The 144,179-nt window shown below is 38.5% G+C and overlaps 6 protein-coding genes across 12 annotated transcripts; 3 read left to right on the top strand and 3 right to left on the bottom strand.

The window, feature by feature from the left end:
- The first annotated feature begins 25,377 nt into the window (after positions 1–25,377).
- On the top strand, positions 25,378–30,539 carry pdzd11 (PDZ domain containing 11). Of its 2 annotated transcripts, none has more exons than XM_021315988.2 (6): positions 25,378–25,483; positions 25,844–25,951; positions 28,301–28,441; positions 28,548–28,646; positions 29,613–29,673; positions 30,148–30,539. In XM_021315988.2, the coding sequence occupies exons 2-6, from the start codon at positions 25,859–25,861 to the stop codon at positions 30,180–30,182; spliced, it is 429 nt and encodes a 142-aa protein (XP_021171663.1). In that variant the 5' UTR covers positions 25,378–25,483; positions 25,844–25,858; the 3' UTR covers positions 30,183–30,539. The 2 variants fall into 2 exon arrangements, with proteins under 2 accessions (XP_021171663.1, XP_012717182.1); XM_012861728.3 differs by having other exon boundaries at positions 25,384–25,487; positions 30,148–30,538.
- A 3,203-nt stretch (positions 30,540–33,742) lies between these two features.
- stard14 (START domain containing 14) lies at positions 33,743–39,259 on the bottom strand. The gene is made up of 7 exons (XM_021316065.2): positions 39,115–39,259; positions 38,875–39,038; positions 37,203–37,350; positions 36,815–36,918; positions 36,559–36,676; positions 36,416–36,468; positions 33,743–34,864 (listed from the first exon to the last, which is right to left on the bottom strand). Exons 1-7 carry the CDS (start codon positions 39,161–39,163, stop codon positions 34,658–34,660), a joined length of 843 nt encoding a protein of 280 aa, XP_021171740.2. The 5' UTR covers positions 39,164–39,259; the 3' UTR covers positions 33,743–34,657.
- Positions 39,260–42,462: 3,203 nt separating this feature from the next.
- Positions 42,463–57,286, bottom strand: rab41 (RAB41, member RAS oncogene family). Of its 5 annotated transcripts, none has more exons than XM_012861724.3 (8): positions 57,089–57,286; positions 55,982–56,040; positions 53,851–53,904; positions 53,428–53,533; positions 51,129–51,240; positions 48,881–48,974; positions 46,221–46,287; positions 42,463–44,398 (listed from the first exon to the last, which is right to left on the bottom strand). In XM_012861724.3, exons 1-8 carry the CDS (start codon positions 57,165–57,167, stop codon positions 44,334–44,336), a joined length of 636 nt encoding a protein of 211 aa, XP_012717178.1. In that variant the 5' UTR covers positions 57,168–57,286; the 3' UTR covers positions 42,463–44,333. The 5 variants fall into 5 exon arrangements, 4 of the variants coding, with proteins under 4 accessions (XP_012717178.1, XP_012717180.1, XP_012717177.1 ...); XM_012861726.3 differs by lacking the exon at positions 48,881–48,974 and adding an exon at positions 48,420–48,513; XM_012861723.3 differs by lacking the exon at positions 53,428–53,533 and adding an exon at positions 52,824–52,929 and having other exon boundaries at positions 57,089–57,284.
- A 901-nt stretch (positions 57,287–58,187) lies between these two features.
- Positions 58,188–64,202, bottom strand: arr3b (arrestin 3b, retinal (X-arrestin)). The gene is made up of 17 exons (XM_012861861.3): positions 64,112–64,202; positions 63,722–63,749; positions 62,642–62,672; positions 62,423–62,483; positions 61,770–61,814; positions 61,429–61,622; positions 61,280–61,339; positions 61,108–61,184; positions 60,874–61,006; positions 60,696–60,780; positions 60,512–60,584; positions 59,789–59,926; positions 59,548–59,625; positions 59,407–59,430; positions 59,273–59,322; positions 59,157–59,160; positions 58,188–58,626 (listed from the first exon to the last, which is right to left on the bottom strand). Exons 2-17 carry the CDS (start codon positions 63,727–63,729, stop codon positions 58,593–58,595), a joined length of 1,095 nt encoding a protein of 364 aa, XP_012717315.3. The 5' UTR covers positions 63,730–63,749; positions 64,112–64,202; the 3' UTR covers positions 58,188–58,592.
- A 10,994-nt stretch (positions 64,203–75,196) lies between these two features.
- Positions 75,197–112,005, top strand: inppl1b (inositol polyphosphate phosphatase-like 1b). 2 transcript variants are annotated; one of them, XM_036127297.1, is made up of 27 exons: positions 75,197–76,405; positions 79,982–80,045; positions 81,707–81,845; positions 82,825–82,945; positions 86,451–86,591; positions 88,370–88,457; positions 88,587–88,664; positions 88,853–88,990; positions 89,422–89,536; positions 90,157–90,257; positions 90,335–90,437; positions 90,511–90,707; positions 92,398–92,515; positions 92,621–92,717; positions 92,812–92,950; positions 94,335–94,434; positions 94,597–94,685; positions 95,604–95,685; positions 97,195–97,284; positions 97,389–97,502; positions 97,581–97,669; positions 97,778–97,865; positions 98,824–98,976; positions 99,397–99,478; positions 105,253–106,036; positions 106,123–106,238; positions 111,494–112,005. In XM_036127297.1, the coding sequence occupies exons 1-27, from the start codon at positions 76,392–76,394 to the stop codon at positions 111,585–111,587; spliced, it is 3,534 nt and encodes a 1,177-aa protein (XP_035983190.1). In that variant the 5' UTR covers positions 75,197–76,391; the 3' UTR covers positions 111,588–112,005. The 2 variants fall into 2 exon arrangements, with proteins under 2 accessions (XP_035983190.1, XP_035983189.1); XM_036127296.1 differs by having other exon boundaries at positions 75,197–76,452.
- A 10,589-nt stretch (positions 112,006–122,594) lies between these two features.
- p2ry4 (pyrimidinergic receptor P2Y4) lies at positions 122,595–138,253 on the top strand. Its single transcript, XM_036127457.1, has 2 exons — positions 122,595–123,019; positions 135,073–138,253. The coding sequence occupies exon 2, from the start codon at positions 135,096–135,098 to the stop codon at positions 136,170–136,172; it is 1,077 nt and encodes a 358-aa protein (XP_035983350.1). The 5' UTR covers positions 122,595–123,019; positions 135,073–135,095; the 3' UTR covers positions 136,173–138,253.
- The last annotated feature ends 5,926 nt before the right edge of the window (positions 138,254–144,179 follow it).

Here is a 144,179-nt window from a genome sequence, read left to right as displayed (position 1 = left end):
TCCTTGTCGCTGCTCTTCACTGATAAGTGATTGATGTAATCGGAGCAGTTTTAAATCCATGCAGATGTAAATTATTTGTTTAGGTTCAAACATGCTGACTGATGTTACACTTTCAAACTTTCCCTTCAGCAACACTTCCTTCTTTCATTTCATAAATGCGCTTACAGGAAAACCTAGAAGGAAATCCTTCTCACCTTTGACACTGAGTTCAATTCTCATTCTGAAATTATTAACCATATAAATTGTTATCTAGGGCTGCGCAATATTTTAGGATTTTAAAAATAAGATTTTTTTTTTTAAATGAAAGAGCTATAAGATGATGTTGCGTTGTAATTATACTTTTATATATTCTAGTGGGCTATTTTTTATCTGTTTCTCACATTTCTCTACAGCTATTTGTTTAAAAATGTGTCTGCATGACATTTGGGATAAAGCTGTATGACATTTGGATAAAGCTTTGATTCAGAGATACCTTTTAATATTTAATTCATGAAAATAAAAACATATTGAGGTAAATATGGTATATAGGCATTCAGCCTAAAAATATTGAGATATTTTTGGTCCAGACCGCCCCTGTTTTATGTTCACCCATAAAAATGTTCGCCTAAAAGCCACCCTAAATACCGATAAATGTAAAATTATGCAGGTGAGAGTTATTAGTGCCTGAACATACATTTTATGTAGATTTGAGAAGTATTCCAAGAGAAAACTTCTATAGTAGTTTCTCCCCCTTACATTAAATAGATTTTTTTATACACTTATTCTTTATTACTCGGTGTTGACAAAGGGTGTTGTGTTTACATATTTACAAAACCCACCTTGTAAAAGCAAAAAAGTAGCTTTTTTTATTTTTTTTAAAGCAAATGTTTGGCTTCAACTTCAAAGCGTAAAGCACAAAATTAGATGCGCGCACACCTGATTAAAGGTTCAATCCACTGCAGTGCAGAGCCAAAACTCTCTCATGCAGCCGCTTAATCGGTGTTTTTAGGATTAAATGCACGGCCAGTATTGTACCATATGCATTTATTTTCCAAAACGAAACCACGAGCGGCGATCTTACCGTAGATGCAGCTCACAAAGACGCGCACACAAAGATCTCTTTCGGATCCCGTCTCCGTTTGGCTCCTCTGCGGCTCTCCTTCGCTCCTCGCATCTTTTTGTATCCACTCTGACTCCGTGAACTGAATGGGGATTTGTCCTCATGAATGGGGGGCGTCCGTGTGTGTGAGAGAGAGACACAGAGTGTGAAGCGGAGGTGGCGGAGAGGGGCGGTATCAAATGCTCATGCGCTGAGCTGCGCCACGCAGGTAGCTACTGGCACTCAGGTGCACCGTGCACCGAAACTCCAAAGGGTTATAATTAACGACTTCAGTACAAGATTGAACAGAATATGATCCAATAAACTCGACACATTAATATCTTAATAAAAAAACAGGCAATTATGTAATTGTCTTGCAACACCATACACGTTCAACTTCAAACAATTTACTTAAGTTGATATTTTTAGTTTAAATAAAAATGCTATGACATGACGTCAAACTTATTCTCATTGAACAAAACTGATTTTTTTTTTAAAGAATTAAGATGCCAACTTTGTGTTAATCAGGTTAAGTTGCTTTATACAAGAAGGAATTTGACTTTGGTTGGATTGGTCTGATAACATGATCTGGGTAGTGTTCATCTGAGTTAAAGTCTGTGGCGATGGCCTGTTTGTGTGTGGGATCTGTAACTAAATGTATTTTTCCTACAATTCTACTCAGAAACATTCATGCAAATTCAACTTTTTACTACCTCCTGACTACCAGGGGAAAAAAAATATTGTCAATTCACCATTTTTTTTAAAAAAAATCCACAATCTTTGTAAGGTAATTAGAATACTGAAAAAAAAATTTTTTTGAAAAAAAGTTTTTATTTTTGAAATATCATGTCTCCACCAGAGTGGACATCGGAACGCCATACATTTGAAATTGAACCTTGATGGAAACCAGTTTGTCCCAAAGAAAATATCCAAACATTAACATAAGAATGAATTTCACATTGACAAAACCGTCCATCATCACAGTTGTTTTGCTTTCCTGTGCTTAATTGCTATGCTACTTTAAAAAGCAATTCCCCTTTTTGCTTGTGCAGCCAGATCTGCGACATCTTGACGTATGTTTTTTGTCCACCATCTCTGGAAGATGGATGACACCGTAATGTCTCAGAGCTGCATTTAGCTGTGGTTTCCACTTTTGACATGGAGGAGTGTAGTCATCTTCACTATCACTTTAGATTCCTGCTTGGATCTGAGTAATCAACTCCTCACCAAGGAGCAGTTTGAAGTTAAGCAACTTCAGTGGTTTCTTCCCCAGAAACTGGTAGTCACTCTTATACTAAAGCCATGAGTTGGTGATTGCTAGGTCAAAAAAGTGGAAAACTGCACGCACTTTCCATTTCCGAGTGCGAGAAGCCATCCTCATGAGTGTTCCAGTTCCTGTTAACCCTTTTGTCATCAGAGTATCAGGGAGGTTGATTGTTGTAAAGAACCTGTCAAAGAACAGGTGGGTTCCTTGAGGAAGAGACTCTGCCAAATGAAGAACAGCTTGTTCACCAATGCCATTTCCTCCTGTAACTTGGAAGGTAGTCATACCTTGGTAGACTACAAAGTCCAAGACCAGACCAGTTGGTGCAGCCAAAGACAAACACCTTCAATCCAGTTGGATGTGGTTTGCCTGGTATATACTGCCGCACTGGGCATCGACCAGTAAATGGAACCATTTGTTCAACAATGCACAATTTCCCTGTTCTAGGCAGACTCAAACATCCTTGCCTTACTTTGGTCAAGAGGGGCCTGATTCTCCACAAGAGATCATTTCTTTTTTCATCATCTGAATCATCAAGGTCATTGACGATCTTGATGGAGTTTCTAAGCTTATAAAACTGATTTCTGGTCATGGATTCTGCCATACTTTGAACTCTGGTATTTGAGGCCCATTACATTTGAATGTTTGGGTATCCTAGACAGCCCATGTAAATAGAATTCCCAAAGAATGTCTTCAGTTCTTCAGGAGTGGTATTTAATGTTGCTCCAGACACAAGGACTTCACGCTGACTTGCACACAGTGCCATCACTTCAAACACTGAGTCATCAATGTATTGCTTAAAATAATCCATTGGGGTCCAGTTTTGGCGTGTCATGGCATCATTGCTCTGAATGATGCCATGACTGTGTTGGAATTGGAATCTTAAAAAAAAAAACAATAAAGGAAAAATAAATAAATTAAAATGTGTCTCAATTTTTAGAGGAAAAATATTTTTTAGAATACAAACTCAAGGTGTATTCTGATTCCACAGAGTACGCCTACTGGACTGAGATGTGGACTGTCTTGCTTCATCTGACTCTGCATCTGGTTGCCCTGCCTGAATTTCATCCTCAGAGCTCTCTAAATCAACTTCCTCTGCTTCTGCCTGAAACATTGCATCTTCATCTTCTTCATCAGACAACTCAATATCTGAGTCTCCATCAATAATCTGCAGTAAAATTCTCTCTGCATCTGAGAACGACTCCCTTTCTTATCATTTAAATAATATCAACGGAAAAAAACTGAACAAAACAGAGGAAAATGTCCTCTACGGAGGACAATTTTTCAATTTTTAAATACTATGATAAAATACAGTCAAAATCCTTCATAGAATGTTTTAATATGCTGCTAAGAGATTATTTAGAATATGCCAACAAAACTTTAAACCAAATTTTGCACAATAAAAAGTATTATCCACTTAATTTTTCTCTTCCCATAAAATGTGCCTGTACTGATGGCCGGCATTTTTCTGAATGAGGAAATGGAAGGTTCAAATGCCCCACACCTTCACATTTGGTATCACTGAAAAGCTCTAATGTCCTCTGTAGATACCAAAAAGAATTAATTCAGTAGTATGCAGTGAGTGGGAGAGATTCAAGTTTACAAATGTCCTCTACAGAGGACAAATTTGAACTACTGGTAGTCTAGCCAGAGGCGGAACTAGACTTTTATACAGGGGGGCTGCCACAGAGTTTCCACGCTTGTTTTTTGTTGCATATTCTAATGTAGGAAAACATCAATTTTCTACTATGGTACCTATAAAACACACCTTCTTGGCAACTCTCTCGCTCAACTTGGCATTGCCATGCTGGTGTCTGGGGTGGGTGCTTGAGCAGGCACCAGCTCGCTCCTGGCAGCTGCTTCGCTGGGCCTGGGTACCCGTGGCTTTGTCGGGTCTCTGGGCTTATCGCTGGATCCGCTCTGGCGGAGCCCACAGGCTCGTCCCAGCGTGTCTTTGACTCCTCACAACCACTATTTAGCATTTTTCTTATGGATAAACCTTACATACACAAGCACACTCTCACAAACACCTACAGGTGCTTGGATTCAGGTACTTACAGACTCACTTCTATACAGAAAACCCATATTATTATCTTTAGCTGTCACTTTATAGATTTCATATTAAATAATACTGTTTATTCTTCAATGATGTATCAAGGTGTTGGTTGTTTGTACCTGTATTACTTTATTGTTTGGTTTAGCTGTTCTTTTCATTTCTCTCTTTCCAGGTGTAGAAGCAAACTCAGAGGATGTTATATTGCTCTCTCCCTTTCCTCTTTCTCTTTCACATTTTCTCCCTTTTAGCATTTTGTCTCATCTGTTTCCTCTACCTTCCCGTTTATGTGTCCGTTGAACGTGAAATAGCCCCAACATAAAATCTAATAAAGCTTCTTGCACATACAAATCAAGCGGAGCACTATGGCGAAAGCAGTAAGGCTCCACATGTGAAAGTAAAATGTGTTGGGCTCTTACTGGCATTAAGAAAACAATTGTTAATGCTACATTGCCAGACGGGGCACAAAAAATACTTGCCTTCGCCATGTTGGTTTGATAAAGAATGTCTTAAGAGGCTTTTTAAAAGCATCGACAGTTTCCAGGTAATCAGGTTGTTCTAGATTAGTCTTGGTCCAACAACTTGGAGGGATCATCCAAGTAGTTGGACCAGTTGTCAGCCAAAGCAGAAGTCCGTCAGCAGTCGCCATGCTAAGTGCTGTCCAAATAGTGGAGTCAGTAAAAAGGGAGGTAGCAAAAGAGTCTGTATGCTTCCTCTCATAGTTCATTTAGCATAGGAACCTGGCAAGGACCTTTACAGGCTCTAAGTAGCTACAAGGAATCCCACATCCTTTGCATGATATGACATATATAAGCAAAGCCCACCTCATGGAAATTACCAAAAATATCTGGAGACAAGAGACCGTGCACTTGTAAGTAACACCATTTACCCTTTCCCATAAAATGACTTGTTGGTCATCCATATTGATCATCTCCACTCCATTTTATGCTTTATTCAGCATAAATATCCAATAGCGTAACAGTGTAACGGCAAAAGTTTTTAAATCAAACCATGAAATTAAATCACAAGCTCTGATGTGATGAAATTTGATGAATCTATGCATTTGTTAACCTGAAAATTAAACCTCTGATTATTTGTTTTTGTACACATCGTTTATTTTGCATGTGCGTAGACACAGTTTTCTGTTAAAAGCAAAATCCATTCATAAAATTAAAACAGTTAAAAAAAATGTAACCAAATCATCGCCGGTATGTCAACTCTGTTTAAGAAGACAATAACAAACAATTGGACCAGTTACTGTTAGAAAGTCTGTAGAAGTTTACACGCCCTCATGTGTTTTGGTTTGCGTAAAGGAGAGCTTCAGCCATTTGCTTAGTTTTTCTAACTTGTATTTTTTGTATTTTCGGAAGGCTGAAGGCTTGGATTTGACTAGAATTGTCCATGTGCATTTCCGCCGCATTAATACATATATGAGTTAAAGGTTGTCCGAAATTGGCACAGCAGTCCGAAGCTGCTTTCCTCCCAACGATAGTGTTCTTACTGTTGACCCCATGAAAGGTGAAGGAGCTAGGAGATATAATTAGGCGTTTTTCGGATAGAGCCTACCTGCATTGGGATGCCCTGGCACATGTGTATTAAGACTGCATTCAGTAAAAAACTTAGCAGGAGGTTGTTAATTTTCACAGAACATATTGCCTACTAGTGCCGTGTTAGGGAAATTAAATAGTTTTTAAAGTTTCTTCCACTAGATACGTTTACATGGACAAAAGTAATCGGAATAAAAATGCATCATGTAAAGCAATCGGAATATTACGATCGGATTAAGCTGAATTGAAATGAAATTGTAATCTGAATGAGAGGGGTGGTTTATACCGATGTATAATCCGATCAACGTGCATAAAAACGCTTGTCAGGCTCAAGTTATTCAGAATGTGGCAAACTGACCCATGTGCGCCCGAGTAAAACTGTCGGGGCTCCCGATACAACTTTTCTGTTTGAAAAATAAAAGAGCTCAAAATTGTTGTTTACTCAGTAATGTTTCAACCTTAATTAGATTGTGCAAGTCCAGCCTGGACGCTCGGAAGACAAACAAACTCGTACAATACTGCTTTGTTTACTATTTTTGTAGTTTAGCAAAGACGGAAGTACTTCTTCTGTTTTTTAAGGGGAATTTGACAGCCACACATGTCAGAGTGGTTCTATTCTAAATTAACCCAGGTGTATATACGCACACATTATGATTGGATTTATTGATTGTGTGCCTATATAAACAGTAGAATCCGATTATTTAATCTGAATCCATTTTAATCCGATCGTGAAATTTTGTGCATGTAAACATAGCTAGTTTGTATGCAGAGCTTGCAATTAAAATGTTCTCATATAGATGTATTAACAGAAAAAACAATCCAGTTTTAACGAATCATTGTTGTGTAGTTGAACTACAGTTTTCATTTTAAACGGGGATTGTGTAGCACTGCAGAGGAAACCTTCCATTATTCAATAGTGATGGGAAATTCGACTATGGTAACAGGATCCAGTTGCTGTGAGTCATTCAGGTTTCTGAGTCACTGAGCTAGTGTCTCACCAGTTCCACCCAATACCTGTCCCCACTGATTCAACCAGATAAACCCATTGATTTAAAACTGGAAAATTGCATGTTTGTGCGTGAAGGAAGTGACTGACCATTAACTCCTAAAGGAAAACCCTTTAATTATTTGTTTTTCAGAATGCAAAAAAAAAATAAAGAAATTTTGTGTATGTCTCTAGTGATAATGTTTTGATACATCTGGCAAAAAAATAGATGAAACAGTCAATTATTCCTAGTATCATTAAAAAAAGCCACAAAAGGGAAAAAAACAAAAAACAAATGCAGTTAGTGAGGACACCACAGCTGCAGGTATTAATCACTGCTGTTTTTTTTTTTTTTTTTTACCCTGGAATTGACAGTGAATCTGGCTAAACACTTTTTTATTCAGTCTACTTTGGGATACAGACGTCACATGACGTCACAGCAGCCATTAGGTAGTGGAAGAGTGAGTGAGTGGGTGCACTGGAAATTAGTTATGGATTTGTTGTGCTGGACTCAATCTGTGGTTCTTCCTTTTCTGCGAATGACGCTGGACTACTTAGCGGTCAATCTATTCAGCACACACTGAAGGGAGGGAAACAGTGAGTTGTGTTTCTTTTCCAACAGGACTAATACAGTGGTTGAAACATCAATATAAATACAGTTACAATGGAATTTACATACGGTGTGAGTTTTCCTCTTTGTAGTAGGCTAGCTAGCAATGGTAGGGTAAAGTTAGGAAATTAGTTAATAGCACGGGGACCAGATGTCCCTGATTTACAGGGACAGTCCCCATTTTGGACAACCTGTCCCATGTAAAAAGCTGTCCCTGAATATGTTTCTGATTTCAGCATTTTATAAATGAGAGAAAAAAAGTTGTCACCACTCTCTCCACTCTCTAATGTTCCACAGTCATCTCTCCTTTCTCCTGGGAAGAAAAACATGAATCATTTATTAAACCTGACGTGCCAACCTCAGCTTCTGTGGGTATCCTCACCTTCGCCCTGCAAACTTCTCATCTGTCACAACAACAAAACTTCCACTGTCAAATCTTCAGATCGGTGTGTGCATGGTTTTTTTTTTTTGCGATCTGTATTTTTTCCCTGCTTTTATTTTAATTAATCAATTAATTAATTTCTCTTAGCTGATGTTCATGATTATCTTTCTCCAGTTTTGCTATGGTTGTCAGGGTTTGCTATTCTTTTCTATATATTTTCTTTGTGTCTCTCCTTGTTGTTACTCTTTTTCTCTTACTGTGTCCTCTCCCCTTTTAATGTTTGTAATCATTTTGTATATAATACCTTAAGAGCAACAGAATAACTGAAGGGTTGGGCATCAATGGAGGATTTACAGGTATAAAGCCTCCCTTGCTAAAGCAAATATGTGTCACGACTACAGCTGCTAGACAATGAAGCTGGACATGACATGGTGAACAAAAAAGGTGAGCCTCGTAAGTACATTTTATGTGCTTTTTAAAAGTATTTTAAACATTCAGCAATAATGATTTTCTCTGTGTTTTTATGTTTACATCCATATGCTGGTAAAAGTGGACGAGATTTCAGATACAGCGAATGCAACTCGCAGTTTTTTTTTTAACAAAACTGGGGATTTGCGCAATCAGCGAACCCTCGCAAGACGCACGGCTGGGCATATGTCTGCCTTCGTCTTTTTCTCTAATTGCATACCTTTAAATGCTTTAAATCAGTGGTCTCAAACTCAAATCATCGAGGGCCAGTGTCCTGCAACTTATAAACGTGTCCCTTGTCCTACACACCTGAATCAAATGGCTAAACTTCCTAGCGTGCAATCAAGCTCTGCAGAGCTCTGCTAATGAGGAGTCAAGTGTGTTGAAGCAGAGCACATCTAAAAGTTGCAGGACACTGGCCCTTGAGGATTTGAGTTTGAGACCACATATTTAAATGGTGTAGTGACCCATCAATCCCCTTGGTTGGCACCTGGAGTGTCCAATCAGGTTTCAGGTGGCCAATGCTAACCTGGGAACGCTTCTCCACCCTAGCTGTAGCAAATTATTTCAGGAGGCAACAAGTACAAAAGGACGAGAAAACCATCCATCCCGAGCTTATGTAAAAAAATGTAACCACTGACCTAATGGCTAGCTGCACTGCCCTGAGTGGCAACTGTTGGCAAGCATTTGTGGCAAAACTGGCAATGAATATCTTGATCACATCTTGATCATTGCCCTGTTGCATAACCAAAGTGATCCTGAGCCTAGTGTCAGGACAGCTGGACATTCATCTTCTGTCAAAGAGCAGAATTCATGGTTCCATCAGATATAGCTGGCTGGTTGATCAGATCCTTTGTATTATTTTTAAAAACCAAAGCTCATCTTTGACCTCTCCTATGACAGTAATTTTTGCCCAGTCTGTTTCTTGATGAATCTTGAACACTAACCTTAAGTTAGTGTTGTTCTTCTCTTACCTCCTGGGTGAGCTGCCACTGCCATCAGGAAATATTTATCTTGCTTGGTCACTCCTGGGAACGTTAAAGCTGCAGTAGGGAGTTCTGAGAAAACCGTGGACTCCATGCAATTTGTGATAATTGCGGAGATTGTCTGTGTTATTAATCCCATGTGAATCAGCCATGTCAGTAATTTGTAAAGTAAAAATTCCCCCGCAAATTACCTCCAGTGTTTTGCTAAACTCCTAGGTCCTGTGATAACACTTATCCAATACAAATAGGCATCTCTGGGATTTGGAGAGAAATAGGCAGATGCCACCGGAGAAATTGACAGTTTTCCAAAGCAAGTCAAGTTTATTTATAAAGCAATTTTTAGTAACCAGACGATTCAAAGTGCTTTTTCAGTAACGTTGTTTTTTTCCGCCATCTCTCGGCATCTTGAGCTTGAACGACTGTACGCACTGTACGTGGGAGTGGCGTGTGCAATGCATACACAAGCATGATTGACACTGCTAAGTCCCTCCTCCTAGCTCTGATTGGTTGTTTCTGACCGGGAGCGGTGTATTTCTGCAGATGGCAGTGAGACCACTGGGAGGAGCCAGAGGAGCCTGATTTATTTTTAAACAGATTATTTGACTCATATTTTACTGTCAGGACATAGTGACAGTTTTAACAAATATGTAAAAAAATAAATTTTTACTAACGTTAGCTACTGCTGCTTTAATAAGTGTCCTATGTTACAATGACTCTCACTGTGGTTTGCTGGAGTTCCAACATCTTAAAAACTGCTCTCTAACCCTCTCCAAATAGACAGATGATTATGTTTCTTTTGTGTTTTTAATTTTCTTTAAATCAGGGCAAGGTGGTTTGATTTTTGTCTGCTTCAGGTTGTCAGAGGGTTTCCATTTTACGCATATTTTTCAAAAAGTTTCTGAGCAACAAAAAAGAAGAAAATGGTAAAAAAAAAAAAAAAAAAAAATCATTAACCATGCTGGACATAAGGTGAAAGCCAGAATAAAGCAGAGTATGTTGAGTTCTTGCATAGAAAGACGAGCTGTTCCACAGAACAGGAGCAGCAGCGGCAAATCTGGGATCACCTCTATGCTCATCTTCACCTGCTGCTGTGTTGCATTAAGGTGTTAGTAGGCCAATAAATCAAAATCAATTTTTTTAAGGTTTACCGCCACCTCCCTCTGTCTTTATCTGAAGGGTGATTGACATTATTAGTGTTTTTACTGAAGGAACGATTAACCAAAGCAAACAGTTCCATAATTCTTGTGATCATCAGCATGACTTAGTCCTTGTTTTTAACGCAGTCAGACAACCACAGCGACTAAAAGGAAAAGTAATAAATCTGCAGGCAAGACTTTGAAGTCCAAGAACAAAGCGAAAAGATAGCAAGAAATACATAAAATGACTGATAACATCGTACTTCTGCCAACTTGTTCATCTTGCAACTTTCAACATGCCTTTTAATTTCCCCTTCATTGGCTTCTGCTGAAAGATTTAGATCAGAGGTATTTCCCAGTAATGTTATTTTTAAAAAACCCTTTTAAACTGCAGTTTATTTCCTGGAGAAGAACCAGAAATACTGAAAGGGCTAGAAACCTGGTGCCGAGCCAACAAGCTGATGCTCAGCATAGACAAAAGAAGAAGGGTCTTTGACATCCTGACCAATGCACACGCCTCTTTTTATCCGTAGCTGTGCGGTGGCAACCGGCTGGGATCGCACCCACAACCTAACCCCAGCAGAGACGGGAAATTCGCTTCCTATCAGCATCCCCACAGAGCCCTTTCAGAGTTGCTGCAAGTACAGGGCTCTAAACATTTTCCGAGGCTCTTCACACCCTCTCCATTAGCTTTTTTTAACTTCTGCCACCATAAAAATGCTGCAGCAAAACTCATAACCTGAACCATCCGACTGCTACACAGCTCAATTTCCTTCAAGCTGTTAAAAAAAAGAAGATGCACTTGATATTGTTGCACCAAATTTGAAAAGTTTTATACATTTAGTAATTTCTACATTAAACTGAGTGATCCAAGTGAATCTCATTTTGTTGTAAACGATGTGCTTTCAATGAAACAATGAAGCAGTTTTTAAAAATGCAGCGCACAGAGATAAAATGAAGAAACCCTCCAAAGAGCCGTTGAAATGAAAATAACCCTCAAGGTCTGGGAAATAAATTAAAACAAACAAACCACATTTCATCCCAGCTCGACCAGCTGCAACATGTAGAAGTGAGGTGTAGATGCACAACCGTGCATGTTTAAACCATTTGTTTCGCATCAGCGCTTGGAAGAGACAGTGAAGCCAAATATTTTTTTGTACCCTACCCATATTTAGATTTTAAGCTATTTTTCTTCAACCAAGATGTTTTTTTTTCTCACAGAAAAAGACACCGGCATCTCCCAACAAGATAAGGCATTTCAATTAAAAAACAAACATACTATTATTTAAATTTCCATTAGAAATTAAAATTATCTATGCGCTTTTGAACTATCATTTGAGAAGCTTTTTTTCTAGCATCACAGCAATCAATCCTCTTTATTTAAATGCTGACCAGCTTTTTTGGCATATTTTCACTGATAGTAGTCAATTGTGATCTTTCAAAGATACACAGGTAGAGCTATATTAATCAGGATTTATGTAAATACATTTTATTTATGAGCCCTAGGAAATCAGGACACAAACCATCAATTCTAATTATTTTCAAGTCTAACCACAGATTTTCAATTGGATTCAGGTCTGGACATTGACTAGGCCATTCCAACCTGTCTAAATGTTTCCCCATAATCCACCATTTTTTTGCTTTAGCAGTATGATGTGGGTCATTCTGTAGTGAGCAGGGGTGTCATTTATAAAACTTTGTGTAGAATCCACTAAAAGTGTACGTACGGCAAGAGAAAGAAAATGCCCATGTGCATGCACACAGCATGCAATTACCCTTTATAGATCACAGCTGTATATGGACGTTTGTATACCTGGTGCCTCCTCAGGTTCTGCTCTCTTCACACCCAGATTCAACCGTAAATGGTCAAAGCAGCTCCTGAATGTTAATGTGGGTAAAAATGGGTCAGATGATCTTTTTTTTTTTTAAAAGATGAAATAACGATCACGGAGAAAAACCCAAAAAACTGAAAAGAAATCACAGAAAGGAGGTTATTAAATGTGAAAATCAGAGGTAAAAGCACATATGTTGAACACATTAAAAGAACTTGTAAAAAAGTTAATTGCAGTTTTAAAAGGATGACCAACATACTCTGTGCTGAAATTCCTCTGAAGCTGTGTGTTTAGATCGACATTCAGAGGAGGGAGGGAGACTAGGAGGAATGAGAAGTTTCTTCCTGGATGATATAGAGCCTCCCCCCTCCAAAAAAACTATAAATACATAAATAAAATTGCTAAAAGCAGTTTAGGAAGCTGACGGGATGTTCGGCTGAGGTGGTTAGCATGCATTTTCTCTGCCCTCTGGGGGTTTGGACCCAGAAGCTGGGGGGGGGTTTTAGCCACTGATTGTCCCCTGTGTGCTGTAGCAGAATGCAATGCTTGGAGTCTAAAGCGGCATAGTGGTCAGTCATCATCATTGACCAGAAAATCTTTGATCGCTGAGACAGCTTTCCCTCCTAGTTCTCCCATTTACAAGGTGTCCAGTAGTGCCAATGCATCCACTGTGCAGCATTACGCACACATGTATTTGACTGTTTACAGCAGGGGTGTCAAACATACGGTGGCTAAACGCATTATCATTTGAAAAAAAATTTGTTTTTTTTTTTTGTTTTTTCCCCAGTGTCCTGTTTGGCAATGTGGCAATACGAATTGTTGTCTTAATGCCAAAATGAGCTCATCAGATTTGACTTTCACAAGTGGAGCAGTACTGCTTTTGCCATAGTGCTCTGCTTGATTTATGAATGTGAATAGTTTTATTATGATTCATGCGGGGAATATCTCAAATGATATGGATACTACAATGGGAAAGTAGGAGAGGAAAGGAAGAACATGAAGAAAAAAAGAAAAGGTGAAAGAAAGAGGAGATACAAGGAAGAGAATGATAAAACAATTATTGAAAAAAACATGTACCTCGTTTAATTGAAAACCTGCAGTTCCTATATTGTCCACGAGGGGAGCTGTGTTTTAATCAGCAGATGGTAGCACTGAGCTTCAGATGTGGAAAATTGATTTTAAATCATTTTTTTTTACATTTTTATCTGTTTGATGTATTTTGTCATGCAGGACAGTGTTTTTAAGTTCCAAAAAATGTGAAAAAAAATTGTCAACATTGTACAATCGCTGTGATCAGTTCTTATGCATAATGCACAAGTAAATAACTGAGTAAAAGTATTGTTGAAATTGCACATACTTTTCCTAAAAACGCTGAGGTTATTCATAATATATTGTGTAAAAGGGAAATTAATTTAATATAAAAATCAACAACAAGTCCACTTTTATTAGTTCTATTTAATCTTGCAACGAGTTTACTCGTGTGACCCTCTTGAGATCAGATTAAACTGTATGCGGCCCCTAAACCAAAATGAGTTTGACACCCCTGGTTTACAGCAATTAAAGTAATTGCCATCCACCTTGTCAAAATACTCTGTTAATCTGTGGTACTTGCCACCCTGGTGATCATTGGGGAATGAAATGTGATGGTAGAAAACCCAGATGAAATCTTGTGCAGACTTTTATTTCAGATTTCAGACGGCTTAGGCATTCTTCTATTAGTTTTTTTGGAAGGGTGATTTTGTGAAGTTATGTATTATCAGCACAAGCATGAATAATACTGCAGTTTTGAAAGCTTATAACAAAGTCCATCTATGATAAAAGTCTAATATTAAGGAGTGAAATTGAACGTCTGAGAGAAATCATCATGCAGTTTTGCTACAATTTATTACTTTACCATCCGCATCGGCAATTTCCCCCATTTTCAAAATGAGCGTACGACTGGGTCAGAGTTGCTGTGAGGACCACACATTTTCCCATCAGGTTTTTTTTTTAATAGATCCCAACCTTTGTATCGAAAGTGACCTACAGAAGTTTCAGGCCCCATTTTGTGCGTACACAAGCTTTATAAATGAGACCCTTTGTCTTTTTTAAATCTATGAATCTATTCTTGGTTAATGGCTTCTGAATTTGTCTTCTTACAAGTCACCTCACACATCATTTACAGTCTATATGATTCCTGGACATCATCGCCCTGTGTTCCTCAGTCCATACAGAGTTAGGAAAACCAGTCTTTTCTGACTCTGCCCCGTCAACCTGGACTCATCTTCAACAGAGACTGAAAATTTCAGAGCAAATTTCTCTGGGTGATTTTATTACTCGTTTACAACTTCTTGCAAGAATACCAGTAAGTTCTTGCTGCTGTTCTTCAACTTTTTTGTTAATTACTTTGTATTTTTTAACATTGTGATACTATTAGCATACTTTCAGTAAGTCTTGTATTGTGTTTCCGTATGAGTTTTTAAATGTGTCCTAACAGGTCTCTCTTGTTATAACCACTGAGCTATATAATACACTGGAGTGCTAATCGCCGTCTGTTTGAACGAGTCGCTTTGAAGCCACCAGCCGCCATATTGGTACTCCCTATTTCCGCCCAGTAACTAAGGAATATGTGCGCTACAGCATCGAATAACGAGGATTTTCTCATGTTCAGGGGGGGCTTAAGACTTTTAAAATGTCAAATGCCATATACTTTTATGTTATGTTCTAAAAATATCAAGTACTGAGAAAGTCATGTGCTGAAATATTTTGCATTTTATTCATTTAAATATATGTATATAACATTTATAAATATATAAATAACAGTATACACAAACATATATTTACATATGTGTATACATATAAATATATATATATATATATACATATATACATATATACATACTTATATATACATATATATTTAATATGAATAACATGTAAAATATTTCAGCACCTCATTTCCTAGTAGTTGATGGTGTTAGTACATCCACTGACTGTAGAATTACCTATGAAACGTTTTCACTCAGCCAAAAAACTGCTTGTTGCTGCAACCAAATCCTATGGGATTCTGTGAGAGTAGGGAGTAGCAAGATGGCGGCCAGTGACTTCAGTTTTTCGGCAAAATCAGCACTCCAGTGTATTATATAGCTCAGTGGTTATAACCCAGTGTCTCAATGAGCCTGTATAAATAAAGGTTTAACGATGTAAAAAATTGTCCTGCTGGAAGCTGAACCTCCTTCCAAATCTCAAATCACAGGCAGACTGACCATCCATCTTTCCCTCAACTTGGACCAGTTTGCCAGTCCCAGCTGCTGGAATACATGTCCACAGTATGATGCTACTACCACTGTGTTTTACTGTGGGGCTGGTGTTCTGGGGGTGATGAGATGGGTTGGGTTTGCACCAGAAATAACGTTTTCCTTGTGGGAATTTTCCTTGACAGTCTTATAGTGTCTATCTTGAGGAAAAATGTCCAGACTCCAAATGTCAGCCGTAGTTTACTGTCAAAGATAAAGTCACCTACAAGCCGAACCAGCAAGCAGTAGTGCTAACTAAAGAGTTTAAAATTAAAGATTGAAGAAAAACACAAAGTGCCAGTTGGAGCAGTCAGGTGAAAATTATGAACAGCTGAGCCAGGAAGGATGTAGCGGAGCTGAGGGAGGGAGACTAATCAACACAGAGGAGCAGAATCAGTGAAAAAACCTGAGAAAGATCCAGTAGTGGCCACAGCTAACCAAAAAAGGTCATTTTGTAAACTCATATTTACTCATCGCTACCATTAAGCTGATGAAGAAGATAATGCTAGCTGCTATCCATTAACCACCGCCTCTCACTCAGTCTGTATCACATGTCTTCAGACAAAAGGTGCCACACCTGCAGGGCAGTTGAAGCATGAGAAGAATATTCTATCCTTTGTGCCCAGGTAGCAGTTTAAAAAGAAAAAGTGTGTGAGCTGGGACCAGTGTTGCCAGTTGTTGCTAGAGAAACAAGCAACCAGCTCTATTACCTCTACCTTGTAAACAGTAACAAACAAGCCCAAAATCACTGATAGCAAGCGGACGTAGCAACACTGTTGGAAGCCTGGAACACAGTGTTGATCATTTCTGGAGGTCAGTTTTCTCCTCTCTCATCAGTCTTCAACAAATGTGCAATAAATCGTGACTTTTTGGGCAACTTATTGTTGTAACATCAATATTGTTTAACATCAATATTTAATGTGCACTATTTTTTTAATTGAAAAGCATAAATAAAAATTGGTTTCATCATTTCTTAGTAGAAACCTGTTTTCCTATCCTGGTTAAATGTCCCTTGAGGATTGCCTTAGGTTTGGCAGTAAGTGCTAGTCGGCCGGTGTTTTGTTTGGACGTGTTGGACAAATAAGAGTCCTGCTGAGTCCAGCGACCCAAAAGCCCAGCTCCGAGTCCACTATCTTTCCATCTCATGAGGTGTTGGTAACAAACCCAGAAAGCTCAGTTACACTACTATTTAAATGAGCTCACTGTTTGCAGAAAAAAACCCAACTCAGACAAGAAGAAGAAAGATGAGAAGAAAACAGCACAGCTATTAACAATGTTTTTCTGCAGAGCAAAATTGTGGAGAACTTTGCGTGGATATTTATAGTGTAGTAAGAGCAAGGACAGTGACATAAACGGCAGATGAATATAGTGAACATTGTTATCGCACTTAAAGGTATAGAAACAAAATAAAATGGACAGTAACCGGTCTGCAAATAGTTTCTAAGCATGAATGATATTGTGATGAATGAAAAGTTAGCTCTGCAATTATTTGTTTGCGGTTTAGCGCCTCTGTGTCCTCTACTGGAAAAATCCAATGCGACAATAATACGCAAATAAGCTAATATACTAGGAATGAACTAAAATGTCAACAACTAGAAAACAGGGAAATGATGGAAACAGGAACATACATTCAACCTAAAAAATCAAACACCTAAGTATCTTAACACCTAGAAAATCATGTTCACATGACTGTCACGTTATAAGAAAGAATGTGACTACTTGGCTAGATTACTGTAATGCACTTTATAAGGGAGCTAGAGATTTGTGAATTTCCCGGCTTCTGAGGGTACAATATGCTGCTGCACGTCTTTTAACAGGTACAAGAAAATTTTAGCATATTTCCCCTGTTTTAGCCTCGCTACATTGGCTGCCAGTACATTTTAGGATACATTTATAAATCCTTTTATTTTCTTTTAAAGCTCCTAATGGCCTTGCCCCACCTTACCTGTCTAAGCTGCTACATCCTTACACACCCTACCATTCCCTTAGATCAGCTGACCAGTTGTTAGTCAGGGTGTCGAAGACAAAGCGTAAGCTCCGAGGGGACCGTGATTTTTCTGTAGCAGCTCCCAAGCCGTGGAATGACGTTCCCTTGGGTGTTAGACAGGCCTCTTCCATTTCTGATTTTAAATCCCTTCTTAAGACCCATCCATTTTCCTTGTTTTTTAACACAATCTGAGATGTTGACTTTGTTTTATTGCGTTTTACTTTCCTTTTATTAGTAATTGCATATACCATTTTGCTTATTGTTTTATGAGTGATCATTTGTATTTTATGATTGTGTACAGCACTTGTTCCTACTGGTGTTTAAAGTGCTTTATAAATAAAATTGGTGTGGTATGGTAAATCTGTGGGATAACAAACTAGGGTCTGTTTAATTTTTCATTAATTACCTTGACTAACTTTGTCATGTCCAGCAAGTTTGGAGCGAATGATTGTAACAGCAAACAGCTGTGTATCCTAAGCCTGTGTCTGCCTCAAAGGTAATTTCACCATGGTAAAAGTTGATGACAATAAAGGATTCTTGATTCTTGCATATACTGTTTTAGGAACATCATGTGTCAGATGTCTGAGTCATTGTCTTCTAATTAAAACCACCAATGCATGCCAAGAATAATAGAAACTCCTGCAAACAGCAATTTAAATTTTAAAACATTTGCTGGCCAACCCAACAGATTTTTTCTATCTTCCTGGTTTTGAAAGAATTAATCTAAAATGCAAACCCTAAATACTTTTAGTGTTAACAATGTATACTCATAGTCAATGAATTAAAAATATTATTGAAAAGTTAATTTCCTTCAAAAACTCAATCACCAAATGAAATTCATTAGTTAGATTAATTGCACACAGCCTGAGGTTTTCAAGCCTTTTTTTTACAGTTAATTATTATTGGTTTTTGCTCTCACAGCTAATAAAAACATAACATCTAAGTTTGGAATATTAAATCAGACGTAAACATTAATACAAAAATGGGGTCTTTATAAAAAGTGTGTTTCACATCTGCTTAACGGTTGTTATTATCAAAAGGTAAAGCATATTTTATTTGTTGAATAAGATTATATATTGCTGACAAGTTGGCTAAATGGTTAAGAAGCATTTAGATCCTGACAAGAATTTAAGAGTCTTCCTTTTGATTGAGAAGATGATGGTCTGCAGCTCTTTCTCTGACCTTCAAGAGATACAAACTTTTGGTATTCCAGTGTTTTCTGACCACATTTAGTTAAATACATACTTTAAACATATACTGATGCATCTCAATAATCCATGTGTAAAAATCCCAAAAAAGTTAAGTTGGTCCTCCAGAAGGGTTCTTCTTCATTGAAACCATTTGGCTCTTCTCCAACAGACTTCTTGAATCTGAAGAGTTTTAGGTAAACTCAGTCTTACATGCAGTACCTTCGCATAGTGGATTAACAAGTTTAATGGTGACAATCAAAACTAGTTGCTCACATGCAAAAGAGGATCATCAGCCTAACAGCCTTTTCTTTAATTTGAACATATTTTTACCACACAAAAAATATGTTTTTTTTTTAACTCAAACTACACCTAGTTTATTGTAACAGTTATTATCAGTTGTTTCATGAATATCAATTAACACCAAGTTTTTAACTTGTAGGTGAGTGATCGTTCCATGTTAAGATATAAAATGTGGCAGAAACCAGAGTGTAAATACTTTATAGTTCCTTCTGTTGTTCTGTGAGATTAATGTTGATCAAATATCACTCAGAACCAGTGGGTGAAGAATCTCTCCAACAGAACAAATCACCTCCACTCAATCAGCCATAAGGAATAACAACATGGCAGCGGCAGAAGTCATACTGTCTAGTGCTAAAATGGCCCCCGAGAAATCAGAAATACTTTAATAATCCCGAAGACCGACAGACAGACAGACAGACAGACAGACAGACAGACATAAAAAAAAAAGACTCAGCAAAGACTATAACATCACAACTGTGCCAGCAGACAAAGGCAACTGCACAGTGGTACTTAACACAACTGAGTCACATACAACATTGCAAAACCTCTTGCAGCTATTTTGGCTCTGCTGGTTGGAAACACTCCTCACCACATACAAAACTCCACAGACATCGTTTCCAAAGTCCAACACCTGAGAATGGCACCAGGAGAAACAATTGTTTCCTTTGATGCCACCTCTCTTTTCACTTGCTTTCCCACATCAGAGGCAATGGACATTGTCAGGACTCAGCTGGAACATGCTGATGCATGACTAAAAGACAGAACCGATTTAACACCAAACCAGACTTGTTGGACCTCTGTCTCTCAACCGCATATTAAAAGTACAGAGACAACTTTTACAGACAGAAACATGGGTACGCCATGGGCTCCACAGTGTCACCCATTGCAGCTAATTTGTACATGGAGAGCAGGACACTCAGTGCTGACAAGGGAAGACGTGGATGACACTTGGGTCAAAATCCAAACCAAAGAAGAACTCTTGAGGTATCGGCTGACAACATTCTCTCTGCCACAGAGGAGAAACAAAAAGAACACAAGCACATCAAAATATGGTTACCCAAAATGGGTCTTTGTCAAATCAACCAACAAAGCTGGTAGAAAAACAGCACAGCATCAAACACAGAGGAGAAAACAGAGAGACACAAAAACATTGTCATTCCAGATGTGTCAGGAGTTTCTGTTTCTCCAAACACCACATGCCAGTAAAGTTCAAACCTAATAACACTCTCAGACAAAAACTGATTCATCCTAATGACAGAACACCCAAACCACAACTGGTTTGAACTTTGTGTCTACAGTCCAATGCAGAGAGGACTGCTAAGACTCCTACATTAGAGAAACTAAACAGCTACAGAAACACATGGAGCAGCACAGTAGGGCCAGCAGCTCACGGCAAGATTTAGCAGTCCACTTGCAGCTCAAGAACAAAGGGTAATTTTTTGAAGACATTGATGTCCAGATTTTGAACTGGGAGAACAGATGGTTTGAAAGACGGGTGAAAGAAGTCATCTTGATCAAAAGGGAAAAGCCATCACTAAACGGAGGGGGCGGGGGGTGATTGAGCTTCCGGTGTTTACAGCTCGGTCCTCCAACAAAGAGATTACATCAGCATCTCATCATGATTCAGGTGACCAAGTACTCCACTCGCACCAAGCAACAGCTTCTAACAACCTAGGATAACAATCAATGATCCAACCTGGAGTGTGGATCATTGATTTGCAGCTGAACGCACCAAGGAGGATGGGCCTCCATGTACTGTAAAAACAGCAGCGCTCCAACTGAATGTGTTGAAAATGTTTCAGTAAGAACTGAGCGAACGTCCGGTTGCCTCCAATTTAAGCCTATTTGCTGCTTAGGCCAGTTGTTAGACTCTTTACTCGTGCAGTGAGTCCTGGGTGGCCTTGCCTGCAAGATGAATTCTCGCAGTATTTGTGCGTTCACAAACATGTGACAATCCGTTTCGTACCGCTCCGGCTTCAACCGTTTGTGTCTGAACCAAAAACAGTCCGGGCCAATCCCGTTGCAGTATTATAGTTTAAGGCGGGACATGCCAGTGCGACGAAAGCAAGAGCTGCCGAGTTCACGGCTGGACCAACACAAACATGGTGGCGTAGGAGGACGCATGCATAGCTGCTGCTATCACATCTGAATCCACAATGTCTTCTTTGATAGAACAGCAAGAAGTGCCTTGACTAGCTTACCTTCTTGTGGTTTCTCATAATGTCTTCTGTTTACGTTTTAATTTGATACCGTGATTGGCTAAAACCAACCTTTGATAGGCGGGCAGGTGAAAACAGGAGTTTTATGTACACGTATTTATTCACTCAGTCAGCAGGATAGCCTACGAGTAGGACGAGTAGGATAATTCCAAAAAAAGTAAAAAAAATAAAACAACTGGACTAGTTTTCTGTAGTTGAAGAAGTTTCGCTTCCTCTCCAGGAAGCTTTCTCAATTCAAAAGGTCTAGAGTAATGATGAGTACCAAGCTTATCATTACTCTACACCTTTTGAATTGAGAAAGCTTCCTGGAGAGGAAGCGAAACTTCTTCAACTACAGAAAACAAGTCCAGTTGCTTTATTTTTTTTACTTTTTTTGGAATGACCATGACCTGGATGACTGAGAATCTTCACCAGCATACGACGAGTAGGATCAACAGCTAATATAGCATCCCTTTAGCAGGAGGAGGGGGGGATGTAGGCTCTGACCAGTATAAACGAGAAGAATGCCCTTGGTGCTGCTTTCCAACTTAGTTCTTTCTGCTGACCCAATGGAAGGTTACTGAATAACAGCTATAATTAGACTTATTTGGATGGAGCCAAAGAAAATAAGGAGATTAAGGTGTGGGGAAAACAGACAGGTGTGTGCCGTGACAAATAACGAGCCGACGGGTGAGATTAAATTATAGAGGAGCAGTGGAGCAGATCACAGGTGTCATGAGAAATGTGGGTGTCATGAGAAATGTGGGTGATTTCTTTGGAGTTGGTAGAGACAGCAGAAAGTGGGAGGCAGAGGGAGAGAGAATAATAAACATGAATGAATTTGAACAAGACCCAAAGAAAATATCTAACAGAGAATACAACAGAAAAAAAACCCTAAACAAACACTGGAATACACTGGAAAACTAAAGAATAACAGAAAAAGGAAAACGCAAAACCAATATAATGTGTACTGAATATTTAAATAAAGAAGGCAAAATCACAATAAATGGCAAAAAAAAAGTCCAAACATGAAAACAAGAAATCAAAAAAATTAAAGCTCTCAAAATCATAAACAATATAAAAGCCTCTCAACTTTGTTGCTCTCCAGAGTTATGTTTTCTTGCTTTTGGTCCATCACATCAAATTCCATTAAAGAAGTTTATGGTTGTTATTTAGCAATATGCCTCAGTTTGAGGCATTGCTGGAAAGGGATCGTACTCATTCAATCTGAGCCCCCCCCCCCCCCCCACCCACCCACACACACACACACACACACACACACACACACACCCACACCCGGATGTTGTCACAGCTAACAGAACGCAAGACCAAGTGTGCCTACTATGGAGAGTGAAAAGACAGAGAACAAAAAGTTAAAAAAAGAGAAACAAAAAATTAAAAGTTGAAATAACAACTATTAACTTGTTACATGGCTTGCTTCCACGTAGCTTACAGTTATCTTATCTTTGACATTAACTACGATGTAATTATCCTCATTTTTACATTGCCTTAGATAGAAGCGACTGCCAAATACAGAAACATAAACATTGTTAAAAGATCTGTGAGACAACTTGCTTGTCTTTCAGCCTGAATTGATTGACCAGATTTCTCACCCCCAGAACTTGTACTTGGCATTTTTTTTTCTTTTAGATTGGGAGCAAAGTTTCAGAGAAATGTGAGCATAAATCCTTTGTAACAGGCTCTTAGCTGCATAGGGAAATCACCAGAATATAATTTAAAGCCCGAAAGCATAGGATTCGAATCCATCTAGTGGTGCGCTAAATGAAATATAAACAACCTCGCTGTTAAACGCATAATAACTACTACAGAAGCCGCGGAGTGTCATAAATGTAACAATGTCAACAAGTATGTCCTTCATGTATCTGGTACCAGGTTAATGCTAATATAGTTAAAGTCATCGTGTGAAATGCTTTTTGGTGACCTGCAGACTCAGTGATCATCTGATGTAGTGAGAGGGAGACGACTGCCCTGTTTAGAAAAATTCACTGTTATACTGAATTAACGTACCTTCCCAGCAGAAATTCTGCAGCCTCCACAGCATCCCTTTTGAAGCTCCACTCCCTCATAAATTGTCTCCACCCGGTAAAAGCTACTCCGATATATAGGCTCTAGTTTCCTCTCGGATATTACTTTTTCTTTACTTTTCTTGGTTACTTTCTCTTCCCTCTCGCTGGGCAAAGAGTATGGATGGTCATCCATTTCAACAGCAAGATCTACGGTCGTCTTTGCTTATTTTAGACTCCTCCTCCACCGACGACAGGTCTTCCCGTACAAGTAAAATGCATAAGGCTAACAAGTTTGTCCTCTTTCAGCTGCTGTAATCAAAAATGGCGACGCAACATGGTGTCTTTCACTGGGTTCATCCACTGAGCTATATAATACACTGGAGTGCTGATTTTGCCAAAAAACTGAAGTCACTGGCCGCCATCTTGCTACTCCCTACTCTCACAGAATCCCATAGGATTTGGTTGCAACAACAAGCAGTTTTCTGGATGTGTGAAAACGTTTCACAGGTAATTCTACAGTCGGTGGATGTACTAACACTATCAACTACTAGGAAATTAGGTGCTGAAATATTTTACATGTTATTCATATTGAATATACATATATATGTATATATAAGTATGTGTATATGTATATATGTATACATATGTAAATATATGTTTTTGTATATTGTTATTTATATATTTGTAAACGTTTTATATATATATATATATATATATATATATATATATATATATATATATATATATATATATATATATATATATTTAAATACATAAAATGCAAAATATTTCAGCACGTGACTTTCTCAGAACTTGATAGTTTTAGAGCATAACATAAATGTATATGGCATTTGACATCTTAAAAGTTTTAAGCCCCCCCGAACAGGAGAAAATCCTCGTTATTCGATGCTGTAGCGCACATATTCTCTAGTTACTGGAGGAAAATAGGGAGTACCAATATGGCGCCTGGTAGCTTCCAAGCGACTCGTTCTAACAGCGGGCGATTAGCACACCAGTGTATTATATAGCTCAGTGGGTACATCGCCACTTATTTATTTATAAACTACTCATTCTAAGCTATGAGAATGCTTTAATTTTTGATGCAATTGTCATTAGACTTTATCAGAATATGTATTTATGTAAACAAGTCTAGGTCTTTGCTACAAAAAAGCCAAATTAGTTACACATTGCTCCTTTAAATAAATCGGAGACTAAACATTAGATGCACAGTTGCGAGCATGGTTACTCTGCAGCAAGAAGGTCAGTAGTTCAAATCCCAGTCAAGGTTTTTTTCTGCATGGAGTTTGTGTGTTCTCCCTTTGCATGTATGGGCTCTCTCCGGTTACTCTGGCTTCCTCTCATGGTCCAAAAACATGACTATATTTCTCTTAATTACCCTTAGGTATGTATGTGAGCGCACATGTCTGTTTGTTCTGTGATGGACCGGTGACCTGTACAAGGTGTACCCTGTTTTTCGCCCATGGGCACCAGACCCCACCCACCCTCCCACACACACACATACACAAAACCCTGCATGGATAAACAATGGGTGGATTCAAAAATGCTACCCTGTCTAACACCAACTGGGGCAGAAATGATGCTGCCCCATTTTACCTCCGTCTTCTGGTGAGTTCACCGGGAAGTGTTTGTGCTTTATTTGCTGGACGTTGGTAGATAGGATTTCATGAAATGGAAAGTGAGAGAGAGAGAGAGAGACTGTGGCACTTTCTGATCTGGAGCAACGGCAAGGTGTGGCACGAAATTATGACAGAGATACACTGAAAAAAGTAAATGAGATGTTTTAGATTTCAGTTAACGTCACAGTCCTCTCCTCACATATTTGCTCATTTCCCGAGAAGCTGGAACTGAACAATACAGTTGTCACTTTGAGGAAACGGTGACTTTGCTTTGGAATGCAGGTTGTGAAATGACCTGTTGAAACAGGATAATCTAAACGACGGTGTTGAAAGAGCAAAGCCAGAATTGTGTTTGTCAAAAACCGGTCTGATAAGTGGACAAGTTTTGAAAAGAAAGCTATTATACACCCTCCCGGTTGCAGGTGGCGGTAAAGAGTTGGATTGTAGTCGGGACACACAGGCGAAGAAGAAGAAGAAGAAGAAGAAGAAGAAGAAGAAGAAGAAGAAGTTCGAACTGTTAGCTTTTAGGCAGGTAAGATAATCTTTGTTGTTTTGTTCATGTTGTGTTTATGCTATCTGAATGTTTTTTATAATTTGTGTAACAATAATAAGATGCAGAATAGCCTTTCATGCCATGGTTAAAACGAACGTTTGTTGGGAAGTCGGTTTAGCGATCCGAAGTTGCGTGAATTAGCATCTAGTTTGTAGCACCTGCTAGCTCATATACGTTTGTGGTTGTTGTTGTTGTTTTAAGTAACTTATAAAAAATGTCTGTACTCTGCTTTATGAAAGCTTAACATAAGTGTTACTTATGGAACGCTGCTGTGTGTTCCGGAATGAAAGGGACGGTAAACGTGAAATGGTGACGACGAACTTGTGTTTCGACAGGCGTTTAAATGAACGATGGATCAGAAGATTCCTTATGATGACTACCAGCTCCCAGTGGTTTTCCTGCCTTCCTACGAGAACCCACCGGCATGGATTCCTCCTCAGGAGGTGAGCCCAAACATAAACAGCCCCGGTGGACCTTTCTGCTGGAGAAGGAGAAGGAAGAGCTGCGCTACAATCTTTTGTAGTGTTTTTGTTTTGCTAAATCCACTGCTATCTACGAATACAGCTCAACACATTTGAATAGTATTAAAAAGCTAATTTATTTCAACAATTGTGTTAAAAGTGAGCAATTTAAGAGTTTTATTTCAACAAAACAAAACCAAGAAGTAAAAAAAACTGCTAAAAAAAATAGAGCGTGGGGACAAAAAGAGATGCAGCTGTAATGACCATTACAGAAGAAGGTTAAAAGGGACTGTAAATAATGTATTGATGTCAGGTAAGAACTGATTATGTTAAGATCTAAAGTTAACCTCACAAGTAGCTGAATGGATACTTTTTGATGCTGTGCATTGATTGGAGTGAGAAGAAGAAGAATCCCCCCTACTTTAAAAAGTGAATTTCAGGCTCTGCGCTTGAAATTTTCCATCCTGACATATTTCCTTTCTGTCTGAAAGAGCCTTCTTTCAGCCAGCTGACCAGTAGTGTGCAGCAGAAAGCAGAGAAGCTGCAGTGCTGTGTTCCTGTATGCTCCAGTCTTCCCCTGGCGTCATTGAAAGGACTTTAAAGCAGCGGGAACTGAAAATGTTAGCAGTTTTGACATGACTTCTTAAATTTTTGGTATACCTTAATACCTGTTTTCACCTCCTGCCATAGGGTAATGTGGTCAAGGTGTGACCAATCTGTATAAATATTCTGCTTTTTGGCAACAGTACAGGTTCCAAATAATCGGCCTTTTCCCAGCTGCTGAATTGGAATAAAATAACTGGATCCAGAGTTCAGTGTTGTAGGAAAACAGCATCCTACCACAGCACTGGGCAGCTACAATTACAGCCCCCGGGCGAGAAATTAGACATCTGGTTCCTTGATCTTGGATACAACAGCCACGGTAGATTGGAGTAGGGGGCATTATTTACTGTCCACAGCAAAATCTTTTTCTTAGGGGAGCATCTGTGACATGAACCAGCAGCAGAAACACTATCATTCCAATTTATATGCCATGCTGCCCTTGTAGTCATAAGGATTTAATTAAAGAAGAACCCTTACAATAAATTGTATTCATTTATAAACCTGTCAGAAAAACTTCATCAGTGTTTTTTTTTATGATTTATATCAAATAGGTTACTATAAAATTTCAATAAATTGTTGTACTGTAACATAAAGAATATCCCTTTATGATTAAAACAATTTAAGTGGGGAAAATTAAGTCTTATAGTTGGTCACATAAAAACACTGAATTTAACTGAAATGAATTGAGTTGCATGGAAGCTGTTCTAAGTTTCTGAAAATCAGCCATAACACCACTGTGTTAAACACATATTTCACATTTTAAATTGCTGACAGACGACTTCCACCAGGGAAGTAAAAGTCACAGACTCAAAATCATCGAAACAGGCGGGTCAAAGGCAGGAGGGATGATGTGTGACCAGATGCTCCCAATCATGACAACAAAAAAGTTTTTACGTATTTTCTGAGACGTATTAGAAACAATAACAGAAAATGATCTTTGTTTTGCTGCTTTGACAGCCGTTAGATAACCAAATCACTTTCATTGATGGGATGTCCTTTTACGGTCAGCGTTTAGATGTCAGCTCCCTTGAATCTTTCGCTAAAAATGCTGAAGATGCTTTCTGCTATCATCACATCTAACAGTTGTTAAATTCATTAGTATGGGTGTACAGACAGGTCTAACAACCTTTTCTGCTTGTTGACTAACCTTTGGGCAAAGAGGGTAAATCAGATAACAGTGCTGATGGTTATTGTCCTGCTTAGACTTGTTTAGATTATGCAGTTATAGGAGAAAGAACAGTGTTAGAGATGACTTAACAAGATTAGTCTGGATTTACTGTAGCATTTTAGAGAGAGTGCTTTTTTAAAAGCGATAAGTGCTGCAGACTGGCTCACGCTAGAAGCATTTTGATACAAGCCAGGGATTACTGCTTTCTCACTTTCTGTGTCATTGCATATCTGCCCCTATCAAATAGACAATAAAATGAAAATTAGTCTTGTAATACTACTTGTTTAAACAAGGTCTGTTTTATTGGAAATATATTTTTTTATTAAACTTACATCAGTCAGTTTGTGCTGATTTAAAAACAATTGTGTGAATCAGAATCAGACTAAACTTTTCCTGTATTAAGTCAGATGGGAACCAAAAATATTTCTAGATATGAAGGGAAGATCTTCTTGTTTGGTTGAAAAGTTCACATATATTTCCTTAAAATTTGGTTGAATTGCATTTTTATGCCAGCTGACTGTATGTGAATATCTGGTTTTCACTGCATATTTCTTTATTAGAGGGTCCATCACCCAGACTACAACAATGAGCTCACCCAGTTCCTGCCCCGCACCATTGTGTTGAAGAAACCTCCAGGAGCCCAGCTGGGTTTTAACATCCGTGGGGGCAAGGCATCACAGTTGGGAATCTTTATATCCAAGGTGTGTGCAGGTGTATTTATTGTGCCCCCTAACCCACTCCCCCCTCAAAAATACCCATATATTGTGTTAATAATTAACATTCTGTGTCTCTTTTATGTGCCGTGAGGTGGTCCCAGATTCAGACGCCCACAGAGCAGGACTGCAGGAAGGAGATCAGGTTCTCTCTGTAAATGATGTGGATTTCCAAGACATAGAGCACTCGAGAGTAAGTCACAGCAGAACGTGTGAGGTTTAAAACTAACCACAGCGTTTAGTCAGTTTGGCTGTACAGAGAAGGTTCAGTCTGAATCTTTGTCTGAAGCTGCTTAGGACCTGTTTTTATTATCCTAATATAAAAGACAACATTTACATATTTAGTCTTCAATGTAAAACCTGACATGTTTTTAATAGTTTCGTTTTCAGACTGAAAATAACCAAAGACGTTCTTTTCACCTGTAAAAAGAGCTATTATTATTATTATTATTATTATTATTATTATTATTATTATTATTATTATTATTATTATTATTATTATGCAAATGATTTCTATCTTGATAAATCAACAAATGGGTAAAGGAAAATCCTGATCTTGCCAATTTCCAAAGCCATAGCTATGGGGGGTGGTGGCCTTGTGGTTGGAGTAGGCAAGTTCACCGGTTGGAATCCCAAACACCACCACTCTGTCCCTGAGCAAGACCTTTGGCCCCAGAGTGGTCCCCTGGGACCACACAATGGCAGCCCTCTGCTCCCTGTGGGGTGGGACAAATTGTGTTAGAATCCATGTTGCAATGACGAATAAAGACAATTATTATTATTATTATTATTATTATTATTATTGTTTGGTATGATTTAAAAATAAATAAATGATTAAACTGCAACTTTGACTAAGAAAACTGTTTAAAGACCAATGTTTACCTTGACTGCACACCCAGTGAGAAGGATGGTAATGCAGGTAAAAGTCCAAAAGTCACTCCTAGGACCAGCAGTGAATTACTTTTGTGAGGTCTGAGGATGTATCATCAGTATTTGTAGATGTTAGTGGAAAATGGGCTACAACAAAGCTCAGTTTAACCTTTTGCTCTGTTAAATAATGTACAGTAGCTTTGGTCATACTTTGAAAGTGTAACACACATGCAGTGAAATACGTCTCCGTCAGCAGAGGCGGATAGATAACACTTGTCACCCTCTTCAGGCTGTAGAGATTCTGAAGACGGCTCGGGAAATCGTGATGAAGGTTCGCTTCTTTCCCTACAGTAAGTGTTTGTTTTCTTACAGATGTCTTTGTTTGGTTTAATTTAGTGAATGTTTGTTTTTGAAGAGCAGGAGAAGAATAAAAAAATTGGATTATTAGGTAAAATGTGTTGAAAATCTTGCTGCAAGACTGATCTACAATATGATAGCAAGATACGTTTTTTTTTTAACTCTATTCAATTAATGTTGTACCTTGTTTTTATAAGAATAAACTATCCATCTCTTTATTTACCTCTGTACACTTTATCCATGCTTTATATATATATATATATATATGCACATTGAATAGAAAAGCAGATCTGTTAAGAGTCGGAAGATTATCAGCAGATACCAGCCTGTTGCAACCCCAACATGCTAAGCTGTAAATCTAAGGGAAAAAACTGTTCTGCATTTCCCTGCTTTATCTCATACTGGTAAAAGTTTATATAATAAGATTGCTTCCAGTTTAATAATTATGTCCTTTGTTCCTCCAACAGACTACCAAAGACAGAAGGAGAGAACTGTCCACTAGATGGCAGTGGTGTACCTCAGCTCTTACAGACTGTTTTGTACTCTGTTGCATCTTCAAGATGACTGATTGCGGGTCTCATTCAAACTCCTCCATGTTAGGGAGATTTGTCCTCGGTGTTGTGCTTAAAAATTATCAAAATATTCTCTGATGTACTGCGATATTTGATGGTTTGTGCTGCGCCAGGGTTCAATCCCATGCAGTTTTTTAGTTTGCATTTGGAAATGTATAATTTTGACCTAAATTATTGTTTTATATAACTTAATACTGAAAACATTTCTCATCCATGTATAGTATTTTAAGTTTATACATATTTAAAAGCCCCCCCCCCACCCTCCTCCTCTTTTTTTTTTTTTTTAAGTCCTAAATGGTATGTATAAGTAGGGCTGGACGATATAGGAAAAAAGCATATCAATAAAATAGAAATCATATTGATCGATATCGATAATTGTTAACAAATTGAAAACATATATTTTAAGTGCAGCCCTGGCCATTTTATGCTGTTGTTCATCAACCTATTTTAGATACAGAACACACAAACACTGAATTCAAATTCAACTCTTTATTCTACCAACTTAATACCAAAACCGCAAGTTTTTAAAGAAGAAAAAAGAACACCTTAACTCTTTAAATGGGTCTGGGCTTGGTTCCTGGGTCTGCATTGTGATTGGTTGGGAGGATGTAATGAGTGTAATATTAACCTACATGATAGGCTAGAATGCAAAAGGAAGGAGAACTGTTATTCAATTGAACTTTCGATAGACGTCCGTCGTTCGATATATATTGTTATTGAATTATCGTCCAGCCCTACGTATAAGCACACCTATGAACTGTTGAATTTAGAGGTTAAAACACTGGGAACAAAAATTATTTATGGGAACATAAACTATAAGCAGTGGTGGGCACAGTTGTGATAATACGAAAATACGCAATTGCAGATCTAACTTTTTGTTCAGCGTATTATCGATCACGCTTAGTTTAGAAGTTGTTAGCGGATCGGTTAGTATCCACTTTTATTGGGTTTCGATAAGTGTTTAGTATGATAATGTTCACAAGATATTCGTCCGCCATTTACGTCACTGTAGTGGCTATCAATACACATCCACACAAATTTCTTTAAGCAGTAGCAGCCACGGTTCCACAAAAATATTAATGGCTGTGTTCTTACCTTTCTTCTTGTTATGATGCGGCCGGCTCCCATTACTCGAAAACAGAAGCCGGTGTCTAGATTGTTTTCTATAAATGATGCTCTGCTGTGTAACCGAGCTTTGATGAAAACACAATGATGAAGCCACTTTTAATTTATGCTTTTTGATTCAAAAATGGTGCACATTATATGATATTATTGATGTTAAAACAATAACCCTAAAAGATTTATTCCAGGTTTGTTAAAAAGTGGTAACAGAGGGGAAAAGTGGCCTCCAGAAACCTTCAGCACTGTGTTCTGGGCTTCCAGCAGTGTTGCCACATCTGCTTATTGTTTGCGATTTTGGGCTTGTTTATCTATACTGGTTACAAGATAGAGTTAATAGAGCTGGTTGATTGTTTCTTTCGCAATACCTGGCAACACTGGAGTGGGTTTCCGACATGCTTGCAACGATTTTTTTCTAAATGCAGCTATATGGGCACTGAGGGATAGGATATTCTTCTCATAAGCTTCCACCGGCGTTTAAAAGTAATTTATCCTGAACTAAAACAACTATCCCCTCAAACATGAAGCGCTGCTAACATCATGTGCCTTGTGTGCATGCAACACCTTTTGTTTGAAAACGTGACACAGACTGACAGCCGTTTGTTAGCGGTTAGCATTAGCTTCTTCAAATTTCCTTATTTAGCTTTGATTCAAGGATTGCAAAGGTAATATTTTTGTTTTAGCGGAATATGTGCTTGCGAAGGTAAACTTTTGGTTAGCTGTAAGAGCAAATAGTCCAAGACTTCTGATCAACTTTATCTCTGGTCTACTAAGTATTTATTGAACAATGTAATTATACCTTTTGTGTAAAGTTTTTCATCCTTGACTTGTTAACAATTTTAAAACTGTATATGTCAGGGGCCAAAAAGTTAACATGGCTTCATATGTTTTTTTTTTTTTTTTTTTTTTTACCATAATAAAAAAAATACTGAATGCCAATTAGTTGGTCAATGCTGTGTATTGAGAGGCAATTTACAGAGTGGGAGATAAGTGTTTTAAGATGTCGACATTTGTTAAATGTGTTTCTAGAGAGGATGTTGGCAGGAATTTTACACTAGAGGTCACTGATGATACAGGTACTCACAGAGAAAGAATTCATAAAGTAATCCATACATAAATTGTGTGAAAGAAGAGGAGAAGTAGCATGTGGGTCAAATCTTGAAACTTGATCAGTACTTAGAAAGCCTGTTTTGGTAAATGACGGCTTCAGAGTGTCTTCTCGAGTAACTAGTTTCAGGCATGGCTCATGTTATTTTGGACAGTTCTTCCACACAAGCTATCTTCCAATCTCTCAGGCTCTGGGGTACTGTGCTGTTAAATATATTCAAGTCAGGTGATTCTTTTCTTTCTCTGAAACCAATTCAGTTTACTTTGCTATGTGTTTTAGATCATTAAGCTGAAAAGTCCCCCAATGTTTTATGTTCAGCTCATTATGCAAAGTGTCCTGATTGGTTTATTCCTGATTTCATCATTAGTCTTCTGACAGTCAGTACATTACACTGAAAAACGACCCACACAAATTTCAGTTTCATTGTGTTTTTAGGATTATATGGCGTGCAATTTCCCCTCCAAACACGTGGTGTGAAATAACTTGCAAAGAGCTAAATTATGGTCTCTCTTTACTCTCCCAGTATTTTATTAGCTTGTCTAAATATTGAGCAGTAAGCTTTATACATACTTCAACATGCTTTTTCCTCAGCAGTGGAGTCCTGGGCTGTGGCCATAGAAGTTTAGTGAAACTTTGAACATGCTTAATGTGTTTCCCTGTCATGAGAAACTTTTTCATAGGCCATCAGTCAGGACCAAACCATGTGATTAATTTGCATTGACGAGGTTCAGGATCGCTTTAAAAACTAAAGCTTTGGAGCTTTCCCCAATACATAATCCCAGTGCCATGCAACATTACTCAATTTATGTATTCATTTATATTTCTTTGTGGGTAATTTGGGTTTTTACCATAATTTTGTTGTGAATTTCATAGCATAATTAATATGAATATATTTGTAGAAAAAAACTGAAGCTTTTTTGCCACACTACATTCAGAAAAAAAACTCATCTATGCAATGCAGAAGTTTGCCAAACATTTGTGAAAACTTCCCTCCCTGCACTTGCACAAACTGTCATCAAAAGATTGCATAATTTTAGGTTGGTTTGCAGTTGATTCATGATGACTTGACGTCTTTCATATGCACAATGTGGCTCAGAAAAGATGAATAGCCGCGGCTCAAACTCTTGTGACCTATTTCTGTATACCTGAAGTTCCTGCATCAGAGCTGAGAACTGGTTTGTTCTTGATCGAGTGGCAAAACCCGTTCCACTTAAGTCTCTGGAGAAACCGACCTTATGAGAAGAATGCAGTCAACGGCACCGATTACTGTGGTATGTCAACCCTTGTTAGGTTTATTTTTTACAAGGTCACACTGGAATATTCTCAGAACATCAAAAAGGGAAGAGGTCCAACTTCAGCCAAGAAGGGTGGTCACTACAATCATGGCTTCATTAGTTCAGTGTAATAAATACATTAAAAACAAATCGTGGTTCTAACCACACCCAGATGGTGAACCGACATTGCTATTTACATTAAATGTTTCTTTCTCTTTGAGCCAAAGAGAGTTCAGCTTCTGTAACTCCATTGCACTCCTTTTGATTGCACAATTTCGTCATTACACATTGAAGGCACAAATCAAACGGTCAAAAAAAATGTACTTCTGGTTAAAGAAAAAGAAATGTTAAAATGCATTCTACTCAAAACTGTCGGCATACTAACCTGAAATCTTTTAACTGGCCCTACTTAGGAGTTTACGAATAAAGGGGCTACGATACCTGTCCGTCTGAGGTTTTAACCAAAAGTTGTGTTTTAGGAATTAGGACTAAGCATGCACTTATTTTTAGCTTACAGACGGCAAAAAATAAGTCAATATTTAATAGCTCTGCTCCCTTTCCTTTCAAATGTGCGTGTTTTACATAGGTAGGAAATATATACCCTGGAAGATGACCTGTTGTCCTGCCTTTAAGTATCCACCACCTCTGTTCCTGTACACAAGCTTAGATTGAATGGAGGTGAATGGCACCTTGATCTGTGCTCTTTTCTGCATTAAGACATTTGTAAACACTAGATGCTCTTCGTACTCGCCTAAGGCACACCGATACGACAAGCAGAAGGATTTAGGTGATTTCACAGAGAGCTGGGAGTCTGGAAGTCTTTCTTTAAAAAAAAAAAAAAAAAAAATATATACAGTCTATTCCTCTCTGGCCACCATTCCTCCTTTTTCCTTCCGTGTGATTTCTAGCTGCTGTCCTCGGACTCCTGGGCGTCACATTTGGAGGTTTCGTCCACATTTTCAAGCGAGTCCGCTCTCTGCAGGGACAGCTCGGTGGGATCCATCATGGGCAGGGTGCTCTGCTTTGGGTTGAGCCAGGGCTTCATGTCAGGGGAGTTCTTCTCTTTCCACGCTGGGTAGTCCTTTCCCGCCCTGTGCACACTCTTCATCACCTGGGGAGATCAGAGATGATGGACGATCAGAGAGCTTGCACCATGACGGCGAACATTTGTACCACTCCTCCACTTTGAGCTCACAACGCTCAAGGTAAAAGGGTGGCCACAGATCACTGACAATTATATTAGAATGTAGATTGTGAGAAACTCATCAAATGAAAATGAAAGGGTAAAAAAAAAAAAACATTTTGTCCAACTGGTTTAAAAATGCATTCATTTACCTGCTTTATTACATTGTCTCTTTTTGACTGGATTACATAAATTGAAAAAAAGGCAGCTTTTATGAAAATTGGTGGTTATTGTGACCAAAGAAAACTCCCATCAAAACATCTGGAGTTAGAGGCTGTGGCAAAGTTTGTTCCTCTATTTTACACACGAGAGCAAAGCATTTACTCATTCTAGTTATGAGAGACAAATTATCCTAAAAACTCTAAAATATTGCATATAATGTATGTTAACTGTACATATTGTATATCAGTTTATTTTGGAACCTATATCCATTGCTTGTGGCTCTGGTCTCCATTTGTTTATGAAATATACCAGATTATGACCCCTGATCTAACCAAAATACCTGAGAAACCTTTTGTCAGTATGAGAAATTAGATACCTTTAACAAAATATCCTTCTCGTATAATAACCTAAGCTATGATTGAATTATAGAAGCTTACTTTGTGGATGTTCCATTATAAAACTAATTCAATGTAGGTATGCACTGATGCGATGTCATTTTGTTTTTATATCCAGCTTTTTTTTGGTTAACCAAAAGTTTAAAAGTAAAAAAATAAATAATGAAGAGGTAAAGTGACCAGCAACAAGATGTGGAGGTTTTTCAGAACCATGGTACCAACATTTATTAATGATCCAAACTGTTAGAAGAACAGAATTGTTACGGGACAATTTGTTTGTACAAAAGATTGTGATTTCCTACCCAACGTTTTGGTAAACTAAGAAAGAAATGATGAAGGGACATAATGACCAGACCCTGGCTTTAGAAAATATATATCTTTATACACAAAAAGTCAAAAGGATTAAATATCAAAAGGGCCGGTACATCTACGTGGGTTAAGCAAAATATTTGTTTGGTTATTTTATGCTTTAATCAAGCCAAAACAGCCCAGAAGTTGTAATAACTCCCATTCAAAGCTTATGGTCTACATTCCTCCTAAGGGCAGCGTGGATAGTTTGCCATTTGTTTCCAAGCTCCGCATTTCTCTTTCAATACAAGGAGCTGCAAAAACCTGTACCCAATGCTCTAGTTTCAACTGACACAAGATCTGAAACCCGGGGGAACGGGTTCTGCTGGGCGACCCGGCAACACCTAGAGCTGAGATTTTCCTTTGTCAGCAGCCAGTTTTACCTGGACAAGGCCCTCCAGTTGTGCTTCTATGGTTACCATTGTCATGAAACACACACGTGCACGTTTTATGTTCTCCCCACGGACACGAGCCCTCATCGGCAGAAATGCTGACACGCACTTGCCGTGCGGACAGAAAACTCGTCAACTCTGACTCCACTGTCTAAGGTGTTTGAGTTTGTGGCTTAACGTACCCGAGGAGCGAGGACTTCGGACGCTTTGTTCACCACCCACTTTGGGAGAGAACCTAATAAAAAGAGAAACATGCATGGGTTACAAATATCTCAAGGAAATAAAAATGTTAGTGGAGTTTTTTTTTCAGGATCTATTTTCTCACCTTTTGGGTCAGCTTGAGAAAGATAAATGAAAGTGCAGCTCTCTGGTCCTGTGGCTTTGATGAAATAACCGGTCAGGACGGACACTGCTCTCACAAGATTGCTGCGAGGAGGGATTTTCTGTAAGCGAGCCACAAAAAAAAAAAAATATTAAAAAGAGCTAGCTAGTTTAAGCAATTAACAGACATGTGATTATTAGTGCAACAAAAATATTCAAAAAGGTTGCCATGTTATTCTCTGGAGGAGGAGGAGGCTTACTGGGTATTTGACGGAGAAATTAATGATGATGTACTCATCGTTCGTCACCCGCCATGAACGCAGAGTCACCACATCTCTGTTCTTTATGGGTTTTGGACAAAGCCCTGCAGATGGACGAGAAAAAGTAAAAAAACAAAAACACGTTTCCATTAATGTATCACTGCTAACAGCTCCAGATCCACGTGTTGTGACAATAAATACGGCAGGTTCGAGAAGAAGCCGCTCAGCCTTCATGGGAAAGTGAAAACAGGATCAACAGGTTTGTTGAAGGATTAATGTTGAAGGATTGATGAAGATGTTCCACAGAGGAGGTTAGAGCTAGAGATTATAAATAAGGAGATACAGAAACAGGGATAGAACTGGAAAGTAAGCAGACGGGAGTACTTACAGGAGTAGTAGCCCACATCGGCATTGTCGGCAAGCCGGGCAACGTCGTAACTCTCCAGCATGTTGGGATCCCAGAGCTTACGGTACTGACCGTCGTGAATGACGTCGTACATGGTGGCGGCCGACACATCATTGATGGCCATTTTACACTGAAACAGGAACAAAAGGTTATTAAACTTAGAACGCTGGTTTCCAAACCTTTGACTCACAAAGCAGCAATGGAACAGAGCAGTGCATGAGTGTACAAACATTACTAAGACGTCAATATAATTAAGTACTGTTGCAGGTACTTGATCACTCTGAATAGTTGCGCAATAAATGCCATGTTAATATCCCCCCCCCCCCAAAGATCTACACATCACCGCCTGTACTTTTCTGGAACGTTAAAGAATAGGCAAATTCCAGAAGGTAATCTCTTATTATATCTATTGCGTTACTTACCTGTACCTTTCAGAAAAACAACCTGCGACTTTCATGGAACTTACCAGGTACTAAAAACGTAGACACAAAAGTGGCCTACTACATGCCTTTAATTTAATTTTTAGTAGAACAGTCATTTGAACATATGATACCCTTTTATGTAAACTACCTGTAACCATTATTGGACTTACATGTAACTTGGGATGCTAAAAAAAACAACAAGCAAGTACCGTAGAAATCCAAGGCAGGTTCTATGACAGTTAAATGTAATATCAGATATGTTTTATTAAAGTTACGTGAAATGTACATGAACATTTATGGAAATAGCAGCTAAGTTTAGTGACAGGTCCTGGTAAGCTCTATAAACGTTAAGCGAAAATTCTGTTAAAGTTTGGGTTCTATCAAAGTTCCATGAAAGCTACAGGTAGATTCTTTGAAAGTTCTTGATAAGTTCCAAGAAAGTTCCAAGAAAGTACAGGTAAAGGTTCTGTGAAAGTTCTTTGAAAGTTCCATGATGGGTACAGGTAAATGTTTTGTGAAAGTTCTTGATACGTTCTTTGAAAGTACCAAGAAAGTTCAGGTAAAAGTTCTGTGGAAGGTCCATGATGGGTACATGGAGACGTTCTGTAAAAGTTTTTGATAAGTTCTTTGAAAGTTCCAACAAAGTACAGGTAATCGTTCTGTGAAAGTTCCTGATAAGTTATATGAAAGCTATGTGAAAGGAACAGGTAGGTTCTGTTAAAGATCTTGATAAGTTATTTGAAAGTTCCAAGAAAGTTCTTGATAAGTTCCAAGAAAGTTCTAATAAGTTCTTTGAAAGTTCCAAAAAAGTTGAGGTAAAGGTTCTGTGAAAGTTCTTGATAAGTTCTTTGAAAGTTCCATGATGGATACAGGGAAACGTTCTGTGAAAGTTTTTGATAAGTTCTTTGAAAGTTCCAACAAAGTACAGGTAAAGGTTCTGTGAAAGTTCCTGATAAGTTATATGAAAGCTATGTGAAAGGAACAGGTTGGTTCTGTGACAGTTCTTGATAAGTTCTATTAAAATTCTCTGAAAGTTACGTTTATGTTCTATGTAAGTTCTAAATAAGTTCCTGGTATGTTTCAGATAATGACCTCCAAGCTCCTAATATAGTAGAATAAGTCTGGCATCATCAGTCTGCAGTAGAACTAAGCAACATCTTCAGCCAACAGAGTTCACGCTTAACGCAGGTGGCACCGAACATCCTGCCATATCAACCATTTAACCGACTCACCTTGATTTTGTGCACTTTGGGCGCGTTGTTCGTCTTATTCGCAGGCAGCTCGACCCACACTTGCATCCCATTTTTGTCATATTTTTTGTGCCAGTCCTCGCCGGTCAAACATTGCTTCTTGAAGTCCTCGAAGGCCTCCTCACTGGGCAAAATACTCGAGTTTCCTGACATGGTCGTCAAGTTGTAAACAGTGTAATAAAAAGAATAAATAAATCTCAGTTGTGTTTAAGTGATCCTTACGCAAGAGGTGAAGGCTTTCAACTGTGGCCGCCCGTCTGCTGAGACGCATTTATAGACATGCGGAGATCACCGATCAAGTCGGGCAGGATTCCTGAGCCATTCCTCCGAACAATACCAGCCTCTCCTACTGACGTGCGAGCGCTTCCGGAATCCAGGTGTGCGTAAAGACGGGAAAAAATGACAGGCCCCGCCCAGACAGGACCAGAAAGGTCTAAACAAAGTGCTGAAATCCACCTTAATTCAAGCAATAAAACACCTTTCTCCAGGTCGAAACTGATACCAGCAGACATCAAGACAGCCAGAGTATTTTCAGTCTTAGGGTGTGTGAGGATTACACAGGGTAGATCCAGTCAGAGTACTTTTAAAACAAACTGTTTGCATACTAAATGTATTTATTTTTTATTTTGCTTTATTTGGATGGATTTCAGTTGATAGTTTGAAGTAGAAATGTATTAAGACCCAGTCTGTTTTAATACTTACTAGACATATTTTCAATTTAAACAATTTTTTAAGTTAGTTGAAAGGGTATTTATTGATTTAATCACGGATATGTTTTTCTGTCAAACTTTTAAATTTTTGTTAATCAAATAGAACTGTGAAATTTCTGCTGAATCAGTGGTTGATAAACGTGGATTAATAGCAGGAGTCTGCAACCTTTACCATAAAAAAATTATTTTTTCCCTCCACTTTAGTCCAGCTGAATAAAACTTGTTCAGAGCAATGAAAAATGACAACTTATAATTTGATAAATAGATACCATAGGGAATTTTTAATTTCTAAAGAACCAACATTTTTCTTCCTATTTTAAGGTGTTAAAAAAAAGAAAAACAGAAAGCTTTGGTAAATGATGTAAAGAAAACAAAAAGCACTCAGTTTCCAACCAAATGACAAGAAAATAAAATCTAAAAAGGATATTACTGGTAGTTTTAGTGCCATTCTGCTGAGGAAATTTGATCCAAGCATTAAATGAAAAACAAACTGATATGATTAAATATTTTGTTGACTTACATTTAATATCTCCAGAAAGTCCCTTTCTGTAGTATAAAATGAGCTGGAATTGTAAATCAAGCAATTCCTTTCATTGTTGTACAGTAATATAAGTTATTAATTTAGCTACTAATGTAAACCACTTCTGTTCTGGCTCCTTAGGAGTTGTTCTCCTTTTAGATGGTGGCGTGAACCATCGCTCCAGGAGGTTTCAGCCATTAGACTCCAGACTCTGGGCTCAAACTCCACTCCTCAAGGCCTGGTGTCCTGCAACTTTTCCATGTCTCTCTGCTTCAGAACACCTGAATAAAACATTCAGGTCATTAGAGGGACTCTGTAGAACCTGGCTGTATGATGAGGAGACAGTTTACCCATTTGTTTTGGACACAGGCACGTCGCCAGAATCAGACACCCCGTGCTTTCATGGGCTTTCTTCCAGGATTACCCAGTATTTACCTTGATCACCTTTCCTTTCCCAAAAGAAAAAGGCAAAAAGTAAAATTTCTCATATTCAGAGCATTTTTATGTTGTTTATGTTTGCTTCGTCTCTCACATGGCTTGTGGCAAATATAACTTTTTATGGCTTCCATCTTGCTTCTCCCTTATAAAGCCCAGATTCGTGGCATTCATGGCTAACGCAGACAGATTTGTTGTGCAAATGACATCCTGTCACAGACCCACGCTTGAATTCACAAAGCTCCTTGGAGCGACCAATCCTTTCACAAATGTTTGTAGAAGCAGCTCGCATGCCTGGATTTCAGACACACGCAGTCATGGAAACTAAGTTATCACTAAGTTATCTGGGATGGTGTTTCAGTAGTTTTAATATCACACATAAGAGTCCTTGATTTTTTCCAATCATTTGAAAACAAACAGTTTTTATTACAGACTGTTGCCTGATATCAGTGCTGTGAGTTTTACACGAACTAGCACATTCTGTAACTCACGAGTGACGGTTCTTGCTGAAGAGGAACTCTGCAGATAATCAATGACTCTTTAGAGCAAAGAGCACAAGTCCATATTTCCTAAAGGCAAATCAGGAAAGCCAAATAAGTCTGCAGCCCAGGGTGGCCTGATCCCAGAGAAAAAGGATCCTAGAGAAAAAAACCTTAGACATAGAAACACTTGTTTTTATCCCTAATAGACCGCTGGGCAGTTCTTATTTAAATAAAGAACAGAGTGTTGTAATTTAGTGTTTTATTAGCTTGTGAAACAAAGCCTTCTAAATACTTACTGATAACGGTTATCATGTACTACGTTTACTTATAAGGTCACTTACCCAGTGTCAAGTCTTAGTTTCTCTAAAGAGGCAGTTGTTTGATCTCGGTGATAGAAATTTACACTTTTTTTTTTTTACAAGCGAGTTGGCAATGACTTGCATTGAAATGGGTTATTTTTGCACGGCTTTCCCTGATTAACGACCATTAATCTTTCACTTGATCACAGGTAAATTGGTCACTTCGGCTGTTTCTGGGTTGAATAGACACACTTAAAACTCGAGGACAGCACTGCTAATTGCTCATAAGGAAGGGCTCAACATGGTCAGCCTGATTTTATAACACAGAAAAGAACTGATCTCTGCAACATCATGAGCCAAGGATGCACGAGCACATCGTAGTTCTGCTTATCCACAGGCAGTACTGGCATCATGTTGCCTTTTTTAATACCGTGCTATCAATTTCACTTTTTGCAGAACATGCAAGAACAAATTTCTTTTTTTCCCTTTTTTTTTTTTACTGATCGGTTTACAGCATTTTAAGTACGTCAGCCGATAACACGTCGGTCTGTCTCGGCCAGATGTTGATCTGATACAATCAGATAAGATCTGAGCCACTTTTTAAGTCTAGAGGATGAAACGAAGCACATACGATTAGTAGCAGAAAAAAAAGCTCAGCCAATAGCCATCTAGCAGAGACCGGGTTAAACACTGAAGGACAGGGCCACATTCACCATCTATAGGAGAACATGAGGTTGTCAGCAGCAGTAGCTCCGGGGCTGACACCCTCGTCTTTAAACGGCAGCCATTTTCCTTAAATGACTCTAAAAAAAGGTGCGCCGACACTGGGAAAAAGAATGTAAAAACATTGGTATGCACAAACACACAGTTCAAATTAATAGAGAAGCTTTGAAGGAAGCTGGCGTTAATATTTAGCTACACCTCTCAAGTTGTAAAACCGCTGACGCAACGAGTAGTTTCACTCGGTGCGTCACACGCCCTCACGGGACGGGTTTTTCACATTCAATTCAGGTGCCACGATCTGTTCTCCAGACCAGAGATCTGAAAATTAAGAATGTGTCACCGTTTATCAGTTACGAAAGCATTTCTTTTTTTTTTTTAAATCAAGAAGGACATCACAAATGTTCCATTTTGGTGAAATATCTTAATTTTATTCCATGTGATAAGCCTACACTTGTGTTTCATTAACTCTCCTTTTTATACATAAGATAAGTAATAGTACATTATTCACACAACCGTTGCTAAACCACGAGTAGACATCATATTTCAAATAGACAGACACAATTCAGAATAGCACGAAGCTGAGTATTGAAGTCAGTGACAAGTAATAGAAGAGCTGGTCAGGATAAACATTTGTTTTTTTTTTGTTGTTTTTTTTCTGTGAAGTAAAATAAATACTCAAACCTTCGAGTCCGTCTCAAAACGCCCACATCCCCAAACAGGCAACATCGAACGACCAGTGTCTGTTGCTGTGCTCTGGCTAGCTAATTATATTGTGTTAAGACTACGTGTGTGTGTGTGTGTGTGTTTGTAGAAGCGCTGCCGACTTTACCTGTGACTGTAAACTAAAAAGCTAGAGGGCACAGGCGGAAAGCATTGCCATGTTAAAAAAAAAAGTCTCCATCTTTAGGCGGACACGCACACAATAAATAAACTCCCAACATGCGTGGCAGCGGCTGCACTTTTGGTCAAGAAGGTCATCTGTAAGTCCCAAGTTAAAAAAATAAATAAAAGCATAAAAACAAACAAAAAAAAAAAAAAGGTCTTACGCGGACACAATAGCAACACAATAAAAAGGATGCCGCTAAACCAACTTCTCTGCACATTTTTTTTCTTTTTTTTTTTACAGTGAGCGTGTTAGTAAGCTTTAGCCGTTAGCCGAGGACGTCTACCTAACCGACAGCTCTACAAAGACGACTAGTGAAGCCATGAACCAGTCAACAGGCTCCTCTGATAATTTACAATATCGTGGCTTGATTCAGTGCACGGCATGGTGAACAAACAAGCAAGGCATCTGTGTTCTTATCCATAGAAATCCTGCATGGTGAGCATGCTGCATGTTCTCACTATAAGGGGGGGAGGGGGAGGGGGGGGTGATCAGCACAACACAAGCTACCGATGGCATGGAGGCCGCCTCGCCTCGCCCTGCGACCAGTCCCGTCCTCGCACGCGTGTTAGTATGCGGGCAGCGGAGTTAGCGACATTAAAAGCACTAATGCAGAGTTTAGGGTTAGAATTCCCTTTTTGATGAAACCCCCTTGTTACTTTTTACTCATCCTTTTTTGCAGCGCTGCTTTTTAAATGTGCACAAACATTTTGACTGATTTGGTCACAACCGAAGAATTTTTGGCAGCTTTAACTCTGAGGATGTGTGGCAAAGAGAGAACCGATCCAACTCTTCGATGTAAAAAGCCCAAAACGTAGTCGAATGAATGTGTCATCGCGGCTCCGGGTTGATGCACGATTATGTTTCTACTTCCATAAAACGTGAGGAATGAGCCGTCCAAGAGATAAAAACGCTTTCTTTTTTTAAATAAAATAAAAATAAAATGGGCTGAGAATTAGACCTCGCAGTCATTTACATATTCTAAAGCAAGTCAACTTTACAACAACAAGAGAGACAGCACTAAGACCCTGGACTGTGCATAAACCTAAGAGCGCTTAGCTATGTCAGTCTGCAGTCCTATATAATGCCATGCAACTTGGATGAAAATCTGAACAGGTTTAACTTATTTGTTGTTTTTATTTGTGTGTTTCTGAACTATTTTCCCCAAGATAATCAGATTCAATACAATAATGCACATCCACACGGTTACTTTGAAAAGTCACTGAGTTGAGAAGGGGAAGGAAAACAAAACAAAACCCAAAAAAAGGAGGTGGGGTGGGGGTGGGGGTAGGGGCTCCATCCCAGTGGCAGGGTGCCGTGGGTGGAGCGTGGCCACTGAGAGACAAGCTGTTGCTGGGGAGGAAACAGGCTGGGTGGGGCTGAGCTGTACTAGCATGAACAGCTGCTCTCGGTCACAGTCATCTCTGGCTGCTTCTCCAATTTGATGTCGATCACTGAGAGAAGTTGAGTTAAGCAATCATGACTTTCAGATTCTCAAGAGTATCACACAAAATAGCTTTTTTTTTGTGCCTGAGTGGAAACTGGTGAGCTTATCTGATCCCAGCTGCTTTTTTTTTTTTTTAACACCACCTACTGGTCTGGAACTGTTCATATTGTTTTATTATGCTTTTGTCCTGGGACGCTGCGGTAAGTGTACCCCTGACATGAGAAGCACTTTCAGAGTGAAGCCCGCTGATACTGTATTTTTCAGACTATAAAGCACACTTAAAAAAACTTTAAATCTTCTCAGAAATTGATGGTGTGCCTTGATGGTGCGCCTTATATAAGGTTCTGCAAAAGCTTTTTCCCTGTTGCCGTCAGACTGTTGAACTGTTGAAGCTATAACTGGACTCTGTACCACATTTGTCCTGCATTGTTTACATTTCAATTGTTGTACTGTGAAATCACTGTTGCACTATATCCTGTAATTTTATCCTGTAATTTACTTTATTCTGAAATCTACTGCAATTCACTAAAATTTTCAAGCTGTATGCAAACGAAATTTCGTTCTGTACGCACTCTGTGCATACAGAATGACAAATAAAGTTGTCTAAGTCTATAGGATTATCGTTGTGCTTACTGACTGGTTTTATGTGGTGCAATGCACTCAAAACTCTGTTAAAATGTGTAAGTACAAGTTTGGTTAGGAACGAAGCCGCTCCTCTCAATGGATATTCAGAGCATTACGGTACTCTGTGTCCCTACCTGATAAGACCCCTGAGCTGTCTACAAGACTGCCTGACAAGAAGTCTTCACATCGAACTGTTTTATATGTGACGCTGAGTTTGATACACTGAGCTGCTCCAAGCAGGCGTTCTCCAGGACGCAGCATCATAGTCCCTCTCTGTTCTCACTGACAGGTGGGAGCCTGATGGAAAAGAAACATCTCTAGGTGCTCAGCTAGCTAATCACACATTTTACCATCCTTTCCATTGCTTCGTCCCTCTGGCAGAAAGTCTGGGAATTGTAGGAATTCTTCTAAAGTTCTAATTGGTTTCAATTGAAGATTTTTCAAAGGATTTCAAAATAAAGCTGACAAAATAAGCTTTAACAATATAAAGATAGTAGATCAGGTAGCAAACATCTAACGGGCTTGAACCAACTAGATTAATTTGGACTTTTAAAATCAAGCTCCCAAATAGTCTTTATAACAAAAAACCTCATTGTTTTGCAAAAGTTGTTTCAACATCACCTCTTAAACTAAACCAGTGGTGATAAATGTAGTTGGCCCTTCAAAATAAAGCTCACAGAAACTAAAACACTCTTTCATGGTTTCTTTCTTACTAATGTTTCAGATTCCAAATAGGTTTTAAAAGCCCTACAATGATGCATTTTGGGTCTAGCTCGGCATCAAAAATCTTAATTATATGATTATAGACTAGAAGATACTGTATTAAAAATAAAACAATAACAGTAAATATCAGTGATCGAAGCGAAAGCTATTAAGAGCAGCATAACACTGCAACATTGCATTGATTTCTTTTGTATTTTTTATATTCTTATTTTTTCTCATTTTCTTTTTGATCCACTGTATATAATTGATGCACCCTTTCCTACTCCTGACTATTGACCGACTATTGAGCCGATGCGACAAGTGAATTTCTCCAATGTAAGATCAATAAAGACTATCTTATCTTATCTTAATCCTGGATAAGTTTAGGGTCTTTGGCATAAAATCTGAGAAAATACAGTTTTACAAGTACGATGCTCCCCAGTTTCTGTAAAACACGCACCGCATCTTAAGACAAGATTTTCTGTGGAACATAAAAAGGATACTGTCCTCTTTGCTTTTCTCTGGTGTGCTGTCCATCCCAGGCAAGGCCGCAGCAACGCGTCGGAACAGCTGCGAAACAAAGTTAAACAGTTAACCAATCACAGCTTTAAACAACTCCTACTGCATTCATGTCTAAAACAAGATACTTCCAAAAAGTTTATAACGACTGAAACATCTTATTCACTATTTCTAATAATTATTTTGATTAAGGATTAAAAATTATAAAAGCCGATTCTCAATTACTTAAGTTGCTCATTGAGTTTTCACAGGTAGATTGACACTTTTCCCCTGAACAACAGCTCTAACGTTATTTTATACAAAACATTACATTTGGGCGGTTTTTACAACATTCCTCTGTATTTTTTCAGTGAGTCTGCTACTAAATTAAAATAAAAAAAGGCTTGTTTTCTTAAATAACAAACCTTAGCCGGCAGGTTAAAATTACCCCGGAGACTGAACTAAAAGGCAGAAAGCCGTAAACACTAGAAGATAGTTTTGCATGAGAAAAAGATAACAATCCACACAACTTTCTAATGTCAGTTTCTTATTGAATAGGAAAAAAAGTGTTATCAAGACACATTAAGGTCTGTTCTTTAGCGCTGTTGTGCCCACGATAATTTTCTACCCACTGTGAAGATGTGCAAACCTGTTATTTTTTCCAGGAGTTTGAGCTTTATGGTACAAATCAGTACAAAGAAATAGAATCAAATTTAGCCTCATACATTAACACAACACCTCGAAATGATAGAAACAACCTCAATAAGATGTAAAATGTGACTACTCCACTGTTTAGTTTCTAATGTGTATTGGTGAAACGTATTTGAATCATCTAATGAGCTTTTTTTTTTTTTCCAATTCTAATTGAAAAATAAAAAAAGGGGTCGGATCAGCAGATTGATTCCTAACAAGTCAGGCATGATGATTCCTAAGATGCAGATAATCACAGGTCCGTAACTAGCTGCTTAAAAGTTGATGTCAGTCAAGAAGCTGCTGGTTTTGCAGTCATTCACTACAAATATCCCTCCAGGTGTTTCCATCACTCATCGCTGCTGCCGTGGTTATTTAGACACGTGGAGCCGGACTTTCAGGTATTTTTACTGATTTGAATATGGAATTGGGGACGAGGAGAGGGCGTCCAAGTTCCCGCAAATTGGGATTTATCAAGACGACACATGCAGTGACCTGTCTACGCACGGTTTTATACATCTAGAATTTTTTGATGAAACTAAAATCAAGTGTTTGGCCATAATGACCATTTTTACATTTGAAAGAAAAAGGCTGAAAACCACACCCCAACTATAAAGGTATAGGGGGTGGCAGCGTTATGTCCTCGGGCGTTATGTCCTTGCTGCAGGAGGGACTGGTGCACTTTACAAAATACAAGAGAACACGAGTAAAGAACACCATGTGGACTTCCTGGAGCGACGTTTCAAAGCATCAGCCAGGTTAAAGTTACGGCACAAAAATAACCTCTGATATGGACAACGGCACTAAGCTTAAAATCAAATTAGTTGCAAAAACCTGAACAAAGTCAAAGTTTTGCAGAGGTCATCACATAGCCCTGATGTCAGTCCATTAATAAATCGGTGGGTAGAGGTGGAAAGGTGTGAGAGCGAGGTGTCCTAGAAACCTGACCCAGTTACACCAAATCTGTCAGGAGCTAAGGGCCAAAGCTCCAGCAAACTATTGAGAGAATTTAAGTTTAATATACAATCTATGGGCAACTGTATATTAAATAATAAAGCAACACATGTAAGCTTCTGAATTTGAAGAAAATTAAAGTGTCATTTGTTCATTTAGTAAAAATAAGTCATCTTTGTAATCCTTTGTGGCCTAAAATAGAATAAGCTTAATCTGATTTAATATCTGACTGTCAGGGGAAATGGTTTGGTTCCGTTTTTACTGAAAACTGGTCTTAGAAAGGTGCAAGTCAAACAAACAAACAAACAAAAACACCAGAGTGTCAGTGGAGTCGGGTGGAACAAAGAAAATGATAGTACAACCTATAATTTTGCTTCTACTATTTAAATGATAGTAAAAGCAAAAAAGGTGTTGATGTGAAAAGACAACAGACGCACACAAAGCCACGGGTTTTGCACGACAGGACGAGCCAAGACGTGGCAGAAGAGGGGAAACGGTGAGGGGAGGAGTTAAATGCGGATTGTGAAAGCAGAACAGGTCTGAAGAAACAGACATGCTACCTGTTTGACATTGTAGCCAGTCTTTGCGCTGGTTTCAATGAACATGACATTCAGTTCCTTAGCTCTCTGCTCGCCCTCCTCTGTGGTGATCTGTCTGCTCCGGCAGAAGCAGAGGTTGGGAGATGGACGAAGAGAAAGGTAGGGGACGGAGACATTGCAAAAGAGGAAGGACCAAAAGGAGAAGAAAAGAAGAAACGAGAAGAGCTCAACATAAGGGGTTAGTTTACATCTGGGACGGAAACAGACAAAAAGAAGTGAAGCTGCTGTGTTAGGTAACGACCAAAGAGCAGAAAATCGACTCTGGGATTAAAATAAATCAGACAATTTAAGAATTCAAAAGGAAAACATGGAGGGCTTCACATCCTGGATAATCAAAGGCAGGTCTCCCTGGCCGATATTGGATTATGACCCGTGCTGTAAATATATTTTCAGGGTTAGACCTGCAGCTGCTGAACACCAACCTGCTTGACGTTATAACCCGCCTTGGCACTGGTCTCTATGTACATCACATTGAGCTCACGAGCTTTCCTCTCTGCCGCCTCAACAGAAACTTGCCTGCCGTGGTCCCAGAGAGAAAAGGGGAAGCAGAAACACGGTGGAGGGGCGTGTTGAGGGATAAACATGCACAAAAACAAAAAAAAAGGAAACTCAAAATGACAAGAAACACAAAAAAAAAAAAAAAAATATACCAGACATGGAAATCAAAAGTATGACAATGAAAAAAAAAAAAAAAACAAACAGGGAAGAACAGAAATATGTTCAAAATATACAAAAGTTCCTGAACAAGTGATAAAAAAAAGGCAACGCAACAATGAAGCCAAAACTGGGTGAGGATGCACTGAAGGGAAGAACACCAGGGATCCCAGGCGAAGTTCAGAACCTGCAGTATTCACCTGCAATTTTCTTATTTACCATACAGGGGGGTTCTAAAAATGTTGGAATCTAACAGAAAATATCCAGTAATTAAGTGATACTTATACGTTATACACATACATCACACACAGAGTGATTTAATTCAAACATTTGCTTCAGTTAATTTTGTTGAGTTTGGTGTTCGGCTCATAAAAATGTTTTTTTTGTTTGTTTTTTAGCAAATTATACATAATGGCAAAACTGTAAACATACCAAGACAAGCCTGTCCACTTAAACCTACAGACCGAACAAGGAGAGCCCTGATCAGATGGCCCATGGTGACTCTGGAGGAACTGCAGAGATCCACAGCTCAGGTGGGGGAATCTGTCCACAACTATCAGTCGTGCACACAAGTGGTCTTTATGGAAGAGTGGCAAGAAGAAAGCCATTGTTTAAGAAGTCCCATTTGCCAGAAGCCATATTGAGGACACAGGCAGAAGAAGGTGCTTTGGTCAGACAAGACCAAAATTAAACTTTTTGGCCAAAATGCAAAACAAAATGTGCAGTGAACGCTTCATTCTGAACACCATCCCCACTGTCAGATATGGTGGTGGCAGCATCATGATCTGGGGTGTTCCTCTTCAGCAGGGACAGAGAAGATGGTCAGAGTCGATGGGAAGATGGATGGAGCCAAACACAGGGCAATCCTACAAGAAAACCTTTTGGAGTGTATAAAGACCTGAGACTAGGGCAGAGGTTCACCTTCACCCTAAACATCAAGCCTGGGCTACAATGAAAAGGTTTAAAACAAAGCATATTCATGTTAGAATGGCCTAGTCAAAGTCCAGACCTAAACCCAAATGAGAATCTCTGACAAGATCTGAAAACTGCTGTTCATAAAGGCTCTCCGTCTAATCTGACTGAGCTTGAGCTGTTTTGCCAACAAGAATCGCCAAAAATCTAATTCACTAAATGTGCAAAGCTGGTAGAGACATGCCCTAAAAGGTTTGCAGCTGTAATTGCAGCAAAAAGTGGTTCTTCACAGTATCAACTCAGGGGGGCTGAATACTTTAGCAAAATGCCCCTTTCAGTTTAATTGTAAGAAAAGAAAAAAAAAACATGTATAGTTTTCCTACTACTTCACAATTATATCCCACTTTGTGTTGGTCTTTCACATAAAATTCCAATAACATATATTTATGTTTGTGGTTATAATTTGACAAAATGTGGAAAGTTTCAAAGGGTATGAATAGTTTGGCAAGCCAATATAAATCCTATTGAGCATCAGTGATCCTTTAAAGGTAGTGCTAGAAAGTAATGGTGGGCACACAAGATATTGCCACTATGGGCAAAATTCGGACATTTTCACTTAAAAGGTGTTTTTACATTTGTAGCCAGCAGTTTAGACATTTAACTGTGGTGTTGAATTTTTTTTAAAGGGACAGCAAATTTACATTTATACGAGCTGTTCACTAACTACTTTACATATTAAAGTGTCAGAGCTTAAACTTTGAAAAGATGAAACTATTAACACAAATGTGAAGAGTTTACTCACTTTGTGAGGCAGAGTATGCCATATTCTAGTTTTAAAGTTTTTTAGAAACTAAATTTGAGGGTTTCTTTTAACTCTAAGCCTTAATCATCTAAATCAACAAATAAATGCTTGAAATAAATCACTCTGTGTCTAATGGATCTAAAAGCTGCAAATGTTTCACTTTTTAATATTTCATTAAACCTTGACGACATTCTGGTTGCACCTGTAGGATCGTAAAATAAACTGAATGCTTTTTAGTTAATGGAGAAAACAAATGCTCATCATAACAATAAAAAAAAAAAAATTCCCTCGCGACCGCGTACCTTTTATCCGCCAAGTCTGTTTTGTTTCCAACAAGCATAATAATTACATCACTTCCCCTCTCTGTCCTCACATCATCAATCCATTTCGAGGTTTGTTGGAAAGAATTAAGATCTGCAAATAAAAACAAAAAAACAAAAACAAAGTCACTGTTCACATTTGCTCCTGCAGCCCCTTAAAGCTGTAAAGCATGTTATAATAAATCTATTTAAATAAAAAGTAAACATCGGCTGCTGTTTCACTTCACGACAGAGACCGTTTGGAGCAAGCTGGAAGTCGTGTTAATAAGCAGAAATATTCTAGAGACGCTTAAAGAGGGAAAATAATCATACAGAAGGTTCTGAAAATACTGCAGAATTCAGGGCAGATAAAAAAAATAAACAAATGGCAAAAACAGTTTCCTTCCACATGGGGCCCGTTCTTCATACGTCGCTAACAATCAGTTGGATTTGATTGTTGACGATTTGGCATGATCTTGGATCGTTTGGTTCTTCGAAACTCATCTTGGACTTGTTGTCATAGCAACATGTGCGCCAGCAACCTGTTGTGGAAGGTGCAAGAATAAGTTGCAAAGTTTTTCGAATTAATCGCGTATTGCGCAATAGACGGGATCCTTTAGCGCAGCACGATGGTGTAATTGTACAAAGATTTTTCTTGGTGGCTGTTATAAACAGACAAACATTATTTAACAGTGGCTTTTAAAGAGGAAACAGTGGTGTTAGAGTCATAAATAGAAAATATTTAAGTTATTTGTATGATGGTTTGATTTTTATCATATTCAGTAAGAAGATTTGTTCGGGCCATTTTATTGTGAAGTTTAGTTTTACTTTGAAAGGCTTGCTTCCTGTCGAGCCGTATATTGTATTAGAAAAAACTAGGGATGGATTATCTAGACACGGAGCAATACAGTTTTACCGTGTAAACTGTGTATGACTTGGAAAAGGAAGAACTTCATTTTTCCTAGATAAATAATTTTTTTTGTTAAAATTCCCAGTTTGCACGTGTCCTTTACTTCCCGTGTCTAAGGAATGACACTGAAATTTGGATCTCTTGACATAACAAGTGGCTTTTTAAAATAAAGTATAATAATTAAAGGCTACCATTTTGTAGAATATTCTTGTATTTCACTTTCACTTGTCCCCATGTTCTAGTGGGTCCCGTGGAGACTCTGATATATAAGAACAAAGTAAATATGAAATTATTAAAATGCAAACATTCATACTGTAGAAAGTGATAGAAACATCTACCATGGACAGTATTTACGCATTAATTTGTCTGCTACTTTTTGCCAGCCCTCTCTCCTGGCTTTAACAGATTTTGAGGTGTTTTAATTAATGACTCAAATTCGGCATAACCTTCCATTAAAAGCTCGTTTTCTGCTTGGGAGAAAAACTGTGAGCGTTCTTTGGCCATGCTGAACAGCCAATAGCAGTGCTGCTGATCATTGTTTCTACTATCGATACATTTCCCCTTTTAAACAAACGCATGAACGCGCAGTTGTCTCAGATAACTCAATCCAGCCATACTAATCGTAAACAACAGGTGTGTTCGAAGAACCCAATTAGCCGGATCATGATTAGCCGGATGAAATCATCTTGGATGTCTCATTTGATCTCGGATGTTTTAAGCAACGTACGAAGAACGGGCCCCTGCTCTCAGGCCCCAACAGGTAGGTTACAAGCACAGCCCTGACTCACTGGTGATGTCATAAACAACCACAGCAATGGTAGAGTCACGGATGTAGCTGGGAATTAGGCTACGAAAGCGCTCCTGTCCAGCAGTGTCCCAGAGCTGGAGCCGGACCTGAGGATAGGAACGTCGGGAGAAGAGGTCAGTGAGAGCAAAAGGAGGGCAAGGGGAGAAAAAGAAAGTGGAGAACAGGACAGATATCAAAGACTTGCAAGCAAAGCAGCAGAGATGTAAAAAAAAGACAAAAACAAAAAAGGCGTTTTATGGAGCGACGGTGGGGAAATCGTTTAGGTGCAGGAAGCTCTGAGATGATGACTGTTATGCATACAAGACGTGTGAAAGAAGACCCTGCTGGATTACTGTTTTTGGCAGTTTCAGGAAGTCTCAGCCAATGAAGCGATGCCGATGGACACTCAGTCTATCAGCCTGGTTTAAGGCAGCTCAGGTGCTCCCGAACACCGTCAAGAAAAAAAAAAAAATCACCACAGCTGATGCAAACAGTCTTTATCATGCAGCGTGAAAACGGTTTGTTACTCTGCCAAACGCTGGGATCTTTGCCCCTTTGGTGTCACAGGCGGAGGACAATGAGAGAGGCAAGGCCGTGATACCTACTGGCTATGTCATAAACCACCACGGCGGCAGCTGAGTCGCGGATGTAACTGGGGATGAGGCTGCGGAAACGTTCCTGTCCGGCTGTGTCCCAGAGCTGCAGCCGAATCTGTGGCCAGCCGTGACAGAAATGTGGGGACGCGTGTGTGGATGGGTGGGGTGGGGGGGGGGGGGCATGTCATGACCGAGCCAGGGGATGGAAAGGAAAACAAAATTCTTTTTAAAGTAGTGATGGGAACTAAAAAAAATTTGATCACAATTAGCAAAAAAAAGACAAACATCTATGACAGTGCGACACTAAAAAAAATGTGAAATGATGAGATGGAAATAAATGGTGGCTACTAAAACAGAAAGCAGGTGCATGCTTGTCTAGGAGTTTAATTATTTTACCAGTGGGAACGATAATTGCAACAGAACATGGCTTACCGTGCGATCTTCTAGGTACATGGTTTTTGACAAAAAGTCGATACCAATTGTCGCCTGTGAGACAAGCATTGTGTAAATTAGACAACAGTTTCAACTTCCTACATACCGATCTATTGTACGTTTATGTAATTAACATTTTTCACCCGACGTAGTAAGCAAGCCTCAGTATCTTTTTTAAAATCTACTAGCGTGAGTGCTGGTTTTCTAGCTTCACAGATCTGAAACACCGTCACGTTTCATAAAACTAGAAGTCATACATTCGTAAATTATTGATAAAGTATACTTTAAAGGTTTTTTTCCCTTATATTTGATGTTATCATCATACTGTCACTATGATTTTAGTGTGGAACCTGAAAGTCATCGTCTAGGGTATTGATAAAGGCTTAAACACTGAAAGAAGAAATTTGGTGGCACTTTTAACTGTTTACAGACAGATTATGACAGAAGATGTGCAGTCATGGGACAAAGTATGTCCACCATCCCTCACTCCTTCGGTTTTCCATATTAGCAGATGAAAACAAAAAAAAGAGCCATTAACGAGTCTTTAAATTAGGGATGCACAGATTTGAAAACTTGGATCAATATTAACAACTGATGCTATATACAGTAACCAATATTTTATTTACCATGTATATTTCCCCACCCCGTCTACATAGTAAAAAACCCCCCAAAAAAAACATGACATCCGAACTGCTGACGTTGCTTCTCTCGCTTAAACACTCTCTACAAAAAATCTCTACAGTCCTTTGTCCAGTTGTTCTTAAATAATAAGTTATAGACTAGGGTTGGGCCAGTGAATAAACATGTTTCTTGTGAAGCAAGCTGCCTGTAGCAGCAAACCAAACCCATACATGCCATTAAAACTCCTCCTCCAGGCCAGCCAGCTGGCATGAGGCCTTGGGATGATTTGCTTTTTTTTGGCCACATGTGATACGTGGAATATGGTCAAGCATCTTTATTTTGTTTAAAGGATGTTCTTTCCCCGGTAAGTTGTGTAGATATAACTTTGCAAACCCTGGTTATACTGCCATGTCCTTTTTACTGACACATACCTTTCTACTGGTAGGCAAGAAATACTTGAACTATCAAAACTTCACTTTAACCATCTGAACCTCATAAAAGTCAAAGATTTAGCTCTTGGGTTCTCTAGTTTCTCTGAGCATTAAATGATCTGACCTAAGGTTGAAGTTGCTGGGGGTTCTTCAGTTATTTTTTAGAAATATCTTTACAACTTTACATCTTTCTTGTATGAGCCGATGTGACGAGTGAATTTCTCCATTGTGAGATCAATAAAGACTATCTTATCTTATCTTAACTCCTCAGGTGTTAAGGTAAAGTGCTAACATTTCCATCTTAAAGTCAATATCCCCCGTATTTGTTCTATGCCACTCTTTTACAACACCTAAATGGTTCACCCTGCCTTTCACAGTCATTTATTTGTACCCGCATTGCCTTGTTCTGGGTAAAATGATCACGCTGGATAGAGACAGTTAACTCAGGTGGAGTGGAAGCTACTATTAACCCTGCTAAATAAGTGTAAAATGTCAGGTATAGCTGCTACCTAGTGAAGAAAAGTTTCTTAATTTAAGACCCAGTATCGGCAAGACAAAATAAGCTAAGATAAGATAAGCCTATCTTATCTTAAATGCATTTTTCATTCATCCTCAAAACAATGGATTCATAGTTTTTTTTATTAAATCAATACTCAGGCATATAGCTTTGGACATTTAATTGTATCCTTGATAACTGCTGCAGGCAGATTTGATGCATTACAGTTTCCAAATATGACTGTCACTTAAATTTCAGATCCAAATTATCTGTTGGAATCTGACAGAACTCAAGCATGAGAATGTTTGCATTTAAAAAAAAAAAGATGGTGTTTGTTTTGAGGGTACACACCTTTAAAACTCTGAATAAATTGTTGGATACGAGCAGATTTTATGCGAAACACACAAGTCTGGAAGACTCAATTGTGCAAGCTAATGATTTATACTTAACACAACCAAACAGCTCCAATCTATTAATGCCACCTGTGACACTAACCTCAAATGCCTGACTTAAGATTGCAATTGTTGTCAGGGTACAGATCATCATTGAAATAGTCAAATCATGCATGGTTTTTAGTTTTTACCTGATAAGTGTTGTCGAAACTGTCATACATAAACCTGGTGATGAGCGAGGTCTTCCCAACTGTACAGATAAACACAGCATTTCGTATTGAATTCAGTAACAGCCGGAAGATGCAGACAAAGACAAAACCATGCTGTTAAATCAGCGAACAGATTTTCTGACGTTTCAGCGACATCGTTTGGTGAGTAAATTCAGCAGCGATGGGGACTGAACTGCTGAACCCACATGCTGAGCTGGCAATAAGGGTGGAGCCACAACATTTAGGAACATTTAAATGGCTAAACTTGGGATAAACGGCCTGCAGTACATCACTCTAAAGTTAAAACACAACATTGATTTCTAATATAAAAGTCACGCTTGACAGCATCTACCCCAAAAGATCAAGGCTAGCCGGCGAGGAAAAGGCCGACTTATACAGCACACACTGTGGCCGACGTGGCTCTGTCAAGATGATGCTAGCTAGCTAGCTATTAGCTACATGCTAACGTGACAAGTAAATGCAACAAACCGTTCTCATACTGACTTATACAGAGACAATTATTCCTCAAACAACCAGTAAAGCTCCCAAAAGTCTTATAAAGATAGTAAACGACATTATTAAACAACATGTCTTGCACATTTAGCTTACAAACTGCTAAGAGTAACGTGCTAGCTCCCATTAAAATAGTGGGACAGTGCAGAAAGCATCAGCACCACAAGTCAATACGCGGTTATTTCAATTAGACAACAAACCCGTCATTAATTATCTTAAATTTAACCAACACAACACGTCTGTTTTCGTCATTTATTTTATTGTTACTTAGACGAGCTGTAAGATGTTTTGCTAGCTTAGCGGGCGACGGTAGCTAGTCAATGACATCATCGCCAGTGTCGTGGGGGGAAAAAACAGATAAAGTTTATCATCTTTTTCGCCATTTGTTCTCTTGGACATTTTTTGAAACTCATTTAGCCGTTTACTTATAATCAAATATCCCTGCTGGTTATCGATGCTAACCGATAGCTGTACCCTGGGAACGAGAGACGAGCTAACGCGACGCTAGCTAGTAAGCTAATCTTGACACCTCTTTTCCTTAAATCTGACATTAACAGACATTTAAGCGCTGCTCACCACTCTGTTCACCCAGAAAGACCAGCTTAAATTTCCGCAGAGGGTTGCCAAACTCTCCGCCCCCGGTCGTGGTTGACATTTTGTTAAAAAATGGTCCAGCTAAGGTAGCAGATTTAGCTAGTGATGTGATGTCTAGACTGGGGAGGACCAAACCGAGGAGCCTTATCCTGCACTGGCCAGCGCTTTTGTTTTCTTGAACGCAGTCTAGGCAAATACCGCCACCAAGAGGCAGAGACGCAAAAAAAATGGGACATTTAGAATATAAATATATATATATTTTAACATCTTTTAAAAAAGATCGTATGAGTTGAAAAATGTAGCTGTTTTAAAATAATAAAATTGTTGCTATCAAATAATAATATAAAATCATGTGGGTAATGTAATAGTAATACTACTACTACTACTACTACTACTACTACTACTAATACTACTACTAATAATAATATGATTGAAACTAGACATTTACACATACTGTATAAGAAGAGACTGGAGAGCATACAGCCTTATGGGATATACAGGGTTTTTCTTCAAATTTAACCACATGCAGTCAAATTGGCAAAACCAGATATCTACATAAACTGCATTTTTTTCCTTACTTTTCTGACATTGTGTTAGACAAAGCTTTTGTTTCCTGTTTCAGGTCAGATAAGGTTAAATGGTAAAGTTGGTAAATGGGTTGTGCTTGTATAGCGCTTTATCAAATCCAATGACCCCAAAGCGCTTTATACTACAGTCAGTCATTGAACATTTGCTCAGAATTATCACCAGGATAATTTCAATTTGCGTAATACCGGAATAATGAGAGAGGAATATGTTTAGAGAATTTAGTTTTTTCCAAATTTGTAGCCAGAGCTGATCAGGGGTGTGAGCAAGGCGCTCCACAGAGACCATTCAGTTGTTCCAGTTCTCTCAGGAGGAATGGGCCAAACTTTCATGATAGTCTTTCAGATTAAAAGCATATTCTACTAAATACTCAGGAAATGTATGCAGTTGGGGATTTGAACAAAGCAATACAAACTTAAAAAAAATCAACTTCTTTTTGTATTAGACAATTAGAGCAGTTTCAAATGACAGAATATCATAAGAATAAAGGAATGACTTTTCGGAGGGTGACTGTATTTATTTATTTGTCTTTAGAGAGTATTAAGTATTGCGAAAACATTCATCCCACACAGGCAAGTTTATTAATTTCTCTAATGACACAAAATCCACATTAATAACAAATTAAGCTCTGCATTTTCAGTTTATAGAATTTGCTGAAAGGCCTCCTCTAAACTAAGGGACGTTTGACAATTGCCTGGTACATTGTAGATATAATGACTTTCAGAAAAAAAAAAGTTACACATAGTTGTTCCATAACTGAGCCTTGACTGTAATTTACAGTAAAAAATAATATATGTACATGGAAAATAGGAACGTTGTTGCGCTTCCATGAAACTGTGCTGTGTGCGTGTTCTTCATTGGTGATGAGTTCCTTGGTTTTCCCTGTTGATTTTCCTTCTTTTTATGCCTCCACAGCATCAACTGAGACATCCGTTCTGTGAATAAAGTGGATACCAACATCATACTGAGGACAAGTACACTAAAAAAGTCTGACTTTGAACAGAAAATTTACATTTTCTGCATTTTTATAACAAGATGCATGCTGTTTATTTTTGCGTACACATATTATTTAAGTACTTATTTAATGCTTATACTGGCAGCAGGTCTAAAGCATGTACATTTTGTGTATTTTCTGGTATGAGGGCATCTTTCAAACAATCATCTTTGAGAAGAGGAAATATCACATTAGAAATACTTTTTCTTATAGCATACAAATTTGTTTTTAAGCAAATAGAAGCTTGTTTTCCCCATATTTTGGTGTTGAAATGATCATGACATTTGAATGGGAAACACCTGAAAACAGACTGAACCCAAAGTAACCTCACTTGAACTAAATGGGCTTTTAAATCCAATTGGCTCTGGTTCATAAAACACCCAGTTACAAATGAGAAAAGAAAGCAGGGACATGCCCCTTGTTTTATTTTTAAACAAGAACTGTGTCGTAAAAGAGAGTTTCTGTACTTACACTTCTGCTCAACGCACCACAAAAAACGACATGCAGTAAGTGGGACAGAGAATGATCACATCAGTCATCACTGTGAATATTTGATTGACTATTCGATTGTAAAATACTTCGCTAACCTGCAGGCTTTGGGGACATCAGAGTTAAAGGAAGCTCCACGACAACATCACTGAAATTGAAACATTTTATTGTTAAAAAAAAAAATACCGAAATGTGAAATATTAGAAGACGACAAGTGAGGGAAACCCTTTACCTTCCTGTCAGGCCGCCCAGCAGGCTTTGGTAAGAGAGAAACAATGGAGCGTGACCAGCCAGGAAAGGGTTATGATTTAACAATCTGTGTCAAAGTATTAAAGCATATTGAGTTCCTATTCAGTGTTGAGCGAAGCCTTACCCGCCCCCAGATGCCGTTACAGTAACTTTGACTTTGTAGTGGATGATGATTCCCTGCATCTCCTTATCTGCTTGACTCCTGTCGGGAGACAGGAATAGTTTACCTTTTTAGAGCTTGAAGGTTTATGATAAGTGGATGAGACAGTGTATAGCTGCGTCGGTGCCACTTATTAAGAGGATGAAAACCCGTCCTGGACACACTCTAAGCTCTTTGGTTCAGCGAGAAAGTAGATTTGTCTTACAGCGTCGTGGATGCCAAGTTGGTGTCCTCGTCTTTCAGCTTCCCATCTACGGCAAGCCCTCGCTTCTCCTTGTTGTTGGACAGCAAGGGGGTAATTTGAAAGGACTTCTCAAATGTAGAGTTTGCAGTTATATTTTCTCTGTGTGTTGGAGATGAAATAAATTAATAGCAATGCATTTTTTTCTGTTTTTATGAAGTTAAAATCCAAGGCTGTTTAGTCTGCCGTAGTAATAATCACTGTAATACATGGGTTTTTATAAGTGAAGATCTATGCAATTTGACTAGTTGCCTTGGATAGATATTTTTTTTCCAATTCACAACATAATTTGAGATAAAATATATATATATATATATATATATATATATATATATATATATATATATATATATATATAATATAATGTATATATATATATATATAATAATCTATAATATATAATATATCTATATATATATCTATATATATATATATATATATCTACTATATATATATATATATATATATATATATATATATAATTACCAGAATTTAATTATGTCTATATCATGGGATTATGTGGGATTGATTTTGATACATTTTGGAGAATAAAACAGATCTGAATGTACCTTCAGATAACAATTGTTAATTAGCTAGAAACTGAATAATGGAATTTAATTATGTTTTTATACGTTTAATATGTTCGTCTAGTCATTAAATCTGATTGAAAAATGGGTGAAATCTTACGCAAACTCCTCGGCGCAGACCTCCTTGGTGTAGGTGTCCGACGAGTAGAGGACAACACTTGCTATCTGATCCACTAAGAACAAAAAAACACATTTTTTAAATGGTCATTTATGTGCTTCAGTTTTTAATGTCCTTATTCTCCACAAGTGAAAATCAACCGGATGAGCTTCGCAATGTTTCTTACCAGACAATTTGACTTTCTTTATAGTCTTAGAGGTCTCATTGTTGATTTTCACAAGCACAGTGATCGGGTCTCCATGGTAGTAAATCTTAAACACAACAACGGTGCATTTCGGTGTTATTTATTTGAGCCGTACAATGTTCTGATCGCTAAACATTTTATTGTGAGAATTTTAGACTACCTCTTTTTCCAGAGAGGCCTCCAAGTGAATCGGTTTGTCGCTCATCATAAACTGTTTGGAGATCTCGGCCTTTGGTCCGGCTTTGTTGGTCGGTGCGAACTGTATTTTACGAATCATCAAGCGGCAAGTATCCCTGAAGCAAGAACAAGCGAATAAACGGGCAAGCATGGGGAACTGCATCAATTTTGCTACACTTTTAAGTTGAAATATATGATCACGAGTGGGCAGACATACTTTTTTTCAATGACTTCATCCGGATTGCTAGCTTCCTTGGCAATGTATGCTTTGACCTCAAAATCCACTCCGCAGGCCTAAAACAGTATATGCATTTTAAATCATGGCATCCCATGTCTAAATAGGAGTGTGTAAATAATTATATATATCTAAAAAAGGCCAATAATGGTACCTTGCCGCTATCACTCGGCCCTGGGTGTAAAGACACGGAGCATGGGAGATTTGTGGGCATCTGAAATAAGAGGAGAAGGATACGGATCAGATTATGAAATGGTGAAAATAAATACAAGTTATTAGGTCCTGTGAATTAATCTTTGCTACCTGGAAAGAAAAGGGACACCCCTGCTCGCCAACTTTTCTCAGCAGGGACTCCTGCATTGGCGTCTTGGTCGAGGTTCCATTTGTTGGTGGGTAGACCTGAACCTTCTTCATCCAGATGTCTCTCCTGAAGGACAGTCCGATAACGTCCAGATCTTCACTTCCATAGCGGAAAGCACAGGCGAGGTAGACAAATACTGAAAATGTGAAAATATAGGATACAATTAAAGATTTATTACAGAACTGTTTATATACTTATGTAAATGTTCAATTGTTTTATTTAGTGCTTGGCTTTGCAAATTATTAACTATTCTATTCTATAATTGTAAACAAAACAATAGTACCTTTTCTGCCATCAAGACCAGAGGGGTCCACCTTAACTATCCCATCTGCAAAAAGAAGAATGGATTAGTTTTGTTCAAGTTTCAAAGGAATCCACATAAGCCCAAAATTGTTCATACTCTGGGCAGATTTAGGGGATCATGTTTCTTCAGACTGGAAGTAATATTAAAGTTTCCATTTAGCCCAGTCAGAATGCCCATTTGACTCTAATAGAAAAACAGGGGAGGGAGCAAAAGATGAGGGTGATGGCCAGGAGGCCTTCCAACCTCAAAGGCTCAACATCAAAGACAAATGATCAAAATACCAATAGAAACATTTAAAAAGCTGTTCAGAACAGATGAGAATGGTGCGTATTGCTGTAATGCCAATATAGATTTTGCTATCGATTATTGAGAAGAGTATAAATAGCTTCTCAGCTGCAATATTTTCTTTCTATAAAATACAAATACATTGTTTTTAAAAATTTAAACTCCTTTTAATTTGGTTAATTATCTTTTAAGACGTGCATGTTTCAAGTGCTAGCACAAACAAACTTCTTGACTAAATGATAATAATTTTACATCTAAATTTCCCAGGGACATGAATTATTCTGGGCTTTACTGTAGAGTCCACGTTTTAATAGGTGCCATCATGAATCCCCTCCCATTAAACGCACCAACTATGTCGACAGAATCCACATGGTCCACAAAGTCTCTCCTCCCCAAGTACAAGGCGATCTACGAGAAACAAGTAAAAACAGTTATTCCTTTGTCAATTTTCTAAATATCAGCGGTTTGGACTTTAGGACCTGGAAGAATGAGATAAAAATGATGCCCAAACGGGGCCCCATAATGCCTTATTTAAAAAATAATAATAATAATTTTAGGCCACTTACGTTTCCATTCCCACTGGTCTTCTTAAAAACTCTGTAAAAGAAAGACAAAAGGAAAAAAACTTTAATAGCAAACTTTAATCTGGCTATGCTTGTGAAACATGACAGAAACAGGACCAGACTGTCCAACTCCACATGGGCTTCAGCTTGATCTGTTCACTTCATTACATTCCAGGGATTTATTTACTAACTTCATTGTGGCAGTAATTTAAATGAAAAGGGTTGTCGTCCCTGAATAAATAAAAACTTTCACATTATCTACCCCCAACCCCAATCTTCGCTCAGCAGGTTAGACTAGTACTGTGAATGGAAATTAACTGATTTGTATATAATCAAATGGCTATGACTGTATAATCAGATGTAAGCCTCTCCGTAACATTATATTTTTAAAATGATTTGGTCAAATATGGCTTTGGGGAGGTACTTTCTTCCGTCTACTTCTTACATCTAACTCTAGATGACGAGACAAACGGTATATCAAATGAAAAGAGAGCACCAGGCCCCAGAAGTTTTCTGCAGTAAGATCAATCGCTTTGATCTGTGCATATGCCGTAAACAACAACGTAATCCTTTGGTTGTGTTTGTCACTTTCATGTATTTGCCAAGTAATCCTGCTTAATCCCTCCATTTGTCTTGTAAATCTCTCTTCCAAGATTAAATCCGCATAATCCACCTTAATAAGGGTTTATCTACATCCTGGACAAATGATTAAAAAACGTGTAAAATAACGAAAGTGTTACAGGACCCATTTAGATGTCAATATGTTACAGTTAAGCCAGTTATCTTTGTTCCCGTAAGGGAATTTCCAATTTAATCCCTGGGATAGCCATTGTTTCTGAAATTGAATGAACAACGAAGCAACAGACTAAACATCTAAAATCGACGTGTGGTCCAAAACAGAACAAGTATTCTTATTGCCTTTACATCAAAATAAGCCTTAAGTGATTGGTCCTCCACATAAACATCAACAAATAGACACTTCATGCTCAAAATGGGTTGTTTTTACATCCTTAATATAAAGCATTTGTACAGATTCCATTGCTTTTTGATCATTTTTAGTACATTAATAGATAATTGACTTACTTTGACATGATGGCAGCAGATATAGATCCTGTAAGCAAAAGAGACGAGAAGCAGAGATTTGGCTCTGAAGATGTAAAACACAAGATCTTAAAAGGAGCAACAATTATTCAACGACATTCAAGGTTTGTTGTGATGTTTGACATTTTATGGTCATTACATTAAAAAAAACTATGTTGTTGAGTGATTATCCTTCTAATTTTATACTTCAATCTTATAAAATAAACCAGAAAATTGCTTATCCTTTGCATTATCTTTAGCACCTGCCTTGTAAAGATGCTCACACATGTTTTCTCATCGCATCAAAATCAAATTAAACTAATCAAATGCTTAATGTCTTTGAACGTGGACTTCTTTCTGTCTTTAGCTTGAAAGGTGAAGAAGCAAACTTACCGTGTCCTCGGCTCCACCAGCGACTCTTCTCTGTTTCCTTCTCTAATTCGTCACAGTTGATGGAAAGTGAGTGCCAGTCACTGGCCTCTGTTTTGCTTTTATACTGGGACCCGCAAACCTGGGAGCCCTCCCTTCAGCTTAAAGACGGCTGTTTTGGAGATAATCTCATTAATTCACTGTAACACTTCTGTTTTAGTCCACTGAACAGTTAAAAATAATCACTGTGTATGAGAGTCGAAGAGAATAGGCTCAGAGCTGAAGGCACTGTCTGACGTATGGGCCGGGCCAGACACTGATGGTACAAACAGCTTATTTTCTATTGTAAAAGGGAGCTAGTAGCAGTCATGTGTACTTTATGTTAACAATGGAATGAGGAAATCTGTTTATAGATAAACAGGTAGGAATTTAACAAAGTAATTTCAACTTTTTGGTAGAATTTCCTGCAGCAGTAATTGTCCTGAGGATCAGTTTTCTCTGATCAAACAATGACAGAAAAAAGAGGAGAACTGTTCTGTATTAACGAGTACCTTCTCATTATTTCCAATAGAAAGTTCAAATACTAGAGCATCATAATAAAGGACAAATGCCCTTGGTTACAGGAGTAATTTGGCTTGTGTTTAAAAGGCTTGTCCAATTATTCTATTACAAATAAAATTACAAATGTGATTTTTAATCAATTGCGTTACGTACAAGAATTGTAAATCCTTTTTTTGATTCAAGTAAATCACAAATGCATCAGAAAAAAAAATGTTTAAACCTAAGTTGTGATTGAGTTAAAAGATAGTCCTGCGAACGCGGTTCAGGGATTTCCCTTTCTTAAAGCTTAGACATGCACAGAGCGGCATTAGCTGGATTTGAGTTGTTGTGGAGGGCAGGACGACAGATGGCTCTTCTACCAAGCTCGATGCAATCTGGGCTCATGGACGGTTTACAGAAATCTGAGTGACCTCCTGACTTAATGCTGCGCAACTAAAAAGGATTTACAGCTAATATCAGCGGTATTACAAAAATCCTTACGTCCAAATGTGGCTAAGAAGAAGGTTGACAAATTCATGGTAACCTGTGAAGATTGTTTTTGGACATCCCTATTTCCATTATGGATGCAAGAAAGGAGAGCAAGAAAAAGAGAGAAGCATTTTGGAGTAGGACTGTTAAATTGCACGTGATATTTCAGGTTAAAGCAAAGGAGACATATACATGATGAGTTCTTATTAGTTGGTCACCTTGAGTTTTCTCTAGTTAAGTTTTGCTGATGTCGGTTCGACAGCTCATTGAGTAATTTAACTTTTTTTGTTTGAGGTTATGTTTAAATTTGGTTAGAATTGTAAACTGGGCAAACCTTTCATTTTAGAAGGTTAGAAAAAAGGCTGAATTAAGCAATTTTCATGCCTACAAATTCATTCTAGATTAGTTAAACTTTTTTGGTCAGTTTAACTAAATGTAATACCTGACTGAAATATGCCATGATTTTAATATTAAATGTCCAGTTTATCCTCCAAAAGTCACACACTGTTATATTTGGGCAAATGAGCTTTCTCTCTGAAGAAGAACTTGTCTCAAATCTGCCGAATAAAAGTGAATAGGATGACCTTTTGCTATGCAGGGTCAAGAAGAGCACGAAATAGGTGATGACGCAAATATTTTAATCCACTGAGCCGTCTGTCTGATCTCTGTCTGATTTCAGTTTAACTTTGGTGGTTGAAGAAGTGATTTTATTTTATCACACTAACTCTACCTGTAAATTACTTGCATGAAATGTTGCAATCAAAACCATTTAATACTCATAAATTATCTTAAGGGGCGTAAAAGATCAGGTAAACTGTTTTATACAATGGATCGATAGATGGAAACCTGTGCAGAGAGAAAAATTAGGGTAATATAAGGAAACCCAGCAGATTGCATTAAGTTATTGACTTCATTCTATTCACTCCTCCTGAAAGAGTGTGGAGCCACAGTGGGGAGTCACTTGCATTGTGTCAGTGACTTTGCAGCAATCCCCCACACTGAGCATGTACGTAGCAACAGTGGAGAGGAAAACTCCCCTTTAACAGGATGAAACCTCCATCACAACCAGAACCAAGCTGTGAATGTCCATCTCCCACAACCATTTAGGGGTTTGAGAAGACAGGTCATACACACGCAAACAAACAAACAAGCAAACAAGCAAACAAACAAACAAACAAACAAACAAACAAACAAACAAACAAACAAACAAACAAACAAACAAAAAACAGAAGCACTGATCCAGGAGTACTTTCTGTGTTAGACAGGATAATAACTACCTCCATAGGTGGCTGTGTCTAGGAAAGAAATGCTAATAAAGATATTAACATTAATTATTCAGAAAGACGTAAAGGATTTTGGGCATTGATTTTTTTTTGTAAAATGTAAACAAACAAAAAACAGATTGTATTTTTGTAAAAAGAATAATATTCATGTCACATAGTTTTTTTTGTTATATTATAAGAGATTCAACTTCTTGGTCTAAAGTAAACAATTTTACATCAAAAGTTGTTATTGGTATGAATAATTATGAGCTTTATTGTAAACCCAGATGACCAAACACAGCTTCTTTTACTGTGATTGGCTATTCTTTTTAGCGAAAACCTCCTCAGGTTGGGACATCCACCTTTGCTGATTTGACAACGACTGGCCGAGTGTGACTGGCAGCTTATTTGCCCCGTCGATGCGGGTTTAACCCAGTTTTCAGTTGCATCAAAGCACCAACAGTTATCTCCATTGATCTTTGGAAGCTGAACTCTCTCAATTGGCACAAAGCTGAAATCCATAGGGGGATTGATGGAGGATCCTCTGGTTTCCTTAGCCAAGAGTAATTGATTAATGAAGGTGGTGGGTGTTTGGTGTTTTGAATGGATTGTCTCACCTTACAAGCAGAGGATAATGAATCAGATTGGTTTATGTTTGCACTGTCCTCACCTTAAAGTGTCATTTGGGGACATGGTTTGAGATCTCTTTAAAGCTCCCCAGACCAGGCGGCATTGATGTGAACCGGGTCCTCAGTCAACAGAATCATCCTTGCAGGTTTAGGTTTAGGTTCTCCAGATCAGTCAACAATTTGTGTAAAATCTGCAGATGGTGGTGGGAAGCAGAGGTGTTGGCCTTGAACAAAAAACAGCAAAGATGATAAAACATTACTTTGTTTATTTTTCCCTTTATACATTCAATAAAAGACTTGTAGCTGCCCTTTGCACGGCTGTCACTTTACACAGTAGAACATTGCCCCCCAATCATTGCTGGTTATTTTATGAATTTGTTTGTTCTTCTCTATCAGTCTTCCTCGTGTTAGTGGCCCAGTCCCAGTTCTTTTTTTTTTTGTTTGTTTTTTGATTTGGTAAAGACACATTTCCCACCAAAGATTCTGTTTCAACTTCATTACATCACTGTAGCCGCTTCTAAAATACTGTGTATTGGCCTTCTTCCGCAGGGCTTTTGTATACGTACAGCATTTGACAGACTTTAGGTGCGTTTTTGTAGGTATTTGTGCAATTTAGAACAGTACACCACCACTCTTGAATCTGCTAAATTGCTCTGAAGGTCTTTTTCGGTCACAATGGGGCTTGGATTTGTCTTGCTAATGCTACAATTAGATATTCTCTCTTCAAATGGGCTTCGTAAGTTATACCCATTAAGTTTACCTATATTGCCCCCCCCCCCCCCCAAATAATACATGGTGAAAACAATTGTCTTCAGACGTCACCTAATTTGTCAATTTAGTCCTGCTATGTGTAACGCAATCTCAGTATAAATGGGCAAAGCAAGGCAAGGCAAGGCAAGGCAAGGCAAGGCAAGGCAAGGCAAGGCAAGGCAAATTTATTTATGTAGCACATTTCAGTACAAAGACAATGCAAAGTTCTTTACATGATTAAAATATAGGAAAATAAAAACAAAATAAAAGCAAGTTGGAATAAAATGTAGAAAAAGTGAAAAAAAATAAAACATGGAAAAATGGAAACTAAAAGCAAATATAATTAAAAACAGTTGGACAACAAAGTTGAACTAATGATGTTTCAGTAAAACAGTTTAACTAGAACAATTAAAGGCAATCCTAAACAAATGTGTTTTTAACCTTGATTTAAAGGAACTCAGGCTCAGTTTTTTTCAGCTTTTCAGAAGTTTGTTCCAGATAAGTGGAGCATAGGAACTAAATGCTTCTTCTCTATGTCTGGTTCTGGTTCTGGTTCTGCAGTGTAGGCTGGAGCCAGAAGACCTTAGTGGTCTGGAGGGTTGATACACTGATAACAAGTCTGTGATGTATTTAGGTGCTAAGCCATTTAGAGATGTATGGACTAAGTATTTATAGAGAAGTATTTTAAAGTTTATTCTCTCAGATACAGGGAGCCAGTGGAAGGACTTTAGAACTGGGGTGATGTGCTCTACTTTCTTAGTCTTAGTGAGGATGCGGGCAGCAGCGTTCTGGATCAGCTGCTGTCTGGTCCACTTTTTAGGCAAACCTGTGAAAACACCGTTGCAGTAATCAATTCTACTAAAGATAAACGCATGGATTCGTTTTTCCAGACATGCTCTGTGCAAGCTTCAGAGATTTGTTAGAGAACATTACTCAACAAACAGCATCATAAAGACCAAGGGTCAGGGCAGACGAGACATGGATAAAGCTTTAGAAACGTTTAAAGCAGTTCTTAATCCCTCATCTGGAAATGTAATGAGTGCAAAGATATCAAGAGATGGCTGTCCACCTAAATTGACAAAAGAAGAAGCCAAGAGGTCCATGGTAACTCTAGAGGAGCTGCAGAAATCTCCAGCTCGAGTTGAAGAATCTTTATCGTACACTCTGGAAATCTGGTCTTTATGGAAGAGTGGTGAGAATTAGCCATTGTGGAGTGTGAAGGCCCCACCTGCTGCCACAGGAGAGTCGGTATTTAGCAACATGTTATAATCTGTGTTCATATGCACAAATGTGACACATTTTATTTACATAGCATATTGATCACACATTAGCTCTCTTTGTAGGCGTGCACTTTTAATTAGCTCAGATATGTTCCAATTAGTAAAATGTATCTTTTACTATTTTTTTCTCACCTGCACTGAGGGGTTCCTCGTCCTGCAGCACAACAACACTAAACATGCCTTGACAGCTGCAAAGGAATGGCTTGTTCAAAGCATATTCATGTGTTAGAATGGCCCAGTCAAGTTGAGGCAAGAGTGGTAATTTCTGCTCCCAGATACTCTTCATGCCATCTGACTGAGTCCGAGCTTTTTTTTTTTTTTTTTTTTTTTTTTTTACAAAGAATAATGGTTAAGAAGCTCCACAAAGCTGGTAAAGACATACCTGCACCTGTAATCAAAGCAGAATGTTCGACAAACTACCGACTCCGGGGTCTGAGTTCAATGTATACAAGATGTTTTCACATTTTTATTTGTAAAGTAGTTTGGAAAAGTATTATTTTCATTCCCCTTCACAAATATCTGCTTCCTTGTGTTGACACAAACTGCCTATCACATTGTAGTTTTGTTGTTGTTGCTACATGACATGAGGTGAAATAAAGGTTTTGGATTTATGAATACTGTAGTTTGCATCATTATAAACCATTTTTTTTTCTGAAGCCTTGCAATTAAAACTTGACAAAACAGCCATGCTGGAAAGCTGCTAATCTGAAAAGCCCTTTGAATGTCACTTAATTACATCAGTGGAAAGACATGGTAATAAATAAAGAAAATGTGGGAAGAAGGCTTTTGATTTCTTTAAAGTGACACCAATATTTTTGTCAACGTGGATATTTGTTAAATATGGCAGGCCTCGTAATAGGGCACATGGTGCTTTAATTAATAGTCTGTGGCCAGACATACCAAGAACCTGTTAACCGTCCCCTAAAGAGAAAGATCAAAAGACAAACAAGTGATAATAACTAGAATTTGCTGCATTTTGTCACATAAATGTTTGTTTTGTTTCAGCTTTAATGTCCCAGAGATCAAAAGGTCTCTCTTGAGAGTTTAGTTGTCTGTTATAAAGATGTTGCGTTCCACTTATTATCAGCGGGGAACAACTACCTTAACAAAAGAGCCTTGTGTAATGCTGTGCCTGGTCTCCTCACGGTGAACTCCCTCTTTCACCTGTTTCAGCTCGGCAGGCCTACACAGTGTCCCGTAAGCCCCTTACAGTTAAGCTGCAGCCACTTTAGGCAGGTGATTTATATATACAGTCACTATTGTCTCTTGCAGGAACTCCTGCCTTGTCTCAGTGCATTAAAGCTCCATCGTATTACAGCCTCCTAACAACACAGCCTCCGAATTCTTGCTAAATTGAGACAGGGATCCGCTGTTTGCTATTTAAAGAAACCCTTTTTACAACTAATGGCGAGCCAGTTAGTGCAGCCCTGATATGCTGATGTAAAGCTCAAGAGTACTTTGTGTGCCCTGAAATAGACAACATTGCTGAAATAAATGTTTAACTCACACTTTAGTCTGGCCTCAGAGTAATTGTAAGGCTTGTTTAGTGTGACAACATCTGTATTCTGCAACTCCAGCATGACCTTTAGTGAGTTGTGTTTTTAGTTTCTGCATGCTCAAGTTAACCGAGGCTGTAACGTTTGAGTCAACTTACCAACCTAAAAAGCGAGGACATCCATGACCATGGCTTTGGTTTGGGTCACCAGTCATTTGTTATTCAATGCTTACTCGGGTATGGTGTTGTTATTATAATTTTACGCAGGTTCTGCTTACTATGTGCTCAGTGAAAGAGTAAGCAACCTTTTTGTAAACTACCTTTGTATCGACAAACTGTAAATACAGGTAGTGTAAATGGGTAGTAATATGTAGTAAAAACAAATTTACCAATTTTTGGTCTTGCTTGGTTGTTCGTTAATGAATATTGTTCCACAAGGCTCTGTATTGGAGCCAGTTCTCTTCAGTACAGTCATTTTTATTAAAGTGGAATATGCATTCTGATGGGGCTCGTATGTCAGATTAAATGTATCTTTTAAAAAATCCTAACTCTTTTTAACTTAAGTTATGCATGCATTTTTGAAGAGAAGAGGTTTTCTCTTTGAAACCCCTTCAATTAATCCTTACTTCAATATTTTTTCTAATTGTACTGTCTTGGACCTTAATATTCAACATCTACTGCTGAGGAAATGAGCATCTGTCTTGAATGTTTTCCTCTCGTGCATCAAGTAATGTGTGGCATCATAGCTATTTCTGGATTTATGAGCTGCAGCAATCGCTTCTCTAAGGTCATTGTTGATATTTTTCTTTTTTGGAACTGTGTTAACAAGCTGCAGGTGACCAAAGCGTTTAAATGTCTCTCAAATGCAATATTTAACAACTAACAGCTGCTATTTGTGTCATGACTTTGACGGTGATAAAATCCTTCTGCATTCACAGATAAACTGTTAAATATGAACAGGACGAGAGCTGTAAATGAAACAAATAGAGCAAATTAAGTAAGTCTTCACAGTACCAGGATGTGACTTGTTATGTGTAACCAGATACTTTGGTCTACAGTGGTAATTTTGATCTACTTCAGATTTACTGCTGTCACAGACCCCTGATAGGGATTAGCATGACATTTATTTAATTAGCTAATAGCCATTGTAATCCCAGCAGGTCTTTGCAGTATTATTACTGCACACACTGTCATTGCGATGCCGTTAAACTTTCAATATATTGTGCAGCACTAAATCTAATCTGTATCTCCAAATTGTTTTAAGGTTGAAATCTGTTAGAAGGAGAAAACAATCACCAGACAAGTGGACTTTTGCATATGGCAAGATTTAGAGCTACACAATAATTTATTAGTTAACGCTCACAGGCAGGTCAGTACCCGGGTTAAATTGTGATTTGGCCATTTCTATGCAGGGTTCTGCATCTTCTTCCTTTACATGCATGTGTTTTGCACATTGAGTTGTTTATTATTGTTAGATTGACAGAAATAAACGTGAGAACCCACGGTGGCATATCCTGTGTGTGTTGGTGTGATTTACTGGTGGCCTATTTTATACGTTTTCAACAGCCTCTGTTGTGATTGCTGGGATTCTGATAAAGATGCACATCAATTTTATTAATGCCCACATAATGAACAGAGGTGAATTAAAATATTTTATTTGAGGGTTAACAGTTTGTTTTTTTATGATGCCAAACTAAAGAGAGCTTGCCAGTTTTCCATTGTGCTTGGGGCTATGCCTAAGGCTTGCTCTGTTGGACGGTTTAATAACAACCGGTAAAGTTTTATGCAGATGTTTATAGCTCAAGCAAATGCAAAAATGCTTTTTTTTGTAACTGACATTTCATCTTACATAAGGTTGGTACTGTACCTGAAACCATCTGTCAACAATTAAATGGTAAGGTTCCTGATAAATCAGTCATCATGAGGCGTTCCTCAAAGTTTGTCAAATAAAATTCAAACCTTCCTCAGGAAACACGTTACACTTTGCACACAACAATCTCATAACCCAGGATCATAACAGTTTGTGGTTTTAATGGAAAAATGGGAAAAGGTTCACAAGTTCAAGACAATGCCTTTGCAAGGTACTCTACTTGACAGATGTTTTCACTTTTGTAATCAACTAACCAGTGCTGCTCTTCCTCCAGACTCAGGTGAGATGTTTTCTCCGAAGCCTGAACCCGCTCAATCAGCTCTGTTTTCTTATAAACCTTCCCTCTTTATGAAGACTCTGAGTCTTGAGCTCTGCATGTTCGGTAAAAAAGCTTTCTGAGACCATGACACAAACTTTGCATTTTATACATAATTAGGGAGTGCAGGAAAGATAATGCATGACTTTAATATGTTTTTTACAAATAAAACTATTAAAAAAGGGGCTGTGCCTTTTAGACTTTAGACAGCTTTATTTGTCATTTTGTATGCACAAAGTGCGTCAGAATGAAATTTCGTCTGCATTACAGCTTGAAAAATCCCAGTAAATTGCACTAAATTTCAGGATAAAGATGCAGCAGCGATTTATGTAAACAATTGAAATTTATTCTCCTTTCACTTTGATACGTATAAATTAAAGCAACTGCGGCCATTTTTTATTGTCCTTTGATATATATTATTATATATATTATATTGTGAGTAATCTAATCTCAGTATACATTTATGAAGGTTTGTTCAAAACTGTTAGTGAGCAAATCACATCACGAAGACCAAGAAAGACAACGGAAGAGCCGGGGAGTAGATTGAAGCAGGGTTGGATTGTAAAACAATATCCCAAGCTTTAAAAATCTCCCTGAACACTGTTTAATACGTCATCTGAAAACGCCAACAACAGTTTGCCATCGAATTAAACTGATCGTCCAGAAAGAGGCTCAACTATAGAGACCCGTGGTTACTCTGGTTGAGTAAAGCTCAGGTGCAAGAGTCTGTGGACATGCTGGTGAAGATTCTCAGTCATCCAGGTCATGTTCATTCCAAAAAAAGTTAAAAAACAGAACAATTGGACTTTTTTCTGAAGTTTGAAGACGTTTCGCTTCCCATCTAGAAAGCTTTCTCAATTCAAATGTCTGGAGTAGTGTGGAGTTTCAAGCGTGGCCAACAATGACCCTAACGACTCCCCATTACTAAGGGGTGGACCAGTTTCGGTTTAATTTGCATGTTATCTAAGCCATAACAATGCCTTTTTGGGCAATAATATCAAGCTTGAAACGCTACACTACTCCAGACATTTGAATTGAGAAAACTTTCCGGTTGGGAAGCAAAACGTCTACAAACTTCGGAAAATAGTCCAGTTCTTTTGTTTTTTAACTTTTTTTTTGGAAGAATCTGTTGACAGGAAAACAAATCGTGCTCCTCACCTATCTGGCTTTTGTGGGAGATTTGCAAGATGAAACCCATTATTGAGAGAAGGCCATAAGACGTCTCGTTTCAAATTTGGAATATTCGATCCAGAGGTTGCAGCAAACTTGACTGAAGCGTTGCTCTGGTCAGAGGAGACCAGAACGCAACTTTCTGGCCTATAAACAAGTCATAACAGATGGACGATCACCTTGAAAAAACTGTCTGTTCAAACATTGCGGTGGCAGCATCTGACTGTAGGCATCCTATGATTTAGCAGGGGTGGGGAACCTGGTCAGAGCTGATGGATCAATGGATGTAGGGGGCAGCAGGAAAATGTTGAAGAGCGGTACGATGAGTTGAATATTGAACGGATTACCTAGGTGCCACATGGTTTCTCAAAAATTGTCCTTAGATGTAAATGTGTGTTTGTGCACATCACCCTGAATTCCCCATTGCTTAAATAAACCCTGGTGATGGCAGTGGTGTGCAGTGGGATGCTTTTTTTTCAGCAGGAACTGGGAAGTAGGTGATAGGTGGTGGTAAGATGGACGGAGATAAATATAGTATGATCTACATCACAGAAGTTGCAAAATATTTGAAATTGTGACAAAGGTTGACCTTCCAGCAAGACAACAGCTCTAAACATAAAGTCAGAGCTACAATGGAAAATATAATGAAAAACTCCATGCCTGTTTGTTTTAGTCCTGCAGAATTGCCGTGTAAAGAAGCCAGTTCCCATCACGGTGATCTCTTTGAAACAATAAGCAGGCCTACTGATGCAGGGCTTTAGTTAAAATTGGTGCCTCCTGTCTGTCATGTGCCGTGCAAAGCACACAGAAATATCAGGGATCCTAATATGAGAGCTAAGAAGATGCATCCGATCAGTATGGGCTTGTTTTTGTTTGTTTTATGGAGTCTGTGGTCGGCAAATTTCTGCTGAGCACTGAGAGGCAGAGCGGCGAATGTGTGTTCATGCAGCTTCCCACATGGTTTTCTGCTTCTGCTAATGGAGTGGGAGGGGCGTAGGAGGGGTGAATGATGGGCAATGTACCAGGAGGGCAAAAATAAGAAAGCAAGGGATGATCATAACCATATGGAGAGGGGTGTTTGCTGAGAGGGAAAGACTGAGCAAGAGCAGAAAGGAAGGGAGGGTGTCACAAGCAAAAGATTGACTCTTACGAAAGCTCTTTTCAACAGAGGATGTATTGTCAGGAGATAAAGATGCTTAAAAGCAGCGAGAACCGAAGCATTACCCAGATGTGAGAGGACTTGTCTGAGCCAAGCAGTGTTTTCCTGTTAAAACAATAGTAAAGAGTCAGGAAGGGACCGAGACACGAGAGACGGGAGGGAGAAGAAGGAAGTAGTTTTGCTGTTTGACGCTCGGGTGGTGGAGCTGAGCCCCTCACAAGAATACTCCTGGCTCTGCCTGCCATCTGGAATGTCGAGTCACTTCCTCTGTCTGTGCTGCGCTTTAACAGGGTTGTCCTCTGTGTCTCTGCTCCCACCCTCTGCTCTGACAGCCGTCTGAAGAAGACCACACCGCTTTGGATGGGTCTCTCCTGACAGCAGCTCACAAACATCAGGTCTGAAAGATTAGCGAGACCCCTGGAGTCGCCCACATCCTCCCGGACTCCCCCCCCCCCCGATGGAACCAGGACTTGGACAAAAAAAGCGCAAAGACGACTGCAGCCATCAGCCGAACTTATAGGGGAGGCTGTTCCTTTTCCCTTATATGGCAGCAGAGCTGGGAAGTCATTTGAATTAGTCTGGTTTCTGTTGCATGTCTGTCTGGTTTTAATGCTGACTGAGTTCCATCTGGCATGGCTGCGCATACGTGAGCTTGTGTGTGGGTGGGATGTGTGCAACTCAATTTGTTTGTTTTGCCAGTCTTGGTTCTTCTTTTCCTGTTGTTTGCATATAGGGCTTTTTGTTTTGGGACAAGAAGGAGGGCTCATGTTTGTGGTTTAGCCCGAGGCAGCGTCCTCGCCTCAGCAGTGGCCGCTCCATTCAGGCTCTGCTGTTGTTTCCTCTGCCTCGTTCCCTTCTCTTCCTTGCTCAGCTGTCACGCTCTGTGTTTGTTGGATCAACACACACACACACACACACAAATCAGGATATTACCGGGATGGAGGATTGGATCATCTGCTGAGAAGTGGAGTGCGTCTTGGAGAGGAATAACCGGGAGATTTCTTTTTTTTCCTTCACATCTGCTTCCTTCAGAGCAACAGGATGGGTGACCCAGAAGCAACCAGGGAGGACCCAGGAAGTGCTAGACTCACGCGAAGGCTTTAAATACTAGCGCAGACCACAGAGGTTTTCTGATGCTGCCGACTTGCAAAAGAGATGAAATCTCTGCGAGCCTAGGAGAGTAAACCCGTGCTGGAAATGCACCCTCTGCAGAGTTCCTAACCTCATGTGGATTATTCTCGCGAGCCTTTCTCTCCTCATCGATTGCCATGGCTTCGGCGTCGTGGTACCATCGTGACATCAGCCGCGTGAGGGCAGAGGACTTGCTGGCGCGGGCGGGGAGGGATGGCAGCTACCTGGTGAGAGACAGTGAGTCAGTGCCAGGTGCCTATGCATTGTGCCTGCTGTGAGTATAAACACGCACACCGGTCGTTTGCAGGATCTAAAACACAGTCTGTTATGATAAGCCCACATATGCATGTAATGGGGATCCTCCATCCACCGCATCATTATTTGCCACCTTGCTTCAAAGTAGCCAACAAGTTAGACCGTTTTGTCCAGAACCATCCAGTTCAAGCAGGGAAAATCAAACCTCTGACTCCTTTCCCCAACTTAACCCCCCTTTTCTTCTCTTGGGCCCCTAAAAGTGGGCCGGAGCTCCGACGACCGCACTACGCTGCCTGCTCATCGGGCTCAGGCCAGATGCATTCCTGAAGGCTGAGCCTGGCTGCTTCCAGCGCAGCCTCTATCCTTTCATTCTTTTCTCCGTATATCATCCTGTCCTCTGATGTTCTCCAACGATTGCTGCTATAGCTCTACTTTATAATTTACGTTACTTAAACTTTATTCCTATGTTCTAATGCCAATGACTACTAAATGTGACGTTCTCCGTTGTCTTTCTCATTAAATTATCAACACAAGTCAGTATTCTGCAAAACCAAATAGCACATTTTTAAGAAAATGTGTCTTAAACTACATCAGCAGAACCATATAAACAAATGTCCCCCCTTTTTTAAATCTTGTTTGACATAGGTGTTTCAGAACAAATTTGATATCAGGCAAATATAACACGAATTAATAGAAAAAGCGCCCTGAATTAACTGTGTGTTTATCTCTGTTTTTTTTTCTTTTGGAAGTTTGATTTTAATTTCACAAGCCACACCCATGCCTGATTTCTGTCAAACTGTAAAATCAAGAAATCACTTAAATAGAAGCTATTAACTTCTATTTAAACATAAACTGGAATTGGGCTACAAGATCTCAAAAAGAAAAACATCATGCCCCAATCTAAGTCAGGTAGAGGTGTGAAACAAAGTCACTGAGATGTATCAGTCTACAGTAGATCGGGCTGCAAAGTCCTTTCTACTTATGCGATGAGGCGACAATCGTTTGCCCTCCTCCAGCCAAGCGACCGGTGACATTTGTGCATGTGAAAAATTGAGCTCATACACATAGACGTGCACACGCAGGCTTGCAATGCGACACAAAAAAGTTGAAAAATCTTCTGCTTTTTGTGACTGTCACTACAGCCATTTATCTGGATCAGCCATCAAAGGATGATATTCTCCAGGCTGCTTCCTTGACTGTAACACAGGATGAACCCGGTTGTTTTTTTTTTCTTTTGCCGAGCAGACATAAAAGCAAGATTTCAGTACTATTCCAGCAAAATCTTCTGACTCTTCATCCTTGTCGGTCACGGACTGCTTTGAAAATATCAAAAGCCCTCCAGTTTCATAGCCAATCAAATTTCTGGAAAGCAAGCGATCCGACAGCGCGTTTCGAAACGCTGCCGTCGATGTCACGTTTCTTGGGCTTCATCCCCGCTTGCCTCACTTCTTGATTCAGCGTTGAGAATAATAAAAAACAAATGGGCCTATATGGGAGAGTTCAAAGGTGAAACCACTATTGACAAAAAATACCAAAATAAACTAAAAGCATGACATGTTATGTGATTTCCAAGACATTTTAGATCAGATTTTCTGGACTGACGAGAGAAAAGTTCAACTTCTTGGAAGGTGTGTTTATCATTACATCTGGATGACACCAAAACAGCCTTTTAGTCAAAGAACATCACACCGACAGCATGGTGGTGGTAGTATGATGGTCTGGAGCTGCATTGCTGTTTAAGCACCTTGATGACTTCCTATTATTGATGCTGATTAAGAACTCGAAGGAGATCGACCAGCGTCCGCTTCTGACCTTTAGCTTTTGCACATTTGAGCTACGCAGCAGGACAATAATCCAAAGCACACCAGCAAGGCCACCTCCAAATGAATCAAAGACACCAGAATGGAGTGACTTAGTCAATGTTTGGACCTGAATCTGATTCAGATGCCGTGACGGGGCCTTCAACAGGCCTCCATTCTGAATAATTTTAAACAATTCTGCAAAACGTTTGGGTAAAAATTCCTCCACAGCGAAATGAAAGACTCATTGCCTGTTATCACAAGAGTTCAATGGCGTTTCTCTCCATCAAACGTGATAAAACTAGTGGCTAGGTTTGGGAGGCTATTACAATTTCTCACATGGACTAATTTGGTTGGATTGCTTTATTTCCTTAGGAAATAAAATCATTTGAAAGCTGCTCTTTTGTTATCTTTGTCTGATATAGATTTTTTGTTTTTGATGATCTTCAACACTCATACGAGCCATAAAAAGCAAAAGCAGAAAAAAGTCTGCTGGAGAGGCCCAATTTATTTTTCCCAACACTGTGCAGTATCCTGTAGACACACTAGTACTCCTTGAAGTGTTTCACATTCTGTCAAGATACAAAAAAAAAATGGTTCAATGTAATTTTGGGATTTTAGGTGATAGCCTACAACAAAGATTTTCATACTTATAGATGAAAATGATACAGGGATTTTAATGTTTTGTACAAATAAAAACACAAAAAAGCTAGCTTTCCTTTGCATTCAGCCCTTTTGAGTCGATACATTTATAAACCATATAAACGCATTCAGCTGAAACGCATTTGGGTTTCATCTCTTCCTTCTTATCACATTTACAGACTGAAATTTTCTCCCAAATTATTTTTTGGGGGGGGGGGGATAGCTCAAGCTCTGTAAGATTGCATGTAGAACATTTAAAAAGCAATTTTATTACCTTCCCATAGATTGTCAGTTGATTCTGGCCTTTGACCTCGGGTGTCTCCTAAGTGTTGATCAGTATTAGTTATCCACAAAGCACAGGGTTTTGCTGAATAACATTTTGTTTCTCTGTGTGACGAGGAAAACTTCCACATGTTTGTTGTTCCGGCTACAGGGCTTGTGACAGACTGCAGATAGGACTTCTTTTGGTTTTCTTTTAACAATCCCTTTCCCTCTTATGAAGGCCAGATTAGTGGATTTCACAATAAACGGTTTTCCTGAAAAACAAATTCTCCCACCTTACCTGCAGCTCCTCCAGAGTTACCACGGGTCGCCTTTCTGATTAATGCTTTCCTTGCTGACCTTTCTGCTTGGGTGGACACCCACGTCATGTCATGCATTATTTTGACATTATAGCTTAAACAGTGCTTATTCAGATGTTTAAAGCTTGGTTATATGTTTTCTAACCTAACACTGCTTTAAACTTGGCCACCGCGTCTTCCTGGACCTTTCTGCTGTTTTCCTCTGTCTCCATGACACCGTTTGTTCACTAATGTTCTCTAACAAACCTTTGAGGTCTTCACAGAACCGCCGCCTTTATACCAAAATTAAATTACACGCAGGTGGACCCTGGTTGCACAAGATTTTTATTAAGTGCATGATCTTCTACTTGATGATCATGTGCTACTTTGTGCTGGTCTGTCACATCAAATGCCAGTAAAACACATTAAAGTTTGTGGTTGCATCGTCACAAAATGTATGTTTGCTCCATAAAAGGTAGTCTCACTTTTCCATTGAGTGTTTGCATTTTGTCGCTAACATTAGGTTTTTCTTTCTGTCTTCCCAAAGGTTTCAACGTCATGTTCACACGTACCGTATTCTTCCTGACCCGGATGGTCTTCTGGCGGTTCAGGTACAAATATCCCTGCCATGTTACGTAAATGGAAAGCTCGTGGCAAAGCACCAGCCAAAAAAAAAAAAAAAAAAAAACGATGCCTAAAAGCTTGACGCAGACCGTAGAGCTAGTCAGAAACCCCGCCGGTCAGATGGCATTAGAAAGCATCAAACAATGGTTTGTTATTCCACGCTGCCCAGAGAACAGGAGCGTGTTTGTGTTTCTCCCCTCTGCAGACTCTGCTACGGCTGCAGCTACTTTGTTGTTTGAAAGGCATCCCTGCCATGTGTGCTGCATGCTTGCAGCGTGAGCTCAGCAGCACAGAGGAGAAATTGTTTTCGTGTCTCAGAGATTCCTACCCACTCACTTCTTCACTGACCAAAGGGTCATTTGCATTAGGTATGACAGTTTAAAGGGATGGAGGGATGTTTGAGGCAGAGATTAGATGTTTTTGCGACTCTTGGTGTCAAGGTGTTGACTCTGTTTTTTTATGCATTAAAGCAGGCGATGGAAGCACAAAGTTTTCAACCTCACTAATACACACAAATACCCGAAGTAGGGTGTGTAAACTTACTTCTTCCATGGTTAAAGGTAAAAGAGCAGTTTAATATCAATCACCTAGCAGTGCTTTTAAGGCTTTGAGTTGAAAAAAACTCTGCTTTCTAGGGTGGATGTCTAACTCTGCTGCTATTTCAGTTGTTTTTTCCACTGCCATCAGTATAAACCTCCAGTATGTGTTTTCCCCCAGACTGGATTTGCTCCACTAACTCACAAGTCGCATGCTCGCCCTTTTCTGTTTTTCCAAGAAGGCCCAGGGAGATATTTTTGGGGGCGCTGCCTCCTATCCTATTCATTTCTTTTGAATGACTTTTCAAGAGACATTTGTGGTTTAAAAAAATACTATTTTAAGAGAACAGAAAGTCAGCCAAAATAAAAAAAAATAAAAAAAACGGTTTCTCTCACCGCAAAAGGAAAGTGAAAAAAAAAGGCTAAAAAGAGGCCGCAGGAAGGAGCTGTTCGCTCTGAAGTTGTGGTGTAATGTGCCGTGTTAAACTGGTCCATGTGAATGGTGGCTGTGTGAGCTTGTAATCTTATTTTCTTTTGCCTTTAATGCACCAAGTTTGATCGAAGGGAAATTTGGTTGCTGACGTGAATAAAATGCGGAAAAGTTTCTCAGAGAAAGTCATCTGCTTTTAGAATGATATTTTAACATACTCGATGAATTCCCATTGGGGTCATCACTTCTCTGAGGCTCAGGCTTTTTAAAAATCCCATGAGATGCCTTTTATCACCACGCATCATCTGTATGTGCCTTTTTCCGTCATGCAAATAGATACTTCTGCTTTGTTAAAAAAAAAAGGACCAATTTCAGAAGAGATGAGCTTCTGTGTGCAGCATCTGCTAGCTAACAAAGTCAACAAATCAAAAAAGATCAGCTCTTTTTATTTAAGTTGGAATTAAGGATGAAAAACTGTTCACTGTTTTTTGTGCATTTTAAACAAGCTGACTGCTTTAAAGTCGCTTGTCACAGTATGCATTGCTGCTATGTGCTGTAAACTCAGTGAAAGCATCTGTGCAGTTTCCACTTGGATTTGCATGCATGAAAAACACAATGTAATGTTTTTTTTTTTACAGCATATGCAAACAATTTGCCACTGTCGCGTTTGTATGTCCCGCAGACAACACAGGGCGTGCAGGTGAACTGTTTTCGGACACTGGAGGACTTGGTGTTGGGATACCAGCAACCCCACAAAGGCCTGGTCATCCCTCTTCTCTACCCTGTGTCCCACGACACAGACACGGGGGACGAGAGCTCAGGTGGGTCACGGGCTGTCGTCACTGAAATGCCTCCCCGGAGCATGATGCTGCCACCACCATGTCTCACCATGGGCTGGGTCTGTTTAGGATGCAGTATTCGTTCTCCACCACACCTATAACATTTTATATGGATGTGAAAAAGCCCATCTGACCAGAGCGCCTTCTTCCAAGCAGCAAGCAGAACCCCTACGGCGTTCTTTATAAAAAAGGCGTTCTTCTTGATGCTCTTTGCATGAGGCCACATATGTGCAGCAAACAACATGGTCAGTACTTGCCATTTTAACAGAGTCTCCCACCTGAGCTGTGGACCTCTGTAGATCTTCCAGAGGTGCCGTCAGTCTCTTTGTTGCTTTTTGCGTGCCTGTGCTCTTTTGTGTACTGTGAGTAGACAGCCGCATCTTTGAAGGTTTGCAGTTATACTGTACTCTTCGTGTTTTTGAATGACGGCTTGAAAAATGCTCTGTAAGTTGTATAAATCTTAGGTTTTTATAACCCTGTTTTTTTTTTAGAACCATTTAAACTTCTCTTCAACTTTATCCCTGACCTGCCTGGTGTCTTTCTTGGTCTTCATGTTCATGATGCTGTTTGTTCACTTGGGACTCCCTTTATTAATTTGATGACATCTGAAGTTAATTAGTTTTACTGGATTTTATTTAGGGGTATTGGAGTAAACAGGCTAAATACAAATAAATGCAATTGTTAATATTTTATTTCTAAAAGACTTACAAAAATCATGCATAATTTTTATTTCACGTCCCAATAATGCGCTATTTTGTATTTGTCTATCATATAAAATCAAAATAAAACAAGCTGAATGGTTCTAAGCTGGCAAAATGTGAAAAAGTTAAAATGGTGTGAATACTTTTGCAAGTTGCCAATGTGTTTTTGTTCAGATTGAAACATTTCTTTCAGCTGTTGAATTTCTTTTTCTGAGGTTATTACTAATACTCTGTTTATTTGTTTTTATTTTTATACACAGACGATGAGAGGCCGCCTCCCATCCCAACCTCTGTCAACACAGGGTCCTTCGTGGGATCTCCATCAAAACCAGCCCCCCATTCCTTATTCCTGGAGAAACTGCTGGAGCTGAATACATCAAAGTATAAATGCTGAATGTGTTCTCTGCTTTTCTAACCAAATAAGGGCTTTTTGTTGACTTCCATTCATTATAGTCCGTCTATCCATCTGTTTATACCTGATCATCCCTGCAGCATTGTAGGGAGCTGGGGTCTATCGCCAGCAGTCATTGGGTAGAGGCGAGGGTACACCCTCAACATGTCACTGGCCCCACAGCAACACAAAGACAGACAGGTCAAACAACCATGGAATGCACTCATACCTAATGTCAATTTAGGAAAAAAAAACAATTAACTTAGCAGTTAAAGTAAGTATTAAACTGTGGATGGAAGCCCAGGTACCCAGTGAGAACCTATGCACGCACAATGAGAACATGCAAACTCTACACAAAAAGATTCTAGATGGGATTTGAACCAGTGACTTTCTTGCAATGGAACACCAGTTCAAAACTCTTCAAACTTCCCCCTAAAACCTTGTACTCCCTGGACAATCCCTTTTAAAACCAACTTGTAAAATGTAACAATCTCCTAACCTTTTACGATTAATCAATCTATATTTGGTGGCCACCAATACCTTCATCTCAAAAACACATCTGATCTACAAAATTTTCTCTAAAACCAATTGGCTATGGTCCATAGACCATGATCAACCAAAGCTGGGCCCCCCTTGGACAACGGTGTCAGGCGTTAATGGCTGAAGCACCTTAAGGCCACAAAGTTCACTACTGATGATGTGGTCCAAAATTATGACTCTAATACAAATCATTCCTAACACATTACTAGAGTACTTTGTTTGTTTTTTGTGTTTCCTACTTGGGTTTATAAAAAGGAGATGAGCTCCTCACCTTTTTCGGCCATTGGACTGATTCAGGGGTAAGTGATCTTGACACTAAACCAGCCTTGACCCTAAAAGTGGGGGTACACTGCATTACGACCAAAGTTTGGCCCTCATAAAGCCGAACACTTATCACAGGGTTGGTCAACATACCAGAAAAGGCCCTAAAAAGGTAACATGAACCACCATGAAATAGGTCAACGTGGTGATGGCATACTTTTTTTTTTTTATGGGCGCTAACTAAAGCAACACTCATGACTTTACCCAGTTAACCACGCAGTTTGGATTAGATCTGTGTTTAACTGGCAGCACCACCACACCACCAACCCACAAATGTTTCTGCGCTGAGGGGAGGGGTGGTATCACAATTAGCTATAGAGTCAACACTAATACTGAACCGGAGAACAACTCCTTAACAATAGGGTCACACGTTTATGTGTATGAGTATGATTCGGATCATTGACTTTAATTATATGCATTTCTGTTTCACTAAAGTTCACTTCCAAGCTAAAGGCGCCTTTGTGATCGTTTGGATGGATTTTTCTTTCAGTACTCTTGTCTTGGGTGTTGGTTACATAGTCCTGCCACTTCATTACATGTAGTTTTGGTTTGGACCTTCAATTGGCGAGAAAAGTCAATTGACTTCAGTTTATTTAAGGTTTACAATAATCTACTCATAGTTTAGTTTGTCAAGAAATGGCGTGAAATTCAATGTTTCCAATCTATTTCTAATTTAAGGTTTCTCTTTTTCTTGACAACATTTTAATTAAATAAGTAATCAAAACGAAAACTACAAAGAAAATTAAGTATATGCTGTATAAAAAGGCCCGTAACCTTCCTCCATTTTTCTCTCGCGTCACCGTGGTCAGACATTTTAGGCCTACTACCACAAGCTTCTCACAGTAGTTTGCTGGAATTTCGGCCGATTCCTCCTGACAGAACCGGTATAACCGGGTCAAGTTTGAAGGACGCCTTTCCCACGCACACCATGTCAGCTCTGCCCACAAGCTTTGCATGAGGATCAGGGCTTTATGACGGCTGCTCTGAAGCAAAACATCACCACAACATGATGTTGCCACCCTCGTACGTCACAGTCGGGCTGGTGGTGTTTGCAGCCAACCCCTCACTGCCCAACCACACATCCACCCCTCTGGTCATTGTGACCAGACACAGCTTTAGTTTAATCAGATCACACGCGATGTTGCCAAAATATGTCCCTGTGTGGCTTTGCTAACTAAGACCTGGCTTTTTTGCGTTGTTTTTAGAATAATAGCCTCTTTTGTAGAAAGTGGCCTTTCAGCCCAGGACTTGTAAGAGAAGATAACGTCTTTCTCATACCAGCTTCCGCCAGCATCTTGACAAGGTCTCTGGCTTTTGATCTCAGAGTGATGTGCACATTTTGCATGAAATACATATTAATATCTGGGACACATAACCTATTTTCTCACTGAATGGTGAAAAGGCTCGACATTTACATTGTGTTTATGCTTCCGTATGAATATTTCACCAGATGAACCTGGCATTTTAAGGCATCTGGACATTATGACCAAGAATGAACCAAACCTAACTTCGCTTCCTGATATCAAGGCTTGTCATTTTTAAGTTTTTCCATGAGGTTACACGATGAAGTAGTGTGTTTGTCATGTAAATCTGCAGTTGTGCCTCCGATTAACTCAAATGTTGTGAATTAACCAATCAGCACCTCGAAAAGCCATAATATCACCATGTGTATGTTCCCACATTGTTTAAAGGGATGGTAACTGTCTAAATGTGAAAACATTATAAAATATTCTTATTATTATGTCAATAAGCAAACAATTTAAAAAAAATCCTAACCATCTTAAAACAGCAAAAGTTTGATCTGATTTAATGTAAGACAGTAAGAATAAAGGGTTATTTAAACATCAAGTTTTAGACATATACATTTTTTAGTCTTCAGTGCTTTCTAAACTCTTTAAAACTTATGTGCAAGTGTACAAAACCACAAGACAGATTCCTACTGTGTCATTATTTAGTTAACAGACATGAAGCAAGAATCAAATGAGTAGACAAAACCCTAGAACTTTAAGGGATTTTACTTCCTTCTTATCACATCATTAAAAATATGTATATTTTTTTTACTTGAGCCACATTAAAGAAAGAGTCTAAGTTACACATCATTACATTTCCCATTTCCATTTTACAGACAGAGGCACCTGTTTGCAATCAAGCGTAGCAGCTTGATCAGGTCCTATTAATAAACACCGCTGTTCTGCTCAGTTTCCCACAAGTTTCAGAAAGTTTTTTTCTCTCCTCTGAGGTGACACCGAACGTCAAGGGAACATGTGTAAAATCCACTTTTTTAGCCTTTAAATACATTTTGTTGTGTATTTGGAGCCTTTAGGAGTGCAGGATTTTTTTTATTGTAGTCCAGGAGCTGCATAGATATCATTATATTGTTCTTCATGTTTTTCAAGCTGTTCAGTTTTCTCGATTTTATATTGCATTTGTTTAACTATTACGTCACAATATTTGCTAAAGAAGGTCATGGACCTCCTGCTTTGCAATTTCCGCCATTTTTATTTGTCTGAGGGATTTTGTAGTCCAAGCTGACGGATGCTGAAGCTACAATGATGATATCTCCCCTTTAATGTTCAGGGAACCAAATGAAATGATGTTATAATCTGATATACTGTTTTATCTATTCTTCCACAGTATTGCAGGTGAAGTGATTGGCCTGCTCAATGACTACCTCTTCAGTGAGCTTCCTCTGGACATCGAGAACGTGCACAAAGGGGCAACAACTTTATATCACCTCAAGCGCACTTTGGTTGCAGCCTGCCAAGGCCTCAACAGGTTAGCATCTCTCTTGATTTTTAACAATAGGCGTCAATGTTTTTTGCTGGGATTTTATTCAATAAACTAACAAATGGTGCAGAAGTTTGAGGTGGAAGGAAAATAATACATGGTTTTCAAAAGTTTTCATCAAAAAGGAAAATCTAAAATGTGTAATCTGAATTTTTATTCCCAAGTCAGGACTTGGTAAAGAACACCTTTTGTTGTAATCACAGCTGCGAGGGCTTTGGGGTTTGTTTATACCAGCATTGTACACTCACCGGCCACTTTATTAGGTACACCTAATTAACTGCTCATTAATGCAAATATCTAATCAGCCAATCACATGGCAGCAACTCAATGCACTTAGGCATTTTGACGTGGTCAAGACAATCGGCTGCAGTTTAAGATGAGCATCAGAATAGGGAAGAAAGGTTATTCAAGTGACTTTGAACGTGGTATGATTGTCGGTGCCAGACGGGCTGGTCTGAGTATTTTAGAAACTGCTGATCTACTGGGATTTTCACCCTCAACCATCTCTAGGGTTTCCAGAGAATGGTCTAAAAAGATAGAATATCCAGTGAGTGGCAGTTCTGTTGGGGCAAATGCCTTGTTGATCCCAGAGGTCAGAGGAGAATGGCCAGACTGGTTTGAGCTGATAGAAAGACAACAGTAACTCAAATAACCACTCGTTACAACCAAGGAATGCAGAAGGGCATCTCTGAACGCACAACACATCGAACCTTGAGGCGGATGGGCTACAGCAGCAGATGACCACACTGGGTGACACTCCTGTCAGCTAAGAACAGGAAACTGAGGCTACAATTTGCACAGGCTCACCAAAATCAGACAATAGAAGATTGGAAAAACGTTACCTGGTCTGATGAGTCTCCATTTCTGGTGGTGGTTGGTGTAATGGTGTGGGGGATATTTTCTTGCCACATTTTGGGCCCCTTTGTACCAATAGAGCATCATGTCAACGCACTGGTTGATGTTTAGGGTTGCTGTCCTGCTGGAAGTTAAACCTTCACCCAAGTGTCAGGTATTCTGCAGCCACTGTCTCATTTTAATGATGCTACCTCTACCATGTTTTACCACTGTTGATGGTGTTGTCAGAGTAATGTGCAGGGGTGGTTTTCCACCATACTTACTGTTGTTCTGTAGGTCTAAGAGTCACAGTTTGTTTTCTTTAGACCAGAGCACCTTCTACGTGTTTGCTATATCCCCTGTGTGGCTTCAAGCATGGTGCAAACTGGACTTCTTATGGCTTCCTTTGCACAAAGACCTTCCTTATGCCACTTTTCCGGGGACTAATTGTTATCCTGTCAACCGATTCTTCCACCTGAGCTGTGGCTGCCTGCAGCTCCTCCAGAATTACCACGGGCCTCTTGGCTGCTTCTCTAATTAATGTTCTCCTTGTCCGCCCTGTTGGTTTAGGTGGAGCGCCGCGGTTTGGTAGGATTACAGTTGTGCCATATTTGTTCCATTTTTGGATGATGGATTGAACAGTTCTCTGTGAGGTACTCAAAGTTATTCTAATTGTAAAAAACAAAACAAAAATTCTTGTATTGATTTCCTTCCACTTCACAATTATGCACTATTTCTGTTGGTTTATCACATAAAATGCCAATTAGATCAACACTTTTGACTGTAACATGACAAAATATGTAAAAGGTTCAGGCTTATCCCACCTTTTGCAAGGGACTGTATGTTGGCAAATTTTTTGTTGCAGTTGTGACTAAATTGAATAAGTTGAATGATGAGATTCAAACAAAGTGATGCCTTTATCACTTCCACAGTGAGATAGATCTCACTCTTTCAAGTCTGGAAACCTTGGCCAAAGTCTTCGACCATCCCAGCTGCTCTTTAACTCCCATCAAGGCACAGGTACCAAAACAAACCATTAATTATACTCGTACCCATAGACGACTTCACTCTACGTTTTTCCATAATGGTAACCCAGCCCCTTCCGGACTCAAACTCAGTGTGGCTTTTTTCTTGTGCTTTGGAAACAAGGGTCCAGAGAAGGAAATTGAGAGCTTGTTGTGTAAAATCTCAGCTTTGATCAGCCTCCTTTCTTCGCTGGAAAAAAAGGTGCGTTCACAGGGTTAAGAAACTGAAAAATTGCTGAAATCACACTCATCTTTACAAAAAAAAGAAAAACAAATTAATATTCTAGTATATGTTTTGTGATGGTAGGACGTTACCACCTGATTCTGAGGGTAGACAAATGAGGCAAAAGGTCTGTGATTGTAACACTGCTTTATTCTTTCCATGTGTAGGTTTTACAAGCATTGCAAGATGCAGTGACCAATCACAACCTGGCAGTGCAGCCCAGCCCACCGCCTCCTGAATCAGCACCCACCACAGTAACGCCTGTGAAGAACAACAGCAGACAGCTGCCTGTCCACTCATTTCAGGTGAATCTGGCTTAAAATAAAGCCTCTCCTTACATGAATGTGACTGTAATTTGAACATTTATGGAAAAACACAAAGTACACTCTTGGCACTTGCTTGGGATTTCAGATGGAAAACAGCATCCTCTACTAATAAAATGCAGTTATTAGGAAACAAAGCAGGTTTGACCATCTGCTTTGGCAGCTTGCAGGTTTGGAGCGTACAGGTAGAGTGTGACACGACTCCAGGAAGGGATTTCATCAGCTGTGACTTTACAGAAGCAATTTTTGCTCTCCACCAAAAACCTAAGAGCAGTTTTCCATGATATTATTGACAGTCTTGGAAACATTCTTTCTCCCCTGACTTGATTTAGTCTGATCACAAATTAAATTTAATTTCTTAAAGGATTACCCTAAATAGGAACAATGAAAGATGGCTGACCTTTTGTGTCCAGGTGAAGATGGTGAGGTACGGCAGACAAACCGTGTCTGTGGATGTGGATTCAGGAGTCCTGCTGTTTCACAGGAAGGCGGGCTCATTTGGTGTTGAGAGGGTCTCCTATAACAGAAGTATGAATATAAATCTATCTATCTATCTATCTATCTATCTATCTATCTATCTATCTATCTATCTATCTATCTATCTATCTATCTATCTATCTATCTATCTATCTATCTATCTATCTATCTATCTATCTATCTATCTATCTATCTATCTATCTATCTATCTATCTATCTATCTATCTATCTATCTATCTATCTATCTATCTATCTATCTATCTATCTATCTATCTATCTATCTATCTATCTATCTATCTATCTATCTATCTATCTATCTATCTATCTATCTATCTATCTATCTATCTATCTATCTATCTATCTATCTACATATATATATATGTTTTAGAGTCTGTAACATTTATCTTGTCTACATGCTTTACATTTTACATTGTTGCACTTATTGTGTTTGCATAAATAATATTATTTTTAACATGAAACAGTTTATTGGTGCTTGAAGGAGAATACATATTACCACAGATTTTATTTTGTACCTCCCTGTAGACATGATTGTTCCCTTGTAATTGTGTAGGTAAAATCAAAAACAACTAATTATTGCTGGGTACCAGTCTTCTATAGTAATATGTTTTAGTAACGCCTTTTAAAGGAGGTAATATTTCCCCATATACCAGTTCTTCAGATCGTCCGGTTTCAAAACTATCCAGCCAAGATCCGAATGGTTGTTGACAGCTACCTCAGCACACCGCAGGAGATGACGTTTGAGAGTGCTCGAGTAAGGCAGCGCGATACGATTAATCTTTCAATTAAATTAGCTGCTTCCTTTACATGTGTTCGTTTCATCTCCCTCAGAAATGTGGCTCGTTCTGCCAGCTCCTCCTGCTGATGAAGTCCAGGCACTCTCAGCTGGACGAACCTGATGTGATCTCCGTGTTTGTTGGCACCTGGAATATGGGTAATCACTTGGGTTCATTGGCCTGAAGAAAAATACCCAATACGGTCAAAATGACCTCCTTTTGTGTCCGCAGGTGGTACTCCTCCTCCTCGAAGCTTGCAGTCGTGGGTGACCTGTTGTGGTTTGGGAAACACTCCTGACGAGACGACCGCTTTGCTTCCTCATGACATCTACGCGTTAGGGACTCAGGAAAACCCTCAAGGGGAGAGAGAGTGGACAGAACAAATCAAAGCGACTCTTCGCAGCTACACTCAAGTCGACTTCAAACTAGTAATTATCGGCACTATTTTACAGCTGGATTTGGGGATTCTTTGTTTCTAGAAGTGCTGTCTCGTTGTTTTCCCCACAAATACCTGGTTACAGATCAAGTGAATACAGTTGAAACCAAAATCACATCCAATGTGTAGAAACATGATGTTCTTATTCTCTGTCTGACATTAACTTAGACCCAACTTTTCCTGTTTTTTGGTCAGCCTTTTCTGTTTGTTGAATGTCAAAACGATGAGAGAAGAAAGTTTTTCAAATTTAGAAGTTTGCATATTCACAACATTTGAGGTAAATGGAGGCACACCTCTAGATGTACGTTAAGGCAAAGCCTAAACATATCAGGAAGAGAATTGTGGACCTCCACAAATCAATTTCCAGATCCCTGAAGATTCAAAGATTCTTTATTGTCAAACGAACAAGGAAACAGGCGATGGACAAGGGTTACAGTGTTTTTTTCCCCATTACACGGTTCAAAAGATCAAAAAAACTAATAAAAAAGATGAAGATTTTAAATATTGTATAAACTAGTTGTCCTTCATGAGTCACAGATAACAAATAATGGTGTAATAAGGTGCTTTAGTGCAACGATTTGAGGCTTCATTTACAGAGATGTGCATTTAAACATTCTGAGATAATAGTGTACAAATAGGCAATAACATTAATGGGCTAGTAACAGTGGGGGTGATTTTAAAGCGTTAAGCTGCATACTCCCATCAGGGCGGGAGAGCCCTCCCAGTTATTTGGAAGAAGCGCATCTAAACTTATTTGTTTTGGCTTTGATGCTTCTGAAGCGTTTACCCGAAGCGTTTAACAGCTAAACTCGTTATGAGTGTGCTGTTCGAGTCATTTTCCACAGCAAAGGAGTGCTGTGCTAAAATGGGCTAAAAGGTCACTTGGAGAGGAAGAAGCCATTACTGCAAAAGTGATATAAAAGCCAGATTACAGACTTTAATTGTAATCAAAGACAAATACTCTAATTTTTAGAGTTGTGTTCTGTTGTCTGATGAGTCTAAAAGTGACATTTGCTACCATTGGAGGAAGAAAGGAGAAGCACATACGCTTGAGAACACCATATTAGCAGTAAAGTACAATGATGTTAACATTATATTGTAGGATTTTTTTGAGGGAGCAGGCACAGGTGCACTTGACATAATAAGATACGATAAGACATTGTTCCTACAGCTGGCTGTTATTGGAATAAATTCAAAAAGCAGCTTCCAATTACAGGAAGTACAAGGAAATCAACACAATATAGGTTGTAGAAAATAAAAAGTGAGATAAAACTGAGTAAAAATGCAATACACATAATGAAAAGGAAACATTATAAACGTAGACATGTATCGTTATTCTAGTGGACTTTGAACCAAAGTATAGTGCCAAATCAGAAACGCCCTTTTTCATTTTTCTGACATTTAAGAAATATTATTATTTTTGATAGTTATAACTGAACAATAACAGGGAAAGTCTATGCATCCTTTTATACTCTGTATGTTAGTATCTGGCCTAAAATGTGTGCTCATCAGGTAAAACAATCAGGCAGCATTCATCTAGTTAAAAAACATTAAATAGAGAGAGCCTTACAAAAGGTGGAGAGAGCCTCTAAAAGTTGTCAAATCTGTTTCGAAATCAGTACTTTTTTTTTTCTACTTACATAAAAAGAAGCTGTATTGTAATGTAACCGGCTGTCCTCCAGGTGGCAGTGCAGTCCCTCTGGAATATGAGGCTGGCCGTGTTTGTGAAGCCGGAGCATGAGAGTCGCATCAGCCATGTGAACACAGCCAGTGTGAAGACTGGTCTTGGGAACACTTTGGGTACGCATGTTTGTATGACCTCTCCATCACACAAAGCAAATAAAAAGCTAAAACAAAACATAAATCCATGTTTAAGTTGAGGTCTGACTATTCTTGCTGTTTCAGGAAACAAGGGAGGAGTTGGAGTCTCCTTCCTCTTTAATGGAACATCTTTTGGGTTTGTTAATTGCCACCTGACGTCTGGAAGTGACAAAGTGCTCAGGTTCAGAAATCACCAGCACTTATAAAAAAATTTCAGCTCACCTATGTTATTTCTGTTGGTGATTTTTTTTCCTGTGCACCATCCTAATACCCAGGAGGAATCAGAGCTTTGTGGACATCCTCAGGCTGCTCTCCCTGGGCGACAAACAGCTCTCGGCCTTTGATATCAGCCTGCGTTTCACCCATCTTTTCTGGTGTGGAGATCTCAACTACAGGCTTGACCTGGATGTACAGGTCGGACTGACTTATTGTTCCCTTTTTTCATCCAGGTATAATCTCTCAGTGAGACTGAGATCAAATACCGACTTTAAAACAGAGACCTGCTCATGAAGGGAGTGGATTTCACAAGAAAAACCTGATATAGAGCATAAACAAATGAAGAGCCTCAATTGTTTTAAAAATAAACGTTTCTTTCATTTTCAGTTCTTATGATTTCAGGTCTTTATTCAGGTATATGTTTGGGGTGTATATTTATAAGCCTTTTCCCCTGACTCTGTTCAGACTCTTGTAACAGATGTTTGTAAAATACATTGACAGCAAAGGCTAAACTGGTTGTGCTATTCAACCCAGATCCACATACCTGGCTACCTGTCCAGGTATGTGATTCAGAACAGGTTGTCAGATCTACACACCTGCCCACGTATAGACAATGGATGGATGTGTGACTTACCCAGATAAAAAACCCAAACTGACCTTTTAATACATTTAAAACCATCCAAATGTCTGCCATATACACATACAATGACTGCAATTCAGCATCAGCATACAGTGATTAGTGATATGCATGATTTACACATCTAGTGATAAAACACAGAGCCCAATGGTATTCATTACATTTACAACAAAGAGGTTAAGATATTTCACTGAGCAGCACAGTGCCTTTTAAAAAGCTGACTCATCATCATCAGTTTTATATGATTTGTTGTGCGTGTCATGTTCGGACCAAATGTTTAGTCTGAATTTCCTTCTAAAAAGATAAATGTGTGAGTTCCAGTTTATAGAGAAGTCTCTCATTAAGAGTTCTAAAGGACAATTTCTGTTTGATAATGATGTTTAAATACTTGACAGATGACGCTACTTAAATTTCAGGCCCTTGGTTTCGACTTTAGGAAGTTTTGAAAACAACTTTTGCCATTTTGGAAATATATTGAACTCAGTTTATCTTGTGTCTAACTTAAAGTGTGTTATACTGGACGAAGCAATATTTATTGTAACAAGTAGAGAAATGAAGCATAAACATAACTGCTCCTGTCATCTTCATAAAATGGTTTAAAGCATTTTATTGGAAATAAAGATTATGTACTGTGATTGAAGAGAGGGGATCTTAGTATGGAGCCCTGGGGTGCTCCTCTTGATACAGTAAGAAATTTTAAACAATGGCCCAACATAGTGGGCACACTGTATTCAAGATGTCAAGTAATTTTAGAAACAATATTCTGCTAATGTGCAGATAAGCCGATATGATGTAGACCTTAGCAAAACAGTTTGTCTATCGTGTTGAAAACTTTTAATAAATCAATGGAAATTACTGCAAAATATTTTCTGCACAGTATTGCACACTGTTGGTAAAATATTGCTATTTCTCTATATATCTTCATATCATCCATATCATCTGCAGGACATCCTGAAACATGTTTCCAAAAGAGAATTCGAGGAACTCATGTTTGCAGACCAGTTGACTCGAGAAAGACAAAAAAGGAAGGCCTTTTTCAATTTCAGTGAGTTCCTGTGACTAAATAGATGCCATATTAAAAAAAAATGCTTAGCTCTAAATGTAAAATAGTTGACTTCTCTTTCTTTCTTTCTTTCTTTCTTTCTTTCTTTCTTTCTTTCTTTCTTTCTTTCTTTCTTTCTTTCTTTCTTTTAATTTGGTGATTAAGAGGAAGAGAAGATCACATTTCCACCCACCTACCGGTATGAGAGAGGTTCCAGAGACTGCTACCTTTGGCAGAAGTACAAGACATCAGGAGTGAGTGTTTGCCAGTTAAATTAAAATTACATCACAAAAAAATTGATGGATAGAACAGCTGAACTGAAGTATAAAAATACACATTAATTGTATGAAAGGTTGCAAAATTGTCTTTGCAAAGTATCAGAACTGCCCATCTAACAATGTGGAGACTGGTCTTTGTAGTCTGGAACTAGGCTTCTGAAATATTATACCAGTCACTGTATAAGGCATTTCATGTTTTGCTTTGTATAATAGTTAGTGTATATGTAAATTTAAGTGTATAGTAAGTAATTTCCGGCACTGTTAGCAACACATAGATTTTTTTGTCACACATATGTACAGTTTAGTTCCAAAATCCACAAATTAAAAGTTGTTGGGCAACTGTGATCTGAGCACAAGATAAGCCAAAGAAGGATGTGCCAGCAGCAGATGAGCTTAAAAAGCTCACTCAAATGCCAAAACAGCAGAAGCTCGTAGGAACTGAGGCTTGATCCCCTGGCTTTCAACTCAGTAAGCCACAGTCCAGACCGCTGAAGCATCACTCCTCCATTCCAAGTATACACTTCTTAAGATCATTTATTTGCAACTTAATCCTATTTCAGGAATTTGTGGGGATGAGTGACTTTGACAGCAGCTGCTTGAGTGCTAAAAATAGCGGGTTAAGAACTAACCTGCCGGCTAAAAGAGGAAAGGAGGGAATCCTTCAATGGATATTCTCTCTCTACCTATATATATATATATATATATATATATATATATATATATATATATATATATATATATATATATATATTAGTATATATATATATATATTAGTATATACATGTGTGTGTGTGTGTGTGTGTGTGTGTGTGTGTGTGTGTGTGTGTGTGTGTGTGTGTGTGTGTGTGTGTGTGTGTGTGTAAAATGGTGTTTTTCTAACTCTGCATTCTTTAGGTGCGAGTTAATGTTCCATCATGGTGTGACCGGATTCTATGGAAGTCCTACCCAGAAACACACATCATCTGCACAGCATATGGTGAGACACGGGTTATCCACAGGAATAATAAGCTTTCGGAAAAACCCAGAAAAAGAAAACAAAATGAATGTGAGCTACACAACCTTAGTTAGCGTTGGTTGAACATTGACACAGATGAAAGTCACCGTGAAGCATTTACATAGTAGATTTTATTTTATTTAAAAAAACAAAAGTACCATGAGCAGTATGAATGATGTCCAACCCGGTGCGGTTGGACATCACACAGAGTCATTTCCTCCAATAAAGGCTTAACTTCTGTTTCCATGTAGATTAATGTAAAAGGTTTTGTTGTTGAAATACAGTGACTTGCATAATTTTTCTTTACCCATCAAAATAGCTCAAACTTAGTCAAATGGGAAAGAAAGCGTCACCAAACGTGGCTTTTCAATTATTTTAAAGTTTAAAAAGAACTGAGCAAAGGTCAGGTCGCCTCCGATTTACGGCTGTTAACTGTTGCGACGACGCGGATAACTGAGAATCAGGCAATTCTTGGTTAGATTTTTTTTGGCCTCTCTGACACATTATTATGCTTTGATCTAAACCCTTCAATTGTAGCATTGTGACCGTATTATAGGATAATTGTCCCGCTGAAAGCTGAACCTCTGCTCCAGTTTCATCCTGCCAGCACCAGGTTTCACTTTTTTATAGCGTTTCGAATGTCGGTCTAAAAGTTCAGTTTTAATGTCACCTGACCAGAGCTCCTTCCCCACATGTTTGCTGTGCGCTCTTTGGGGCAAATTTTGGCTTTCTTTCAACTACTGAACATTCTTTTAATGTTTCATGAGGGTCAGGTCAGTGGACTGTTGAACCTCGTTGGTTTATATGTTCTCCCACCTGACCTGTGGTTTTTGTGCAGCTACTATGGGCCTCTTGGCTGCTTCTCCCTGCCTGGCCACACCTTGGTAGGCTTGCGTTTGGAGCGATGCAATTTCCATGTTGAAATGATGGGATGAACGGTGCTCTTTGAGATGTTTCAAACTTGGAAGATCCTTGTAACCCTGCTTTAAACTTATCAACAACTTCCCCCTGACCTGCCTGGTCTTTATGATGCTGTTTGTTCACTAATGTTCTCCAATTAACCTCTGAAGCCTTTTGCAGAACAGCTGTATTCATATTGAGATCAAATGACACCCAGATGGACTTTATCTGGGTGTCTATGTTTACTAACTGAGTGAATTTTGAAGGTGTATCGCTGCACAAACCTTTCTCTATGGTAAATGGGACTAAACACACCTCTGTTTTTAGTCTTAATTGAAATAACAGCTGAAAAGCAAGAATAATTTAGATTCCACCTCTCAATCATGCTTTACCTTGTGTTGATGTTTCACATAAAATCCCATGAAAATACATTGAAGTTGGCGTTTGTGAAAATGTTCAAGGGATATTAATTGTCTTGCAAGGCCCTGCCACACTGTGTGTGCTTCATCGTGGCATCAGCAACTGGGTATTTAGGCTACTGTATGTGGTTTTATAAAAACGTTATACTAAAGGAGCCTTTTTTGTTACCAGGTTGCACTGATGACATCTTTACAAGCGATCATTCGCCTGTTTTTGCCACCTTCGAAGTGGGAGTGATGTCGCAGTGCAGCTCCAAATCAGGTGATTCTGTTATTGTGAATCTTTGGTTACATAAATAGCTGGAATATGATTGAATATTTCTGTTAATTCAACAATATGTCTGGCTCTTTCTTTTAATTAAACAGATTTAAATACCAGCGTTGAAAGGGCCTGGATTGAAGTTGAGGAAATCGACACCATAGTGAAGACGGCAAGCAAGGCAAAGTTCTTCATTGAGTTTCATTCCTCGTGCCTTGAAGGTGCGGCGTCCTGTTTGAATTGACTCTAAGGCAGAATAGAACTCAGTTTTAGAAATGAACCTCTAACTTTGCTCACAGAGACACAACGCTCCAGTGAGAATAATTTACAAAGCTGTGATATTCCTGGGTTTCTCAAACTGGGCTGGACCTGCAAGCAGCTCCCAAAGGTCAGTGACTGCTGCAAAAATTACAAAAGAAATGGTTCAAAACAACGACAAAAAGTTATGCTACTGTTTTTTCTTTTCTAACTTTAGTTTTGTTTACGTCTGTCAAAGCTCATTCCAGTCTTGTCTGATCTGGAGTACCTTCAGGATCAGCACTTGCTGTTATCTGTGAAGTCATGCGATGGATTCGAATCATACGGTCAGTCCGAAGCACATTCTGGTAAAATAGGCTCGTCTGTACCATTACAAATCTTACCCAAAGAAACAACAAGTCATTTTTGTAGCGTTTACCCTCATTACAGGGATCAGTGCTGAAGATTATGCCAACATTTGTAAACAAAGTTTGCAATTTTGAGCTTTACTTTTCAAAGCACAAAAAATAATCTGCACAATGAATGGAGGTGCATGGTGCTCACACTTCAATTTTATTTAAAAAGTCTCAATGTCAGTGAAAATTATAAATTTTCTTGCATTAGAAGAACAGCCTGGAAGATCAACACATTGTCCAAAATATGCACTGCTAACTCATTCAATTTAACAGTGTTTTTTTTTTTTTTTACAGAAAATAAGATAAACAAATAAATTGTTTCCATTGTTTAATATTTAGTTGCAGCACCCTTTGTAGCAGTCACTGCTAACAAGCGAACTCTGTGTGACACAATGAGATGTTTGTGTTTGCAGGATTAAAGAGGAGCGTTTACGCTCTGCGATTTTTAGATTTGTCCATGTTGTACTGTAAAAAAAGTATTTCCCCCATTACTGATGCCTTCTGATTTTGATTTTGTGCCGCACTTAAACATTTCAGGTCATCAAACCTGTTTTTAAATCAGACAAAGATAAACTGAGTAAATATTAACATTACAATACAGCCCGGCTCAATGTAAAAAACGAGTAATAAAATATAAATACATTTGAAAACTATATTTTGTGTTTGATGAGCTTCAACATTTAAGAGTGACCAAAAAGCAAAGCAGAAGTAAAGGAGCAAATACTTTTTTACAGCACTTTACTAAAGGTTTGCAGGTAAAAATCAGACAAACGCATGCAACTGAATAACTTTTCACCAGAAATTAAGTTTTGTTTCAATTAGCTGTGGGGGGGCCTTGGAAAAAAACAAAACACTTTCACCAGTTGTTAACTAAAAATGATTTCCCCAGGTGAATGTTGTGTTGCTCTGCGGTCAGTGATGAGTGCGTCGCAGAAATTTGAGACATTTCTGAGTCACCGCGGTGAGGAGATGGGCTCCATACGAGGACGGGTCAGAGTTCATGTGCCCAAGGACAGGAGAGGAACTCGGCCGAAGGTTTATGGTAGGTCAGCAGAAACTGCCCTGTTCGGAAACTCTGCCTCGCTTGCACTATCACTTCCCACTAAAGCCTCGTCTCCACTCTCACTGCGTTCTTTGACTCTCCTGTGAGCCCCATGTTGCTTCCTCTATCTGGTTCCCCAATGATCCCTGGCTTGGCTTTACGCGCTTGCTGGTATCTATCGACTGCTTCCTCTTTTGGCTCCTGACTGACTGACGCTGACCGGATGCATCATGAGACACTGAAACAGGACAGATGGGTATTAGGCCCCAAGGTCAGGCCCAACACACACAAACACAACTTTGCTGTGTGACTGCGAACTGGCACAAGTCTTCTTGCATGCAAGGAACACAGAGTTTGAAGAAGTTTGCAAAATTAGGTTTTCATTTCCCCTAACCTTTTTTTTTTTTTTTTTTTTTTCAGACTTGTTCTGTTTTGAGAAAGACGATAAAGGTCCTGGAAAGGAACACGTGTCTCTTGCAGCAACACGGATCCCAGTGACTAGGTATGAATGTCTCATTGTTAAAGTGCTATATTGTACAAGAACAATCGTTTCAGTTCTGAGGTCCAGGTTATCAGAGGGTCATGCAGCACATTTCCAGAGGTGGGTAGAGTAGCCAAAAATTGGCATATTTTTACTCAAGTAAGAGTAAAAAGGTATTCACTAAGAACTAATCAAAAATAACTAACATCTGATGATTTAATGTTTAAAAATTATATAATCAGACGGACATAAATATAAGGTTACATGCAAATTATAGTATTTCAAAGACAAAATATACACTAAAGACATTAAAGACATAATAAAAAAATTTCTAAATAATTTTTTTCAACATTAAAATTGAAAGCAATACTTACAGCAGTTAATGTATATACAATATGTTAGAACAGTGCAAAGTACTTCCAAAAACAATATCGACTGTTTACTGTACACAAGATAACCTGAGGAAAATTCAAAAGTTTGTTATCAAATATAATCTTATTCATTTAAGAACAATATGCAAAATAACCCCACCCTGCAAGAAAACGTTATTCCCCCTTAAACCTAGCAACTTGTTGGGCCGCAACAACTGCCAAAAGGTTTTGGTGATAACTGGGAACGAGACATTTACATGACCGTGGCGAACATTTGTTGCAAATTTGTTTTAATTCAGCAACATTGGATGGATTTTGAGCATGAACTGCCTTTTTTGGGTGCTGCCACAGCATTTCAATTGGATTTAAGTCTGTAATAGGTCAATAGGTCTCTCCTGGCTCTTGGTTTTGTTGAGATGTATTTATTTATTTATTTTACTCTTTTCAAGGTTAAGAAGCACCTTTCAGCTTCTGCTATAGTCATTATGTAATGATATTGATCTTGAAAACAGTGACAGTCTCTGAAAAGTTCTCTTCTCCATGAATGACTAAAATAGGTCCACAGCACCACAAAGGCCTCTGAACTCTTCTTTGCTTTAGATAAGCAAATCCTGTTGCTGCAGGATTTTGAAAAGGAAGATCTTGCTATTGTGTCTACTGCAGTTGTTATATGATTTGAAATATTTTGGAATAAATGTAATTGTCATTACAAAACCCCACAAAGATAGCGGTAACTAGGTCACAGGCTGGAACATCTTGGCAACATAACTCTGACATTTCAAAACACATTTCCCCTCTAACAGATATTACAACATCAAATCAAACATGGACAATAACAGACTTCTAAAAAATAAACTTACCTCTTGTGCAACACTTGGATGATGTTCTGAGCTGAGTATGCAACACTTCTTTGGTGGCAATATTTCACTGGTTTGCTCACATGTGGAATGGAGAGAATTTCCGTGAATGATAAAGAAAAATACTAATAATCAGAAAGGGGAAATATATGTTTAGTAGGTCCTGTTTGAGCTGCTGGATGCTCCCTTTGATGTGGGCTGAGTCTATATTCTTTCTTTGGAGCTCGGCACAGAGAACATCCACATGTGGCAATGATGTGGTTAAAGTTCCAGAAAGAACTTCAATTCCTGATGTTATAGCAGCATCGACATGTTTGCATTTTTCAGAGAGATGTTTAAGTTCTCTGATAACCACTACTGTCCATAAAACTTCAGTGCCAAAAACAAGCAGGGAAAGCAATAAAGAGCATTTCTAACGTCACATCCAGCTCGCCAACTGTGTTTGGCATAGCAGAAGTGTCCATACATGGTCACTTGCCTGATCCTTGGTTTTTTTTTACTGATCAGTCTGGTCCAAATTCCTTTATGGTTTTTTTTATCCTCTAGCAAAAACTATTATTTTGTAAATAAATTACTTTCTTCCTTCTTTCTGCAAATAGTCTGACTTTTCAACAGGTATCATGAATTATTCTTATGGGAATGACACAAAAAGTGCTGATGCGCCCAGGACGCAGAGATTTGGTCCCCGGGGACAATATTTAAGCAACCAATTAGAGACCAGCATGGAGTTAAATGGAAGCCAAAAGTTTAAAAACAGACGCATGCACTCATCTGGCAAGTGACACTCGACATTGAAATGCATGAATATATGGCTCCAAACCAACCCAAAAGGGAATGGAAATGCGGATAGATCTAAAGTCAGACATATTTTATGAGTGAACAGATGCGAAAATTACTTCTTATATTGTAATGTTTGTTTACTGCATCTGCCGTTTTCCTGCTATTTTGATGGGGCTGCTCTAACTCTCCCACATTAACAAGCCTCTCCACCGATCGTTGTCCTGCTGCATAACCTAAATTTACTTAAACTGAAGGCTGAAGGTCACAAAGTGACAGATATTCTCCTTCATCATTTTTTTTGGTACAGAGCAGAATTCATGGTGCCATATGTTGAGCAGGTCTTGAAGAAAGCCCCGACCATCACACTATGACATCCATGCTTTTTAGTAAGATGTTCTTTTTCTGAAATGATGATAATATTACAGCAGAGATAATTGGACTCACACCTTCTAAAATGTACCACTGTAGTCTTTTCAGTCTACAGAACATTTTCCCAAAAGTAATTTATTTCAGCAACGCTTTTCACCTTATGATGCTTCCATGGAAGCCATTTTTTGCTGCCCCTTCCTTATTGTCAAATCACAAATCACTAAAATTAATTGTTGATGCGCTCTAGGAGTAATTTTGGTATGTTAGTCACTAGTTAGCAAGGTTCACCACTGTTTCATATTTTCTTCATGTTTGGGTATTGACTCTAACGGTGGTTCACTTGCGTCCCAAACCCTTAAAAATGGTGTTATAAATCTCTTTCCATACTGACAGATGTCCGTGACTTTGTATCTCTTCTTTTCCTTGTGAAAGTAAAATTAAATGTCCAAAGAAAATGGCTTAGCTCAGCAAATTTCTGATTTTCATAATTTAAAAACTGCACCTCGTGTTTACTCAAAATACTCAAAGGCAAACAATTTTAACTTCACTCTAACACTTAGTGACTGCCACAGTAAAAAGCAAACCTATTATCCTATGCAGTACTGTACAAGCTCGTTGTACCAAATACAGGTAAAGTATGTCATCATTTGTTAAACTGCGAATATTATTCAGCCTTGTTCCCGCTGATTCTCTAACTTGGAACAAGTACTTAGATAAGTTGAGATATGTTTTCAGATATTTTTCTGCTTTAAAAGTAAAGGAAACACTGCAAGTTCTCCAAATTTTCTCCATAACACTTTTTTGAGACCTTTCTGAGGAAGCAAGATTCAATGTGTTTGGACAGCTTCTCTTTTTGGCTGCCAGTGTTTAGTAGCTCTGCATCACAGCTGGTTTGTCCATATTCAGCTTTGAAATAAATGGGACAAAGTTTCTTCAGGTCATTTCCTTCTTCCACCACCAGAGGCAACCCAGGTTTATCAATGTACAACTGGAAATAATGTCTAGAACATCCATAGAAATGTCTGACTGTTTAATATTTTGAGAAAAATAACCTTTTCATTTGTTTTTATTGCCCTACTCTGGTATCTTATTGAGTTATTTTGTGCCTGAGAGGAGTGAAACATCTCAGTCAATCTCGGTTGCCCTACAAGAGCTCTAGGGCTGAAATTCAGTTCAATTCAGTTTATTAAATAGCACCATTTCACAACACATGTCATCTCAAGGCATGTTACAAAGTCAAATTCAATCAAATCATACAGATTGATCAAAACGTTTCCCATCTATGGAAACCCAGCAGGTTGCATCAAGTCTCTCCAAGCAGCATTCACTCCTGAAAGAGCGTAGAGCCACAGTGGACAGTCGTCTGCATTGTCCATGGCTTTGCAGCAATCCCTCATACCGAGCATGGATGAAGTGACAGTGGAGAGGAAAACTCCCCTTAAACAGGAAGGAAAACCTGCAGCAGAAACAGGATCAGAAAGAAATGCTCATCTGCCTCGACCTACAACAAGAGAGACAAACAAGTACACACAATGATCCATGAATCTCTTCTACATTAGATGGTAATAGTGGATGATCTGTCTTCCCTGGATGATATTACAGCCAACAAATGCCAGACCAGGTGTACCTTCTATAAAGAGAAAAAAAAAGACAGAGAAAACATAAAGTTAAAAGTTGAAATAACAACAAACAATGCAAATTGGAGAACAGTAGGAGAATAAGTTTAGTTAAGGCCCAATATGCTTAGGCACTAGTTGCTGTTGGTTGAAAACAACTCCATGGGTATTTTTAGCACAGATAACTAGTGCATTAGTTTCAGATGAGATTGTTTTCACTCTTGGAAAACATCCCTTATGAAAACCAAGACACTGAGCAGGTAAACTCCTGTTATATGGGGACACAACAATGCATTAACTACCTTAATGCTATCTAATTTTGAATAGAAAAGAAAAAACTTTTTGTTGTCCAACAGTGGGGAAATTCAGGTGTACTAGCAGCAAGGTGAAAGGCAAATGTACCATGTAGATAATGGGTCGATGCAGCAGGGCCAGCTGACAAATTGGGACAAATCTTTCAACCATCCTAAATCTTCTGCAGCCTGGGAGTTTGATTTATGACCAAAAATTGTGTTCAGGCTCTTCCAAACCATAGACATTGGTAGATGCCCCAAGGACTGACGCTGCCTACTGGAGCTGATGTTTCAGCATGGACGCCATCTTGGATGGGTCTCTCATGTGTATTTATTTGTACTGAGGAAGTTTTTTGCCCAACTAAAATAAATCATAACTCCCTGAATTCTTACCTGATTTTCACATGGTTTGGTTTGTTGCTAATGGCAGAGATGTGGTTATGATACAGGACACTGTAAAACAAATAACCCCACACATTTTAATGCTGAAATATGCTGTTTAAACAACATATTTAATACATGTATGCTCTTTAACAGACAGACATATGGCATATTGATGTATAAATACATAGTTTCATACTGAAATACTTTGTATTGTGCCATTAAACAAAGGCATTCCATATTAATAAATATATACATTGATACATTTTATATTTAAATAAAGAAACAAGCAATGTAATCCACATCTGTTTTCCACAAGAAAACAGATGTGGATTACATTGCAGGCTGCAGCAGCATTGGCAGAGGAGCGAACATACAGTTATCACAATAATATGTGTAAACTCACTTGGTAATTTGATATGGCCTCATAATAGCTAGCAGCTCAATATCCTTACTGCAGAGAGTCTCTTTAATAGTTAAATGCCCAGAGTTGCTTATAGTAGTCTATCACTCACAAACACAGCCAGACCCCCTCCTGACTTCTTACTACTCTTCTTGGTTCCTTCTGCCTGGAATAAATGAAAACAGTCCAAGTTTATGTGTGTGTCAGAGTTAATACATTTCGCCACATCTCAACCAGCATGAGCAAACTTGAAAAGTCACTTGCTGTCAGTCCAATTTATACCAACAGCAACCTGTAGCACAAATTATTGCATTAAATTTTAGATTGTTTTAGCACACTTATTTTACTCTGAAAAGCTGCAAAGAAACATTTTGTTCATATAATTAACTTTTCCCCTGCCGGGGCACGGCAAGGCAAGGCAAGGCAAGGCAAGGCAAGGCAAGACACCTTTATTTGTATAGCACATTTCAGTACATAGACAATGCAAATGCTTTATATGATTAAAATATAGGAAAATAAAACAGAATAAAAGCAAGTTGGAATAAAATGTAGAAACAAAATAAAACATGGGAAAATAGAAACTAAAAGCAAATATTAAAAACAGGACTACAAAGTTGAACTAATGATGTTTCAGTAAAACAGTTTAACTAGAACAGTCGAAGGCAATCCTAAACAAATGTGTTTTTAATCTTGATTTAAATTTAAATGCAATCTATTCCTTTCAGGGCATCGGGAGTCCCTGTTAAACCTACGGCGAACAGCTACACCAACCCTGCCTACTTCATCTTTGAAGGTGTGTCAGTTCCACACAGGGCGGAAGTGGCCATTTCTCAGCGAAGGGACCCACCGGTGATCTGGTCTGGAAACGAGGCCCTGCAGCTTCCAAAAGTTTCAGGGCGGCAGGGCTTTGACAGGAAACCCTGCCGCAGATCCGACTTTACCGAAATTGAAATTCCAGCCATCCTGTCCCGGTGCAATCTAACAAAAGACCTCCATCCGTCCCAAACCAACTCGTCCTATCAGCTCTTTCCAGCCCAAAGCCCATCTCCGATGCGTCCTCCTTCAAGAAACGCCATCCCTCAGTTCCAGGAAAAGACTTCGCAAATCAGAGACCAATACCAGGGAAAACTAAATGTTGTTCAGGACTCCATGCAGCCTGAGAGCAACATGCAACAAGCAAACCACTTAGAAATCATAAAGGAAAAAAACAGAAGAGATAAACACCACCTTCTCACCAGGAGGACAAATGCCATCCACACAAAGTCCCCTTCAATCCTGCCTTATACCCCCACCCCCTTATCCCATTGTCAGCACTCTGTTTCCTGGATCAGCGATAAGCAGCCCCCAACCGGAGACAACTCCCTCACTGCTTTGCAAATTGCCAAGTCTCTTAGTGAGGTTGACTTCTTCCCTTCAGAGGAGAAAGTACCATCCACAGTCAGGCAGCGGGCGAGTTATGGAAATGGCCCCTCCATGCATGGAGACAGAGGCTACAGCAGGGATGTGGAGGTAAGATCCTGCTTATAAACACAGATTTAAAATGATGCTACTCATGACTCCTTGTTCTAAATAGATTTTACTTGATCTCAATGCAGGTGTCTGTCCTGAAAGGTGCACCAGAAACTGTGCAGGAGCTTCTTAGTACCTTAGGTCTTCAAAGGTACACCCCGGGACTTAGCTTCAATGGCTGGGATGATCTGGATTATTTCAGGTGAAGAATTTTGGATGCAGGAATAAGTTAATAATTAATAGGGAAAATATATTCAGTCTCTCACAAATAGTACATTTTTGCAAATACTAAATAGAAACTAAACTTGGTACTACAAAATAATTCTGTCATTTCACATCTTAGATTTTACAGACTGCAATGTAAAAACAACATTGTTATATTTTTTATTTTTTTTCCCAATTGGTAAAAACTTTTATTTATGTTCTAGTTTTTAGGGAGACTTTAAGAAAATGTGTCTCTGAATAGGTTTAATTGCCAATTTGCTTCATACAATAAGGAATCCAACTTCAGTTCCACTTTGCTCCCAGTGAAGATAGTTTAATATACAAACAAGGTAAATAGAATTTTTTTCTGGTGCATATGAAAATAGACATTTTAAGAAAGAGGATTAGGTTGGTGCAAATAACCATGGTATTGATCCTGGTACGGATTGCTGAGTGTTCATCAGCTTTAACTTGGAGGTAATTTGGGGTGTCTACTCTGGAAGTCCACCATCATCTCCAAAGTCTTGAGTGGGTTAAGCTCCTGGTGGTTCTGGTGACACCAGTGGACCAGGTGATCCACCACTTGATGCATACTCGTCGCCGTCTTGGATCAGACCAATGAAAATGGTGTCATCTCCAAACTCCAGGAGTTTCACAGATGAGTCAGCTGAGGTGCAATCAGTTATAGACAGGGAGAGGAGGAGTTGGGCGAGAACACATCTTTGGATCGCTTTGGTTCTGATGGTTCTGGTGCTGGAGAAGACGCTCCCCAGTCCCACCTGCTGCTTATAGGTTAGGAAGTTGGTGATTCCTTAACAGGTGGAGGCTGGTACTGTGAACTGGGTGAGCTTCTGCTGGAGGATGTCTGGGCTGATTGTATCGAAGACTGAGCTAAAGTCCAAATCCCTGGGTGGTCAATGGGGGTGTAGGTTTAAGTGTAATCCCTGGTGAGCAAACTCCCCATGATGGTGAATTTCCTGGGGATTAGGATGATGGTGAGGTATTTAAAGCAGGAGGGATCCTCACACAGTTGTTCCTCACAAAACCTGATATATAATGTCAGTGTCAGTAAAATAATTCTGGTCAGTGGATGGACCTTAAAGGTGCATAGCCACGTTATTTGACTTTTTTTTATTTATACGTCAGTAGCTCGCTCTGGATGCATACAATGTTTTTCTGAAAGATAATCACATCCTGCTGTCATATTAGTTGTTATTTTGGTGTTTTATGTTTTGTTTTTGCTCAATTTGTTAGTAAATAAAGCCTTTTATGGTTATTTGCGAAATTACCAGAAGTACGTACTGCTCTTGCACAGCAGGGGTTAAAACAAGGAAGCGGCTAACGGCTGTTAGCATCTCCCAGCAAAACAATGAAGAATTGTTCTGATATGAGGCTCTTAAAATTGCTGTAGATTGGTGTATTTAATTAATAACAGTTGGACTTCAATCACGCTGAGCTGCCGCTTTACTGTGAGGCATTGCGGAGGGTCAGGCTCGGCCTGGCATTATTTACAATTGATTTATAAATTAGGCAAACCGGCTTTATGATAGTTCTGCGATACTGCTGCTAGATGTTGCCACGTCTGTTTATATTTGTTTATTTCGCCCGAGAGCTAATTATTTTTTGGCTCAAAAAGGACTATCAAAACACTACCAAGATGGAGGCTTGGTGTACATAACCTTATTTTATCATGATCAAATGTTTTTTTTTGTATTATGTGGCTATATATACCTTTAAAGTTATTGATATGGAACAGGCAGTGATCAGAAAGTCTAAAAGCAGCCCTACTGACAATGTGGTATGCATCTTTTAAAGCTGTGTAACAATGATCCAGTGTGTTTTATTCTTGATGGGGCACTTGATATGCTGTTTGTATTGTAGACATTCATTAGGGAGGTTTGCACTGTTGTCTGAGACTTGGATGTTTTTTTTTTTTTAACATGTCTTTTATCAGCTCAGTGAGCTGCATTTCAGGCTCTGATGTGTTGGCTTGTGATGGGATGTAAACACCATCCAGAGCAGAGGAGGAGAACTCTCTCGTTGTTAGCTTCATGGCCAGGAAGGTGCAGATACATTTACAGGAGGAGGTGATTAACGTTTAAAGGCAGAACATATTGAACAATATTTTAAGTCAACACACACAATTTAAAAGATCAGTAATTCCAGTAAAATGCAAGTTCGATGACCCCAAAGCATTTTACACTACAGTCTGTCATTCATACATTCACACCCTGATGGGGATGAGCTATGAAGGACAACCTCCCTAACTCTTGTGCCACTGTCACCCATGATATGCATGTTTAATCTTGAAGCAAACTGCATTACTATCTCTTAGCCAACAGAAAACAGGCGTTTTTCACACACTCTCAGAAAGCTCTTGTACAATGTTTCACCTTTTTCTACTTCCTCTTTTTGTCTCTTTCAGTCTGACCAATCACTTCCCTCCCTTCCTGTCTTTGAACAACACACGATCTCCTATCTAAAAGCTAACAATCATTAAAAACATATGTACTTTAATAATACAGTACAGAATACAGAATAACACAATACTGGATTTTTTATATTATCTCTTCACATCTCACACTCTATTTCTCCCATTTTGTTTAGGTTTTAGTTTGGTATCTTTGGCTATGATTTGTGGAACATCTTTGCACTGTAGCAGGACAAATTTAGCTAGCTATGATTTTAGTAGAGCTTTAACTGTATCGGTTACAATTAAGTATCAGTTGTGTGAAAATTGTCATGACTTCTCCATATCACACCCATATAGATGACCCTATCTTTGCCCCCTCTAACTGGATTTATTTAAATGTCATTGCAAACTGGACATATACAGTACACACAATGTTTTGAGCAGGATCCAATTTTAACCAATGAGTGATATCAAAACATTCAGCAAATGTTAGTTACAAGTTTAGTTACAAAGGCCATTTAGAAATACCTCTGATTTAATAGAACCCCATGAAATAAGATTAAAGACGTGCTCTGACTATATTTCCCATGTCTTTGGTGACATTACAACAAACAACAGGAAGATCAGAAATTTTGATCTTACATTGTACCAGTGCAAATTTAATATTTTATCCATATCAGTGCTTTTATTAGACAAAATTAAAGCAAACCTTACATAAAGGTTTTTAACACAGTGCCAAACACATTGTGTATTGTTGTTTCCCTCTATGAATCCTCCCTAGAGGATTTGTTGGGAATTCTTTGTTGTGTCCTCTGACACAACAAAGAGTTCCCAATATGGCAACAGTTTTGCAGAGCTCGAGCCGATGCTTTGATGGTGGAAATAGAAATAAACTAAGCAAGCAAATCCCACGAGGTCAACTTGATGCAATTTTGATTATAGTGTTGCAAAGCATTTGTAGATAAATTACTGATGGGAAAGATGTGGGTGACTTCTGGGCAAAGCCTCTACAGCTGATGGTGCTTAAGACAAAATACCAAAACTGGAAGGAAATTATCCCAAAGGAAGTTTTGTACTGAGGTGATGAGGGTAAATACACAACAATCTAAAAACTTTAATTATATTAAAACAAAAGAACCAGTTTATAACTTCGTAAAAACTGAAAACAACTGTAAAATAGATGTATATTCACTGTTACGGCTACTCTTGCATCAAAATAGTTTCCAAAAATCAAAAATTGCCAGAGTAGTTCTTAGGAGGAGGTTTTGCGACTCACTCAAAACAAAAAGCACTCGTGGAGAATTTCCCAGTTTCAAAAGGTGTGTTTTCTTTACTTACAAAAGTAACAAAAATATTCTCCGAGTTGACTTACAAAAAATTCTAATATAAATGTTAACTGGTCTGTGTGTGTGTAGAAAAACTGTTTCACTCCTCACTCCTTCACCAACCAATCAGATCCCCCTCAGCAGCTGCTTCTACTTGTTAATCTCAGCAGGAGGCTGACTGACAAGGAGGAGGGTCTAAGCAAAACCAATAAATAAACAAATAAACAATAGCTCTACCATTCACACAACCTTAGATCTGTAACATTAATAATTTAGCAAAAAACAAATTAATCTAATCCTTAATAGGTCTCAACATCCCGGCCCCTAATTGTTAGCCTTAGCAAAATAACAATTACAAAAATAATACTCACAGGAGCCTAGTATCTAGCAAAAACATTACATAAATTTAATCCTTTAGTCTATAAATGTTACCTAGAGCCTCTCAACATTTCTAATGCTTAAAGCAGTCCATAGTAAAGGTTAGAAAGTCTTATTTCATCCAGCTGCATTAAAAGACAGAGCTTATCTATTGGTCACTGGATGGCATTGGCTTTGGTTTTAACCAAAACGCTTCTAACAAAGCATCCGGAAAAATCTTCATAACACGACCTGTTGTCCATGCACTCCTTAATTATCCACAATAACAACCAGATCTCCAGGGCTGAAGTTCCTCTTTTTAAATTTGCTTCGTTCTTGCATGAGTGGGAGATACTCCCTTATCCAACGTCTCCAGAAAAGATCTGCAAGATACTGTGCTTGTCTCTACCTTCTTCTTGAATATTGATCTGTTTTCTCTAAGACTCCTGGTGGTATGGTTGCTTTTCCTTTCAGCTGGAGTAAATGGTTTGGTGTTAGTGGTTCCAGGTCATTAGGGTCATTTGACACTGAAGTTAATGGCCTGTCATTTAGGATGGCTTCCACTTCACATAGTGCTGTTGACAGGGTTTCATCGTCCAGTGTTTGTTCCTTTAGAACTGATGCGAGTGTCTTTTTGATTAGACGTATTAGTCTTTCCCAGACTCCACCGTGGTGAGCCCCAAAGGGAGTGTTAAAAATCCATTTTATTCCCTCTATTGTAAAACATTGCTTTTTAACAATTGTTTTTGCACAATGTTGTATTTTATGCTGAATTTTCAAGTGTCCTTCTGTGTTAAAGGATTTTGAGAGAAACCTTTTTCACTGGGAAAAATTCAGACACAACAGTCTCAGAGTGAACTCCAGATAAAGTTTAGTTCACATGGATGACATGTTTCCACATCAAAGAAGAGGCGGCCTCTTTCAGGGCCAGTAAGGGAACAAAATGCTTACAGGAAAGAAAGCATGTCTTATTCTGACTTGCTTTTGTAAATTAGTAACACTTCTCTTAGCTAAAATTTTCTCTTGAAGTAAACTTCTGTATCTGTGTAGATCTTTCCCACAGGATTTAAGATATTGCAATGTGACAGTCAGGATGTAAGTTTATATTCAACTCTAAGCTGCATTTTGTTTCTTCTCTTGACTATTTGTCTCCTGCAGTGGGATCACTGAGGAGGATCTGTGTGCCGCAGGTGTAACAAACCCCTCACATCGGCGCAGGATCCTGGAAAACCTTCCCAGGAACTGGAACTGACTGAGAGACGATCGTACAAAGTCCTGTTCTGTGCTGCTCTTAACTTGAACTGGAGAAACTTTCAGAACTGAAAAGAGCTTGCTCTGACCTTAAGAAGCATCACATTTGCTGGACACCTATCGTATTTTAATCTACTCAGCTAAAACTGTAACACAAGGTTACCTGTGCCAAAACAGAGAAGGAAACATAATGCATGAAGTGCTTATTGTACATTATATGTTGTTCGGCAACATCTTAGATAACTGACCAATAAATGGAAGAAATTATAATGATATTAAAGCCTTGGTACAAAAACGAGTTCTGTTCAAGTTAATGTTTACCACCCATTTTCCACTGTGTACATTTCTTGTACTTAGCTTTTATTGAGCCACAGTAACAGGTCTAATAATAAATCAAAAGATCATTAGATCCAACAATATCTACAGGAAGACAGCTTTGAAGCCTCTAGAGGAACCATTCCATCTGTCTTTTTGTTTTCTCTGTCATAATGTTGCCATCACATCACTTAATCAGTTGCTGTGTCTACTGCGCAGGGTTATAAGGTTCATAAAGCAGCACTTGACTGTCACCGAGCAATAATGTGTCATCTCATGCTTTCAAGCAACAGACAAAAAACGCATATCTCCCATTTATGGTCTCCATTTTCCATTTCAGAGCTCTACTAATGTCCTGTATTACCCTGTCCACGTGTTTTTATCACGCTAACTAAATGATTTAGTGCTGCAAAGCCACACAGGCGCACGCGATGTTGGTCAAATATGTCAATATTTGGAATACAATTGAAAGAGATTTAGACTGAGGTTAGAAGAAAATGACTCAAAAGTACTGAAGGGCTGCAGTTCCTCCCTCTCCATAAGGTTCCTACAATGATATCAATGTCCACAACATCACCTTGTATTTTCCAACTCACTTGTATGTAATAACAGACTGCAGCAGGAAAATAGATACTACAGCTGAAAAAGAAACAGTCCCTAAAAATAACTCCTGAATATTGCCTGAGACTGGCTGTGTTTTGTGCGTGCAGCATTCAGTGGAGGTAGTTACTTATTAAGGCAGAGCCAAACAACTTCGCTGACAGCAGGTATGTGTCAGTGACCGCTAAGTCACTGTATTTAACTGTGGTTGTATCATCGTCTGTGGGAGGGCTGCGAAGTTTTGGCTGAGTTTGAATCAAACAAAGGTGCATAGTAATGTGTGAAAAGTAATAATGATAGGTATTAAGTGCTTTGTAATTATGAAATACTTTACAAACTATAGAAAAGTAATGAAGAACTAGTTTTTCAGTCCAGTTAATTTTAGATGTGTGTATTGAGTGTAAATATTCAACTCATTTATCTTTCTTCCAAAATCTCAGTTTTTTTTGCTAGACTAGACTTAAATAAACAATATACATATACTGCAAAAGTATGTTGTTTAGCATTTGGAAACAGCTGTTAAAGTCTTTTGGGAATATGACCAAAACTTTTAGAGGTGGCACAAATGTTGTTTTACAAACTTCATTCACGTATTTTTCAGATTACTTTGCAGAGCGATCAGATAACTGTTAGATCTCTGTTAAAGCAGTTAAAGGTAAAAATGTTAATGTTATGAAGTCATACTTTTTTTTTTTGCAGGAATGTATAAACAAACTTCCTTTAATAACAGTCGTATAAGAAGAAAAGGTGGAGATGTAAAAGAGTCCACTGGAAATCCATGCAATAAACAATAATCAGATATGCTCAAGATATACTTAAAATAATTTTCTTCTTGTGTCAGCAATTGCTACCAGAAATAACTTGGACATGTGGGATGTAAGTAGTATGGACAAGAAACTGGGCACTGCCTTTATAGTTCTGACATTGAAGCCTCCTGATACAATCAACGTTTATAGGGTTGCTTCTTATTCAAGCAAGTAGCCTTACATTTCTGCTTAGAAACGCTGCAATGAGTTGAAAATGGTATCAAGACGTCTGTTACGACCCCAAGGTCTAGGGGTTCAGGGGCGGCAACATAAAAAAAATGTCCAGAGAAATGATTGGAATGAAAAGGTGATTCATTACAAAAAGATGGTTTTACAAACACAAAACAATATAAAGAGTCAAAGAGTCTTTTATAGTGGTGCGATGAGCCTCATCAGCTTCTGACTGGCGTGGCAGTCCTCCGCTGGTCCAATTAGGTCGCAGCTCCTCTGCTGCCTCCCGGGAGCCAATCAGGAAGGTGTTCTCCCACAGCTGAATCTACATAACTAATAGAAGCCTGCATAACTCAAGAGGCCTGGGACCCTAACAACCTCCGCTAAAAGTTACTTCTCTCAACAATCCAAACACAATTTGCCCACAGCATTTTACAGTTTGACGGAGGATCATGTTACAAGTGAGCTCTCAACACGGAAACCAGGTGGAGAAGCAGGAGCGCACAAACTAGTCAACTCCAAGTACTAAAAGGACAAGAATGGGTCCCCATCAGTCATGATTTAGCCAAGTAGTAATACCTGGTATGCCAGAATGGATTACAGAAGTTAAGAAGAAGGGACAACACTGTAAATACTGTCTCTTCACATTTGAGGCATTGGATAATAAAAGCCTTTGACAGCAAAGAAATTTGTTCAGTCTTTAAACGATATACCACAGAAACATGAAAAACAGGTGCCATATTGTGTGGCCATGATTGCAGTCTGTAACTACGATAAATTAGTTTGGTTACACCCATTGATTATGTTTTGACCGAGAGGGATCGGTTAATGGGACTGAATCAGGACAAATAAGAAGCCTTTGTAGTTTGCAGGCACTGATTGGATGTTTGCACATTTGCTTCTCTGCAGCCCCTCCAAAATGCCAACAGCTTCTGGGCAGGACCGTTGTTTTATCACTTTTTTCTGATAACTGTGACAACCACTGTACTGACTGGTGTACTGTACATGAAGAATGAGGCTGTTAAAATGCTTCAGCTTCAAACAGGTTTCAATATGCTCAATGAAATTCATTTTCAGAGTCTGCATAAAAAAGTGGTTTGTTACCTCCGGTGTTAATGTTTTAAGTGAGGAGCTTGTCCCTCTGCCAAAAGTCTAGTCTTCACAAGCCTAAGCTTGAATCAGCCCCCAGCCTACATGAGCTCAGCAACGGTTTCTTTTATCACAGTTTAGATCTTTTTTTCATCTTTTTTACAAATAACAATCTGGTTAATGCTGGCAGTATAAGGATCCACATGATAAGTTAAAGAAATAAATATCCAAAACTTGTAAAAAAAAACCCAAAGAAGATCAATATGTAAGAGAAAACGGTTAATAAAACTTTTTAAATTCTCTGCTGTCCTCAGGCTATCAGGAAAGCTGTTCTCTAGTTAATGGCCATAATAAGCAAAAGACACCACCCCAGGTTTTTATCCTGACCTTTAGGGATTGATGAAATACCTGAAGGATTAACACCCATCTTTTGACCTCTGGGGCATGGCTTGGCCATCAGTCAAAGCAGGCAAATGTTTTAGACTAAAATCATGTAAAGCTTTAAAAAACATTAAAATATTATTTAAATCAAGTCTTTAAAGATCTTTGAAGCCAGTGTGAATACTTTATTCCTTAGTTGTGCAAGTTCTCTTTCTGTTTCCCAGAAAAATTTGTGCAGCTGAGTTTTGTATAAATTGATGCGATGAGATATGCTTTTATGGAAGACCAGAAAGACAAACATTACAACTATAAACTCAGATGTACAAGCTCAGTGCATAGGCTTAAGAGAGAAACAGTCTAGCAATAGTTTTTAGGTAAAAACATGTAGCTTAAGAATTTAAATTCTTCACTGCTTAGGAAATATTAGTGTACTGACTTGAACCATTTTCAAATAGTACCAAAGAGGCCAGCTGGGGTGTGAAGTCCACATTACAGTATAGCATGAATCATGGTAGCAAAGGCAGCAGTTAGATCAAGCAGGACAAAGACCAAAAGGTATTTTCTTATCAAGGCTGCATCAAGGATCATTTGCAACTTTTAGCAGTCCTGTTTCTGTACTCTGATTTAACCAAACTGATAACCCAAAAAAATATTCATATGTGGCATTAATTCATTAAAAACAAGCTTTTATTTTTAAAATCCTAACTTAAAATATGGCAGGTTGGATACAGGTCTATAATTGCTGTGAGCTCTACATTTTTCTCTCAGTGTGAGCCCAACCAGAGCAGTTTTACAGACAGATAAAAATACTGCACCTTTGCAAGCAACCAGAAATAATGTCTAAATCAAGTAATACGTTTTGTTGAGTATTTCTTCTACTAATGAGTTAAAAACTGAATTAAAAAAGGTCTTACGAATTGGGTTGTGAGAAATGTAAATTGGGGAATCATCTTTTTCAGCAACTCACCATCAACTCTACAGTGTTGCACGTGGAAGAGGCTACAATTCAGTATTAATGTCCAAGGGGTAAAGATGATCAGAATTAGTGACCTTTCATTGCACTTAGACTTAAAAGCACCGTTGTTTTGTATTTTCGATATAGTTCAGATTATTCTGCAACCCCTCTGGAAAAAGCATTTTTCAGGGGGGGGCTGCAATTTATGAGCTTTTGGAACTATTTTGCCAATCCTGTTTTATTGGCTTGTTGTAGATATGTAGTTGATTTTTAAAGATTTTCACAATAATCACTAAGCTTGTACCCAGCATAGCACTACTGTAAATGGTATGAATGCCTTATTGGTACTAACATCAGAATAAAACAATAACATTACATTTAATGACAACTGTTTCAATGCAGTTATACAATATTTTCTGCTCTGTTGTCAAAATAGACCTTTCAACCTTCATTAAAATCCTATTAGGTTCATTGTATGTGGGTCACTGAAGCTTGAGTCTTTAGTAACTTATTAAACAAACCACGAGATTTCACCTGAGTTTATTGTCCCCAGCAGCAATGCACATCCGGCTTGCTTTTATTTCTTTATGAGCAGACTTTATCATCCCATGCCTTGCTGTGTGAATCTTCAATAAAAACCTGAGATTCAGCAAATACCTCAGAGACAAGTTAACGCCACAACTCCAGTGGGTAAATGTTTATTCATACACCTTTGGTTCAGACTGTTGTACAAACACATAGGGAAGCTTTTTTATGCTTTTTACTAAAGCAAATATTCGTAACAAATGGTTTCACTTTCAAAACAAGTCACACAAATGATGAATCCATCTTTCTGCTTTCTGTTTACTAAAACAAGAAGTATTACAACTCAAGTAACAAAAGTTACACAATAGAGTTGTGAAAGTATTACAATTACCAATAATATGTGCTAAATACATTTTAAAAAATGCAATTCCATCCGCCTTGAGATGTGGGTTCAATATCTGTTAGCAGGGTAGCTTTTAAACATGTTTACAGTAATATTGGGGCTTCAAATTACCATGGCTCTTATCGGGGAGTTGTAACCCCTAACCGCTAGGCTTTACTGTGAATGAAATAAATATATTTTTTTTTAATGTTCTACAATTTTTTGCAAAGTAAAAAAAAATCACCTCTGTCAGCACAAAACAAAAGTAAAGTGTAAAAAAAAGAACTAATCTGAATTACACTGCAGTGAGAACCGATTTTAATGTTGATCTTTCATCTCCAGGGAAGTTTTGTTTTTCAGCTCGTTTCAGCCAGCCAGCTGAATTTTATCATTTTGGCACGATGAACTCTCAGTTTAGCCAAAATCCCTCCAAAGATCTTTCTCTAAATAATAAGCTATTCACTTTAAATAATGAATGTTTTTCTGGCATCCTCAACTGTTGTGGAGTTTTTGAACTTATAAGAAACCCATCTGCATTGGACTCTCTTATCAGAGACAAAATCACAGATCTTGAAGGTTACACAGGACTGTGGTAGTTGTCCAACTTTAGATTCCCTGTAGCTCATTGGCTGGATGAAGTCACATAGCTCTCAGGTTACCTAAAAAATTGCTTCTGAACTGCTGCCCCCCTACTGGGGGTCTGTTTCACATCAGAAGGTTTATTTTGGAGTATGAAGCCAAACCTCAGAACAAAGCTTCCTTTCATGCAAGAAACTGGACCCAACTTAATCACCAGGTCGTGGCCAGTTTTTAGAGATGTGGCTGTGATGGATGTTGGTTTTGTGTGGGAGTCCTTCCACAGGTTGCTCCCCATAGATAGCTGGAGTTTTGGCCCATTCTTCCTGATAAAATTGATGTAAACGGGGGAACGTTTGTAGGGTGCTTTACCCCCATGCACCTTTTTCAGCTCTGACCAAAAAAATTTGTATTCCATTCTTATAACCCCTCCAAGAAATTGACTTTATTGCCCCTAAGCCAGTTTGCAACTAATTTACTAGCATACTTTGGGTTCATTCTCCAGTGGGACAACCCCTCTGTGTCAAAGCATTAAGTTCTTGGTGCCGTGGGATTGTCCTCAAAAGTTTTCATTAGTGGTAGTGGCTTCTTCCCTGCTGAGTGGCATTTTCAGCCCATGTCACTACAGAACAGCGTCACAGGAACTTCTGGCAGAATCTTCGCAAGTTGTTTTGCATTTTGTTCAGGGTTTTATTTACACATTTCACATTAAAACACTTCTATCACTGGGGCAAAGAAGCTACTTCCTTCCCAAGCAGCATTTCCACAGTATTACTTTTGTATAAACGCCTGAACAGATGTACATTGTTCATTCAGGCATCCAGAAATTCTACCCAATGATGAACCAAGCTTCTGGAGTTCCACAGTTCTCTTCCTGATATTGTGTTTGATAAAAAATTATATATATATATATATATATATATATATATATATATATATATATATATATATATATATACAGTATATATGATGTCACACATGGAAGCAGGGTGTTTTAGGTGTTGCAAAAAATATGCCCACAAGTATGTTTCCATTTAACTCAAACATTGAGTAACTATCTGATTTAATGTCACATAGTTTTTAAAAAATACACGACGTGTCATTTTATACAGTGGATATAAATACATGATATATATACAATGTAGCTGTTTGCCATGTTTACGGTATGCTTTGTTGATTCATTAATCAGGCTTGCATAGTTTTTTTCTTCTAGGTACATTAGTTCATTAAATCATGTGATATTGTAACATTTCATTTCTCCATAGCTTTTAGAAAATTTTTATTATTCATATTCATTATTGTAATAAATATAAGATTTATTTAAAAACGCTCATCTTCTTTTTTTTAGAAGAACAGTTTTTACTCCCTTGGAATGTGAGATGTCATCTTCCGAAAAATTTACTTTAATAACATTTTTAGCTTTAAGATTACTTTAACAATTCCTGGATATCAAAGTAATTTACGTAAAGCAGCTGGTAGTTGTGGCGTCACATACAAGAAATCTTGTTCTGCTGGGTCTTCAAAAATATTCCCAGAGGTGAGTTGAAATAACATAATTAATTTCATTCAAATAATAATAATTTCAACAGCAATAAAAATATAACTGTTTGTGATAGTCTACTTTAATACTAACGTCTGACATCTTTAGATCTATGTGGCACCATCTGGAGGCAGATCTGGTTCTGGTGTGATCCAATTCCTGCAGCTGATTAACAGTTTGAACAAGTATTTACTTCTTGTGTGGGACCGCTTCGCTGATTAAAATGTGGTTCTCGTTTGCAAAAAGCACTTTTAGACAAATACATTCTCCTTTTTGAAAAAAAAGAGAAAGAGTTAAAACTTTACAGAAGAATGACATGTCATTTACTGGGAACAGATAAGAAAAAAGAAACTCATAGATATTCAGTTTTGCTTTTTCCAAACTTTTGCAACTTCTTCTTAAAAATGGGCAAAAGCATCCAGTCACTGCTTCCTTCAGTAGACCTCTTTTCTGAGAAGGCTGGAGAGAAAAAAACAAAACTGTAATTTGCTGTTAGATTCGCACACAATTAATAATTACTAACATATTTAACTGAATGAAGTCAAGGCAAGTCATAATTACCTGGGGAGATAAACAAGGATCTAACTGACACTACAACTAAACCATTAAGAACTGGTTCTTTCATCTAAGGCCAGAACAAGTACGCAACACCTTTTCAGTTCCCTAGAAATTCCTCATACGATGACTGTTAAGGTAATTTGAATGTTCCCTAAGGTGTATCCTGAATTGATGTAGAAGAACACATCCAAGGAAAGGTTTATTAAGCTCATCAAACTTTTGTCTTGTTGGTATCTTTGCAAACAGGTGTCTTAATAACACCATATTTTGTCTGTGCTGTTTTAAAAACAGTCAGTGTTGGTGAACGCCTGTTACAGTGCCGTCACGCAATTCCTGCCTGTTTTTAAAACAAGGTGTATTATCACCACTTCAATAAACTAAAAGTCCCAATAGTGTTTATAATCAGACTAAGAAATCTCCATCCATCCATTAGCTAAACCCGCTTATCCATAATAATAATAATAATATTTTTTTAAATAATTGAACTTTATTGATCTCACAATAATGGCTGCACAGTGGCACAGTGGGTAGCGCTGTTGCCTTGCAGCAAGAAGGTCTTTCTGCATGGAGTTTGCATATTCTCCCTGTGCATGCGTGGGTTCTCTCCGGGTACTCCGGCTTGTCCAAAACAGTCATGTTTTTGGACTGCGGGAGGAATATTTAAAGAGAACCCCTGCATGCACAGAGACGCCGGGCTAAGGTTCGAACTGAGGGCCTTCTGTGGAAGAATTATTGGACCTCAGATCACGATTTGACACAGTTGATCACTCCATTCTATTAAAGCGCCTGAAAAACTGGGTCGGCCTTTCTGGTACAGCACTCAACTGGTTTAAATCCTGCTTAAAGGAACAAGCTCAGAGCAAACTGTAAATGTGCAGAAACCCTGAGTTTCTTTAAATCAAGGTTAAACAGCTATTTGTTCAGAGTTGCCATTACATGTTAATCTTTTGGTTTGTGGTCTAACTCGTCTTATATCTTGATCTCTGCTACTATTCCACTGTAATGTGCTTTCCTCTGTAATGTTTTATTTTACTTGTTCTGTTCTGTTCATGTACAGCACTTTGAATTATCTTGTCATTGAGGTTTGATTTACACAGAAATTTGCATTGCCTTCTTGCTGCAAGGCAACAGTGCTACTTTGAAGCCCCGACTAAGAAACTATGTTGATGAATTCTCTTGAAAAGAGAGATGTTACATGACAGGTTATACTGAAACCAACAAATGTGGGATGAGCGACAGCCAGCTCATGTGATTCCACTGCTAGTCCAAGTTGTTCTTAATGATTAAGTAACTTTTTTTGTCTTTTATTAATCTAGCAAAAAGGAAATCTCATTTAGAGATTTTAACAATTTTTGCACAACATTTTACTTGAGCCTTCCTTAAGTTTCTGACAAAAGTGTTTTTTTTCCCCCTCTGGCCCAATTAAAACTTAACCCCCAGATAGATTCTGTACCAGAATCAACGCTTCAACAGTGGATACGGATAGGACTAGTGCTTAGATACAATGTTTTTTTTAAATCACTGTTAGAAATTAAATCAGGCTAAACTTTTCCTGTTGTAAGTCAGATAAAATGAAGATGGTATCTAGAGTGAGCGAGAAAGACACTGAAAGTCTATCAAGCAGGCAAAATATGTTATTAACATGTAAAAGTTGCATTCATGGCACTTGAAATGTAATATTCGGTCAAATACTGCATCCAAGCAACCATTTGAGAGTGCAGTACCCCCCCCCCCCCCCCCCCCCCATTGATTTTGTAGCGGCAACTATAATTTTAATATATTGTGCAGCTTTACCAGTGTACAGTTCAGGTTATGTGTATAAGCAATGCACCTGTCTTGGTTTGTTGCAGAACAAAAGTAAAAGTAGAAGAAGCTGCTGGGTGACCACAATTAAACCAGACCTTAATTGAAACGAGCTGATATTCCACTCAGTGAGGAAGAAGCCATTTCTCCAAAGCACCATTAAAGATACTGTATATAGCCATGTAATATGCTTATTAAAAACGACCAAAAACCATTAGATTGTGATAAAATAAAGTTATATACATCAAGCCTCCATCTTAATAGTGTTTTTGATATTCCTTTTTGAGCTGAAAGATAATTAGCTCTCGGGCGCAATTAACAAATATAAACAGACGTGGCGACATCTAGAGACAGTATTGCAGAACTATCACAGTGTTGGCTTGCTTCATTATTTTATCAATTGTCAATAATGCCAAACCAAGCCTGACCCTCTGCAATGCTTCCCAATAAAGCAGCAGCTCGGCGTGATCGAAGTCCAACCATTATTAATTAAATACACTGATCTACAAAAACTTTAACCGCCTCATATCAGAACATTTACGAGTAATCAGCAGATTTGGCGTCTGCTTCAGTGAACACCAACGTTCATACTATATTCCCAGCGACATTCCCTTGGATTCATATATGTTTCTGTTCTTTTTTTTGCACTGGATCTCGGACCTTTCTTCATTATTTCACTGGAAGATGCTAACAGCCGTTAGCAGCTTCCTTGTTTTAGCTCCTGCTGCGCAGTGCGTAGTTCCATTAATATGAAAAAGGCCTTATTTACTAACAAAATGAGCAAAAGCGAAGCATAAAACCCCAAATTAACAACTAATATGCCATCAGGGTCTTTTTAATAAAAACGTTGGATGCAAACAGAGTGTGCTCCTGACGTATAAACAAAAAAGTCACATGGCGTAGCTATGCACCTTTAACAAGCTGGATTCTGTGGTTTGTAAATGCACGCATGGACAAAGTCCTTCTAATACAATGTCACTAAATTCCTCATTCTCAACACTCTCCCTTCGCAACCTCCATCAAAAAGTTGCTGGTAAATGAATGTTGAATGTCACCTTTAATTGCTCTCAAGTGTGGAGAAGGCATGCCTGGTTGTGTGTCCCCCTCCCCCAGTTACACCTGAACAATTAAGTAGGTGTAGAAAATGAATGGAAATGTTATTTTCAGTGTTAATTCGCTCTTATTTAATGATACCCCCAACCTTTTTTAAGCCCCCCCCCCCCCCCCAAAGTTACACGATGAACAATAGGGTCCTCACCCCAACATTTGTGCACCACTGCTCTGTGGAATTCGACTTTGAAGTCATGATAACTCTGCTCAGTTGCAGCTCCTTTACTCTAAATGACTTCTCATGTATTTGTGCTCGTAAGTGGGTGTTATTGTGCAATTGGGGCAGAAAGGAGAGTTTTTTTTCTTCTTCTTTTTTGGCCGGCATGCCTTGTTCGCTATAGGCAGTGACGTCCATTTCCTCCTCGCTCTCCTGCGTGCCTGCTGCGCTCAGAGTTGACCGAAGTTTCTGGCGGCGCTGCCATGGACCGCAACCCTCCCGGTTCCTGCGAGAAAATAACAGCGTGAACCCGGACAGGAGCGTCTGGACTCCTGGGCGACGGTTAGCGGGACGAGCGGGGCGCCTTTTCCGCCGCTGAAAAGCGAAACAAGTGGAGACCTAGGGGAGGGAAACCACTTTCGAGGAGCGGAGCTGCCTGACAGCTACGCGCTGGAGCCTGTTAAGGTGAGTGCAGGCTTAACTTAGTTTTCATGAACGGCGCAAATGTCGGTAAACCAGATGCTTAGTTGGTTCAGATAATTAGAAAAAGAAGCTTTAACAATTTCAGTCTTTCTTCCTATTTCTGATTATAATTTTCAAATCTTCCCATCCGATACAGCTGAACAGGTTAGATTATACCGTGAAATAAATTGAGAGTGATATTTTTTGTCGTAAGTTTCATACAATGCTGAACATGTAGCCTGCATTCAAGCTCCAAGTTTTTTTTTTTAAACAATCTGAACATTGTTTTAACTTCTTTTTCACTGACATCAACCTACAGAATCTCTTATTTAGGTAATGTCATATCCAACTCCTCGGATTAGTGAGAAATAACAATTGAAAAACATCATAAAGATTTTTTTTTAAAGGTTTAAAAATGATATTTTTTGATAGTTTCTGCTTAGAATATGCTACAGATATGTTTGGCGTGGAGGCATAAAAACACTGCAAAATTGTTTTTGGCAGCAGTTTGATGGAATATTATGCATGTGGTTACAGAGGCTGCCAGATTTAATGGCGCCCTTGTTAAAGATGGTTAAAAAAAAACCTCAAAATAAAATAATCATTCCACAACAGCATAATCACACAGAGCAAATGTGCCAGTTAATTTGTTTTCAACACATCCACTTATTTTCAACTATAAATTATTACTCTAAGTGTAGAAAGAGTAAGTTTAGATGAGTTGTCTATTTTCTTGAAGCCGTTTCAGTTGCTCACAAGGATCAAGACACATCTGCTCTACTTGAATGGCATGTTCTCCTTAACTTCTCATTTTGAAGAGTGGTTAAGAGAAATGGTCCTCTTTGTCACAGGAAAATTATATGCCAGAGAAACAGAAACTCAAATTAAAAACTTCCAGACAATCTGAGTAAGTGATCGAGAAAATCTTCATTTGTGAGAGTTGTTGCCCGTCAAATTAATGGATTCTGGAAAAATGTTGGATTTTTCACGGTTTTCTGTCTGAGATTATGCAAATGTCATAAGCTTAGTAGCTGAATTTTTTTTTTTTTTGCAAAACTTTACCAGAGTGCCAGTAATGTTTCAGCTTTAATTTGGTTTTAAAAGGAGTCTCCCAGAGGCACAGTGGTAGTGCACATGACCAACGCATGGCCTTGATTGTCCTGGGTTCGGTTGCCGTCCCGGGTTCGACTCCCTTTGCTACACATCTTCCTCCTCTCTCTCAACCCTTTTTCCTGTTCACTCTCAAAAAAAGGTCTCTAGTGCCACAAAAATAAAAAGAGAGCCACCCAGAGAGGATTAAACTTAATTACCATGAGATATCTTTATTAATTAGATTAGATTCAGTTTTATTGTCATTATACATCTACAAATACAGAACAACAAAACAAAACAGTTCTGTTGAGGAACCAGATGTCCAATAAGCAGAAAGTGGATCCAGCACAAATAGTGTGGTATATAAAAGTTATGTTTTTTTTTATAGCATATGGACACTATATATTGTTTATTTAAGATGGAAACCTATGTACAGATCAAACCATAAACACAGGTAATGTATGTGCTGCTTTGAGCTTCACTGTCTCCATTTTACATTATCTTGCAGGCTAAAGTTAAGAAATAATGGTCATTTTGGCAAATCTTTTAGGGTTATCATCTAACGGGGCATTTGAAAAGAGGAATGATGAACATTCACCCTCCAAATGGAAAAAAATGTTGTTGAAAATTCCTGGAAAAGGTTGGACTTCTTCTTAAGGATTTAAAAGCTTTAGGGGAAGACAATTTGCTGCCAGGGGCAATGAGCAAAAACGAGAGCAACTTGTTTTGTTTTTTTCAATCATAATTTCCAAAGAAGCGTAAAATGGCTGTGAGAAGCCAAAGTTGGGTGGATATAGCTCAAGGGAAAATTATACTACACAGAAGTGGAAATGTTACTTTCCCCCTACATATCTGAATTGCTCACTGAGTGACGCATTTCCCGGGTTATGTTTTTCTGAGATTGTGCGCTCATGTGCCTTATGATTTTAAATTAGGCTCTCTAATGGAACATTTTCCCAACTCCCTTTTACTGTATAATACATTTTCTTTGTTTTTATTGATCTGCAGGCAAATATGGTCAGCCTTGTTTTATGCAAATAACCAGAAAGCAAGTGTCTGAGATTCAGAGATGCTGAATGGGAGACAGATGTTTGTGATGACTTTTTCTGCTGTCCAGATGACTCCGTTTTCAGGAAATCCCTTGTTTATTTTAGCAAGCAATAAAACGCAGTTCACAAGTTTATAAAACATACAAAGAGTTAAATTGTCAAGTTAGTCAAGCGGTTGTCCTGTGACCCAATGCGAACATTTTGTGAGTTTTGGCATTACAAATATTCGGGTAAATCTTTGTTGGTGTGTGAAAACCTATATCAACATAAACAGAAAGTATTTTTGGGTGTTTTAAAATATTAAATCATACATTATAATCTGGTCTAAGCTTAAGCTTTCAAAACTACGAGATGGATGTACTGCAAGGTTCGATTTTAGGAACACAACAATTTTCTTTTTCTGTTGATGAACTACCTAAAAATCACTTAAAGAAATATAAAAAATGTGCAGTCTCATATATGCAGATGAAGGTTATACAGTTGCAAGATATTCAAATATACTATAAAACACATAAACTTTTTCCTCGCTGTGTGGCGTTAAATCAGATCAAATGTTTACTGTATCAGGTTTATGTAACACTAAATATACTATACTTTTAAAGGGGCCATGACAACAAACTAAGATTTTCTGTGGATTTGGGGGCATAATATGGTCTAGGGCTAGACAATATAGAAAAAAAGCATGTTGATTAAAAAAATGCATATTGATTGATATCAATAATTATCAAAAAGATTTAAAACATATTTTATGTGCAGCCCTGGTCTTTTTATGATATTCCTAAATTACCTACTTTTAATAATGAACACAAACACTGAATTCCAAATAAATCTTTCTTTAACCAACTTTTTTTTTAACCATAACTGATTTTTCTTTTAAAGAAAAATAACTCAAGAGACCCGAGTGATGTTAAGAATAGACTAAAGTAACCAGATAAGTGACCAAAAATAAATATAACAAATAAATAGCCTATTTAGGTGAGAATAACACACTACCAGTTTGTAGTAACTAAAGAAAATGGTAGGACTAGGCTACCATATTACCAATTTACTAACAAGCTACTCACTGATGGAGCCGAGTCCAGTGATTGAGTGATTTGGCTTTCACGATGTTAGCATCGCTATCAGTTGTGATGCGCACAAGTTTGTGTTCATTTAGAACCCACGACTCCAATAATTCTGCCAAGGCTTTTGCAATCATCTCTGCTGTATGGTTGTCAGGAAAGTAAGCCGTTTCTAGACATTTACTTCTCAGGTTCCATTCTCTGTCTATGTAGTGAATTGAGAGGCTGAGGTAGGGCTCGGATGTGCGACTTGACCTGAGGTCCGACATTGTGGCATAGTGAGACACAGATTGCGTCTTTTGCACTGATCCCATGCACTTATTGTACAAATTAGGTAGCACTGTGTTAGAGAAATACTTGTGGCCCGGCACTTCTTACCGATCATCACGAGTGGAGAGAAGCTGTTTTAGGACTGAGAACGTCTGTTAGGGGCTTTACAACCGAAGATAAGTTGTTGCAAAAGTTTCGATAATATCCAGCCATACCTAATTAACGGCTCAACTCGCGTCTATATGTAGAGTGAACTTAGTGCCTCAACCTTAGCACCGGACGTACTTGTTCATTTCCAGATATATCACTGTAGCTTTGCTAGGTTAAGCGTTAAAGGGGCTTCAGCTAACCTTCGAAATGCCTGCTCTAGGGTAAGCAAAAGATCTATATAGTGTATACCACTACGTCATCCAAATAAGCACTACAGTGTGACTGTCCAGCCAAAACTCGATTGATCAGCCTTCGGAAAGTTGCAGGTGCATTGCACATGCCAAAAGGCATAACAGTATACTGTAAAAAAAAAAAAATCATCTGTGGTTACAAAAGCTGAAACGTCAGAGGCCCGCTCAGTTAACGGAACCTGCCTGTAACCTTTTAGGAGATCCAAGGGCTCATACTAGGTTTACCTAAGTAATGTTTCACTAAATATTCTGTTTCTTGTTATATCAGGGACCGTTTTACAAAATTAGTGCGGTATGGGTGCTGTTTTATGGGTTTGGCGTCCTTTACATCTACATAATGCTGCAGAACTGTAGTGCACAAGGGTACATTACCAAAGAGACATTGGTTTTCATTCACTAGGCCTGATATGCTCTCTTGCTGTTCTGGGGCTAAATGAGTAAGATGCTCTTTCAGAAATTTTCACATCTCTGAATTGTTAAGACGTGAGCTAATTCGGCTAGGATCAATCAATTTTAACCCATCAGAAGTATCAGCACTTACCTCGACTTTAACAGTAGTGGCAACAGGAACACTCACCAGGGATGGGCCTCCATGTTGCTTAAAACCAGCAGCGCTACTGTTGCTCAGTGCGAGCCGCCAAAATTGACAAAGACTCCTGGAAAGGTGTCGAAATGTTTTCAGAAAAGCTGAGCGAAAGTCTGGTGGCCTCCGATTTAAGCCTGTTTGCCGTTTCTGCATGCAGCTTGCATGTCCTCTCTGTTCATGTGTGAGTTCTCTTCCGGGTAGTCCAGCTTCTTCCCATAGTTCAAAACCGTGACTCTGATCTTAAGTTGGTCGCTTTAAAATTACACTTAGATGTGAATGTGTGCATGGTTGTTTGTCCTGTGTGACAGCTGGAGAAAGGCACCAGCCCCCTGTCAGCCTGCATGGATAAGCGGGTATAGCTAATGGATGGATGGATGGATGGATGGGTTGGTCATGCTAATTGGAGACACACCTGTGGATAGGTTTTAAGGGAATACCTCAAATGCTCTGTTTCATTATGTGACATAATTTAAAATTTTAGGGAACTTTGTCATGATTTGAGGATGTTGTGGACACAAATTACAACTGGACCGAGGCAGATACATGATGAGGGAGATATTTTAATGATGATAAACAAAAACTGAGGAAGACATGAGGAAGAAGACATGTATGTAAGATAAGATAAGATAAGATAGTCTTTATTGATCTCACAATGGAGAAATTCACTCGTCACATCGGCTCATACAAGAAGGTGCAGAGTAGGGAAGGTGCATTCAGTTATATACAGTGAATCTTTATATCTACAATGGATCAAAAGAATACAAAAAAAAATACAAAAAAGGAAATAGGAATGTAAATGTCTCATTTACATTCTTAGTGGTCTATATATATATATATATATATATATATATATATATATATATATATATATATATATATATATATATATATATATATGTGTATGATGTATATATGTATGATGTGTATATATATATATATATATATATATATATATATATATATATATATATATATATATGTATATGTATGATGTATATATGTATGATGTGTATATATATATATATATATATATATATATATATATATATATATATATATATATATATATATATATATATAATCTGAACATATAGTTATATATAAACACACGCCTATTTATTTAGAATACTTTAAAATCTATAAATGCACATCGATCAAAACATTGATCAAAACATCAAACAAAAGCCAATCTGGCTGCCAATCATTATCAATTAATCTCTGTTATTTTTTTCACAAGTATATGTAAGATCCATCTGTATCTTTCTATCTAAATACTTGAAACATATACACAGGGAACATAGACGTTCACTACTTTTGCCACATACAATATGGCGGTGACGTCAGCGTGCAAACCTGCGCCCAGTGAGGCGTCTACAGTGATGGGCAGTAGCGCCGCTACATGTAGCGAAGCTATTAGTTAAACTACATTTTCCAGTAGCTTGACCGTAGCGTCGCTGCTTTATGAATCAAGTAACTTTCCTGTAGTGACATTATTTTTTTGATCAAGTAGCGACGTAGCGTCCACAAACGCTACAAAATCCAAGGACATAACTAAGAAATGAAACCAGGTTTGCTATTTTGAAACAACATTCAGAGTGAACAATCAATCTGAGTTGTTGGTTGGACATGTTCATGCGCGAGCTTCTACTTTGCCTCTCCTGTCTGTATCTATCGAAACATGCGATGCGTACGGCAGTGGCGCTTATGGCAAGCCGATTAGGCAAATACTCGCCCGTACAATAACGTGCAGTTCCAACCCGTATTTTACGTGAGCGCGCGTTTTTTACGTCACCGCGCGTTTCCAGCCAGAACGCGCGCTCGCGTAAAATACGTGCGGTGGCGTTAATAACGTTTGGTGGCATTTTTTGCATATTATATTATCAGGAGGTTGTCTTTTATGTGCTCAGCCACTAGATTTAAAGGTGTTTTACCCAATAAGAACACTGCAGCACCAGACACAACCAGGAGGTCCCTGATCGTTGGGGAATGGCAGAAAGAAGATGCACCATAAGCTTTTTCATATTTCTTTTGTCATTTTAAACATGAAACTACCAAAGCACAAGCCAAGTAGTAGAACTAAATGTTGAAAAGGGACCTCCTGGTTGTGTCTGGTGCTGCAGTGTTCTTATTGGGTAAAACACCTTTAAATCTAGTGGCTGAGCACATAAAAGACAACCTCCTGATAATATGCAAAAAACGCCACCAAACGTTATTAACGCCACCACACGTACTAGGCCAATAACCTTTTTGTTTTATTTCTAGCAGTAATTACTTCAGTTTGTATTTTATTATGCTGCTCATAAAGCAATGTCTACACTGTGTTAGGTCATTGGCTGATCTTTAATAAATGTTTTAACCAGTGTATCAGACTCATTTTGAATTGATCTGACATTAGGTTGGTTCAACGTTAAGTAGCTTCTGATGTAGTTAAGCTACTTTTAACACATTTGTGTAACTTAGCTTGCTATATTTCTATAGGTGGTAGCTTTTGTGTAGTGAAGCTTCATTTATTGTTGAGTAACTGATAGCTTAGCTCACTACACTGGACAAGTAGCTTGCCCAACACTGGGCGTCTACTTATATATGTCTGTGAGTAAGAGACAAACAGCTGTGGGTCATGACAGAATCAGCCAAGATATCAGGATCTGTGGGCCTTCACATGTCTGGATTATCCTTGGCCTCGGTATTTTAAGGCTGTGACCCCCAGACTGTGGAATGCGTTGCCTTTATCTTTACACTGTCTTGACTCTGTTCATTCTTTTAAGAAGCAGTTGAAGACCGACTTATTCCGACTGGCTTTTAACTAGTTTTAGCTAGTTTTAGTCTATGATGTTACATTTATGCAGTTTTATCTTTTCATCTTTTTTATTTTGTGTTGTTTTATGGTTGTTTTAACGTGAAGCACTTTGTGATTTTTATCCTGTGCAAGGTGCAATATACATAAAGTTTACTTACTTACGTATATACAAGCATAAACAGGGTGGGAATGTCCAGTCATCATACCGTCCTGATAAAAGGCCCGACATCAACATGGCATGATAGACTACTCAGTGCTGAAGAGGCCATATTTTAAAAGCAACATATAAATGACAGACTACAGTGTTTAGATCCAAACAGGTATTCTCTGCCAGCTCATCCGGTGACGTCCCATCACGCCCATTTGGTTTGTGGCTCAGTGTGGTGTGTTGTTATGGTGTCACTGCTACCCAAAACAAAAGCTTTAAAGGAGCATTGTTCATTTTACAATAACATTTATTTTATTGTAAAATGAACCAAACTGATTATCATTTGCCACCTGTGATGGAAGCAACATTCCCTATAAACAACCGGTCCTCTCCATCAACAATGTCTTAGTCAAGTTTTTCTCCTTTCAAACCTAGAGGTACTGTCCGGAACGACTTCAGTTCAGAGTGTACCCCTAGTTTACTTCCTGGTTCTTGAGCCAATCATGAAAGTTCCCAAAAGAGAGCGCAGCATTTGGTATTTTATCTTGGCAAAAGAGCATCACCCCCCAAACATGGAAGCCATTAAGAGAAGCGGAGCAGAAATAGAGCAGAATTCAACCTCATGTATAAGTAAGAATTTAGTAAGGTCTCACAGCAGCAACAGACTGTTGAGGAAACGCTATAGGCTGTTGTGTATCTGTTGTTCAGATTTGAAACACTAGGTGTCATTATTACTTATTGCTCCTTTAAAGACATGTCCTGCCGTCTGATGAAACAAAAGTGTAAGTATTTGGCCATATGAACAAAAATTAGGGAAACATATTTAGTCACATCAGCCCTGTCAGAAGGAATGGGCAAAGTTTTCAGTAAACTATTGGAAAAAAGGATGAAACATTTGACCCAGGTCTTACAGATTGAATGCAATTCTATCAAATGCTAAGGAAATATATGTAAGTTTCTGAGTTTGAGATAGTAAAAATAATAAATCTCACAAAAAAAATCATTTTTCCTGCATTTAGAAAACAGAAATAATGATGGTAATCCTATCTGACCTAACACAGTAAGAAGTTTTGTCTGATTTAAAATCAGTCAGCGAGAAAAACATTTTTGTGTGTTTTTTTTAGTGTATGTAAATATCTTGTTTGAGTTGTATGTATCATTTAAGGCTTTACAACAGGTGCTGATCATTGTGCCTATTGCTTCCACAGGAGGGAACCTCTCTGCTCCTTATTTTTTCATCTTTAGATGCCATCAAAACTTGTTCAATGAGTTTTGCAAGTAAGGTCAGACATTATTTCTTGCTGAAAATTATCTGAGAAAGATCTAAAAAGTAGTTGGGATCAATAGAGTAGAGTAGAATAGAGTAGAGAATAGAGTAGAGCCTGGTGGTGGGAAATAGGGCTGGGGGTGGTGTAAAACGGACCAAGGAGATGGAACGCTATCTATTGAGCGTTGTCATAATGTTTCTCTGCTTTTTCTCAGGATTAGTGGGAGCATTAGTGGCAGGATATGGATATAACCATAGACATTATAAACGTAGACGCCTCATTGGGCGCAGGTTTGTATGTCAACGTCACTGCCATATTATATGTGGCAGAAAGTAGTTAATGTCTGCGTTCCCTGTGTATATGTTTTAAGTACTCAGTTAGAAATTTATAAATGGAGCTTATATATACACTTGTAAAAAAGTATAGAGATTAATTGATAGAGATTGGCAGCCAAAATGTTTTGATCGGTGTACAGTATAAATAGATTTTGAAGTATTTGAAATAAATAGGTGTGTTTATATAAATGCTAGGGCTGGGCAAGTTAACGCGTTAATTTTGCGTTAATTCATTAGACTATTAACGGCGATATTTATTTTATCGCGCATTAACGCATGTTGCTCACATCATGCTTTCAGTCAGTGTCAGTCAGCAGGCGCGCTGACTGCAGCGCGCTGTATCACGGCAGCACTCTCCCGCTCCCCCTCCCCTCTCGTACATGGCTCAGCGGCGCCAGCCAATCAGCACGCAGGCTCAGCCTGGCCCGCCCACTCAGCTCTCACACAAACTTGACAAACAAACAGCTGAGAGAGACCGCAGCAGCGAAAAAACATGAACAGGGGAAGTAGCACCGTTTGGCTTTATTTTAATACCGTAAATGAAATCAAGCTGTATGTTTTGTAAAAAGCCGGTTCATTTCAGTGGAAACACAACAAATTTATCTAAGCACGTGAAAAAACATGAAAACGTCGAGCCCCAGAAACGGAGAGAGGAGACGAAACTTCTCTCATTGCCCCGACAGACCCACAGACGTCTCTGACTGAGGCGTTTCAGTCCTCCAGGGAACATCCAGGTAGATCAGTGGATGGATGGATGGATGGATGGATGTTACTGGAGCCCACACATAACATGTAATTAAGACCTTGAAAGAACCCAATACATATATTAAAAAGTGTTATTTAAGATAAGATAACATTAGCTAATCCTTTTTTTATCCCACGACGGGGAAATTTATAGGATTAAAGCAACAGGCAGGTGCACACAACACAGACAAAATTACATAAGGATTGAAATATATAAGAGGTGGATTAGCGAAAAAACACTGAACATAACATTATTATTATTATTATTATTATTATTATTATTTAATTGTAATAATAAAATAAAAACCACAAAACCCAAAAGGTCAACAGTTTCATGATACATCAAGCTTAGGGACTGGCTAATACAGCAGGTCAAAAAAGGCCATATTTTGGCTGCAGTGCTTGCTGTTCTCTTATGAAGAAAAGATCAACTAGTGCACTAAATTCAATAGATGGGTTGAAAATATCCAGTATAAAATAAGTGCTACAAATGTTACAACACTTTTGTTCATATGGCAGCAGAACATTAAAATAAAAGTGCTCTTTACACTACTTTTGAATTCATTCTTGGAGTTTGTAAATACAATGCGATTAATCGCGATTAATCGCGATTAAATATTTTAATATTTAATCTGTTATATATATATATATATATATATATATATATATATATATATATATATATATATATATATATATAACAGAGAGAAAAACAGAGCAAGAGAGAGAGAAATATATATGTGTATGTGTTATGAATATAAAAAGTCATTTGGTTAAATCTAAACGTGGCCTTCATTATTTCATAAAACCATGTGAACCTTTTAAGATCTGGTATAGACACAGATTAGCAACAGATTTTTTGGGGGAATATTAAAGAGATAAAATTACTAATATGATAAAAATGTCATAGGACAATAAAATTAAAAAAAGACAAAAGTGGTAATATTTTGGGAAAAACGTCATATTATTACAATTAAGGGGGAATATTTCCAGAATAGTCACAGTTTGCTGGTCCGATATTTTAGTCCTGGAGTAATAGGGCCAGGTTAGATTCTTATAATAATTTTTTTTCTTTACGAGAATAAAGTCAGGAGAATGGAGCCAAAGGGATACGAAAATAAACTCGTAATATTACAAAAATAAAAATATTATGAATATAAAACATATTCTGAGATTAAAGTCCCTCTGATACTGTTTAAGTGACCGAGTCTAACTGCAGATTTGCCACATTCAACATGGCGGACGCCAGAATTTTAGTTTTAAAGCCTGTGATATCATTGCAATTGTTTTATATAAAAACTAGTACCATTGTAAAATAGATGAAAAGTATTATTTATTGATTTTTTTTTTCACTTGCCTGAGTTAAGGTCAGAATTGGTATCTATGGGAAAACTCAAAGTTGGCATCTGCTGCTGACCAAAAAGAACAAAAACCCATTTCAAATTTGCCAAATAAAACATCTTTATGGTCCCAATACCTTTGGTAAAATATTCTGTGGACTGACAAGGGACAACTGGATTTTCTTTTTTAGGTATTTGTTCCATAAAAATCTAAAACACTTAAGTCTGACCAGAAAAATAATACATCTAAGAAATGTATTAAGCATGATATATCATTTATTTTAATTTGATCACATATATTTGTCACTAAGACATGTTTGAAAACAGTGACTTAGAGTTGTGTATGATATACAGTTTGATTTGAGTTGCACATGAAGAAATGTTTCAGGAATAAACTGTGTGCTGTGAAGTCTATGCTGTAGATAGTGAGAACCAAAGCGGTTCTAGGACAGCGTTGAAATCCTTTCTGTCCCAGCGGTTCTCATATTGTTAAAGGTGCATTGCACAAGCTTTGAAGTTAAATATTATTTACTTTCTTTCCCTTTTGCCGTGCGATGGGTGTGACGCGCTGCACTCTCATTCACGTGGCTACTTTCTGTTGAGAGTCACAACATTTCTTACCCCAGAAGACATTACTCCTTTGAAAAAAGACATGTGAAGTTGCAATGGCAAATGCTAGCTTTTTTTTGTCTTCTTCCCTGCGCGTGCACAACACTGGTGTTATTTGAACTTGGCGCCAGAGTGAGAAGACATCCTGCAAAAATCCTGGAACTTAAGCTATGCTCCTTTAATCTAAGAGAACACTAGTATAGGACAAAGACCTTTAAAGCCGACATAGGTTGGTGCCGCAGCCAGTTTATTTAAGCATTTTGTAGTTGTGAAAGCTTTTTTGAGTCTGAATGTTTGTTTTGATATATTCTTGCTATGATAACCTTTATGTCTCCATGTTTTTCTTTCCCTTTTAGGTTTTGTCATTGCAGACTTGAAGATGTCTAACATGGAGCTGGTCACCTGGTCCAGTCGACACAACCAGTCGGAGGTTTTCACATCAGTCTTTAACGCCAGCTGTCGCTTCAATGAGGAGTTTAAATACATCCTGCTTCCTGTGTCCTACAGCCTGGTGTTTGTTGTTGGCTTCATTTTCAACGCCCTGGCGTTATGGATGTTCATGAAGATGCGCCCGTGGAACCCGAGCACCGTGTACATGTTCCACCTTGCCCTGTCCGACTTCTTGTACGTGATCTCGCTCCCCACTCTCATCTACTACTACGCCAACCGCAGTCACTGGCCTTTCGGCTTGGCGGCTTGCAAGATCGTCCGCTTCCTCTTTTACGCCAACCTCTACTGCAGCATCCTTTTCCTCACCTGCATTAGTGTGCATCGGTATCTTGGCATCTGTCACCCCATCAAGGTTCTGACCATGGTGAAGTCCCGTCATGCCCACCTGGTGTGCGCTTCGGTGTGGTGCGTCGTCACGGTGTGCCTGGTGCCCAACCTCATCTTCGTCACCACCTCCAGGAGGGACAATGACACGCTGTGCCATGACACAACCAACCAGGAGGCCTTCGCGGAGTACGTTGACTACAGTTCTGTAGTCATGGTGCTTCTGTTCGGCATCCCCTTCATAGTCATTTTGGTGTGTTACTGTCTGATGGCTCGGACCTTGTGTCAGCCCAGACAGGGATTATCATCCAACCAGCAGGCCACCGGGTCACGACGGAAGTCCGTCAAACTGATCATCGTGGTGTTGGTGGTGTTCGCGGTGAGCTTCGTCCCATTTCACATCACGCGGACGCTCTACTACACCGCCCGCGTGCTGAATCTCAACTGCGAGTCCCTCAACATCGTAAACTTCGCCTACAAAATCACGAGGCCGCTGGCAAGCGTCAACAGCTGCATCGATCCCATCCTGTACTTCCTGGCCGGAGATCACTACCGCTCCAAGCTGATGTACGTCCTGTCAAGAGGAAGAAGCAAGAAATATAAACACAGTCAAATGAACAGCAGTTTAGGTCTAGTCTGTAAGAAATCAGCTCAAAATGCCAGTGGAGAGGCTGAGAGATAGTCACGAATCCAAATTATTTACTATAAATAATGCATTCCTGCTTGTGGCCTAACACTTCTCCTGAGAGAATTGATTATTATTTTGTCATATATTTTACTTTTAGTAAGTACTTGGTTAATTAACAGATTTACATAAAAATGTTTTTCAGCAGGTTGCAAAGACTTTTTCCGTTCTCACTTGATGTGATACGACGTTGCACAACATGGAGTTCAAGGTTATTTTTTTTCATAATCAAAGATATGGTTTCTTTTTGTATTTGATGTGCTACCAAAGCGGTATTCAGAGATGGGGATACAGACCTGAGCCACATTTAAGTCAAAAAAAGGAAAAAAAAAAAAGACTTCAGACTTGATTGAAACACGTGCTCCAAAGACCTGATACTGGGCTTGAACTCACGATCTGGTGCTCAGTTCCTGTTCAGATGTTTCTCTCGTGTAATCAGTGGTTAGACCCTGCAAATGTAGATCATTGGAGTAAGTGAATAATGTTGTGCCTTTGAGTGCATTGGTGTACACACATGACTAGTTGTCATGGCAATGCTACACACAGTGCACTCCAGCCAGCAAAACGAGTTAATGGCAGCTTATACATTCATCTGTTTTTGTTTAATGGGCTGATTATAAAGTAAGAATAAGAAAGGCCGATAATAAAGAAAATACTCGATATAATGCGCAATGTGCAGTTAAACTCAGAATTATTCATACTGACTGCAGATAAAGATTTAAAGAAATATTTTGTTTTAACCTGTTTCTTCTGACCGGAAGTAAATTTTTGCTAAACTAAAGATTAGGGTGATGGAAAGGAGCTCATCACCAAAGATAAACAGTCAAAGCGCCAGGAAACATGCACTGATGCTGGTCAGAAATAACAAGAACAAGAATAATAACCCCTACAAGAAATCCCCACAGATTTTTACATTCATTTTTGGGAAGCGAAACAAATTGTTTTTGACTTTGCATGTTTTACTAAAATATACGTGAATCCAGATACTTATTTTTCTCCAAAAGTGGTACTCCTTGATACTATTACATTGTTTTACTATCTTTTGAGCGACGCATGTCTCATTTCCCATCCAAGTTGAACTTCTTGGTTGATTTAAAATATTTTTAAATGTAAATCTACCAGCGGTACAAAAATTTTTGGGCTTAACTGTATTAAAAAAATGGGTAATTAGAGGACGAGGATTAACCGATAAATCATGACAAATCTTTCAGTGTAATTTGTTTTGAAATTAGACATTATGCAATGTTAACCGTATGTTAATTTTCTTTGGATATAAAGTCACATTTATATTTTGAGGGAAAAATAATAATACACTATATTTATTTTCAAATCCATTCACAGCAGTAGTATTAATTGTCTAGATAGAAAACTTTGTTATCAGAGTGTTACCAGGCTTCTACAGAGCTGAACGGCATCTGGAGTTCAGCCATCTGATTCAGGTGTGTTGGAGAAGGGACGCATCGAAAAGTTGAAGGACTGTCTCCTCTCGAGGACTGGAGTTGGACACCCCAGAACTAGATGAAACTTTACAAAAACAAATGTACAAACATATAAAATATTTGGGTATACAATGAAATGTAATCCCATGGTGTAGAAGTTAAAGATAGTATAGTTAGCATCCAGCATTACCTCTCACTGTTGAATATAAGGATTATATTTTGTTCTTCATTTTTCAGTTTTTAACTTTTATTTATTTTTCTATCTTTTTTTCAGGAGAAAAAAAATGCAATCCTCACATTATAGTTGACTAAAACCATAAATAAAATGTGCTGTCAATATTTATGCTGCAAAGTAGTTAGTTTTTAAAAGTGTTGAATTGAATGTTTTGAAAAGATAAAACTGTTAAATGTTTTGTGTTTCAAGTTTTGCAAAAGGATAAATATTTCAATTCATAACCCATGACAATTTTGTGACATGCATCCAAGTGAGAAGGTTAATCTCTGTCATTAGATACTGAATGTACACTTGGGACTTAAAGACTTGGAGTTTGATTTAAAAAAAAAAAAAATTGAAACATACAGTATCTGATTGTATAACTTCACAGTACTATCTGTGTGAATAAACAGTATTTACAAAAACATGTAGCATATTTTGTTCAGAAAATGCTGCCTGAAAGGTTAAAGGGCTTTCATTAAAAAAAAATTTTCATGCGCAGTTTAAAGGAGCTTTGTGTATCTTACTAAAACCAGGACAGAAGTCTGGATGTCGTCTCCTAGATGAGACTCCAGTGAGGCAATCCTCCTCGGTCTATCAGCAGTGTTTGTGTGTTGCTTGGAAACTGCAGCTGCAAGCAGCGCTGTGTTGGATTCCAGCGCAGCTGTTTTTGTCCTTCAACAGTCACAGCCAACTTTCTCTCAACTTTGGGAGAAAAGTTAGGAGTTGACTCTGAGCTCCAACTCTCTGCTTTCAGATATCGCCTACTCCTCCGCACGGAAGATAATTGGCTTTCCTTTCCTCCCTTTACCTCTGGGATTAATGTATGGAATGTCAAGGTCTTTTAACTTGAGATAGTTTACTGAAGCTAAAACTGAGCTCAGAGTCTGTCGCACTATATTCCTGCAATATAAAACTGAGGTCTCATAAGCTGGATGTATCTGAAAACTGAATGTTCACAAAGAACCAACTAGAGGAACTAAAGGAAAATGCAGATCAAATGAGGGTCTAATGTATTTGTCAGATTTGGATGTGACTTTTCAGGAGAAACCGAAACTGAAACATTGCAACAGAAATAGACACAACACAGGTTCTGTTTGGGAAATGAAAACAGATTGTGTAAAACCAAGGACGATAGTGCATATTTGACTGGTAATCGGTCAGAAAATGAAGACAGAGTTCAAATGTTTGTATAACTTCAAACCTGGAAGTGTTAGAATTTTTTTTTTAATAAAGTAAACATAACTATTGAAACAATTAATGTTTTTCCCATCACATCATCTTTATGTCATGTCATTTTTATTAACCCAAAGCTGAAACTCACGTCTAGAGAAAGTTAACATAGAGCCTTCTCTTTTCAGGGTTCATGTTTGATTGAAGAGTTTTGAATATTACTCCAAATTTATTTGCAAAGTAGAGGTCTCCCTGTGCAATTATAGGCCTTCTATCAGCTTTGACTGAGGCAACATCAAAAGAAAATTTCCCATACGTGCTTGCACTTCGTTTTAAGAAAGAAGTCCACTTATAATTTCAACATTTTCTTTAATAGGCACTCTTCAACCTGTTACTATGTTTTACAAAACAAAATATAGGCCAGGGGTTCCCAAAATGGGGGTCACGAGATGATCTAAATGATGATCCAGTTTCCTGACTTTACAATGTCAGCGATATACTTGTTTTAGTATAGAAAATTGATGACTTTAATAATGGAAAAAGGATTTTTCAACATCAGAAAACATGCGTGTTTATCTTGCAAATAGTTGAAATTAAACTAATTTCTTTTAGGTTTTTTGTGGAAATTTACTCCTCTGTGGCCAGTTTTTTATTTTCTTTAATCAGCCTTGGCCATGATACATTTTTATACAAGAATAAAGTCATAATATTAGGTGTACAAGAATAAAGAACTTTCAAATAATAAACAGGGGAAAGAGCACTTTTTTGTAAGAGTTCTCATAAAATAACTACTATATTCTCACAAATTTATGACTTTACTCTCATAATTTCCATAAAGAAAAACAAACCCTACCCCCCCCCCCCCCCCCCCACCCCCCTTCCCCCATCTACCAAAAAGAGATCGCCGTTCTCTGACACTGTTATTTTGGGGGTTGCAGATTGATACATTTTGGAATCCAAAATGTATCAATCAAATATTCCCAAAGTCATTACTTTGGGAACATTTACAAAGTAATGACCTACTTGAGGAGTTTCAGTCAGGCTTCAGAGCTCATCATATAGCACTGAAACAGCTCTGGTGAAGGTCACTAATGATATTCTCATGGCCTCAGATAATGGACTTGTGTCTATACTTGTCCTGTTAGATCTCAGTGCTGCATTTGATGCAGTTGATCACAATATTCTCTTAGAAAGAGTTGAACATACTGTTGGGATTAAGGGGAAAGCATTAGGCTGGTTTAAATCTTATCTATCGGTCAGATTCCAGTTTGTTCATGTTAATAATAAATCATCTTTAAACTCTGGGGTCACTTGTGGAGTACCACAGTGTTCAGTCCTTGGACCAATTCTCTTTACTATATATATGCTTCCGATTGGCAAAATTATCAGACAGCATGGGATTAATTTCCACTGTTATGCTGATGACACTCAGCTATATTTATCCATAAATCCTGATGAATCCAATCAGTTACTTCGACTGCAGTCATGTCTTGATGACATCAAAAGCTGGATGAATTTAAAATGTCCTGCATTTAAATTCTGACAAGACAGAAGTTGTAATCTTTGGACCAGAGTCCTCGGAAAATAAACTTCTTAATCAATCACTTAATCTGGATGGCATTAACTTGGGTTATAAAAAGATGCGTCAGTGGCCTCTGGTAATAAAGTAAAAAATCTTGGTGTTATTTTTGACCAAGACATGTCATTTAAATCTCATATTAAACAGGTTTCCAGAGTTTCCTTTTTTTACCTCCGGAATATCGCCAAAATTAGAAACATTATGTCCAGGAGTGATGCTGAAAAACTGGTCCATGCATTTGTTACTTCAAGGCTGGACTATTGTAATTCTTTACTATCAGGAATTCCACAAAATGCAGTTTAAAGTCTTCAGCTGATCCAAAATGCTGCAGCAAGAGTTCTGATGAAAATCAACAAGCGGGATCATATTTCTCCAATTTTAGCTTCCCTTCATTGGCTTCCTGTTAAATCAAGAATAGAATTTAAAATTCTTCTAACGTATAAAGCCCTTAATAATCAAGCTCCATCATATATCAGAGCTCTGATTACCCCATATGTTCCTAACAGAGCACTTCGCTCTCAGACTGCAGGTCTGCTGGTGGTTCCTAGAGTCTCTAAAAGTAGAATGGGAGGCAGATCCTTTAGCTATCAGGCTCCTCTCCTGTGGAACCAACTCCCAGTTTTAGTCTGTGAGGCAGACACCCTGTCTACTTTTAAGACTAATCTTAAAACTTTCTTTTTTGACAAAGCTTATAGTTAGAGTGGCTCATGTTACCCTGAGCTACCACTATAGTTATGCTGCTATAGGCTTAGGCAACTGGAGGACATCAGGGTCTATTTTTCTCACTCTACTGAGTTCTACTGTTCTTCAATTTGTGTTGCTTGTTATTTCATCTTTTAACTTTTTGTTCTCTCTCTTTTTTTCTTTATTGTAGATACACCTGGTGATCTGTCATCCAGGGAAGACAGAGCACCCACTATTACCATCTAATGTAGAACAGATTACTGGATCAATGTGTGCTTCTGTGCTTGTTTGTTTCTCTTGTTGTGTCTCTGTTCTGTCTTCTGTAACCCCAGTCGGTCGAGGCAGATGACCGTTCATACTGAGCCTGGTTCTGCTGGAGGTTTTCCTTCCCGTTAATGGGGAGTTTTTCTTTCCGCTGTCGCTTCATGCTTGCTCAGTATGAGGGATTGCTGCAAAGCCATGTACAATGCAGACGACTCTCTCTGTGGCTCTACGCTTCTCCAGGAGTGAATGCTGCTTGTCGGGACTTTGATGCAATCAACTAGTTTCCCTTATATAGGAAACTTTTTGACCAATCTGTACAATCTGTATAATATAATTGAATTTGACTTTGTAAAGTGCCTTGAGATGACATGTTTCATGAATTATAAATAAAATTGAATTTAATTAAATTGACTTGAACCCGAAAAGACTGCACAGTGGCGCAGTGGGTAGTGCTGTTGCCTTGCAGCAAGAAGGTCCTGGGTTCGAGTACACCCCTGGGTCTTTCTGCATGGAGTTTGCATGTTCTCCCTGTGCATGTGTGGGTTCTCTCCGGGTACTCCGGCTTCCTCCCACAGTCCAAAAACATGACTGTTAGGTTAATTGGCTTCTCCAAATTGTCCTTAGGTGTGAATGTGTGTGTGAATGGTTGTTTGTCCTGTTTGTCTCTCTGTGTTGCCCTGCGACAGACTGGCGACCTGTCCAGGGTCTACCCTGCCTCTCGCCCAGTGAACGTTGGAGATAGGCACCAGCACCCCCCGCAACCCCATGAGGGATAAAGCGGTTTAGAAAATGGATGGATGGATGGATGACTTGAACCCCTGCTTTAAGCTATATTAGTGCTCTAATTGTAATGATTTACGGATGAGATGAACCCGGTATTCAGCCAGACACAAAAAGTAAGATGAACAGGATTTATTGAAGGAGATGGTGAGGGTGAATCAGGCATGTATACAAAAACTATCCAGAGTCGGGTTCTGAGCAGTCATCCAAGCAGATCCAAAACAAAAACAGGAAACTGGCAAACTCAAAAACAGATGATCAGACAAGAATCAGGAAAACAGATTGACAGGCAAAAAACATAATGCTGGAGAGCTCTTACCGGAGGACAGGCGAACAGGGAAGCAAAACATATGTGACGTTCTGGCAGGGAGCAGAGAACTGAGGCAGGTATAAATAGGCAGGAGAACAAAGGAGAGAGGGAGAGCTAATTAAACACAACAGGTGGAACTAATCAGAAGGAGAAGAAGTGGCTGAAAGAGTGACAGGACAAGTGGCAGGAAACAGGACAGAACTGAACTAGACAAAATACTGAACCAGAGTAACATACAAACTAATCCAAGACAGGAAAACTAACTTTAACCAAAATAATAACATAAACCAGAACAGAACATTACACTAATGAACAGTTTTGGAAGCACTGGGGTTGATTAGGGTCCAAAATTAAAAAAGTACAATCAAGATAAGCTGCCTGCAGCGATGTAAGTGTTGAAGTATTTTATGCTTAAAGCTTTTTTATGAAGTATTTCCTAATTAAAGACCAATTGTTTTTGCATGTGTTCTCATTATGGGTTGTTGGGCGGTCTTCTGTTGAAATCCAACATGTGTGGACTCATCCTGTACCTGTTGTTTTTGTATGCTAACATCCTTTGACAATCTAAAAACATAAACATATATCAGGAACTCAACATGAACTCTACGTGTACAGTTTTCGCCTGATGATTACATACTGTAGATATCCTCAACCCCCCCATCTCTGCATGAAAGAACATCAATACGAACTCTGTTTGAGTTAAGAGGCCTAATGAAATTACTACACTGTAAAAAGAAAAAACACATTTAAGACAAAAGGATTCTCCTGTTGTAGCATTTTTAAATCAAATCGTCTAAAATATGATACAGAAATCCCAAAAATGAATTAAGCAAAATTCAAAAAATTGCTTATCAACAAATATCTCTCTTTTCTGACATCAGATTGGAATAGCATCATTTCATGTTTGTACATTGTAGAACTATATATTTAATATCTCTTGTGTGATTTTATTAACACGATCATCATCTTGATTTACTATTTTTTAAACTGAAAATTGTTCATCCAGATCTGAAGCAAAAGATTTTAAATTGTTATAATCACAATTTTAGTTATTTCAGGTTTATAAATTATCTCCGCACCACCATTTATCAAAAGTGTTCACAAGTAAAAAAAGGTGAAGGCTGAACAGATTTCAGCGATCCTTTAATAAAGGTTCATTAGCGCCCCCTGGTGGTGCAGTTTAGCTGCGCAAATGAAAAGCACAACGCAATCAAACTGACATTCGCAACAAATTGCTTTTTTTTTTTTTAGAATTAAATTTTTAGTTCAAATTTAGTTTTTTCCCCTTCAGACGGGCTTTCATCCAGGTTAATTTTGCTTCTAAAAAAAAGTTAATTTTTTTCTCAACACTCTGGATCCTCCCATGGTTTAGTCAGAATGCATGACCATCATCAGAATAAAAGGTATAACCAACATACACCAAGTCCGTCGATCCTCAAGAATTTGTAGCCAATATTCCAACAGTTACCCTATATTTGTCTGTATTTTTCTAAAGGTAAGCTCTAAGCTGTTCTTAATTTAAATGATTAGAAATTAAAGCTGGAAGTCCATCTGCATGTGA

The sequence above is a fragment of the Fundulus heteroclitus genome, chromosome 23, assembly GCF_011125445.2.
Source record: "Fundulus heteroclitus isolate FHET01 chromosome 23, MU-UCD_Fhet_4.1, whole genome shotgun sequence".
Taxonomy (NCBI): domain Eukaryota; kingdom Metazoa; phylum Chordata; class Actinopteri; order Cyprinodontiformes; family Fundulidae; genus Fundulus; species Fundulus heteroclitus.
The sequence above is the reverse complement of the archived record's forward strand: the minus strand, read 5'-3'. Positions and strand labels throughout refer to the sequence as shown.

What these genes read in the sequence shown, in the direction of transcription:
- pdzd11 (XM_021315988.2), top strand. Translation starts at nt 25,859, where the DNA reads ATGGATCAGAAGATTCCTTATGATGACTACCAGCTCCCAGTGGTTTTC. An exon ending in TGGGAATCTTTATATCCAAG is followed by an intron (nt 28,442 to 28,547) that starts GTGTGTGCAGGT and finishes ATGTGCCGTGAG; the next exon opens with GTGGTCCCAGATTCAGACGC. An exon ending in GGTTCGCTTCTTTCCCTACA is followed by an intron (nt 29,674 to 30,147) that starts GTAAGTGTTTGT and finishes TTCCTCCAACAG; the next exon opens with ACTACCAAAGACAGAAGGAG.
- stard14 (XM_021316065.2), bottom strand. Translation starts at nt 39,163, where the DNA reads ATGCGTCTCAGCAGACGGGCGGCCACAGTTGAAAGCCTTCACCTCTTG. An exon ending in CGATGTGGGCTACTACTCCT is followed by an intron (nt 36,919 to 37,202) that starts GTAAGTACTCCC and finishes GTCCATCTGCAG; the next exon opens with GGCTTTGTCCAAAACCCATA. An exon ending in TTCTCAAGCTGACCCAAAAG is followed by an intron (nt 36,469 to 36,558) that starts GTGAGAAAATAG and finishes TCTTTTTATTAG; the next exon opens with GTTCTCTCCCAAAGTGGGTG.
- rab41 (XM_012861724.3), bottom strand. Translation starts at nt 57,167, where the DNA reads ATGTCAACCACGACCGGGGGCGGAGAGTTTGGCAACCCTCTGCGGAAA. An exon ending in ACAGACTTGGCGGATAAAAG is followed by an intron (nt 48,975 to 51,128) that starts GTACGCGGTCGC and finishes GGACCACGGCAG; the next exon opens with GCAAGTTTCTGTTGAGGCGG. An exon ending in AGAGAAAAGCAAAGAGGACA is followed by an intron (nt 44,399 to 46,220) that starts GTATCCTTTTTA and finishes AACTTCTCTCAG; the next exon opens with TGATCGACATCAAATTGGAG.
- arr3b (XM_012861861.3), bottom strand. An exon ending in GGTGTCCCTTTTCTTTCCAG is followed by an intron (nt 61,340 to 61,428) that starts GTAGCAAAGATT and finishes CTCTTATTTCAG; the next exon opens with ATGCCCACAAATCTCCCATG. An exon ending in AGGCCTCTCTGGAAAAAGAG is followed by an intron (nt 60,781 to 60,873) that starts GTAGTCTAAAAT and finishes GTTGTGTTTAAG; the next exon opens with ATTTACTACCATGGAGACCC.
- inppl1b (XM_036127296.1), top strand. Translation starts at nt 76,316, where the DNA reads ATGGCTTCGGCGTCGTGGTACCATCGTGACATCAGCCGCGTGAGGGCA. An exon ending in TTTCTTCGCTGGAAAAAAAG is followed by an intron (nt 88,665 to 88,852) that starts GTGCGTTCACAG and finishes TTCCATGTGTAG; the next exon opens with GTTTTACAAGCATTGCAAGA. An exon ending in AGAAGTACAAGACATCAGGA is followed by an intron (nt 94,686 to 95,603) that starts GTGAGTGTTTGC and finishes TGCATTCTTTAG; the next exon opens with GTGCGAGTTAATGTTCCATC.
- p2ry4 (XM_036127457.1), top strand. Translation starts at nt 135,096, where the DNA reads ATGTCTAACATGGAGCTGGTCACCTGGTCCAGTCGACACAACCAGTCG.